The sequence below is a fragment of the Salvelinus sp. IW2-2015 genome, linkage group LG28, assembly GCF_002910315.2.
Source record: "Salvelinus sp. IW2-2015 linkage group LG28, ASM291031v2, whole genome shotgun sequence".
Lineage (NCBI taxonomy): Eukaryota > Metazoa > Chordata > Actinopteri > Salmoniformes > Salmonidae > Salvelinus > Salvelinus sp. IW2-2015.
In genome coordinates this window covers 18,158,836-18,303,014 of record NC_036868.1, presented here as the reverse complement: position 1 = coordinate 18,303,014, position 144,179 = coordinate 18,158,836, and the positions used below count along the sequence as shown (strand labels likewise).

Sequence of the window (144,179 nt, the reverse complement as noted above, 5' to 3'; positions counted from 1 at the left end):
TTCCTTACATTGGTACCCCAGGTAATCTTAGGTTTCATTACATACAGTCGGGAGGAACTACTGAATATAAGAGCAACGTCAACTCACCATCGTTACAACCAGGAATACGACTCTCCCGAAGCGGATCCTGCGTTTTGCCTTCCTCCCAATACAATGGATCTGATCCCAGCCGGTGACCCTAAACAACGTCGCCGTAAAAGGGGCAAACGAGGCGGTCTCCTGGTCAGCCTTCGGAAACGGGCACATCGCGCTCCACTCCCTAGCATACTACTCGCCAATGTCCAGTCTCTTGACAATAAGGTTGACGAAATCCGAGCATGGGTAACATTCCAGAGAGACATCAGGGATTGTAACGTTCTCTGCTTCACGGAAACATGGCTCACTCGAGAGACGCTAACAAGGTCGGTGCAGCCAGCTGGTTTTTTCACGCATCGCGCCGACAGAAAAAAACATATTTCTGGTAAGAAGAGGGGCGGGGGTGTATGCCTTATGATCAACAAGACGTGGTGTGATCATAACAACATACAGGAACTCAAGTCATTCTGTTCACCAGATTTAGCATTCCTCACAATCAAATGTCGACCGCATTATCTACCAAGGGAATTCTCTTCGATTATAATCACAGCCGTATATATTCCCCCCCAAGCAGACACATCGATGGCCCTGAACGAACTTTATCTGACTCTTTGTAAACTGGAAACCACACACCCTGAGGCTGCATTCATCGTAGCTGGGGATTTTAACAAGGCTAATCTGAAAACAAAACTCCCTAAATTCTATCAGCATATCGATTGTGCTACCAGGGCTGGTAAAACCTTGGATCATTGTTATACTAACTTCCGCGCGCATATAGGCGCTCGCCCCGCCTCCTTTCGGAAAAGCTGACCACGACTCCATTTTTGTTGCTTCCAGCCTACAAACAGAAACTAAAACAGCAAGCTCCCGCGCTCGTCTGTTCAACGCTGGTCCGACCAATCTGATTCCACGCTTCAAGGACTGCTTCGATCACGTGATTGGGATATGTTCCGCATTGCGTCCAACAACAACATTGAGCGAATATCGCTGATTCGGTGAGCGAGTTCATTAGAAAGTGCATTGACGATGTCGTACCCACAGCAACGATTAAAACATTCCCAAACCAGAAACGCGTGGATTGATGGCAGCGCATTCGTGAAACTGAAAGCGCGAACCACTGCTTTTAACCAGGGCAAGGTGACCGGAAACATGACCGAATACAAACAGTGTAGCTATTCCCTCCGCAAGGCAATCAAACAAGCTAAGTCCCAGTATAGAGACAAGTAGAGTCGCAATTCAACAGCTCAGACACAAGAGGTATGTGGCAGGGTCTACAGTCAATCACGGATTACAAAAAGAAACCAGCCCCGTCGCGGACCGAGGATGTCTTGCTCCCAGACAGACTAAATCACTTTTTTGCTCGCTTTGAGGACAATACAGTGCCACTGACACGGCCCGCTACCAAAACCTGCGGGCTCTCCTTCACTGCAGCCGGAGTGAGTAAAACATTTAAACGTGTTAACCTCGCAAGGCTGCAGGCCAGACGGCATTCCCAGCCGCATCCTCAGAGCATCGCGCAGACCAGCTGGCTGGTGTGTTTAAGGACATATTCAATCAATCCTTATCCAGTCTGCTGTTCCCACATGCTTCAAGAGGGCCACCATTGTTCCTGTTCCCAAGAAAGCTAAGGTAACTGAGCTAAACGACTACCCCCGTAGCACTCACTTCCGTCATCATGAAGTGCTTTGAGAGACTAGTCAAGGACCATATCACCTCCACCCTACCTGACACCCTAGCCCACTCCAATTTCGCTTACCGACCCAATAGGTCCACAGACGACGCAATCGCAACCACACTGCACACTGCCCTAACCCATCTGACAAGAGGATACCTATGTGAGAATGCTGTTCATCGACTACAGCTCAGCATTTAACACCATAGTACCCTCCAAACTCGTCATCAAGCTCGAGACCCTGGGTCTCGACCCGCCCTGTGCAACTGGGTCCTGGACTTCTGACGGGCCGCCCCCAGTTGGTGAGGGTAGGTAACAACATCTCCACCCCGCTGATCCTCAACATCTGGGGCCCACAAGGTGCGTTCTGAGCCCTCTCCTGTACTCCCTGTTCACCCACGACTGCGTGGCCATGCACGCCTCCAACTCAATATCAAGTTTGCGGATGACACTACAGTGGTAGGCTTGATTAACAATACGACGAGACGGCTACAGGAGGAGGTGAGGGCCCTCAGAGTGTGGTGTCAGGAAAATAACCTCACACTCAACGTCACAAAACAAAGGAGATGATTGTGGACTTCAGGAAACAGCAGAGAGAGCACCCCCCTATCCACATCGACGGGACAGTAGTGGAGAAGGTGGAAAGTTTTAAGTTCCTCGGTGTACACATCACGGACAACTGAATTGGTACACCCACACAGACAGCATTGTGAAGAGGCGCAGCAGCGCCTCTTCAACCTCAGGAGGCTGAAGAAATTCGGCTTGTCACCAAAAGCACTCACAAACTTCTACAAATGCACAATCGAGGACATCCTGTCGGGCTGTATCACGCCTGGTACGGCAACTGCTCCGCCCACAACGTAAGGCTCTCCAGAGGGTAGTGAGGTCTGCACAACGCATCACCGGGGGCAAACTACCTGCCCTCCAGGACACCTACACCACCCGATGTCACAGGAAGGACATAAAGATCATCAAGGACAAATACCACCCGAGCCACTGCTTGTTCACCCCTATCATCAGAAGGCGAGGTAGTACAGGTGCATCAAAGCAGGACCGAGAGACTGAAAAACAGCTTCTATCTCAAGGCCATCAGACGGTTAAAGCCCCCACTAACATTTAGTGGCCGCTGCCAACATACTGACTCAACTCCAGCCACTTTAATAATGGGAATTGATGGAAATTATGTAAAAATGTATCACTAGCCACTTTAAACAATGCCACTTAATATAATGTTTACATACCCTACATTACTCATCTCATATGTATATACTGTACTCTATATCATCTACTGCATCTTGCCATCTTTATGTAATACATGTATCACTAGCCACTTTAAACTATGCCACTTTATGTTTACATACCCTACATTACTCATCTCATATGTATAGACTGTACACTATACCCGCATCTCACTGCATCTTGCCTATGCCGTTCTGTACCATCACTCATTCATATATCTTTATGTACATATTCTTTATCCCTTTACACTTGTGTGTATAAGGTAGTAGTTGTGGAATTGTTAGGTTAGATTACTTGTTGGTTATTACTGCATTGTCGGAACTAGAAGCACAAGCATTTCGCTACACTCGCATTAACATCTGCTAACCATGTGTATGTGACAAATAAAATTTGATTTGATTTTTATATAATTTTTGATTGATTCATTGATTATGCCTATCCAATGAGATATACAGTAGGTATGGGTTCAGGTATAAACTCATATATAGACACACAATTGCCTAGGGGGTATAGGGACTAGGGGGTGAATTGGGACTGGCCATGAGTCCCTGAAGGTGGAACAGACAAGTGTATTACCCTAGTTTTACCTCCCATCCCCCAGCACGTTGGAAGGAACCTCCTTATAGAGTTTGAGGAGTATTAGAGCTCATAGTAAATCTGGATTGGATTACTGTAGTAGAATGTATGTAAATGTGAAATGCCCAGAATATGGGGCACAACATAGGGTTTGAGCAACTGTTTAAAGACCGGACACAATTTTTTCACAAAGGCTTAGTGCATTCTATACCAGAGGATCCAACAATAAGAGCGTGTGTGCAGCAATCCAAAGACTTGTGTAAGGAGTGCATGTACATACTGATTATGCAAAAATTTAAGCAACTTTTCACACAGACAAAAATACAAGTCCATGCATACAAACCTCTAGGGCAAAAGCACAGAGTTAACTTTATACATGTGTGAAATTCATACATTTGTTCTTATGAAAATTACATACACAAATACAGTGCAAGATTTTTTCAAAAGTTTCTCAAACTTTTCTAAATGCCTAATTATTATTATACATATAATCCACTGTGTGCAAAGAGGGACGTATGCATCCTAAAGGAGAAAAGTGATAAGAGTGATAAAAGACCCTCAGAAACAAACAGTGAGAAATGGGGAGTAATATTAAATGACATATGCACAAATAAAAATGTGTGAGTCATAAAATAACACACACGTTTCAGTCATGTGGCCATAATCAACGTCAGTTTACACAATGAGATGCGCTACAAGCTACATAAACATACAACTACTACACCCACAACCGGCGCTCACTGCTCAATCACAGATCCGAGCGAGTAGGTGACATACAGAGTTACCCACATGCAGTGACATATTGGCATGTTGGAATGTGTGCCCTTGTGGTGTGTGGTGCCAGTATTTTCTTGTGTCACTATGGTGATGAGAAAAAGTTGTATGGTCAGCTGCCTGCCTGTCAATGTGACTGGAATCAGGTAGCCTTGCAGACAGCTGTCCTATTCATGTACTTTGAACACGCACACAAACAAATACACACATACACAAACACTGATTTGTCAGGCTAACATCAGAAGTGGAAAAACTGTCTCTGCCCAATGGTCTGATCCTGTGAAGCATGTCAGGGCACACACCCACAAACACACACGCACACACAGCGATGTGCCAGGAATCTGTGGTGGCGCCCAGAAATAGGACATAATATGGTTGATCTCCAGCCGAGCTCCTGCTCCACTTTGCATGCAGGCTGAGGGTACCTTTTATCAATGGCAGATAGAGGTCTATCGTTTATGCTGATCTACTTATTTTATTAGGTCATGACAAAGTGACAACCAGGGGTGCATCCCAATGCACTAGTTCCCTACTTCCCAAAAATCTATAAACATTGGCATGGTGGAAGCATGGGCTATTGAGTTTCACCACATTTGTTATACCAGTCATTTCCTTGTACCAGTCATGTCCTCCTACTAAGTCAAAAACATACTGCCAGGTGACAGAATCCGGACTAGTGGACCAGATGTCCGAGTGGCAGCCCTTTGAGTATTTAGCACTGCAGCCCACGCGCCTCTGTAGCCTCTCTGTAAATCTCACAAGGCCTTGTTAAGCAATAATATATCAAACAGTGGAGGCTCCTCAGAGGAAGAGGAGGGCCCACTTCAGTGAAAATAAAAATAGTGAAACATTTGAAAAGTTATCCTTTTTAGATAAACTACACTAAATATATTCATGTCACCAAATAATTTATTAAAACACACTGTTTTTCAATGAAGGCCTACAGTAGCCTCAACCGCGCTCTGTATGGTACGTAGCACCATGGTTTCCGTCCTCCTCTGGGCACATTGACTTCAATACAAACCCTAGGAGGCTCTTGGTTCTCACCCACTTCTACAGACTGAATCTAGTACTGATAGCTACAGCTAGCCAGCACTGCAGTGCATAAAATGTGGTGAGTAGTTGACTAAAAGAGAGAGAAAGACAATAGTTGAAAAGTTTTGAACAAATAATTTCTTCATAAATGAAGGCGAAGCAAGAGAGAGAGAGCTAGCTATATTTAGTATTTTTTTTCACTTCCACTTACTTAGCTAGCAAATGCAGCTAGCTAGTTTAGCCTACTCAAACACCTATGTTACCTAGCTTGCTCGCTATCCAACACTGGAACTCTCACAAGTCAAGGCCACGGGGCCCGCCGGTGTAACTGCTAAACTGCTTGCTAACTTTACACTGTACTGCATGATTGTAGCGGGCTTACTAACGCGTTAGTTCTAGTAGCAATGTTGACATGACATTAGCTAATGTTGTGACAATGATGAAGGCTGTGTGTAGCGGTTAGCGGTTATGATATGAAGGTTTGACATTTTTTCTCCTGGTCACAGACAGATGATGTGTTGTGCACTGAAGTCCACAAGCAAAGGGAAAAGCTGAGAGGAGGAGAGCGCGTAGATGCGAAACAGTATTATCCAACGATCAAAGGGCTCATGCTGTTTGTATATGGCTGCTATGAATGAATGAAAATGAACTGTGTTTGCGTGTGATCAGGGACTGTATTTATTCCACCAATTAAATGGAACGAAACGGGGATAGACATACCTGAATTTGTCCAATCGAAACTCTAGTTTGCAACCGTTGGACTAATGATTACACCCTAGATCAGCTAGCTGCAGGAAGATTGACACATTCAAAACCGCTTTGCACAATGTCTGTCAACTTGATTACTCAAATTTCTCTCGACATGTGCATCTTTATTGTAAACTTTCATTCATAGGCTAGGTTGTAGCAACCTCATGATGGGTATAGGGAAAATGTAGTAGCCTGAACCTATCAATGTTACATTGAGCTGGGTGAATGGAATATGAAGGAGTTATCCAATATTCTGCTCATTAAAAAAAATGAAACAGCACCGCCAGTAATATAAAAACATGCAGCATGACATCAATTCAACGTCTAGTCCACGTTGGTTCAACAAAATGTAATTGAAATGACGTGGAAACAATGTTGATTCAACCAGTGTGTGCCTAGTGGGATGGCACAGGCAAAGCTGCCTCTTTCAAACGCACTGTTCCTCGTCAATGAGCCACTGGCTCAGATGATGGGGGAGTGTGCTATTATTATTGGTAGTGTAATATGATCATTTTACCCCAGTGGTTTAGTTTTAAACATCCTTTCATGCCCATAAAACATGCATGATATTTATATTGGTGGTCACTAAACATGTATCACTACCTGGCACAATTCCATTTACCCAGTGAGGAGTTGTATGCCTGCACTGCACATACTGCATTCTTTATCCTGTCCGGTGCACTGAGTGGGGCAAATGCAAATGTCAAATACTTTTACAATACACATGGTCTGCTCGATTTAGCTTGCCCCATTAAATGGAACCAATGGAATATTCAGAAAAGTGCCATCTCTGTCCACTCTTTATCCCAGTGAAACCAGAACAAATGCACCTTCAGTATTTGAACGTTTTTTTTAATTCTATGTGACCCTACTAATTGCTGCAACCCTGCATCAATGCTTCAACACACACAATCATAATAGGCAAAGGTCAGGATTCAGGAACACTGTTTATTCCACCTACTGGGTCGAGCAGCTAACATCACAACAAGACCAGACTGCTCCAGGGACAAGTTTCAACCCTGTTCTCTCTCAGACCTGATAGGTGTGGTGGATTAGGCAAGCTGGAAAATAATGACTGTATGAGTCACCATAACCGCACGCAGACACACACACACACACACAAGCAACGCAGGCATGCAGAAACAAATCTGTTGGATGGGATCATTCGTTACAAAGATGTGATGGGCTTTAGCAACAACAAAAAATCTTCTGAGTGCTTGCGATATTTGGTTTTAAAACTGCCCATGCAAAACAGGCTAAGATGGCTTTGGTATCCATACAAGTTTGGGAAAGACAGCTTAGAGGAAAAAAAGTATTTAAAAAAAGTAATAAAATAGTAATAATAGCACTGTGGGGAATTGAGAGGGGAATTGTGGAGTAAAATAAGGCCTAATTATTTTATTATGTTTAACTGAGAAATTAGCAAGTGGTGTAACTTTTGTGCGACACTGATTTTGTTTTCTCTTTACTTTTCCTCCCATTGCACTCGACAGTACAATCCTGGGTGGGTCTTGGGGAAAGATTTCATTCTACATACTGGTGAGTCACCAACACGAACACGCACTCTCAATGCACCGAAACATGCTTTGTAATGTAAACAAATGGTTACTGTCTGTCCATGTGGTACACACAGTAGGGTTGTCTAACGAAAAGAGTGCCTTTTGCATCTCTTTTATATTTTACGTAGACATTGTGCACAAACATTCAATTTCAAAACTGTTATATTAAATGAAGTGACAACATGGAAAATTTGATTTAATTCAGCATTTTGACACCTCCCTCCCTGCATCCTGTCACACTCTGATCTGTTTCACCTGTATTGTGCTTGTCTCAACCACCCACAAGGTTTCACCTATTTTCCCCATTATCTCCTGTGTATTAATACCTGCGTTTTCTGTTTGTCTGTTGCCAGTTCATCTTCCATTTCTCGTACCATTCTCCATTCTATCCTGTTGTGGGGTGACCAGTCCAAATCTCTCCGGGTGCTGATTGACTCTGGGGCCAACGAGAGCTTTATGGATGCTACCCTGGTGTCAGAGCTGGGAATCCCCACACAACTCCTCTCCATTCCGATGGACGTCAGAGCGCTGGAAGGGCACTCTATTGGCAGAGTCACCCACACTACTTTTCCCATTAACCTGAGAGTGTCAGGTAATCACAGTGAGCCTATGCAGTTCCTGCTCATTGAATCCCTTCATGCACCTGTGGTTTTGGGGTTTCCATGGCTCCAAAGGCACAATCCTCTGATCGACTGGGCTACTAGTTCTATCATGGGTTGGAGCCCGTTCTGCCACGTGCATTGTCAGAAGTCCCGGCTGCCCCGGGACGTCTTCCTGCGGGCCTGGGAGAAGTCTCGGATCTCTCCGCTATTCCCGCGGAGTGCCAGGAACTCCAGGAGGTTTTCAATTAGGCCCGCACTACATCTCTCCCTCCGCATCGACCCTACGACCGCGCTATCGACTTTCTCCCGGGAACTACATCTCCTCGGGGGCGGCTTTAATCACTGTCGGGTCTGGAGACCAAGACCATGGACAGGTACATTGAGGACTCTCTTGCTGCAGGGAGTGTTCGTCCATCTGTCTCCCCGTGTATTGACTACCGGGGCCTTAGTGACATCACAGATAAAAAACGTTACCCTTTACCACTCATCTCCTCGGCTTTCGAGCCTCTCCATGGGGCGATTGTATTCTCAAAGTTGGACCTTCGGAACGCCTACCATCTGGTCCAGATACGGGAAGGAGACGAATGGAAGACGGCCTTTAACACAGATAGTGGGCACTACGAGTATCTGGTTATGCCATTCAGATTGACCAACGCTCCTGCAGTGTTCCAGGCTCTGGTCAACGATGTGCTACATGACATGTTGAACCGGTTCGTGTTTGTCTACCTTGATGACATCCTCGTTTTTTCCCGGTCAGCTCAAGAACACTTCCTTTCTGTTAAGGCAAGGGCTGATTTCAAGGTTTTACTGTTAACCTATAAAGCGTTACATGGGCTTGCTCCTACCTATCTTTCCGAGTTGGTCCTGCCGTACATACCTACACGTACGCTACGGTCACAAGACGCAGGCCTCCTAATTGTCCCTAGAATTTCTAAGCAAACAGCTGGAGGCAGGGCTTTCTCCTATAGATCTCCATTTTTATGGAATGGTCTGCCTACCCATGTGAGAGATGCAGACTCGGTCTCAACCTTTAAGTCTTTACTGAAGACTTATCTCATTCAGTAGGTCATATGATTGAGTGTAGTCTGGCCCAGGAGTGTGGAAGGTGAACGGAAAGGCTCTGGAGCAACGAACCGCCCTTGCTGTCTCTGCCTGGCCGGTTCCCCTCTCTCCACTGGGATTCTCTGCCTCTAACCCTATTACAGGGTGAGTCACTGGCTTACTGGTGCTCTTTCATGCCGTCCCTAGGAGGGGTGCGTCACTTGAGTGGGTTGAGTTACTGACGTGATCTTCCTGTCTGGGTTGGCGCCCCCCCTTGGTTTGTGCTGTGGTGGAGATCTTTGTGGGCTATACTCGGCCTTGTCTCAGGATTGTAAGTTGGTGGTTGAATATATCCTCTAGTGGTGCGGGGGCTGTGCTTTGCGCAAAGTGGGTGGGGTTATATCCTTCCTATTTGGCCCTGGCCGGGGGTATCATCGGATGGGGCCACAGTTCTCCTGACCCTCCTGTCTCAGCCTCCAGTATTTATGCTGCAGTAGTTTATGTGTCGGGGGGCTAGGGTCAGTTGTTATATCTGGAGTACTTCTCCTGTCTTATCCGGTGTCCTGTGTGAATTTAAGTATGCTCTCTCTAATTCTCTCCTTTCTCTTTCTTTCTCTCTCTCGGAGGACCTGAGCCCTAGGACCATGCGTCAGGACTACCGGGCATGATGACTCCTTGCTGTCCCCAGTCCACCTGCCTTGCTGCTGTTCCAGTTTCAACTGTTCTGCCCGCGGCTATGGAACCCTGACCTGTCCACCGGATGTGCTACCTGTCCCAGACCTGCTGTTTTCAACTCTCAGAGACCGCCGGAGCGGTAGAGATACTCTTAATGATCGGCTATGAAAAGCCAACTGACATTTATTCCTGATTATTATTTGACCATGCTGGTCATTTATGAACATTTTGAACATCTTGGCCATGTTTCTGTTTATAATCTCCACCCGGCACAGCCAGAAGAGGACTGGCCACCCTCATAGCCTGATTCCTCTCTAGGTTTCTTCCTAGTGTAACGGTTTTCCTCCTCCTCTTCATCCGAAGAGGAGGAGCAGGGATTGAACCAAGGCGCAGCGTTTTGAAATGACATGATATTTTATTAAACAAAACAGACGAAGACGAAAACGAACTATACTGATAACTAACAAACAAACAACGATGTAGACAGACCTGAACGACGAACTACATTATAACACGAAGAACTCACGAACAGGAACAGACTACAAAAACCGAGACAGTCCCGTATGGTGCGACAAACACTGACACAGGAGACAACCACCCACAAACAAACAGTGAGAACAACCTACCTTAATATGACTCTCAATCAGAGGAAACGTCAAACACCTGCCTCTGATTGAGAGCCATACCAGGCAACCCAAAACCAACATAGAAACAGAAAACATAGACTGCCCACCCAAAACTCACGCCCTGACCAATTAAACACATACAAAACAAGAGAAAACAGGTCAGGAACGTGACACCTAGGTTTTGCCTTTCTAGGGAGTTTTTCCTAGCCACCGTGCTTCTACACCTGCATTGCTTTGGCTGTTTGGGGTTTTAGGCTGGGTTTCTGTACAACACTTCGAGATATTAGCTGATGTACGAAGGGCTATATAAAATAAACTTGATTGATTGATTCCACGTCCGACAGGTCCTTCAGCGTTTCCTGTAGAACCAGCTTTTTGTTAAAGCAGAAAAATGTGAATTCCATCGCTCCACCATCTCTTTCCTAGGGTACGTCATTGCTGCTGGAAATATTCAGATGGACTCTGACAAGGTGAGAGCGGTGGTGGATTGGTCTCAACCGACATCCAGAGTACAGCTATTTCTACCACCGCTTAATCTGGGGTAACAGCACCCTGGCTTCCCTCCTCTCAATACTCACCTCTCCCAAGGTTCTGTTCATGTAGTCTCCAGCAGCTGATCGGGCGTTCTCGGACCTCAAGCATCGGTTCACTACAGCTCCCATCTTAGTCCATCCGGACCCGTCCCGTCAGTTCGTGGAGGAGGTCAACGCCTCAGACGTCGGAGTGGGGGCCGTCCTGTCCCACCGTTCTGCCCAGGACCAAAAGCTGCATCCCTGTGCTTTCCTTTCCCATTATCTTAACCCCACTGAGCGGAACAACGACGTGGGAAATAGAGAACTTCTCGCGGTCAAGATGGCGTTGGAGGAGTGGAGGCACTGATTAAAGGGGGTGGTAAATCCATTCATAGTGTGGACTGACCACAAGAATCTGGAATATCTCTGCACCGCCAAGCGCCTTAACTCTAGGCAAGCTCGATGGGCCCTGCTTTTCACTCGGTTCAACTTTACCATCTCCTACCGCCCGGGGTCCAAGAATGTGAAGCCGGATGCGAACCAGGTCCGTGAGGTGCAGCGTTCCCAGCTGGACCCCGGGTTGGGGGGGGCTAACCAGATGTTTGTCCCGGACTCCCAGGTCCTGGAATGTGCTCAGTCCTCCAGACTTGCCTGCCATCCTGGCTCCAGTCAGACCCTGGCATTTGTACGACAACGTTTTTGGTGGCCCACCATGGTTCCTGAAGTCTCCCCGTTCATCGCCGCCTACACTGTGTGTGCTCAGAATAAGACTCCGCGGCAAGCTCAGGCTGGCCTCCTTCAACCACTCCCTGTTCCTCACTGCCCCTGGTCTCATATATCCCTGGACTTCATCACTGGTCTCCCTACATCAGATGGCAACACCACTATCCTTACGGTAGTAGATAGGTTTTCCAAAGCCGCCCATTTCATTCCCCTTCCCAAGTTACCCTCAGCCAAGGAGACGGCTCAGCTCATGGTGCAGCACATCTTCCGAATCCATGGACTTCCGGTGGACATGGTTTCGATCACATTCCTCAGTTCTCATCCCGGTTCTGGAAGGCGTTCTGCACTCTCATTATCCTACCAACGGGACATTAAGATCTGTAACATCTTATGTTTCACCAAGTCGTGGCTGAATGAAGACACGGATAATATAGAGCTGGAGGGATTTTCAATGCACCGGCACAGGGCAGAACAGAGGAGCTACGTCTGGTAAGACGAGGGGTGGGGGTGTGTGTCTTTTTGTCAATAACAGCTGGTGCGCAATGTCTAATATTAAAGAAGTCTCGAGGTATTGCTCGCCTGGGGTAGAATACCTTATGATAAGCTGTAGACCACACTATCTACCAAGAGAGCTCTCATCTATATTATTCGTAGCCATCTATTTACCACCAAAGACCGATGATGGCACTAAGACCGCAGTCAACCAACTCTATAAGGCCTAGTGGCCGGGGACTTTAATGCGGAAAACTTAAATAATCTTTACAAAAATTTAATCAGCATGTCACATGTGCAACCAGAGGAAAAAAACTCTAGACCACCTTTACTCCACACACAGAGATGCATACAAAGCTCTCCCCCACCCTACATTTGGCAAATCTGACCATTATTCTATCCTCCTGATTCCTGCTTACAAGCAAAAACTAAAGCAGGAAGTACCAATGACTCACTCAATACGGAAGTGGTCAGATGACGCGGATGCTACGCTACAGGACTGTTTTGCTAGCACAGACTGGAATATGTTCTGGGATTCATCCAATGACATTGAGGAGTATACCATCTCAGTCATCGGCTTCATCAATAAGTGCATCGACGACATCGTCCCCACAGTGACCGTACGTACATATCCCAACCAGAAGCCATAGATTACAGGCAACATCAGTATTGAGCTTAAAGGATAGAGCTGCCGGTTTCAAGGAGCGGGACACTAATCCAGACGCCTATAAGAAATCCCGCTATGCCCTCAGACGAACCATCAAACATCAAAGCGTCAATACAGGATTAAGATTGAATCCTACTACACCGGCTCCGATGCTCGTCGGATGTGGCAGGGTTTGAAAACTATTAAGGAATACAAAGGGAAACCCAGACGCGAGCTGCCCAATGACGTGAGCCTACCAGATGAGCTAAATGCCTTTTATGCTCGCTTCGAGGCAAGCAACACTTAAGCATGCACGAGAGCACCAGCTGTTCTGGATGACTGTGAGATAACGCTCTCGGTAGCCGATGTGAGCTAGACCTTTAAACAGGTCAACATTCACAAAGCCGCAGGGCCAGATGGATTACCAGGACGTGTACACAAAGCATGAGTGGACCAACTGGCAAGTGTCTTCACTGATATTTTCAACCTCTCCCTGACTGAGTCTGTAATACCTACATGTTTCAAGCAGACCACCATAGTCACTGTGCCCAAGGAAGCAAAGGTAACCTGCCTAAGTAATTAACGCCCCGTAGCACTCACGTCGGTAGCCATGAAGTGCTTTGAAAGGCTTGTCATGGCTCACATCAACAGCATCCTCCCGGATCCCCTAGACCCACTCCAATTTGCATAGTGCCCCAACAGATCCACAGATGACGCAATCTCCATCGCACTCCACACTGCTCTTTCCTACCTGGACAAAAGGAACACTTATATGAGAATGCTGTTCTTTGACTACAGCTCAGCGTTCAACACCATAGGGCCCACGAAACTCATCACAAAGCTAAGGGCCCTGGGACTAAACACCTCCGTCTGCAACTGGATCCTGGACCTCCTGTTGGACCGCTCCCAGGTGGCTAAGGGTAGGCAACAACACGTCAGCCAAGCTGATCCTCAACACAGGTGTCCCTCAGGGGTGTGTACTTAGTCCCCTCCTGTACCCCCTGTTCACCCACAACTGTGTGGCCAAACACAACTCCAACACCCTCATTAAGTTTGCTGACGACACAACAGTGGTAGGCCTGATCACCGACAATGATGAGACAGCCTATAGGAAGGAGGTCAGAGACCTGGCAGTGTGGTGCCAGGACAACAACCTCTCCCTCAATGTGAGCAAGACAAAGGAGCTGATCGTGGACTTCAGGAAAAGGCGGGTCGAACAGGCCCCCATTAACATCAACGGGGCTGTAGTGGAGCGGGTTGAGAGTCAAGTTCCTTGGTGTCCACATCACCAACGATCTATCATGGTCCTTACACACCAAGAGAGTCGTGAAGAGGGCACGACAAAACCTTTTTCCCCTCAGGAGACTGAAAATATTTGGCATGGTTCCCGAGATCCTCAAAAAGTTCTACAGCTATAATAGGCAGTGTCAGAGGAAAGCCCATAAAATTGTCAGAGACTCCAGTCACCCAAGTCATACACTGTTTTCTCTGCTACCGCACGGCAAGCAATACTGGAGCGCCAAGTCTAGGACCAAAAAGCTCCTTAACAGCTTCTACCCCCAAGCCATAAGACTGCGGAACAATTAATCAAATGGCCACCGGACTATTACATTGACCCCCCCTCCATTTGTTTTGTACACTGCTGCTACTTGTTGTTTATTATCTATGCATAGTCACTTCACCCCTACCTACATGTACAAATTATCTCAACCTGTACCCCCGCACACTAACTCGGTACCAGTACCCCCTGTATATAGCCTCGTTATTGTTATGTTATTGTGTTACTTTTTATAATTTTTTACTTTAGTGTATTTGGTAAATATTTTCTTAACTCTTCTTGAACTGCACTGTTGGTTAAGGGCTTGTAAGTAAACATTTCACTTTAAGGTCTACACTTATTGTTTTCGGTGCATGTGACAAAGTTGGATTTGATTTTTGATTAAATCTCTGTCTCACAGCCCTTTGTCTCCTGTTTCCATATTTTTTCAAAATAAACATTGAACATTAATAGTCAAATCATAGTGTTAAAGCAGGTGAGCTGGCTTTACTCTTTTTAGCCATTTTCTGTTGTTTTGTGGCTGAAGAACAGCGCAAAACACCAGTCCCAACGTCAACAGTGAAGAGGCGACTCCGGGATGCTGGCCTTCTAGGCAGAGGTCCTCTGTCCAGTGTCGGTGTTCTTTTGCCCATCTTAATCTTTTATTTTTTTTGCCAGTCTGAGATATGGCTTTTTCTTTGCAACTCTGCCTAGAAGGCCAGCATCCCGGAGTCGCCTCTCCACTATTGACATTGAGACTGGTGTTTTGCGGGTACTATTTAATGAAACTGCCAGTTGAGGACATGTGAGGCATCTGTTTCTCAAATTTGACACTATGATGTACTTATTCTCTTGCTCAGTTGTGCACCGGGGCCTCCCACTCCTCTTTCTATTCTGGTTAGAGCCAGTTTGCGCTGTTCTGTGAAGGGAGTAGTACACAGCGTTGTAAAAGATCTTCAGTTTCTTGGCAATTTCTCGCATGGAATAGCCTTCATTTTTTAGAACAAGAATAGACTGACGAGTTTCAGAAGACAGTTCTTTGTTTCTGGCCATTTTGAGCCTGTAATCGAACCCACAAATGCTGATGCTCCAGATATTAAACTAGTCGAAAGAAGGCCAGTTTTATTGCTTCTTTAATCAGGACAACAATTTTCAGCTGTGCTAACATACTTGCAAAAGGGTTTTCTAATGATCAATTAGCCTTTCAAAATTATAAACTTGGATTAGCTAACAACGTGCCATTGGAACACAGGAGTGATGGTTGCTGATAATGGGCCTCTGTATGCCTATTTAGATTTTCCATTAAAAAATCGGCTGTTTCCAGCAATAGTCATTTACAACATTAACAATGTCTACACTGTATTTCTGATCAATTTGATGTTATTTTAATGTTTTTTTTTTTTTTCAAAAACAAGGACATTTCTAAGTGACCCCAAACGTTTGAACGGTAGTGTATATCTACCGGTAATTGTGTGCTTTCAAAATGAACTAAGCAAAGGGACTCGCTTGTCCCGCTGCGTCATCCATTATTTCCAAGGTAATGTACAGAACCTCTGTGTTTATCCCTTACCTAATAGGCACTTACTATAATTTTTGTATTTATTTAATGAGATGGTAAAATGTTTTATATTTATTAAGTTGCACATGTGCTCTTTATGACAGAATGTTAAAATGAGGTCACTATGTTACACTACTCAAAAGGCACTTCATTGGTCGAACGACCCAGTAAAGCATGTGTCCAAAGCAGCAAGGACTTCCAATGACAATTTGGAAAAGGCTAAATAGTTTCCACGTGCAGCTCGAAGTCACACACAGACACTGACAGTCCAATAAATTCCATTCCGACTGACACTCGGAACGCCATGCTGGATGACACGAGGGACTGATGTAGTAAGCCTGCCACGGCTCAAAATACTCCCCAGCAGACACATGCTTCCCCATCTCACCTTGAACAGTGTAATCCCTGTTTGCAGTCTTTGTGTTTGCAGTGCATACTTTGTTTATCACAGTAGCCTAAATAGTACATTCAATTAAAAAGGGCAAATTGCGGTTGCTTCATCCATGTTTGGACTTCTGAATTAATCAAATGTACCCATTGATTCTTCAAGTCTATAATTTATAAATGCCTCATGAGCTTAGTTTAACTGTCATACCCCATTAGAACCCAAAATATAAACTTCTTTCATTCCAACGTTTGTAAACAAACACTGTATAGCCTCAAAACATGGTTAAAACTATAATGTTGATATCATGAATGGTCAGTCCTTGTATCCATAGCTCTGTCTATGAATTTAAGAGTGGTTACATTTCTCCAGCCCTATCCTCAGATTTTTACCAGAAACAGGGGTATGGATGACGCTTTGTTATTGTTTCAACTGCTGATTGCCGATTTAAATACAGCAAAAAAATGGCACATTTCTAAAAACATAGAGCATATTTTACAGAAGCTAGAGTACCTAATGCTGTAATTAGAAGTGATGGAGAGGCCTACACAAAAAACATCACCTGTATTTCAGACATCCCTGATTATACGCACTTCTTCAAAGCATTACTAAAAGTTGTACAACTTTTCCCAATTTGCCATCTGGCCAATAAATAAAAACAAGTTCCTTTACTTACAAAAGATCGAAGAAAGCACTTCTGTAGTCTCTTGAAAGTCAGAAGAAAAGAATACACTATATGGAAAGTGAGCTGGAAGACAGGTTGAATGTCCAGCAGTGCTCCGCTGTCATTACCAGAATAGGGCAGGCCGCCTGCAAACCAACTGTGGTTTCTTTGTATGCGGTCTGGAGGAAGTTAATTCATTTCAGTGGGAGGCAATCCGCACCGCTGCGACTCATCTGCCATACTAGGCTGCGATGCGCGCAGTGTGTCGCATGTTTAGGATTTTTCCAATTTGTGCCTTGCTTTGCCATGCGGTCTCAGAAACGGATATACACTGAGTATACAAGCATTAGGAACACCTTCCTAATATTGCGTTGTCGTCATCGTCCACCCACCCCCCATGTCATGAAAAGAGTAGGTGTTCTTAATGTTTTGTATAGTCAGTGTATAACACTGAAGATGGTGCAAATGTGTAGCTTTCAACTATGTGTTTATGGGATAGCAACAATACACTTTTGACAGCTCAATACATTTACTTGAAAAGTACAAGATCAAAGTTGATGGTGTTTATAATGCTGTGCAATTATGTTTTTGATATATTGTATGCCATTGCTATTACTCATTTTATTCATAATACAGTTGTGGGCTGTAGCCTGCTGTTATTATTAGTAGGTCTATTATACTTTTTACCAGTGGTGCCTCTGTCTATATGGAGACTACAGCCTCCGCTGCCAGGGTCTCAACTTACTATTAACAGTTAAAAAAGTAGAATACACAAGGTGCACTTTTGAAAATTGGTATGGCATCAGCAGTTTCCAATGACAGTCACTCCAAAAATAGTTGATGAAGGTAGTCTAGCCAGCTATCTAAACATTGTAGTAATCATCAAATTACTTCCCGGGCATGTAGAGCATGTGCCCAGAGGCCCTGACATTGAGGGGGCACCCATACATTTTTTTAGTCACTCTAACTCAGATATCATATGAATATGGCAAAATGTGTACAATTGCAGGAAATTAGCTTTAAACTGCAAAAGTGTTCCTCCACCTCATGGCAAAATGTGCAGAATTCACCTTTGAAACTGCACATGTTCATTAACACTACAAAGAAAATGCTGCTAAGAGGAGGAAGCAATAAAATACCAAATCTCGGCTAGAGGTGGAACTGCTTTAAAAAATATATTTTTTACAATTGATTATCATTATTAAGGCAGCACATGTGGCTAGCAAATAATGAATACAACCTGGCTTGCTAGACTTCATCATAACTTATGCTGCAACACCTTTCAGTGGCAATTTCTTTGCATTCAGATCACGGTATTCATCATAACTTGTGGCAAAAATAGCGAGGTGCCCAGAAACAGACAAAATTAAGCTCTCCTCCATGTTTTGTGATTCTGATTGCGGTAATGCAGTGCATGGATTGCGACAATTGCATAAAAATGACCGTGTACCAATGTGATTCCGCAGTAGTGCATTCAAGGTTGACAAGTGCACCAACAATGTGGCAGCTGCTAACTTTGTCTGAAAGATGTATGAAAATCCTGACGACCTGTTCATCTTACTAATTTATTTGTGCTGCTTTCCCCAATTTCGTTGCCTTTATTTTCTTGAAAGAAGATCTGTAAAAGCATAGAGTTTTTCGTAAAAAATGTGTCAAACCTTTGAAATTGTGCAAATTGTGATGAATTGTGATTATTATTGATACAACATTTTTGCATTTACACATATACCATAATCCAAACTGGGATATAGACCTTTAAAGGAGAGAAATACCTTTTAAAGGGGATAGGAAACGTTTTAGAAAGTAAAGCTAAGCAAAGACATGTATTCAATCCACTAATACTAGTGTCCTCAAAGGGGTGGCTGAACTCACTGATTTTGCCAGGCTTTTTGGGATGCTCATTTAGAAGTTCTAGCAGCCATGACTGAAGCCAAACGTGAATTGTCATGGTGGTGTGGTTTCATGTGGGTGTTTCTTTGATGTGGCACCACCAAGACACACCCATCTGTCAGAACCTTGCCTGCAGCTGTTCCTCCCCACTCAATCACAACAAACAAACCTCCTGCAGGTTGAGTTCAATAACTACTGTACAGGCAGATGTATGGTGAGATGTTGGAGGAAGCTTTGAATCAGTCAGTAGTAGGGTTGAAAAGTGATGGAAACTTTTTGGTAAATTTCCAGAATTTTTCCAGAAATCTTCCATGGGAAGTTAAGCCCGGGAATTTGGGGAATTTTGCTTAAATTAAGCAAAAAAGTTAGCTTATAACAGTGAACCTTTTTTGTGGGAGACACATAAGGCAATTCTAGGTCTTGTGGCATACAGTTGAAGTCGGAAGCTTACATACACTTAGGATGTAGTCATTAAAACTCATTTTCAACCACTCCACAAATGTCTTGTTAACAAACTATAGTTTTGGCAAGTCGGATAGGACATCTACTTTGTGCATGACAAGTAATTTTTCCAACAATTGTTTACAGACAGATTATTTCACTTATAATTCACTGTATCAAAATTCCAGTAGGTCAGAAGTTGACTGTGCCTTTAAACAGCTTGGAAAATTCCCGAAAATAATGTCATGGCTTCAGAAGCATCTGATAAGCTAATTTATATAATTTGAGTCAATTGGAGGTGTACCTGTGGTGTACCTCAGAAAACAAATTGTAGACCTCTACAAGTCTGGTTGATCCTTGGGAGCAATTTCCAAACGCCTGAACGTACCACGTTCATCTGTACAAACAATAGCACGTAAGTATAAACACCATGGGTGTCACTACTTCCGCCGAAGTCGGCTCCTCTCCTTGTTCGGGCGGCGTTCGGCGGTCGACGTCACCGGCTTTCTAGCCATCGCCGCTCCATTTTTCATTTATCCATTTGTTTTGTCTTGTTCACTGCACACCTTCATTCCCCAATCACACTACATGTATTTATTCCTCTGTTCCCCCTCATCTCTTTGTGTGAGATTGTTTTGTGTTACGTGTCTATTTTGACGCGCTATACTGGTATGCGTTTATTTCCGGGGTTACCTCTACCCATCCCGTCCGGATCCAGTTCCAGTGGGATGCGTAGTTGGATGCGTTCCCAGGGAGTATGATGGGACGGCAGCACAGTGCCAGGGGTTCCTCTTACAACTGGACCTATACCTGGCCACCGTTCACCCAGCTCCCTCGGGAAGGGAGAGAGTGTCCGCCCTCGTCTCATGCGTCTCGAGGAGAGCTCTGGAGTGGGCAAACGCCGTATGGGGAGAAGGAGACGCGACGTTGGACCACTTCGAGGAGTTCACCCGCCGCTTCCGGGCCGTCTTCAACCATCCACCTGAAGGAAGAGCGGTGGGGGAGCGGCTCTTCCATTTGAGGCAGGGGACGAGGAGCACACAGGAGTTCGCACTGGAATTCCGGACCTTGGCCGCCGGAGCAGGATGGAATGACAGGGCCCTCATCGACCACTACTGATGCAGCCTGCGCAAGGACGTCCGACGGGAGTTGGCCTGCAGGGATGCCACCATCACTTTTGACCAACTGGTGGATCTGTCCATCCGGTTGGATAACCTGCTGGTCACCCGCGGACGTCCAGAGGGGGCTCTGTCGGTTCCATCTTCCAGCACCCCCACTCTGGTGCCCATGAAGCTGGGAGGGGCTGCGCGTAGGGAGGCTGGAGGAGGGGCCTTCACGTGCACGATCTGTGGCCGCAGAGGGCCCACTGCCGGTTGGTGCCGGGTTGGTCCCTCTGGGAGTCGAGGCAGCAGGCAGGGCACTCTGGCGTCACCCCAGGTGAGTCTGCACCACTCTCATCCAGAGTCCTCTGTTGGCCACCTGTTTGTACCTGTTTGTTTTCCTGAGTTTTCCCCGCATTCCCAGCATAAGGCGCTCGTCGATTCAGCCGCAGCTGGGAACTTTATCGACAGAGCGTTCACCCTTAGTTTAGGGATCCCCATTATTCCTGTGGTTAGACCTTTCCCCGTACACGCTCTGGATAGTCGACCATTAGGGTCCGGGCTAATCAGGGAAGCCACCATCTCCCTGGCCATGGAGACGCAGGGGGGTCACGAGGAAAAAGTCTCTTCCTCATTGACTCTCCTGCGTTTCCCGTGGTACTAGGCCTTCCCTGGTTGGCTCGTCATAACCCCACCATTTCCTGACAACAGAGGGCTCTCACGGGGTGGTCGCGAGTGTGCTCGGGGAGGTGTGTAGGGGTTTCCGTTGGTGCTACCACGGTGGTAAGTCCAGACCAGGTCTCCACCGTGCGCATTCCCCCAGAATATGCCGATTTGGCTCTCGCCTTCTGTAAAAAGAAGGCGACTCAATTACCACCCCACCGACGGGGGGATTGTGCGATAAATCTCCTGGTAGACACTGCACTTCCCAGGAGTCACGTGTATCCCCTTTCGCAAGCGGAGACGGCGGCTATGGAGACATATGTCGCCGAATCCCTGCGTCAGGGGTACATTCGGTCCTCCACTTCACCCGCCTCCTCGAGTTTCTTTTTAGTGAAGAAGAAGGATGGAGGTCTGCACCCGTGCATTGACTATCGAGGTCTCAATCAAATCACAGTGAGGTGCAGTTACCCGCTACCTCTTATCGCCACGGCGAATGAGTCAATGCACGGGGCGTGCTTCTCACTAAACTGGATCTCAGGAGTGCGTACAACCTGGTGCGTATCCGGGAGGGAGACGAGTGGAAGACGGCGTTTAGTACTACCTCAGGGCATTATGAGTACCTGCTGCATCAGTCTTCCAATTCTTTGTAGACGCGGTTTTCAGGGACCTGCATGGGCAGGGTGTAGTGGTGTATATCGATGACATTCTGATATATTCCGCTACACGCGCCGAGCATGTGTCCTTGGTGCGCAAGGTACTTGGACGACTGTTGGAGCATGACCTGTACGTCTGGGCTGAGAAATGCCTGTTCTTTCAGCAGGCCGTCTCCTTCATAGGGTATTGCATTTCCACCTCAGGGGTGGAGATGTAGAGTGACCGCATTGCAGCTGTGCGTAATTGGCCGACTCCCACCACGGTAAAGGAGGTGCAGCGATTGTTAGGGTTTGCCCATTACTACCGGAGATTAATCCGTGGTTTTGGCCAGGTGGCTGCTCCCATTACCTCACTGCTGAAGGGGGGTCCTATACGTCTGCAGTGGTCGGTTGAGGCGGACAGGGCTTTTGGGCACCTAAGAGCTCTGTTTACCTCAGCTCCCGTGCTGGCGCATCCGGATCCCTCTTTGGCGTTCATAGTGGAGGTTGATGCGTCCGAGGCTGAGATAGGAGCCGTGCTCTCTCAGCGCTCGGACACGCCACCGAAGCTCCGCCCCTGTGCTTTCTTCTCGAAGCCCGGCTCGGCAGAGCGGAACTATGATGTGGGGGACTGGGAGCTGTTGGCTGTGGTTAAGGCTTTGAAGGCTTGGAGACATTGGCTTGAGGGGTCTAAACACCCTTTCCTCATTTGGACTGACCACCGCAACCTGGAGTACATCCGGCCAGCTAGGAGACTGAATCCTCGTCAGGCAAGGTGGGCCATGTTCTCCAGTGTCCCATCGGGCGTCAGTACGTTCCGTCTGCTGTCCGTGACCAGTTGATCTATTGGGCCCACACATCACCCTCCTCTGGTCATCCGGGGATCGGTCGGACGGTGCGCTGTCTGACTGGGAAGTACTGGTGGCCCACCTTGGCTAAGGACGTGAGGGTTTATGTTTCCTCCTGCTCGGTGTGAGCCCAGTGTAAGGCTCCTAGACACCTGCCCAGAGGTAAGCTACATCCCTTACCCGTTCCACAACGGCCTTGATCACACCTGTCGGTGGATTTTTTTACGGATCTTCCTCTCACAGGGAAACACCACGATCCTGGTCGTTGAGGATCGTTTCTCTAAGTCCTGTCGTCTCCTCCCTCTGCCCGGTCTCCCTACGGCCCTACAAACTGCGGAGGCCCTGTTTACACACGTCTTCCGGCACTACGGGGTGCCTGAGGATATAGTGTCTGATCGAGGTCCCCAGTTCACTTCGAGAGTCTGGAGGGCGTTCATGGAACGTCTGGGGGTCTCGATCAGCCTCACCTCAGGTTTCCACCCCGAGAGTAATGGGCAGGTGGAAAGAGTGAACCAGGATGTGGGCAGGTTTCTGTGGTCCTATTTCCAGGACCGGCTGGGGGAGTGGGCGGCGTTCGTGCCCTGGGCAGAAATGGTGCAGATCTCACTCCGCCACTCCTCCACTAACCTCTCCCCTTTCAGTGTGTATTGGGGTACCAGCCGGTTCTGGCACCGTGGCATCAGAGTCAGACCGAGGCTCCTGCGGTGGACAATAGGCTCAGGCGCGCGGAGGAGACATGGGAAGCCGCCCATGGTCACCTCCAGCAGGCCGCGCTGCGCCAAAAGACCAGCGCGGACCATCACCGCAGTGAGGCCCCGGTGTTCGCACCAGGTCTGGCTCTCGACCCGAAACCTGCCCCTCCGCCTGCCCTGCCGGAAGCTGGGACTGCGGTTTGTGGGGCCATTTAAAGTCCTGAGGAGAGTGAACGAGGTATGTTACAGTTTACAGTTTCCCCCCGATTACCATATTAACCCCTCGTTCCATGTGTCTCTCCTCCGGCCGGTGGTGGTTGGTCCGCTCCAGGAGTCTGAGGTGCGGGAGGTTCCTCCGCCCCCTCTTGACATCGAGGAGGCCCCGGCGTACTCCGTCCGTTCCATCCTGGATTCGAGGCGAGGGGCCTTCAGTACCTCGTGGAGTGGGAGGGGTACGGTCCGGAGGAGAGGTGCTGGGTTCCGGTGGCGGATGTGTTGGACCCTGAACTGCTGTGGGAGTTCCACCGTCACCGGCCGAATCGCCCTGCGCCTCGCTATCCGGGTCGTTCCCGAAGCGGTTTCGGTGCGCCGCTGGAGCCACGCGTCAAGGGGGGTACTGTCACGACTTCCACCGAAGTCGGCTCCTCTCCTTGTTCGGGCGGCGTTCGGCGGTCGACGTCACCAGCTTTCTAGCCATCGCCGCTCCATTTCTCCTTTATCCATTTGTGTTGTCTTGTTCCCTGCACACCTGGTTTTCATTCCCCAATCACACTACATGTATTTATTCCTCTGTTCCCCCTCGTGTCTTTGTGTGAGATTGTTTTGTGTTACGTGTCTATTTTGACACACTATAATGGTATGTGTTTATTTCCGTGTTTTATTTCACGAGGTCTGTTCATTTGTTTGTACATAATTATTGTGACTGACTGCGCGTTTTGCACTTTTGCCAATTGGCTGGAGGATTCGACGCAGTGGCATCCGTCTGTTGGTTTCTCCTGCCTAAATAAAGTGTGTGCCTGTTCACAACTCTCTGCGCTCCTGCACCTGACTCCGCTCCCAGTACGCACACCTTTGACAATGGGACCACGCAGCCGTCATAGAGCTCAGGAAGGAGACGCGTTCTGTCTCCTAGAGATGAACATAATTTGGTGCGAAAAGTGCAAATCAATCCCAGAACAACAGCAAAGGACCTTGTGAAGATGCTGGAGGAAACAGGTACAAAAGTATCTATATCCACAGTAAAACGAGTCCTATATTGACATAACCTGAAAGGCCGCTCAGCAATGAAGCTGCCATAAACTGCCATAAAAAGCCAGAGTACGGTTTGCAACTGCATATGGGGACAAAGATTGTACTTTTTGGAGAAATGTCCTCTGGTCTGACTATAACTTTTTGGCCATAATGATCGTCGTTATGTTTGGAGGAGAAAGGGGGAGGCTTGCAAGCCGAAGAACACCATCCCAACCGTGAAGCACAGTGGTGGTGGCAGCAGCATGTTGTGGGAGTGCTTTGTTGCAGGATGCACTGGTGCACTTCACAAAATAGATTGCATTATGAGGATGGCAAATTATGTGGATATATTGAAGCAACATCTCAAGACATCAGTCAGGAAGTTGAAGCTTGGTCACAAATGGGTCTTCCAAATGGACAATGACCCCAAGCATACTTCCAAAGTTGTGGCAAAATTACTTAAGGACATCAAAGTCAAGGTATTGGAGTAGCCAGCACAAAGCCCTGACCTCAATCCTATAGAAAATGTGTGGGCAGAACTGAAAAAGCGTGTGCGAGCAAGGAGGCCTACAAACCTGACTCAGTTACACCAGCTCTGTCAGGAGGAATGGGCCAAAATTCACCCAACTTATTGTGGGAAGCTTGTGGAAGGCTACCCGAACCGTTTAACCCAAACTAAACAATTTAAAGGCAATGCTAACAAAAACTAATTGAGTGTATGTAAACTTCTGACCCACTGGGAATGTGATGAAAGAAAGAAAAGCTGAAATAAATCACTCTCTACTATTATTCTGACAAAAAGTGGTGATCCTAACTGAATTTAGATTAGGATTAATCTAAACGAGCAGCCTGGTGACCTAGAGGCCGGAGAGGGAGCACACGTGACAGCACTGGTGACAGACAATGCTGCGAACATGAAGGCTGCTTGGTCTAAAGTGGAGGAGTCCTACCCTCACATAACACCCATTGGCTGTGCTGCTCATGCATTGAATCTGCTTCTCAAGGACATCATGGCACTGAAAATAATGGATACACTCTACAAGAGAGCCAAGGAAATCGTTAGGTATGTGAAGGGTCATCAAGTTATAGCAGCAATCTACCTCACCAAGCGAAGTGAGAAGAATAAGAGCACCACACTGAAGCTGCACAGCAACACCCGTTGGGGTGGTGTTGTCATCTTCCGGAACTCTAACCCGGAAGCTTAACAGGAAATCCTGCTATGCCCTACGACGAACCATCAAACAGGCAAAGCGTCAATACAGGGCTAAGACTGAATCATACTACACCGGCCCCGGCGCTCTTCTTATGTGACAGGGCTTGCAAACTATTACAGACTACAAAGGGAAGCACAGCCACGAGCTGCCCAGTGACACGAGCCTACCAGACAAGCTAAATCACTTCTATGCTCGTTTCGAGGCAAGCAACGCTGAGGCATGCATAGAGCATCAGCTGTTCCGGACGACTGTGTGATCACGCTCTCCGTAGCCGACGTGAGTAAGACCTGTAAACAGGTCAACATACACAAGGCTGCGGGGCCAGACGGATTACCAGGACGTGTACTCCGGGCATGTGCTGACCAACTGGCAGGTTGGGATTGAGATTGAGGCTACCCAGTACAAGTGGTTCACTATACTCCTCCTCCACTATACTCCGAGTCCAACTTGCTTGAAGGAACCTTGATTTAGCCAGGGCATCTATTTTATTTCAATCCCCTAATAAGATGACATGACATTGGGAAAATGTACAAATAACGTATTGTACAAAACACTGGAGAATATCAAGACAATGACTAAAAATATAAACACAAAATATAAAGTGTTGGTCCCATGTTTCATGAGCTGAAATAAAAGATCCCAGAAATGTTCCATACACACAAAAGCTTATTTCTCTCCAAATTTGGGCGCAAATTTGTTTACATCCCTGTTAGTGAGTATTTCTCCTTTGCCAAGATAATCCATGCACCTGACAGGTGTGCCATATCAAGAAGCTGATTAAACAGCATGATCCTTACACAGGTGCACCTTGTCCTGGGGACAATAAAAGGCCACTCTAAAATGTGAAGTTTTGTCACACAACACAATGCCACAGATGTCTCAAGTTTTGAGGGAGCGTGCTATTCGCATGCTGACTACAGGAATGTCTACTGGAGCTGTTGCCAGAGAATTGAATGTTAATTTCTCTACCATAAGCCACCTCCAAGTCCTATTTAGAGAATTTTGCAGTACGTCCAACCGGCCTCACAACCGCAGACCACGTGTATCCACGCCAGCCCAGGCCATCCACATCCAGTTTCTTCGCCTGCGGGATCATCTGAGACCAGCCACCCAGACAGCTGATGGAACTGTGGGTTTGCACAACCAAATCATTTCTGCACAAACTGTCAGAAACCGTCTTATCTGCGTGCTCGTCGTCCTCAACATAGTCTTCACCTGCTGTTCAGCATCATAACCGACTTCACTGGGCAAATGTTCTGTTCACGTTCAACATAGATGAGGATTTAAATAATTTCTTTCAATTGACTGATTTCCTTATGAACTGTGACTCAGTAAAATCTTTGAAATTGGTGAATGTTGCATTTATATTTTTGGGGGTGGGGGGCTTGCTGAGGAGTATTTCTGTTTGTAATAAAGCCCTTTTGTGGAGAAAATCTAATTTAAAAAAAAATCTTGCGCAATTGGCTGGGCGTCGTCCGGGTTTGGCCAAGGTAGGCTGTCATTGTAAATAAGAATTTTGTCTTAACTGACTTGCCTAGTTAAATAAAGGTTAAATAAAAAATAAAAATGATTGGCTGGGTCAATCAAAATCTTTGAAATTGTTGCATGTCGCGTTTATATTTTTGTTCAGTATTGAATGTCAGGCATCTCTTCCCTCAGGAACTTTTGGATGGACAGGTTACGATCTCTAACGATGCTGTGAATCTTGACACCCGCCTCCTCTGCCTTGGAGGTGATGGTGAATCTCGAAAAACTGCGAAGGTAATAAATGCTTTGGTGCTCACTGGCCTGTAAAAGGCTGCATTCAGCTGTCTTGCACAGGTAACACTGCAGGTTCTATTCACAGGGGCTGTCCCCACACCTACCAACACAAGGGATGTAACCTGCTCTGTTACCAGCCTGGGTTGGTTCACCCCTCAGACAACCTGGTGACCTCCAGCTCCCTGGAACTCATCATGCTGGCCGTGTGAAGGACCCCTATTCAACATAGCGCACTGCAGCACCGAACCACGAGCTCAAGCAGTCCTTCAGCCTAAGTCTCCCAGATGCTTGAATTACAGACACACGCCACCATGCCCAACAAATATTGGAATGTCGATTAGATATCCAATGACTTTTGGATTGACCCTGCAATGAGCTGGATTAAGTAGAACTATTGTCATTGAACGTTTGCTGTGTCCTGGGCCAATTGCAAGGGAGTTATTTAGATTGGATCAACAACAACAAAAAGCAAAACAGGAGGGTGGAGTTCCTCCATGAAAACACATTGAAATGTCTTGACAGGGATTGGAACCGATGACGTAAACAGACATTGTGTCTGGTAGACTTGGCATTTAGCCACTTTACCAACATGGAAATGACATAATATTGAGAAAGGTGTTTTAAGTTTTGTATTAAGTACGTAATTAATATCTGAGAAGGATATCAAGTCTGGGCAAGTTTATTGGAGGAAGTGACTGTGAATTTAGAAAAAACTGCAATTGTAATGAAGGCTTTGCTGCTCACTGGCTGCTCACTGGCCTCACTGGCTGCACTCCGCTGTCTTGCACAGGTAACACTGCAGGTTCTATTCACAGGGGCTGTCCCCACACCTACCAACACAAGGGATGTAACCTGCTCTGTTACCAGCCTGGGTTGGCTCACCCCTCCTTAGACAACCTGGTGATCTCCAGCTCCCTGGAACTCACCATGGTGATATTGGCCGTGTGAAGGACCCCTATTCAACATAGCGCACTGCAGCACCGAACCCCCGAGTTCAAGCAGTCCTTCAGTCTAAGTCTCCCAGACACTTGAATTACAGACATGCACCACCATGCCCGACAAAGTTTCGCTGTATCGATTAGATATCCAATTACTTTCGGATTGACTCTGCAATGAGCTGGAGTAAATTGAACCATTGTCCTTGAATGTTTGCTGTGTCTTGGGCCAGTTGTATTTTGTATTTGTATTTATTATGGATCCCCATTAGCTGCTGCCAAGGCACATAACAATACATTCACAACACACTGTGTGCCCTCAGACCCCTACTCCACCCCTACCACATACAGTGGCTTGCGAAAGTATTCACCCCCCTTGGCATTTCTCCTATTTTGTTGCCTTACAACCTGGAATTAAAATTGATTTTTGGGTGGTTTGTATCATTTGATTTACACAACATGCCTACCACTTTGAAGATGCAAAATCATTTTTATTGTGAAACAAACAAGAAATAAGACAAAAAAACAGAACTTGAGCGTGCATAACTATTCACCCCCCCAAAGTCAATACTTTGTAGAGCCAACTTTTGCAGCAATTACGACTGCAAGTCTCTTGGGGCACATCTAGCCACTAGGATTTTTGCCCGTTCTTCAAGGAAAAACTGCTCCAGCTCCTTCAAGCTGGATGAGTTCCGCCTGTGTACAGCAATCTTTAATTCATACCACAGATTCTCAATTGGATTAAGGTCTGGTATTTGACTAGGCCATTGCAAGACATTTAAATGTTTCCCCTGAAACCACTCGAGTGTTGCTTTAGCAGTATGCTTAGGGTCATTGTCCTGCTGGAAGGTGAACCTCCATCCCACTCCCAAATCTCTGGAAGACTGAAACAGGCTTCCCTCAAGAATTTCCCTGTATTTAGCACCACTCATCATTCCTTCAATTCTAACCAGTTTCCCAGTCCCTGCCGATGAAAAACATCCCCACAGCATGATGCTGCCACCACCATGCTTGACTGTGGGGTTGGTGTTCTCGGGGTGATGAGAGGTGTTGGGTTTGCGCCAGACATAGTATTTTCCTTGAAAGCTCAATTTTAGTCTCATCTGACCAGAGTACCTTCTTCCATATGTTTGGGGAGTCTCCCACATGCCTTTTGGCAAACACCTGTTCTGAAAGGCTCTGGGGCCTTTCAGAACAGGTGTATATATACTGAGATCATGTTACAGATCATGTGACACTTAGATTGCACACAGGTGAACTTTATTTAACTAATTATGTGACTTCTGAAGGTAATTGGTTGCACCAGATCTTATTTAGGGGCTTCATAGCATAGGGGGTGAATACATATGCATGCACCACTTCTCCGTTTTTTGGGGGGGGGAATTTGTATAAACAAGTTTAAAAAAACAAAACAATTTTGAATATTTTGTGTATGTCCATTACATGAAATCCAGATAAAAATCAATTGAAATTACAGGTTGTAACACAACAAAATAGGAAAAACGCCAAGGGGGTGAATACTTTCGCAAGGCACTGTATCTACAGTACAAAATCCATGTGTAAGTGTGTGTATAGTGCGCATGTTATCATGTGTGTGTATGCATGTGTCTGTGCCTATGTTTGTGTTGCTTCACAGTCCCCGCTGTTCCATATGATGGCACACACATTCTAGCAGGCTTAAATTGAAAAAATGGCAAATAGGAGTGGCAATATCATACGCTATTATCCTCAGTAATTTTTTATCCTAGTTGTCAGACCCCGGTGGCGTGTCAATGTTAATAGACAGCAATACTTTTCTCCCCTCTTCCACACTCACTTTACAGAATGCAAAATTACAATGCATGTCTTTCATAATTTGGTCAGATATACTTTGATGTGTAGTGTCAGCGCTTGTTGCTGGCATGGCATGCCTAAATTTCCTAATCTTGCCAATTAAAAAATGATTAAAGTAGTTGCCAATGTCAGTTGGTTTTGTGATGAATGAGCCATCTGATTCAATGAATGATGGAGCAGAGTTTGCCTTTTTTCCCCGAAATGTCATTTAAGGTGCTCCAAAGCTTTTTACTATCATTCTTTATGTAATTTATCTTAGTTTCATAGTGTAGTTTCTTCTTTTTATTCAGTTTAGTCACATGATTTCTCAATGTCCAGTATGTTTACCAATCGGTTGTGCAGCCAGACTTCTCTGCCATTCCTTTTGCCTCATCCCTCTCAACCATACCATTTTTAAATTCCTCAACAATCCATGGGGATTTAACAATTTTTATAGTCATTTTCTTAAATGGGTGCATGCTTATTAGTAACTGGAATAAGCAATTTCATAAATGCAGTGTCTGTTTGCTCGTCTTTACACACTACGGACCAACAAATATTATTTACATTAACAACATAGAAATCACTACAAAACGTATTGTATGACCTCTTATACACTATATTAGGCCCAGCTTTTGGAACTTTGGTTTTTGCTAGATATGGCTACTATATTGTGATCACTACATCCGATGGATTTGGATACTGCTTTCAAACAAATATCAGCAGCATTAGTAAAGATGTGATCAATACATGTTGATGATTTCATTCCTGTACTGTTTGTAACTACCCTGGTAGGTTGATTGATAACCTGAACCAGGTTGCAGGCAATAGTTACAGTTTGAAGCTTTCTCTTGAGTGGGCAGCCTGATGAAAGCCAGTCAATATTTAAATCACCCAGAAAGTAAGCCTCTCTATTGTCATCACATATATTATCATGCATTTCACACATGTTATCCAGATACTGACTGTTAGCACTTGGTGGTCTATAGCTGCTTCCTACCAGAATGGGCTTTAGGTGAGGCAGATGAACCAGCAGCCATATTACTTCAACAGTATTTAACATGAGAACCTCTCTAATCTTTACAGGAATGTGGTTCTAAAAATATACGGCAACACCTCTACCATTGGTGTTTCTATATTTTCTGAAAATGTTATAACCTTGTAATGTTATCACTGTATCATCAATGGTAAGTGAGATTCAGAGATAGTCAGAATATGAATGTAATCTGTGACTAGCAAATTATTGATTTCATAAACCTTGTTTCTGAAGCTACATCTGTTAACGTGGGCTATTTTGAGCACTTTTCTTCTGGGATGCTTACTTGTTTTTATTGCTTTACTCTGGAGCTTACCAGCAGTAGATGTGCTCATGTTCTTTATGCTAGTGAGCTGCACACAGTGGACTTCCTCCTAGGGCACACCGGCTCAGTGCTAACAGTATAAATCGGGTATACGGGTATATAGCAGAGGCATTCAGAGCATTTAGAGGGACATAAATTATGTTACCTATATTGTGTTTACCGACACCGTTGGTGTAATGTAAATTTGCTGAAGCATTATAACTACGCTGCGTCACAATGATAGGGATTAGCGGAGCTGGGCTTGGGTCATTGATAAGTCATTATCTCAACGCAGCCTTATAATGCTGTGAAAGGATACAGCATTTTAAGGCATTCAGAGCTGTTAGAGGGACATAAATTATGTTACTTATATTGTGTCTACCGACACCCTTGGTGTAATGTACATTTGCTGAAGCAAGATTGAGATGGCAACTTCGCTTCTAGTCCTTGGGAAACTGTGCAGTATTGTTTTTTATGTATTATTTCTTACATTGTTAGCCCAGAAAACCTTAAGTGTTATTACATACAGCTGGGAAGAACTATAAGATATCAGAGAAACGTCAACTTACCGGCACAACCAGCACTACGACCAGGAATACGACTTTCCCAAAACGGATCCTTTGCCTGCACCTCCCAGGGCATTCGAACTGATTCCAGAGGCCGACCCAAAACAACGCCGCCGGAGGAGAGGGTGCCGGAGCAGTCTTCTAGTGAGGCTTCGAGTGCGTGCACACCACCCACCGCTTCTGAGTATATTGCTCACTAATGTCCAGTCCCTAGTTAACAAAGTAAACGAAATTAGGGCAAGAATTGCTTTCCAAAGAGATATCCGGGATTGTAACATACTCTGTTTCACGGAAACATGGCTGGCTTGGGACATGCTGTCGGAGTCAGTACAGCCAACGGGATTGTCAGTGCATCACGCCGACAGGAATAAACATCTCTCCGGTAAGGAGAAGGGCGTTTCATGATTAACGACTCATGGTGTAATTGTAACAACATACAGGAACTCAAGTCCTTTTGTTCACCTGACCTAGAATTCCTCACAATCAAATGCCGACCGTATTATCTCCCAAGAGAACTCTCCTCCGTTATTGTCACAGCCGTATATCCCCACCGCAAGCGAATACCAAGAGGACCATCAAGGAACTTCACTGGACTTTATGCAAACTGGAAACCATATATCCTGAGGGTGCATTTATTGTAGCTTGGGACTTTAACAAAACTAATTTGAGAACAAGGCTACCTAAATTCTATCAGCATATCGATTGCAGTACACGAGCGAGTAACACGCTCAACCATTGCTACTCAGACTTCCACGATGCATACAAGGCCCTCCCCCACCCTCCTTTTGGCAAATCTGATGATGACTCCATCTTGTTGCTCCCCTCCTATAGGCAGAAACTAAAATAGGAAGCGTCCGTGCTTAGGTCTAACCAACGCTGGTCTGACCAATCAGATTCCATGCTTCAAGATTGCTTCGATCATGTGGACTGGGATATGTTCTGGGTAGCCTCAGATAACAACACTGACTTGATGAGCAAGTTTATAAGGAAGTGTATAGGAGATTTTGTACCCATGGTGACTATTAAAACCTTCCCTAACCAGAAACCGTGGATTGATGGCAGCATTCGCGCAAAACTGAAATCACGTACCACCACATTTAATCATGGCAAGGCAACTGGGAATATGGCCGAATACAAACAGTGTAGTTATTCCCTCCATACGGCAATCAAACAAGCAAAGTGTCAGTATAGTGATAAAATGGAGTCGCAATTCAACAGCTCAAACATGAGATGTATGTGGCAGGGTCTACAGACAATCACGGATTACAAAAAGAAAACCAGCCCCGTCGCAGACATCGACATCTTGCTTACAGACAAATTAAACAACTTCTTTGCGCGCTTTGAGGACAATACAGTTGCAAACCGCTACCAAAGACTGTGGGCTCTCCTTCTCTGTGGCCGACGTGAGTAAAACATTTAGACGTGTTAACCCTCGCAAGGCTGCCGGCCCAGACGGCATCCCTAGCCTCAGAGCATGCGCAGACCAGCTGGCCGGTGTCTTTACGGACATATTCAATCAATCCCTATCCCAGTCTGCTGCCCCCACATGCACCATTGTTCCTGTTCCTAAGAAAGCAAAGGTAACTGAACTAAATGACTATCGCCCCGAAGCACTCACCTCTGTCATCATGAAGTGCTTTTGAGAGACTAGTTAAGGATCATATCACCTCCACCCTACCTGTCACCCTAGACCCACTTCAATTTGCTTACCGCCCCAATAGGTCCACAGACCACATCGCCATCACACTGCACACTGCCCTATCCCATCTGGACAAGAGGAATACCTATGTAAGACTGCTGTTCATTGACTACAGCTCAGCATTTAACACCATAGTACCCTCCAAACTCATCATTAAGCTTGAGTCCCTGGGTCTTGACCCCGCCCTGTGCAACTGGTTCCTGGACTTCCTGACGGGCCGCCCCCAGGTGGTGAAGGTAGGAAACAACATCTCCACTCCGCTGATCCTCAACACTGGGGCCCCACAAGGGTGCGTTCTCAGCCCCTTCCAGTACTCCCTGTTCACCCACGACTGCATGGCCATGCATGCCTCCAACTCAATCATCAAATTTGCAGACAACACAACAGTGGTAGGCTTGATTACCAACAATGACAAGACAGCTTACAGGGAGGAGGTGATGGCCCTTGGAGTGTGGTGTCAGGAAAATAACCTCTCACTCAATGTCAGCAAAACAAAGGAGATGATCGTGGACATCAAAAAACATCAGAGGGGCCTCCCGGGTGGCGCAGTGGTCTAGGGCACTGCATCGCAGCGCTAGCTGTGCCACCAGAGACTCTGGGTTCGCGCCCAGGCTCTGTCGCAGCCGGCCGCGACCGGGAGGTCCGTGGGGCGACGCACAATTGGCCTAGCATCGTCCGGGTTAGGGAGGGTTTGGCCGGTAGGGATATCCTTGTCTCATCGCGCACCAGCGACTCCTGTGGCGGGCCGGGCGCAGTGCGCGCTAACCTGGTAGCCAGGTGCACGGTGTTTCCTCCGACTCATTGGTGCGGCTGGCTTCCGTGTTGGAGGTGCACTGTGTTAAGAAGCAGTGCGGCTTGGTTGGGTTGTGTTTCGGAGGACGCATGGCTTTCGACCTTCGTCTCTCCCGAGCCCGTACGGGAGTTGTAGCGATGAGACAAGATAGTAATTACTAACAATTGGATACCACGAGATTGGGGAGAAAAAAGGGGGTAAAATTTAAATAAAATTTAAAAAATTTAAAAAGAAACATCAGAGGGAGCACCCCTCTATCCAAATCGACGGGACAGCAGTGGAGAAGGTGGAAAGTTTTAAGTTCCTCGGCGTACATATCACCGACAAACTGAAATGGTCCACACACACAGACAGTGTGGTGAAGAAGATGCAACAGTGCCTCTTCAACCTCCGGAGGCTGAAAAAATGTGGCTTGTCACCGAAAACCCTTACTAACTTTTACAGATGCACAATTGAGAGCATCCTGTCGGGCTGTATCACCGCCTGGTACGACAACTGCACTGCCCACAACTGAAGGGCTCTCCAGAGGGTGGTGCGGTCTGCACAACGCATCACTGGGGGAAAACTACCTGCCCTCCAGGACACCTACAACACCCGATGTCAAAGGAAGGCAAAAAAGATCATCAAGTACATCAACCACCTGAGCCACTGCCTCTGTTCACCCCGCTTCCATCCAGAATCCGAGGTCAGTACAGGTGCATCAAAGCTAGGACAGAGAGATTAAAAAACAGCTTCTATCTCAAGGCCATCAGATTGTTAAACAGCCACCACTAGCACAGAGAGGCGGCTGCCTACCTACAGATTTGATATCATTGGCCACTTTAATAAATGGAACACTAGTCACTTTGATATGGTCACTTTAAGAATGTTTACATATCTCGCATTACTTATCTCATACAGTTGAAGACGGAAGTTTACATACACCTTAGCCAAATACATTTAAACTCAGTTTTTCACAATTCCTGACATTTAATCCTAGTAAAGATTCCCTGTCTTAGGTCAGTTAGGATCACCACTTTATTTTAAGAATGTGAAATGTCAGAATAATAGTAGAGAGAAGGATTCATTTCAGCTCTTATTTCTTTCATCACATTCCCAGTCGGTCAGAAGTTTACACTCAATTAGTATTTGGTAGCATTGCCTTTAAATTGTTTAACTTGGGTCAAACGGTTTGGGTAGCCTTCCACAAGCTTCCCACAATAAGTTGGGTGAATTTTGGCCCATTCCTCCTGACAGAGCTGGTGTAACTGAGTCAGGTTTGTAGGCCTCCTTGCTCGCACACCTTTTTCAGTTCTGCCCACAAATGTTCTATTTGATTGAGGTCGGGGCTTTGTGATGGCCACTCCAATACCTTGACTTTGTTGTCCTTAAGCCATTTTGACACAAACTTTGGAAGTATGCTTGGGGTCATTGTCCATTTGGAAGACCCATTTGCAACAAGCTTTAACTTCTTGACTGATGTCCTGAGATGTTGCTTCAATAATCCACATAATTTTCTATCCCATGATGCCATCTATTTTGTGAAGTGCACCAGACCCTCCTGCTGGCACGAATCCCGTTTCCTGAGTCGGGTTTTTGCCTGTGTTCTGTCCTGGAGTGTTTTTTCCGGCGTCCTGGAACGCACCCTGTCTGGTTGCCGGGCTATGTAGCCAGTTGGCAGTTCTGATTACCCGCACCTGTATCCCATCAGCTATCTGCACACCTGTCCTGATCATCATCTCTCCTCTTCATAAGCCCGGACCTGACATCCATTCCCTGCCGGATCGTGTCCATGAACAGTATGTGTGCCATAGTATCAGCCTCAAGTTGGATAGAATTTGTTTTGTTGTTTTTTTACGTATTGCTTGCCTTAAACTTACCTCCGTTTGTTTTGTCTTCAGTTACTCACCCGGATCATTACCCCATTCCCGCCTGGTCGGAGGAGGATTCCGCTACCCCATTGGATTCACCTATTACTCCCATCAACTCACCACCGCTGCCCGCTACGCCACCTGGATATATCTACCCTATCACTTTCACTTGTAAATAAATACTCACCTTCTTCCTACGCTCCTTGTCCTGGTCTGCTTCTGGGTTCGATTTTGAAAGAACGTGACACCTGCAGCAAAGCACCCCCACAACATGATTGCGCCACCCCCGTGCTTCACGGATGGTGTTCTTCGGCTTGCAAGCCTCCCCCCTCTTTCCTCCAAACATAACAATGGTCATTATGGCCAAACAGTTATATTTTTGTTTCATCAGACCAGAGAACATTTCTCCGAAAAAGTACAATCTTTGTCCCCATGTGCAGTTGCAAACCGTGGTCTGGCTTTTTTATGGCGGTTTTGAAGCAGTGGCTTCTTCCTTGCTGAGCGGCCTTTCAGGTTATGTTGATATAGGACTCGTTTTACTGTGGATAAGATACTTTTGTACCCGTTCCTCCAGCATCTTCTCAAGGTCCTTTGCTGCTGTTCTGGGATTGATGTGCACTTTCGCACCAAAGTACGTTCATCTTTAGGAAGCATCGCTCTCCTTCCTGAGCGGTATGACGGCTGCGTGGTCCCATGGTGTTTATACTTGCGTACTACGGTTGTACAGATGAATGTGGTCCTTCAGGCGTTTGGAAATTGCTCCCAGGGATGAACTAGACTTGTGGAGGTCTACAAAAAAAAAATCTGAGGACTTGGCTGATTTCTTTTGATTTTGCCATGATGTCAAGCAAAGAGGCACTGAGTTTGAAGGTAGGCCTTGAAATACATCCACAGGTACACCTCCAATTGACTCAAATGGTGTCAATTAGCCTATCAGAAGCTTCTAAAGCCATGACATCATTTTCTGGAATTTTCCAAGCTGTTTAAAGGCAGTCAACTTAGTGTATGTAAACTTCTGACCCACTGGAATTGTGATACAGTGAAATAATCTGTCTGTAAACAGTTGTTTGAAAAATGACTTGTGTCATGCACAAAGTAGATGTCCTATCAGACTTGTCAAAACTATAGTTTGTTAACAAGAAATTTGTGGAGTGGTTGAAAAATTTGTTTTCATGACTCCAACCTAAGTGCATGTAAACTTCCGACTTCAACTGTATGTATATACTGTATACTACACTATCTATTCTATACTATCTATTGCATCTTAGCCACTCTGTCACTGCTCATTCATATATTTTACATTCCTTTACAAGTTTGTGTGTATTAGGTTTTGTTGTGTAATTGTTAGATATTACCTGTTAGATACTGCTGCACTGTCGGATCTAGAAGCATAAGCATTTCGCTACACTCGCAATAGCATCTACTAACCAAGTGTATGTGACCAAAACAATTTGATTTGATGACTACGCTGCGCCACAATGGTAGGGATTAGCTGAGCTGGGATTGGGTCATTGAAAGCTATCAATGCACGATTCAGAGAGGGCACAGGGCCAGATATGATGGGTCTTTTGTTAGTAATGTCATTAAAATCATAATGTCATTAAAACCCACATGGACAACGATAGAATCGATTGTCCTGACGTAGTACATTCGGGAGCAGCTTAGTAATGTAATTTACTCTCGCTCCTGGATAGGACATTGTTTTTTCACTGGGAAAGGTCACATTTCTTACCATGGAGCTGTCCAAAATCACTGCTGGCGAGAAGGACGAGGAAATCTGCCCACTCCCACGCTTCACAGGATTCAGGCCTCGGACAGATGGTAAAGCCTCGCTCGATCCAGAGCAGGGACGGAAGGTTGGTGATGTCGACTTTGAAATCATAGTAGTAGGCACTGCGATCGCAGACACCCCCAGCGACGAAGGTGCATGAAGATCAGGCTCCAGGACGGTGAAGGGAGTTATTTCGATTGGAGCTTAAAAAAATGCAAAAAGGGAGGGTAGAGCTCATCCATGAAAACACATTTAAAAGTCTTGACAGGGATGGGATTTGAACCAATGACCTAAACAGACATTGTGTCTGGTAGACTTGGCATTTACCCACTTTTCCAACATGGAAATTATATAATATTGAGAAAGGTGTTTTAAGTTTTGTATTAAGTATGTAATTGATAACTGAGAAGGATACCAAATCTCGGCAAGTTCATTGGAAGAAGTGACACAAGCAGTCCTTCAGCCTAAGTCTCCCAGATGCTTGAATTACAGACACTTGCCACAGTGCCCAACAAAGTTTCACCATGTTGATTAGATATCCAAATACTTTTGGATTGACACTGCAATAAAATGGATTAGGTAGAACCAATGTCCTTGAAAGTTTGCTGTGTCTTGGTCTAATTGCAAGGTAGTTATTTCGATTGGAGCCTAAAAAAAGCAAAAAGGTAGGGTGAATCTCCTCCATGAAGACACATTGAAAAGTCTTGACAGGGGTGGGATTTGAACCCATGACTTAAACAGACATTGTGTAAGGTAGACTTTGCAACCTGGAACATAACAATGTAGAGAAATATGTTTTAAGTTTTGTAGAACTGCGTAATTGATAACTGAGAAGATACCAAGTCTAGGCAAGGTTCTTGGAGGAAGTGACTGTGAATCTCGAAAAACAGCTTTGGTGCTTACTGGTCTTGCACATTCAACACTGCAGGTTCTACTCCTAGGGGCTTTCCCCTGTTGGATTCTAGCTGAAAATATACCTATTCATGTTACCATGTCTTATTGATTACTTTACATGTATAAGTTAGGTATAGGTTGGGGTCAATGAAGGGTGGGTAGGAATGAGGTTCATGGAAATGCAGAAAGTTTACATTCTGTCAAACATGTTATTGTTGGATATCTAGCCTTCTAAGGAGAGAGGCATAGGAAAACAATCTGGTTTCAGTCACTGGTAAGCTTGGACAGCCGTGGAATTAGGGAGGAGCGAGGAATTCAGCCTGAGGTCAAGTAAACAGATGAAGTGAGATGAGTTTTTACTCTGTGTGTTCAGAACCTAACAGTTGCATTGTCGGCAGGATTCACCACAATTTACAGTCGAACTGGAGAGTCCGAATCAGTGAAACAGGAGCTGGCACCAAAAACTAGATAGAGAGAGTCGTAGGCTGAATACAAATTGTAGGATACGGACCTAGCCTGAGCTTTTTCAGTACTCCCATTGTATTATGACCAGTCGTAGATATATGGTATAGGGTAAGTCCTGGAAAGTAAGCCTGAGCCGGGTGGTCCCTTCGGAGGGTAAGTACAAGGGGGAAAATCATGATGGTTCCTGCTAGAGTCATAAAGAATAGGGTAAGTCCTGGAAAGTAAGCCTGAGCAGACTGGTACCTGTGGGGATTAAGTCCTAGGGGGCACATCCCGAGTGGGGTTGGTTCCCTGCTAGACCTGTAAAGGGGGGGGGGGGGGGGGGGGGTGAAATCCCGCTGTGGTGGCCATGAGGTTATAGAGTGTGTGTGTTAATGGATAAATTGTAATGCTTGTGTTCTAGTATAGTAGGTTGTAGAGAAGTAGTCCATGTAGAAGGACAAAGGAATGAAATGCATACGGTGGAGAATAGGAGATATCCGAGAATATCTGTGCTTTCAGATTAAACCTTGTCAGTGAGTGGGAATATGGATGGCGATAGAAGGTTGCCTATAAGTTCTGGAGGAGAGCCTCATCCATGGTTGGAAAAGCGACAGGACATTAGAACTGTCAAGCCTGCTCCTGCTCCCCCTCCCTGGCGCTCAAAGGCGCCAGGCTTCCCAGCATTAGGCACTCCTGCCACCATCATTATGCACAACTGCCTTCCCCCGTCATGCTCATCAGCAATTATTGGACTCACCTGGACTCAATCACCTGTGTCATTACCTCCCCTATATCTGTCCGTTTCCAAACTTTGTTCCCTGCTTCAGGATTAATGTTCGTATGTCGTTATGTTACCCGGTGCTGATGCTGTTCCTGTCCTGTTTAATGTCTGTGCTATATTAAATGTTGACTCCCCATACCTGCATCTCATCTCCAGCGTCGGTTCTTACAAGAACATTGTTTGGAAGTGATGTGTGTATTAGCAGTAGCAATAAGGAGAGACGTTGGTTTATTTCCTATTGGGGCGGGGAACCGTGACAGATTATGTGGAAATAGGAAGACAGCTGTGAATAATTTTGGTAACGTGTGTTGTCAACAACAGTGGTATTTGAGGCATAACACTGGTATAAGACATTAGGTCACCAGTATTCTCCAGTAGTAAATTGGCAGACGCTTCAGTATTGTTTCTAATACAAGGTGTCAGGTCCCGTGACCAAATTATTAAGTACCTATGTTGTAACTATTCTCCGGGAAGTGGGTATCACTACCTACAAAATAGTTAAAATTGGCATGTATTAGAGCCGTAGGTGAGGAAATCTAAAGACCGTGGACAGCGTCGGATTAATAACTATTGAAATGGCGACTGGCGGCCCTGATTCACTCTTTAACTTTTACTTGGTACTCATCCCGGATCCGGGAGCACCCCCCACAGTAAAAAAGCTGACTAGCATAGCCTAGCATAGCGTCACAAGTAAATACAAGCATCTAAATATCATTAAATCACAAGTCCAAGACACCAGATGAAAGATACAGATCTTGTGAATCCAGCCATCATTTCTGATTTTTAAAATGTTTTACAGGGAAGACACAATATGTAAATCTATTAGCTAACCACGTTAGCAAAAGACACCACTTTTTTTACTCCACCAGTTTTTTACTCCATCAGTAGCTATCACTAATTCGACTAAATAAAGATATATATAGCCACTAACCAAGAAACAACTTCATAAGATGACAGTCTGATAACATATTTATGGTATAGGATATGTGTTTTTAGAAAAATGTGCATTTTTCAGGTATAAATCACAGTTGTACATTGCAGCTGCAATCTGAAATAGCGTTGGAAGCAGCCGGAATAATTACAGAGACCGACGTCAATTACCAAAATACTCATCCTAAAACATTTCTGAAAAATACACAGCCTACAGCAATYGAAAGACAMAGATCTTGTGAATCCAGACAATATTTCAGATTTTCTAAGTGTTTTACAGCGAAAACACAATATATCGTTATATTAGCATACCACATGAGCTAACATCACACCAGCATTAAATCAAGGCAAAAGGGGCGATAACGTTTTTCGCCACCAAAATATATTAATATTTTCACTAACCTTCTCAGAATTCTTCAGATGACAGTCCTGTAACATCATATTACACAATGCATATAGAGTTTGTTCGAAAATGTGCATATTTAGCATCACAAATCGTGGTTATGCAATGTAATCTGTCAAAACATGGCATRCWTTCKGGCCGGCGCCATCTTGGAAAGGCACCTATGTTTACGATTATTTATCGATTAGATTGACTAAAAAAATACAGGTTGGACAGCTAATGAAAGATGCATTGGTTATTAATGCAACCGCTGATTTAGATTTWTAAAATTTACGTTACTAGACATACATTGTGAGTTACAGCCAGACTAGTGCCGCAAAAAATGGCTGACAACTGCGTTTACATTTTTCCACATAAATACGGAATAAAATCATAAATAACTCTTACTTTTGGACGAGCTTCCATCAGTATCTTGGGCAATGTGTCCTTTGTCCAAAAGAATCGTTGCTTTGTTGTAAAACGACCTCCTCAACTTCGAAACTAGCAGCTAACGATAGCTACACGGCACACACATGCCCAAATCCTCAAATGTAATACTAAGGAAATTCAGAAAAATAGCAATATACTCGCATAAACTGATATAAATCGGTTTCAAATAACTTCGTTATGATGTTTCTAACACCTATATCGAATTAAATCACAGACGGATATATCTTTGATCAATAACGAGAGCTTTTGAGCATGCGATTCTGATGTCCTCCCTTGCGTCCTGGCAAGCGTCGAAAAGAAGGGACATCTCACTCCATTCCCTTTTAAAAACTCTGACAAACACGTAGAGACACCATTCCACTTCTCATTGGTTACTGACATCCAGGGGAAGGYGGGTGCAGTTCATKTCRAKCCATAGDGCAYACACAGAGYTTWMAACTGATCCGAGATCAGAKACWATTTTTCAGAGCTTYDCATGTCCTGTCATGAGTTTCGCTGTAGAAAGAGTTCTGGTTCACCCACAGACATAATTCAAACGGTTTTAGAAACTAGAGATTGTTTTCTATCCAATAGTAATAATAATATGCATATTGTACGAGCAAGAATTGAGTACGAGGCAGTTTCATTTGGAAATGTAAAAAAAATAATAATGCTAACAGCTCCCCCTATTGACAAAAGGTTTTAAAGGAGGGCTAGAGGAAGAAAAGTTTAACAAAGCCATAGAGGAGCTAAAAGAGGCGCATGAGCATTCAACCAATTTGGCTCGAATATAGGAAAAATTGGTCAGTAAATTGCAAGATTATGTTATAATACATTTATTGCATTAAATGGTTGTTTTATGCAACAGAATAGAGGATTATTATAACTCTATTGTGTCTGTGTGAACTGAAAGTGTGCCTCTGGGAGATAACACTGACAGGAGATTTACGATGTCTTTGGGGATACCGCATTCCAGAGCATGAGTTAATGTTAATGTTTGTTTTATATGGTACAAGAGAGAGATGACTCCAGGGCCAGACCCTGGTCTCTACGCAATGAGATACTGTCTGCTGTGAATTATAAGCATCTTTCATACAAATCTTAACCTTGTGACTCATTCCATACATCTGTTGTTTGTCATGAACATCCAGGAGGATGGATGCTATAAAATGGATGCTATAAAATGCTGTGGCTCAAATCTGCTCATTGGGTTCTCAGTGGTCACCTGATTACCGACCAGCTCCATTACTGCAGTTATTAAATAATAAAGTTTGATTGTTTTGAAGAAATTTAAAAGTCTCTCCTTTTGATTACAATAATTCCACCACAGATGCTAGTGTGAGTTGACACAAAAGAAAAATCAAAAGCTCAATACACCAGCGTTTTGATGTCAGCCTTCTGTCAACAGAAAAACAAAACCTATAGAACCAAAATGAGTTGATGTACTCAGCATCAAAGGGACTGGGTAGGTGAGTACGTGATAGGATGGAAGATGTATTGTGCACGAATCTGGCACTAGCAGATCATTTTAATGAAGATAGGTAAATTATTACCTCCGCTTTGAGGGCAGGGTTGAAACCCACTGTCAAGATGGCTATTGCAGGGGTGGTGGACCAACACTCCACAGGGAAAGAGTATAAGGGCACAAGGCGAGACCCAGATGCAGGCAGTGGAGGCAGATGGTTTGAGTCTTTGATATTTATTACATCCAAAAGGGGTAGGCAAGAGAATGGTCGTGGACAGGCAAAAGGTCAAAACCAGTTCAGAGTCCAGTGTGGCAGGCAGGCTCGAGGTCAGGGCAGGCAGAATGGTCAGGCAGGCGGGTACAGAGTCCAGAAAACAGGCAAGAGTCAAAACCAGGAGGACTAGTAAAAGAGAATAGAAAAGGCAGGCGCACGGGAAAAACACGCTGGTTGACTTGGAACATACAAGACGAACTGGCACAGAGAGACAGGAAATACAGGGATATATACACCAGAGATAACAAGCGACACCTGGAGGGGGTGGAGACAATAACAAGGACAGGTGAAACTGATCAGGGTGTGACACAGAGGTAGTTCAAGTCGCATTGAGAGTGGAATCTAATTCCGCTCACCATGCGGTGCGTGTTGTCGCGGTTATCCATACCTCAAGCACCGGTAATAGTTTCAGGAATAAGGAAAATAAAAGCAAGCAGAGAGGTAAATCTAACAGCAAAAACTTGCAGCAGTAAAAAGACACTGAATGTTGTCGTCAATGTGGCGCTTTTGGCCATTGGGTGAGAGACTGTTCAGTGTTGCCTGAGCCCTCTGTGCCTGCTCATTCCGGGGTAAGCGTGGCTGTGCAGACATTTTCTTTACTGACTAGTGAGCAACATCAAACACTCCTGAAAGTGGATAGAGTTGGGAGAATGCATAGGGATATTTGGCCTCTGTGCGGTCATCAAATTGGCGAAATTTACAATGAAAAATGATGTCCAGTGGAGTAACCGGGACATAATCTAAAGCTATGCAATTACTACCAATGCTGTTTACAATAGGTCCAGTTACTCTTTATGGTAGCTGGGGTAGAACCGATTATGGGTTTGGAAAATCTTTGCGAAGTGACAAGGGAATGGGTTCTAAAAGGTAACACGTTATTGGCACGGCCAAACACTTCTCGCATGCACAGAAAGCCTTTAGAGTTTGAGGGAACATTTCATTGTCTGAAGAGAAAGCCTTGAATTGTACACAGCATCTCCTCTCTATCTTGGGTTTGTGCAGGTGACTGTGGCCTTCTCCTCAGACCAATTGGCAGTACGCCCAGAACATTGCTCTGTGAACCAAAAGGAGTATCTCAGTTTCAAGGTCCCAGCTTTGAGAGAAGAAACCGCGTAAGGTATCAATTCAGTCACATACATGAACTAACGTTAATAATGAATAATGTAAACCATGCTTTTATGACTTGTTTGTGTAGCAGTATATAAGGACTGAAAGGGAACGCCCTTGTCAGAGTTTTCATCAAACTTTTTTTTTTGTGAACCTCTCCGGCCGTGCTCAATGGGTGACATGTCTGGTGACTATGCAGGCCATGGAAGAACTAGGACATCTTTAGCTCCCAGGAATTGTGTACAGATCCTTGAGACATGGGGCTGTGCATTATTATGTTGAAACATGATATGATGGAGGCAGATGAATGGCACGACAATGGATCTCGTCACGGTCTCTCTGTGCATTCAAAATGCCATCGATAAATTGCTATTGTGTTCGTTGTCCGTACCGTATGCCTGCCCATACCATAACCCTACCACCACCATGGGGCACTCTCTTCACAATGTTGACATAAGCAAACCGCTCACCCACATAACGCCATGCACGTGGTCTGCGGTTGTGAGGCCATTTGGACGTACTGTCAAATTCTCTAAAATGATATTGGAGGCGGCTTATGGTGGAGAAATTAACATTACATTCTCTGGCAACAGCTCTAGTGGACATTCCTGCATTCAGCATGTCAATTGCACGCTCCCTCAACTTGAGACATCTGTGACATTGTGTTGTGTGACAAAACGTCACATTTTAGAGTGGCCTGTTATTGTCCCCAGCACAAGGTGCACCTGTGTAATGATCATGCTGTTTAATCACCTTCTTGATATGCCACACTTGTCAGGTGGATGGATTATCTTGGCGAAGGAGAAATGTTCACCAACGGGGACGTTAACAAATCTGTGCACAATTTGAGGGAAATAAGCTTTTTGTGCATATGGAAAATGTCTGGGATATTTTATTTCAGCTCATGAAACATGGGACTAATACTTTACATTATGTTTTTATATTTTCTGGAAAACAGTGCTGTAGCTCTGCCACTTTCCACCGCAGATGGGAAGGGCGACATAGGCGGATGCAGTGTATTGAGTTGCAGCCCTTGCAAAAAAACATCTCTAGCTTAAACTGACAGATTGATAATTTGATTATGTATACATTTTGCACAGAGGAAATCAGTTTTTCAGAGCAGGACATGGAAATGCAAAGAACTCAGTGAAAGATATGCGAACACAAAAACTCTGCCAGGAACCCACAGTTTCCATCACAAAGCCTCATAAAATAGGTTTCCATCCAAATGGCGACAGATTATCATGCGAATATATTCAAAATTTTGCATAAAAAGAATACGTGTATTTTCCCAACAGAGATTTTTCCATCTAATTGACTTGCAGATAAAAGCCTGTGTGTGTTGGCCTCCCGAGTGGAGCAGCAGTGTAAGGCACTGCATCGCAGCTCTAGAGGTGTCACTACAGACCCGTGTTCGATCCCGGGCTGTATCACAACCGGCTGTGGTCGGAAGTCCCATAGGGCGGCGCACAAATGGCCCAGCGTCATCTGGGTTAGGAGAGGGTTTGGCCAGGGGGGATTTATTTGCCTATCGCGCTCTAGCAACTCCTTGTGGCAGGCCGGGTGCCTAAAGGTTTACCTCCGTTGTCCGTTGAACAGTGTTTCCTCCAACACATTGGTGCGGCTGGCTTCCGGGTTAAGCGGGCAGGTGTTAAGAAGCACGGTTTGGTGGGTTATGTTTCGGAACATACATGCAGCGATGAGACAAGATTGAAATTGGGGAGAAAAATAGTAAATTATACAACAAAAAGGCTGTGCGTGTTGACATGGAGCATATAAAACAGTTTGTGGTTCAAAACCCATGACCTTATAAAATACAGGTAAAATGGATTTCCATCGCATTTTCAACTCTGATTTCTCACAAATGTTGCATTATATAGTGAGTGTGCCCACTCTGGTATTTGTGGAGCAGCTCACAGATACTGTGCGGGTATAGCCTACATGTTGAGATTATGAACAAAAGAGCAAAAAAATGTTGGTTCAAACAGCAGCCAAGCATTGATGATCATGTCACCAGAATAAGACCCTCAATATTTATTAGAAAGGAGCAACGAGCTCATCACCTGGCATGTTGTATCATATGTTACGTTTCATATGGTATGTATTGATTTGTGGATGTCCATCACCCATTTCATATAAAACTGTATGGTACAAATTACAATTAGTATATGTTGCGAATTTCCAAAATGTATAGTATGTTATGAATTTTCCAAACTTATGTTACCAGTTCTAGCTAGGTGGTTAACGTTAGCTAGGCCAGGGGTTAGGGTTAAGTTTAGGAGTAAGGTTAAAGAGCTAGGGGTAAGGTTAGGTAACATGCTAAGTAGTTGCAAAAAAGTAGTAAGTAGTTAAAGGTGCTAATTAGCCAAAATGCTAAAAGTTGTCTGTGATGAGATTGAGCTCACAACCTTTGGGTTGCTAGACGTTCGCGTTATACGCCCAACCTACTTAAAATGTTGCCTTAAGTAACCATCTGTCTTATGTAACCATACCAAACATGGTTACATAAGTCCAAATTTACTTCGATATGGTGGTTATCAATATACTGTTTTGCGCATAAAAGCGTCTGTCAGGCCTGCTACCTTTTACAGACAAAAAGATACCACCTTATCTAGCGTATTCGATTTTGTCGACATTTGAAAAGTTCACACATTTTCTGTTTCCATCAGGCTTGTCATGCCATTTTCTGTCTGACACGTAATTTACTCGCATAAAAAGGTTGTCTGGAAACCTGGTTGTACAGTCGGTGCAGAGTTTCCAGGGACACAACTTATACCATTAAGTTTGACTTAGCAAACAATAGTGAATGTGCGAGCATCTGATTTTCTAGTTCTCTGCTATGAGTACTGGTTTGGAATAGTGGATGATGAAAACATGGATGTAAAGGCGATATTCATGCACCTACGTTATCCCGCAAGGTCATTTTCTTGACCAGAGGACACGTTATGTGCCAAAAACAACCATTAAATGCACCATTAAAGCATAAACCACTGCCAATGGTCGCCAATGTCATTTGGTTTGTTGTGACATCACTGCATTAGATATTTTTACTTTTATTGAAAAATGATTTCTTCTTGGCGGGCCACATCAAATTGCTTGCAGAAATATCCGGTCGACAGGACACTTGCTGACAATCCCTGGTTTTAATAAATGAGGCCTCAGGATGAGAATTATACTAAACAAAAATATAAAATGCAACATTGAACAATTTCTAACATTTTACTGAGTTAAAGTTCAAAGGAGGAAATCAGTCAATTGAAATAAATTCATTAGGCCCTAATCTATGAATTTCACATGACTGGGCAGGGGTGCAGCCATGGGTGGGCATATGCCCACCACTTGGGAGCCAGCTCCACCCACTGGGGAGCCAGGCTCAACCAATCAGAATTTGTTTTTCCACACAAAAGGGCTTGAGAGCACACTGAAGCTTTCAAGGACCAGGGTTAGTGACCACTGCTGTAAGACAAATACAATCATTGCAAGCAAACCATGGGACCACAAAAAAAGGAAACCGACTACACCATTAGTCATGCGGGGAATTGTTTTTATTGTGCACATTCACAGAACAGGATGTGTAAGTACTGCATCCTTAATGCTTACAGAACCCCCACGAGTCAATGAGTCTTCATACAGCAGACAGTCAAACACACTCATCTCAGTATTTACAGAGATTATTAGGGTAAAGCTCTTTTCCTGCCTTGCTGGGCAAGGTACAAATCTCATCTCACAGAACTGGAAACAAGGTCAGGCAGGGAAAGTAGGGGTAATACAACAAAAGAATACCTTAGTGTTATGTAAATGTCATTCTGCTTGAATGGCCACACCCATCGGATTTGTAAGAGCGTGTGTTTGATCATGTGCTCAATTATAACACTTTCACACGCGCCTGAAGTGAAGTGGTGAGGACCCCCCAGATCATGGCTCTATGGTGAGTGAGGCCTGACGCATCTCTCATAAAACACACACACTTTTGCCCGAAGGAGGGTTCCTTCACTGCACAAACACATAGGACACTGCATCCCTGTTCATCACATACACCACTTTCTATCTCAAATCTCAATCTACATTGGCAATGGTTGGACACACCTCTTTGGAGGAGCTGACAAGTTGAGTGAAGCTTTAAATGTTTTTGTAAAATAAAGTTTGTTTTTGCTGATAACTTCTATAACTAAAGCAGGGCACTTAATGTGACAAATTGTGAATAGTTCAAAAGGGTGTTATGATAGCATGGCCCTGACGGCGCAAGAAAATTAGGGGATGAGTGCTTCATTCCGTGAGAAGATTGTTTTTTTTAAAGAAATGTTATCTTGTTTGGGAAATTTCAATAATCCAATACACTTTACTAACGAAGAGTGCTTTACCTGGGACTAAAATCCAGAAACATATGTTGAGAAAGGTTATTTTCCAAAAGTAAAAAAAAATATAAGTAGGCCTTTTTGTTTTGTCATGTGGAAGGGCTGGGTCAAATCCCTAAGAAGCTATGATGGAAAGAAGCTATGATGGAAAAGTAAGTTAGGACAGTTAAATTCCGGCTTATTCGGAAATTACCTAGCAAGCGACCTACAGAATTGATATAGGTACTCTTTGTCCATATCGAGAGGGACATTCAAAATCCCTGTTATGATTGTACATAACATTCAGAATATCTGGCGCACCCTTGTACAGACCTCAAACTGTCACCCCTCTTCACAGCACACACACATTCTTGACCTGTTAAACTCATCATACATAACCTTTCAGTCATCATGTGCACATTAAGATAGCCTTGTCCAACTAGGCCTAGGCCTACTATCCCCTCAAATAGCTGGCAAATTGCTATTATGGCAGATTGTAACCAAATCCAGCCATGATTTACCATACAGGCTATAAATCCTTGGCTACAGATGAAACAATTTAGGCATTCAGCTCTTTCTCCCATCAGAAACTTGGGATGGGGATAAATAACATTGACTCCCTTGAAGGGGGAGAATCTGAGCTTTTCAACAATGCCAGAAATATTAATGTACTCCTAATATTAAGCAAATGGCATTCATATTTTCAATTTAAAAAACTGCACTCGTATTAGTGGGCCGTGAGAGTAGCAACACAGATGAATAGTAGCACACATGGGAAAATAGTTTCTGATCTGATCAAAGCAAAAATAGCCTACATTGTTTCTAGTTTAGGTTAGTTACAATTGAAGTGTGCTGAGCATCAGTTCAAAAGATACACAAGTGACTGAAGTGACCGCCGGGAGCTGTGGGAGAGCCGGGCAGATCAGCTCAATCAGACCCTGCAACTGAAAGACGTTCATTTAGCCAATGAGAGGATTGCATTCAATATTCTGCAAAGGCATGCATGCTTATGATTGGACAAAACAGACTAAAGGGAGCTTCATGTCAAATTGAATGTTCATTAGTCACACGTGGAATTCTCGTCGTCACGTTTTCGTCAACTAAAAAGAAAACTAAATTGTTAGTTATTGTTTTTTTTCATGGCATCTCGCTATCATCATTAGTTTCCGTCAGGAAAAATAGGTTGACTAATATTTTGTCATAGTTATTGACTAAATTAAAACTGGTACACATCCACCATCCACATGTCACACACACACCTATTGTACACATACACAAGCCCCCTCTCTCTAGTCCTTAAACCCACACACTTTCCAAACACACAAGGCTCTCTAAACTATTCACACACACACACAGAAACCACAAAACACACATTACCCTCTCCAAACAGACACACATCATCAACCGTCAGAGGTAAGCACTAGGGGTGAATGTCCTGTCCGCTGTATGACTGAGCGGTGTCCCAAAAAAAACACTACTGGTTAGTGCTTGATTCTCCACTGAGCCTTGTGCTCCAGCTTTTCTCACACACACACACACACACAGATTTAAATAAAGCTGAAAGGAGAGAGTGAGAGAGCAGAGTGGGGTTTGGTCGACCGATAAGGGGTAGCAGAGGGATCCTGTTTTTTCTGGGGTCTGTGTGTGTGTGTGTGTGTCAGTGTTGAACACTGTCCGGTGTCCCATAGCCAGGGTTACAGGGAGGGGGAAACTGGCAGTAGGGGAGCACCAGGCCGCCCCACTCCGCCAGTCTTCGGCCACGCCTGCCTATAGTCCAGTTTTTCACCCAAGGAAGAGGCAGAGGGGCTAAGCCAGGGAGCGCTGACGAGGTTTTATCCTGGGGTAGAGCTGCAAGGAAGAGAAAAGGTAGAGAGAGGGAGAGAGAGCGGTAGAGAGACAGAGTGGTTATACATCAGAGAGGGCCAGTACTGCCAAACAGTCAAAATGTAATTGAAAACTGGGAACAACGCATGGGCCCAGGGGTAAGCAGTGAGCAGGCCTCATCCCAACAGGTGTGTGTGAGAATGTGTGCGTTTGACAGGCCTCACCCCCAGCAGGTTGCGGGGTACATAACCCTCCCTGTGGTCCAGGCGGCCCCACCACCACTCGGTCTCGCTGTCGTCTTGCCGCCGCAGGATGTTAATGGCGTCGCCCTCGCCGAAACACAGCTCATCTGGGCTCTGGGCCTCGTACTCCCACAGCGCATACACCGCCCCCTTGTTCATCACGCCCAGCTTTTCCTGGACACCTGGTAGAACACACACAGGTACTATATTAAGTAACTATAGTTATCATTACCGCAAAACTTCAGTTAAACACTGCCTGTTCCTTAATAACCAGGCAACGGATCACGTCATCTAATTAACTGTTTCAAATAAATGGCAGGTTTAAATTAATTGTTCACGAGGTTACCATGAATTACCCTGAATTGTTTACAAGGTTTAATGTTCGATTTGTTACATTAAATAATTCCGTAATGACTTGAAAAAATTGCAATCTGTTTTTATTGGCAGAAAGAAACTGCTAGACCACAGCTATTAGCTTTGGGAGAGACACTGACAAATCTGCCAAAAATGAACAGTCAAAGAGGAGAATAATTAGTCTGTGAAGGAAACTTTTATTTACATTTTTTAATAGAGGCATTGGTGGCTAACAGCTGAGAACGGTTAGTGAAGTGGCAAGCACAAAAAGTCAACTTCGGGAGTAAAGACCCTTAAAAATCTGCTGACCGCCCTCTAGTGGCAATAGAAAGAACTGCTGAAAATGCAGTCAGGAGATACATTTTTCTGTCAAGGAAACGAAAAAAAGTTCATCATAATGGAGGCATACTAAGACAATAAATGTGTGTAAAGTGTGTAAATAACACAGTACAGGAATGAATGTATTGAATATATTGTAATGTTTTTAAAATTGTTTAACTGCCTTAATTTTAGCATAGCTCCCCTATGCTAAAATCCTCAGTGAATCCCCATCCTCAGTGAATTTCATTTAAAAAAAAACGTTTTTAGATAAAACTATACTAAATATAATCACATCACCAAATAATTCATTAAAACACACTATTTTGCAAAAGGTCTACAGTAGCCTCAACAGCACTCTGGAGGACAGCTACATTCCATCCTCCTTTGAGTACATTGACTTCAATACAAAACGTAGGAGGCTCATGGTTCTCACCCAGTTCCATAGTCTTACACAGCAATTATGACAACTTGCAGAGGACATCCTCCAACCTATCAGAGCTCTTGCAGCATGAACTGACATGTTGTCCACCCAATCAAAGGATCAGAAAATTAATCTAGTACTGAAAGCATAAGCTACAGCTAGCTAGCACTGCAGTGCATAAAATGTGGTGAGTAGTTTACTCAAACACAATAGTTGAACAGTTTTGAACAAATTAATTTATTCGTAAAAGGAGAAGCAAGAGAGATTATATTTTCTCACTTTCAGTTTCACTTAGCTAGCAAATACAGCTATCTAGTTTAGCCTACTGAAACACACTGCTCAAACAGAGGGATGCTATGTTAGCTAGCTGGCTATGAGTATCCAACAACACTGGAACTTTTCCAAGTTAATGTAAGCTTTTGGTTTTACTAATTTATTGCCACGTTGCCCGCCGGTGTAACTGCTTACTGACTGTATACTAACGTTACTGCATGACTTAGCGGGTTTCTATTAGCTATGCTGACTGATGTTACTTTAACTAATATGGTGATAACGATGTAGGCTGTGTGTAGCGGTTTGGCTTGGAAAGGTTTTTTCACCTGGTCACATATAGCTGATGTTTTGTGCTTAAGTCCACTAGTGAAGGGAAGAGGTGAAAGGAGGAGAGCGCATAACATAGATGCGAGAAAGAATACAACGTGGCTGCTATGAAACTGAACTGTGTTTATGCGTGATCAGGGGTGTATTCATTCTGCCGATTCTGTTAAAACATTTCTGATACAGAAGCAAACGGAACAAAACAGGGATAAACATACCTGAATTTGTCCAATAGAAACTCTTGTTTGTAACTGTTAGACTAATGATTACACCCAATATCAGCAAGATGTAGGCAAGAGTGTGCAAGACAGTATTGAATGTCACTGTCTCTCCATGTGGCACAGTCTGTCACATCAAATTGGTCTCTCGACCTCTGCAACTACGTTGTAAACTTTCATTCATAGGCTAGGTTGTAGCAACCTCATGATGGGTTTGGGAAAAAATTTAGTATCCTGTAGTAGCCTAAACCTATCGTTATTACATTTAACTGGGTGAATGGAATATGAATGCCAGTCATCCAATACGATGTAATAAAAATAAGGCCATGCTCAAAATTGTCCTCCCTCATCTGAAACGGCACTGATCGCCACTGAGGCCCGCCCACCTACTGGGGAGCCAGGCCCAGCCAATCAGAATTAGTTTTTCCACATAAAGAGGCTTTATTACAGACAGAAATACACCTCAGCAGCCCCCCTCAGACGATCCCGCAGGTGAAGAAGTCGGATGTGAGGGACTTCGGCTGGCGTGGTTACACGTGGTCTGCGGTTGAGGCCAGTAGCAGCAACGTATGTGATGAGTAAAAAAAAGTAGTGCAAAAAAGGGTAATACAGATAGATAGTTAACCAAATAGCTGCCAGACTAACTATTTAGCAGTCTTATAGCTTGGGGGTAGAAGCTGTTCAGGGTCCTGGGCCCGGTTGCATAAAACACCTTAATTTTTCTCTTATCTCTTCCCCTATAGTTTCTTTAACTTTAAGTAAGTTGCACAAAACTTCTTAAGGTGAATTTCCCCGTTAAATTAAGTGAAAAAGTTAAGGGTGCCCACGAGGTCCCTTAACTGCTTCATTCAGTATGGTAATCAATGTAAACAACATTTGTGGAGGTGAATGTTGCTTTCATTTGCTCTGGTTACAAAAAGAAACCATCAACCAGCTAGCTACTTAGCTAAACAACGGAAGTTGCACAATCCATGGCTACAAAGTTAGCTGCCTACTTAGCTATAGCTGCTCTGTAAGCTAGTTTGATGTAATACCAGAAACATGGTTTATTATAACCAGCCAGTGACTTGGTGTATTGATACACCATCCAAAGTGTCATTAATAACTTCACCATGCTCAAAGGGATATTCAATGTCTGCTTTCAATTTTTTTCACACATCTACCAATAGGAAAACCTCCCTGGTCTTTGCTTGTAAGCAGGAAATCAAGAGGATAGCGTTATAGTCAGATTTGCCAAAAGGTGGGCGAGAGAGAGCTTTGTATGCGTTTCGTTGTGTGGAGTCAAGGTGATCAAGAGTGTTTTTGCCTCTAGTTGCACAGGTGACATGCTGGTAGAAATTAGGTGAGATGAATTTCAGTTAAAATCACCGGCCATTAGGAGCAGCGCCTCTGAATGAGCCTTTTCTTGTTTGCTTATGGCCCTATACAGCTCGCTGAGTGTCGTTTTCGTGCCAGCATTGATTTGTGGTGGTAAATAGACCGCTACGGAAAACGTAGATTAAAACTCTTGGAAAATAGTACGGTCTATAGCTTATGATGAAGTATTCTAACTCAGGCGGGCAGAACCTTGAGACTTATTATATTAGAGATCGCGCACCAACTGTTAACAAAGACACACACCTCCCCCTTGAGTTTAACCGAAGCTGCTGTTCTGTCCTGCCGATGCATAGAAAAACCATCTAAATGTATATTATCAAATCGAATTTTATTTGTCACACACACAGGGTTAGCAGATGTTAATGCGAGTGTAGAGAAATGCTTCTAGTTCCGACAGCGCAGCAATATCTAACAAGTAATCTAACAATTCTCCAACTACCTAATACACACAAATCTAAAGGGGTGAATGAGAATATGTACATATAAGTATATGGATGAGCGATGGCCAAATCGGCATAGGCAAGGTGCAATAGATGGTATAAAATACAGAATATACATGTGATATGAGTAACGTAAGATATGTAAACATTATTAGAGTGGAATTGTATAAAGTGACTAGTGATCCATTTATTAAAGTGGCCAGTGATTGGGTCTCAATTTAGGCAGCAGCCTCTCTGAGTTGGTGATTGCTGTTTAGCTGTCTGATGGCCTTGAGATAGAAGCTGTTTTTCAGTCTCTCGGTCCCAGCTTTAATGCACCTGTACTGACTTCGTCTTCTGGATGGTTGCGTTGTGAACAGGCAGGGGCTCGTGTGGTTGATGTCCTTGATGATCTTTTTGGCCTTCCTGTGACATCGGGTGCTATAGCTGTCATGGAGGGCAGGTAGTTTGCCCCTGGTGATGTGTTGTGCAGACCACACCACCCTCTGGAGAGCCTTGCGGTTGAGGACGGTGCAGTTGCCGTACCAGGCTGTCATACAGCCCAACAGGATGATCTCGATTGTGCATCCATAAAAATTTGTCAGGGTTTTGCGCCTTCTTCACCACACTGTCTGTGTGGGTGGACCATTTCAGTTTGTCTGTGATGTGTACGCCGAGGAACTTAAATTTTGCACGTTCTCCACTGCTGTCCCTTCGATGTGGATAGGGGGGTGCTCCCTCTGCTGTATCCTGAAGTCCACGATCATCTCCTTTGTTTTGCTGATGTTGAGTGAGCGGTTGTTTTCCTGACACCACACTCCGAGTGCCCTCACCTCCTTCCTGTAGGCTGTCTCATCGTTGTTGGTAATCAAGCCCACTACTGTTGTGTCGCCTGCAAACTTGATGATTGAGTTGGAGGCGTGCGTGGCCACGCAGTCGTGGGTGAACATGGTGTACAGGAGGGGGCTGAGCATGCACCCTTGTGGGGCCCCAGTGTAGTGGGTCAACGAAGTCGAGATGTTTCCTACCTTCACCACCTGAGGGCGTGTCCTTGTTCAGCCACAACTCCAAGAAACATAGGATATTACAGCTCTTCAGGTCCTGTTGATTGGATAGTCTCGAAAGGATCTTGTCCAGTTTGTTCTAGTGATTATACGTTCGCCAAAAGAATGGAGGGTAGAGGTGGTTAATTCACTCGCCGACGTAATACTGAACAAAAAAACGCAATATGCAACAATTACAAATATTTTACTGAGTTAAAGTTCATATAAGGAAATCAGTCATTGAAATAAATTCATTAGGCTCTAATTTATTGATTTCGCATTACTGGGAATACAGATACGCATCTGTTGGTCACAGATTAAAAAAAATATTTAAAAAAGGGAGGGGCATCTATAGCATAGATGTGATCAGGCTGTTGATTGTGGAATGTTGTCCCACACCTTTTCTATGACTGTGCGAAGTTGGTGGATATTGGCGGGAACTGGAACACGCTGTCGTACATGTCGATCCAGAGCATCCCAAACATGCTCAATGCGTGACATCTCTGGTGAGTATGCAAGCTATGGAAGAACTGGGACATCTTCAGCTTCCAGGAATTGTGTACAGATCCTTGCGACGTGGGGCAGTGCAATATTATGCTGAAACATGAGGTGATGGCGGCAGATGAATGCCACGAAAATGGGCCTCAGGATCTCGTCATGACATCTCTGTGCATTCAAATTGCCATCGATAAAATGCAATTGTGTTCATTGTCCGTAACTTATGCCTGCCCATATCATAACCCCAGTGCCACCACGGGGCACTCTGTTCACAACACTGACATCTGCAATCTACTAGCCCACAAGACACCATACATGTACGTGGTCTGCAATTGTGAGGCCAGTAGGACATAGTGCTAAATTCGAGAGAAAAAAACGTTGGAGGTGGTTTATGGTAGAAAAATGTACATTCAATTCTCTGGCAACAGTTCTGGTGGACATTCCTGCAGTCAGCATGACAATTGCATGCTCCCTCAACTTGAGACATCTGTGGCATTGTGTTGTGTAACAAAATTGCACATTTTAGAGTGCCCTTTTATTGTCCCCAGCACAAGATGCACCTGTGTAATGATCATGCTCTTTAATCAGCTTCTTTATATGCCATGGATTATCTTTGCAAAGGAGAAACGCTCACTAACAGAGATGTAAACAAATTTGCCCTCAAAATTTGAGAGAAATGCGCTTTGTGTGTATGGAACATTTCTGGGATCTTTTATTTCAGCTCATGAAACATGGGACCAACACTTTACATGCTGAGTTTATATTTTTGTTCAGTGTAGTTCCGTCAGGGTTCCCGCATTTCGGCCTCACTTACACTGTCCCTTTCTTCTCAGAGTGTCGGTAATTAGAGCCTGGTTTGGGGTAAGCATTATGTCCTGCGCCACTGACTCATTGAAGTAGAAATCTTCATCCAAATTGAGGTTAGTGATTGCTGTTCTGATGTTTAAATGCTCTTTCAGTCTTAGGAAACGAGGGCAGCTACAAACAAAGTTACGATCAACGTGAAAAAACCCAAAATAGCAGAATTGGTCAGGAGCCAGTAAAACGGAAGCTATCCAATCCAGCGACATTCTAATTCGTTTCACGCTGTTGGAGAGCATGGTAGCCAGGGCACCAAAACAGAAGAGAAGTTGAACCTCCTCTTCAACACTCTTAGTTGTTGTGGAAATTGACCCACTATGCTGTTTACTTTCTGCATCTACATCATATTGCTGAGTCTACCTTTAAGAATATATATACAACAAATATATTCTAGTTGTCTAGTCGCCCTATGGGCCCTGCTCAAAAGTAATGCACTAGATAGGGAATAGGGTACCATTTTGGATGCAGGGGGAGACCCGGTCAATGTAATTCCCTGCAGCAATGAACCTCCAGGATTCTCACCGTACAGAAACTGAGAGCACTGGATGTAGCCCTCCTCCATCTCTTCACACTTGTCTGCCGCCGTCTCCACGTCGCTGATGGTGCTGGCGAAGATGGCCGCCCCTGACTCCACCAGCAACTTGCACAGGTGAACGCTGTTACAGGAGGCTGCACAGTGCAGGGGTGTCCTGTAGAGAGAGACACACACACACAAAATGGAGGGGTTACAATAGTTCCATGGAGACCAATCGCCTCTAGGGAAGGTAATCATAGGCAATAAAAAACACAACCGTGACTGAGGCTTCTTCAGATTTGGAGCTTTTGTCTGTATGTATATTGTGTATGCTGCAAAATGAATTGCCTCATTGAGGACATTAATGCGATTATCTATTCTGCAGTGACAATGTTTGAAAAGAGCTGTGCTCTGGTAATAAATAGGGGGTTCCTTGGTGCAGGTGAGTGGATGAATTGTTTATGTAAATACAACACTATGAAAGCAAGTATGTCACAAATAGCAAAATCTCAACATAACTGAAGCCTTGTTTTTGGAGGCATGAATAAAGTGGCGTAACTGAAGCTAAACAGACGCAAATAAGGAATTCTGTCTTAAAGGGATAGTTCACTCAAACTATTGTAGTATTATGTTCATTAGTTCACTGTGTTAATACAATCCTCAAAAAGTGTTCATGTCAGAAGTCAAGTTTTTAAGTACTGCACTTTCAGTATAGAAGAAAAACGGTGACGCATGAGTGACCTCTTTAAGGTCCCTTGTGTGCGGGTGGTGTGTGGCTGCTCACCAGCCATCGCTGTCGGCAGCGTTGACGTTTACTCCGAAGTCGAGCAGGAACTTGACAATGTGGTGGTGTCCAGCGCACACTGCGTTGTGCAGCGGGGTTATGCCCTCGTCGTTGGCCGTGCTGGGGTTCTTCACCTGGGGAAGAACACAGGGGTCAGCTAGTCCCAATTTGATCCCTACACAGAAGTGGACTGAGTTCCATTTATTTTCTAAGAGCATTTTTAAGAGTTCAGAAGTCGAGTGACACGCCAAGATCAACCCCAAACACACCGCAATTCAATTCTGACAGGTTTACTAGCCCACACACACACAGTTGAAAAACATGAAGCAAACACTAAAAGACAGACTAGTTTACAATGCTGTCAGCACAGGCCAAATAGATGCAAATAGAGAGAATTTTTGTGTGTTTGTTTGTATCTGTGTGTTTGTCCCATGTGGCTCAGTTGGTAGAGCATGGCGCTCGTAATGTCAAGGTTGTGTGTTTGACCCCACAGGGGACCAGTATGAAAATGTATACACTCACTACTGTAAGTCGCTCTGGATAAGAGCGTCTGCTAAATTACTAAAATAAACAAATTGTGTGTGCAAGCGACAGAGTCAGACCTCATAGATAATCCTCTGCACCAGGTCAAACTCGCCCTCCAGTGAGGCATCCAGTAGCAGCGCCAGGGGGTTGAACTTCACCCTCAGGCCGTGACCCGTCCGCTCCGAGTTGGGCTTCTTCAGGTTAGTTCGCTTCTCCTGTAGGGGAAGGATGGGAAGAGACAGTTAGTAAAGAGTATGTGCAAACACAAACAGACATATGTATGCATGTCACAGGTGGGTCTGAACCCCCTGCTCCGGAAACCAACATCTTAACCATTAAACCAAGAGTCCAACTCACCGCTGCTACATGAACATGCATACTGTTGCTGTGTGTGTGTTTTGTGAAAGCCTCACCACTTGCTGTGAGGGGGTGGTGGCAACCTCCTCTGGAGAGCTGACCTCAGGCACAGGGCTAGGCAGGGTGGCCACCGAGACTCCCCCTAGGTTATTGTTGTTGGTATCCTCCGAGGCCTCCGGGGCAGGGGGGCTGATCACCTCGGGGGCCGGTGGCGGGGGCAGCAGCTTGTTGTCATTGGCGTCAGGCGGTGGCAGGGGCTCTGAGGATGACCCCTCTGCCACGGCTGGTGGTGGGGGAGGGAGCGGGTCCTCACATGGCGGGTTCCCGTTGTCGGCGTCTGCCAACGAGTCACCGGGGTAGTCGGGTGGGTTGGCAGGCTGGTAAAATGGCGTGCCGCCCACCCTGGCTCCCCCTGCTCCAGCGCCACCACCCTCCATGCCGCCAGCCAGGGTATTGAAGCGCTGGTAGAGCAGCTTCTGGATGTTGGGCCCGGCTGGGCCCTCTGGCTCAGTGATGGAGCTTCGCTTCTTGAGGGGCCGCGGGGCATTCGCCAGCTTCTTGCGCAGCATTTCCAGGTCGGCGTCGCTTTGGTAGCGAAGGGGCGAGTGGGCCATGGGGGTGAGCTTGGTGGGGCTGAGGGGCCGCGGGATATTCTCCACATTGGGCGGGGGGGTATCCGGGGCCCCGTCGATGTCAGGGCCCTCTCTGTCCCCAGTGTCCTCACCGGCCGGCCCCTGGAACCCGGGGAAGGGCCCTCCTGTCAGCATAAAGGGCAGGGGGGAGGGCGGCGTGGAGCCGGAGGGGAGAACGGGCTTCCCGTACACTGAAAACACACACACACACACGAGTGAAAAAAACAAATAATGATGTACTACCCTGAAAAATACAAATAACGTACTTGCTTGCTGACTCGCTTTCATAAATTAATGATAAGGAATTACTGGATACTCAAACCTGTTAATGCATTAATAATCAAAAGCAAGAATATTCACAGCACTGCTCTTTGTCATGCAAGTCTCAGTCAATAGCAAAATATATAAACAGACTTCCGTCTCCTTTGATTTTGAGTTAAGCCCCTGCACCCATTCCCTGTCCCTCCTTCATTTTACCCGGACACCAACCTGATCCAATACTTCCAAAACAAACCTTTCTTTCCTGTCAATGATCTGTAAGTGATTGGGTATGTGAAAGGATGGTGTTCACCATATTGCTTTCACTTAACCAACCTTGCCAAATCAGTTCCTCAAGGAAGAAAAGATGCATAGTACTGGTACAACATACAAGGGTGCGTCCCAATAATATCTTGTTTCTCCTGAAGTGTGCACTCGTTCTCTATTTCCCACAAATCTAATAGCATAGGATAGTGAGAGTTTCCGCCATCATTTGTATACCAGTCATTTCCTTTGAAATCAGTGAAGGGAAGTGAATAAGTGCACACTGGTCTAACGAAAGACAATTGGATTTGGAACATACTCATTCACTCCCAAACGGCCCCTGCTAGTACCTGCTTTGAGCGCAGGCTTGAGCGGGTAGCTCTTGGGCGCCGCCTGCTGGAGGTACATGTGGTAGATGGAGCTGGAGTTCATGGTGGCTGGGCCCTTGCGCGGCGACTGGGGCCGGGAGCCTCTGTCTGGGACGAAGGGGCGCACCGCCACAGCCAGGACAGGGTCAAGTCGATCCCCGGGAAGACCCGGTGGGAAGAGAGGTGAGTTGGGCTGGAAGGTCGGGCTGGGGGGCACCGATATGCGCTGCTGGATCTGCTGGGAGGAGGAGCCGGTGGAGGGGGGAACACGGGGCCAGACAGGGCCGGGGGGGTTGGGGAGCAGGCCTGGCCGGCGGTCCAGAGAGCTGGTGGAGCCGGCAGAAGTTAGGTGGGAGCCGTAGGGAGGCGGCTGGGGCTTGGAAGGGACCACCGGGGAGGAGATTGTCATCTTGTTGGAGTCCAGCACCTTGGTCGAGGCAAACAATTATTCAATATCATCAAATACCTCTCCAAACTAATTTGGGATGAAGCGCTGTCCCAACTATTTCAACTGGGAAATGTTGCATGCTGCGAGGGGTTGTTTTGAGGACAAAACAAATGTTGGCCCAACACTAAAAAAGCTAAGATACTCGATATTTACTATTCTGTTAGTCAGCACCCCTCCAATATTTTTGGGTGTGCGTCAACTCATGATTTTTATTAAAGCTTTACGAACAACAAACAATGTTAAAGCAATGCCTGACCTTGTCTGCAGGGGAGCCCGGAGGGGGAATCTTTCCCTGCGTGTCCAGCCCAGACTCCGGCCAGTCGGGGGGCTTGAGAGAGGCATTGCCCTTGCCAAGGGTGGGCCAGCCAGCGTCATTAGCTAAGGGTGGAGAGGGGAGAATGGGGTACGCTGAGTGTGGTCTAAGAGAGTTACCTGTGAGAATTTTGTTAAAGCAGAGACTGCTGTAGAACTCTCTAGATAGGGATACAGCACATCTGTATAGATCATTGTTTCCCAATCCTGGTCCCGAGAAGCCAAATGCACATTTTGCCCGGACCAGGATTGGGAAGGAGTATACTGGTATGAATGTTTGCCATGATGGGGTGAGTGTAAAAGATGATACTGCTACACTGGGCAGGCAAATGCAGTAGTGTGGAGAGTGTTCGTTTAGATGGGTGAACCGTAACAAGAGCTAGCTGGTACACTACAGAGTACAGACACTGTTCCTGGGTGAAAGGGAGACGTACTTAGGGTCCTGTTCAATGGAAACCAGTTACTAGTTGGTGGGGCAAGGAACAAAATACTTCTTGCTGTTTCACACAGTAAGCATGGTTTGACACTGCTGACATAAATCCAAATGTGGATTCAAATGCACATACACTATATATACACACAAAAGTATGTGGACACCCTTTTAAATGAGTAGATTTGTCTATTCCAGCCACATCCGCTGCTAACAGGTGTATAAAATCAAGCACACAGCCATGCAATCCCCATAAACAAACATTGGCAGTAGAATGGCCTTACTGAAGAGCTCAGTGACTTTCAATGTGGCACAGCCATAGGATGCCACCTTTCCAACAAGTCAGTTCATCAAATTTCTGTCCTGCTAAAGCTGCCCCGGTCAACAGTAAGTGCTGTTATTGTGAAGTGGAAACGTCTAGGAGCAACAACGGCTCAGCCGCGAAGTGGTAGGCCACACAAGCTCACAGAACAACACTGCAGAGCGCGTAGCGCATAAAAAAAAGTATGTCCTCGGTTGCAACACTCACTACCGAGTTCCAAACTGCCTCTGGAAGCAACGTCAGCACAACAACTGCTCCTCGGGAGCGTCATGAAATGGGTTTCCATGACCGAACAGCCTAAGATCGAACAAGCCTAAGATCACCATGCCAAGCTTTGGCTGGAGTGGTGTAAAGCTCTCCGTCTGGAGCAGTGGAAACGCGCTTCACCATCTGGCGGACAAATCTAGGTTTGGCGAATGCCAGCAGAACGCTACCTGCCCCAATGCATAGTTCCAACTGTACAGTGTGGTGGAGGAGGAATAATGGTCTGGGGCTATTTTCCATGGTTTGGGCTAGGCCCCTTAGTTTCAGTGAAGGGAAATGTTAGCACTACAGCATACAATGACATTGTAGACAATTCTGTGCTTCCAAATTTGTGTCAACAGTTTGGGGAAGGCCCTTTCCTGTTTCAACATGACAATGCCCCCCATGCACAAAGCGAGGTCCATACAGAAATGGTTTGTCGAGATCTGTGTGGAAGAACTTGACTGGCCTGCAGAGCCCTGCCCTCAACCCCATCGAACACCTTCAGGATGAATTGGAATACAGACTGCGAGCCAGGTCTAATCACCCAGCATCAGCACCCAGCCTCACTAATGCTGGTGGCTGAATGGAAGCAAGTCCCCGCAGCAATGTTCCAAAATCTAGTGGAAAGCCTTCCCAGAAGAGTGGATGCTGTTATTACAGCAAAGGGGTCCAACTCCATATTAATGCCTATGATTTTGGAATGAGAAGTTCGACGAGAAGGTGTCCACATACTTTTGGTTATGTAGTGTACTTACTAATGGTGACAATTTCATAGTGCAAAAGAATTGTGCAAAGTTTAAAACATACCATAAACCTCATTATGATGCAGCGTGATTTAATTTGAAACTTTTTCAACAATGTACGTTATAAAGAGGTGACTATTAATGTATTATGCAGTTCACTCAAATAATTGCCTCCCCATACATTGTTAAAAGAAAAAGTTTCAAATTAAATCATGCTGCCAGATTATGACGTTTAGTAATTTTTGCACTATGAAAATTTTGCCACAAGTATGCTCTATCATGCTGTCAGCAAAGATTAGGAAAGGGAAAAGGGAGGGAGGGAAAGAGACAAATAAATGTAAAAAATATATAGAACAATGAATCATTTCTGAAACAGTGCATTCAGAATGTATTCAGACCTTGACTTTCTTTACATTTTGTTAATTATAGCCTTATTCCAAAATGGATTAAATAGTTTCCCTCAATACTCCATGACAAAGCAAAAACTTTTGTAGAAAAAAAAAAAAGTAATAAGCAATTTACATTAGTATTCAGACTCTTTACTCAGTACTTTGTTGAAGCACCATTGGCAGTGATTACTGCCTCGGGTCTTCTTGGGTATGACGCTACAAGCTTGGCACAGCTGCCAAGTTTCTCCCATTCTTCTCTGCAGAACCTCTCAAGTTCGGTCAGGTTGGATGGGGGGAGTCACTGCAAGGCTATTTTCAGGTCTCTACAGAGATGTTTGATTGGGTTCAAGTCTGGGCTCTGACTGGGCCACTCAAGGACATTCAGAGACTTGTTCAGAAGTCACTCCTGTGTTGTCTTGGTTGTGTGCTTAGGGTCGTTGTCCTGTTGGAAGGTGAACCTTTGCCCCAGTCTGAAGTCCTGAGCAGGTGTTCATCAAGGATCCCCACAGCATGATGCTGCCACCACCATGCTTCACCGTAGGGATGGTGCAAGGTTTCCTCTAGACGTCCTGAATGCCAAGTGTCACGAGTTCAATCTTTTTTTTGTCTGACCAGAGAATCTTGTTTCTCATGGTCAGAGTCCTTTAGGTGCCTTTTGAAAAACTCCAAGCGGGCTGTCATGTGACTTTTACTGAGGAGTGTCTTTCGTCTGGCCACTACCATAAAGGCCTGATTGGTGGAGTGCTGCAGAGACGGCTGTCCTTCTGGAAGGTTCTCCCATCTCCACAGAGGAATTGTCAGATTGCTCAGTGTAGCTGGGTGGCCAGCTCTAGGAAGAGTCTTGGTGGTTTCAAACTTCTTTCATTTAAGAATGGAGGCCACTGCATTTTTGGGGACTGTCAATGCCGCAGACTTTTTGTAGTACCCTTCCCCAGATCTGTGCCTCGACACAATCCTGTCTCGGAGCTCTACGGACAATTCCTTCGCCCTCATGGCTTGATTTTTGCTCTAAAAACTTTGGGACCATATATAGACAGGTATGTGCCTTTTCAAATCATGTCCAATCAACTGAATTTACCATGATGGAATCCAATCAAGTTGTAGAAACATCTCAAGGATGATCAATGGTAACAGGATGCACCTGAGCGCAAATACGAGTCTCATAGCCAATGGTCTGAATACTTATTTAAATGTTTTATACATTTGCAAAAAAATCGAAAAACCTGTTTTTGCTTTGTCATTATGGGGTATTGTGTGTAGATTGATGAGGGAAAAAATGAATTAGAATAAGGCTGTAGCATAACAAAATGTGGGAAAAGTCAAGGGGTCTGAATACTTTCCAAATGCACTGTATCATGATTTGAAAATCCCCCTGAAGAGTGGGATTCAAAGGCCCCCCACCAGGTCCCTGGGTCGTATTCAAATTTGTCCAATAAGAAAAGCTTGTTTTGGTTTTCCGTTGCAAAACGTTTCGCTATGGTGTACACTAATAATTACGACCGTGATGTTAAGCCGTTTTGTCTCTCTTGTCATCCCCCAATTTCCACCAAACTTTCAAATGTAGCTTCTTCCACACAACTGGTGCCATTCAATTAAGTAGGAACTTGTCCTTCCTATGCTCAACTTTGAAACTGAAAATGCTAATTTAGTCAACAAACTTTGTTGTTATAAAAGTAATCAAATTACATTTTGTAATTCTAAAAGCTGGAGAACAGCAGTATTCATTCATCCAAATTCTTAAACCATAAATTTTAGGAAGCGCTAAAGATAGTTGAATATACATATCCTTGTCAGCCAGTCCAATTGTGACCATTTTAAACATACATGTCTTAAAGTCAGACTCAGTAAGTCTAGCTCATTAAGTCAAAAATAAAATGGCACATTTTATATTCTGGTTTAACATTTCACTAAATAGATAGTAAGTAAAGTAAGTAACCTTGCACAAGCCTTAGGCAGAACGGCTCATATCTTCTGTTTCTGTAATGTGAGTCAGCTTGATGTACAAGTACACCCCCTGGAAAGGACACTAGTCTATCGCGGTGCAAAATTGACAGGTTAAAGTTTAATTAGTGGGATTACTATTTGAATGCTCTATCACTGCTACTCGAGGGGGAAATGGTTAGGTGGGTTATGGAATGGTCAAAGATCAAAGCTCAAATTTACTGAGCTGGCTTCAGAGGTAAATTTGACGCCATTGATCCAGGTATGGAGAGCGGAGGAGCGCAGTGAACCTTCCCAGAGTAGCTAATTCTCGCTCGCTCGCTCAGGATCAGCAGTGCTTTGCTGTCTAACATCTTGAAAAAGGTTTGGTGTGAGTGCTTTCAAGGTTCTTTTTTTGTTTGCATTAGCACCAAATGGTCAGAGTGGTGTTCTTGAACAATCCACACCCCTGTGTAATGTGATAGGATGACTTTTTAGTTATTTTGATAGTGATTCCACAGTTGCTTAATTAAACATGATCTTATCTCTGTTGTTAACTTAATAGGAGCACGAGGTAGAATCAGATATTACTGTTAGATACAAGCCTACACAGACAACAGCCCTTGCAGGGTAATATTGATTGCTGTAATAGGAATGGTTCTAGTTGTCCATGTGTCTGAGTGTGCGCCACATTTGTGAGCTGTGACTAATAGGATCACTTAACAAAAAAACAGAATTATGTTCAGTAGTAGACTGTTGATAAATTGTGTCAAGATATTCGACTTGCCGCCTCATCAAAAATAAAATACACCTGCTAGCCAGCACCATGGAGAGCTGCACCGTTTAAGTTGACTAGTTTATTTTACAGTTGAAGTCGGAAGTTTACATACACCTTAGCCAACTACATTTAAACTCAGTTTCACAATTCCTGACATTTAATCCTAGTAAATAATCCCTGTTTTAGGTCAGTTAGGATCATCACTTTATTTTAAGAATGTGAAATGTCAGAATAATAGTAGAGAATTATTTCAGCTTTTATTTCTTTCATCACATTCCCAGTGGGTCAGAAGTTTACATACACTCAATTAGTATTTGGCAGCATTGCCTTTAAATTTTTAACTTGGGTCAAACGTTTTGGGTAGCCTCCCACAATAAGTTGGGTGAATTTTGGCCCATTCCTCCTGACAGAGCTGGTGTAACTGAGTCAGGTTTGTAGGCCTCCTTGCTCGCACACGCTTTTTCAGTTCTGCCCACACATTTTCTATGGGATTGAGGTTAGGGCTTTGTGATGACCACTCCAATACCTTGACTTTGTTTTCCTTAAGCCATTTTGCCACAACTTTGGAAGTATTGTCCATTTGGAACACCCATTTGCAACCAAGCTTTAACTTCCTGACGGATGTCTTGAGATGTTGCTTCAATATATCCACATCATTTTCCTGCCTCATGATGCCATCTATTTTGTGAAGTGCACCAGTCCCTCCTGCAGCAAAGCACCCCCACAACATGATGCTGCCACCCCCGTGCTTCACGGTTGGGATGGTGTTCTTCGGCTTGCAAGCCTCCCCCCCTTTCTCCTCCAAACATAACGATTGTCATTATGGCCAAACAGTTCTATTTTTGTTTCATCAGACCAGAGAACATTTCTCCAAAAAGTACAATCTTTGTCCCCATGTGCAGTTGCAAACCGTAGTCTGGCTTTTTATGGCGGTTTGGAGCAGTACTCCGCTTCATTGCTGAGCGGCCTTTCAGATTATGTCGATATAGGACTCGTTTTACTGTGGATATAGATACTTTTGTACCGGTTTCCTCCAGCATCTTCAAGGTCCTTTGCTGTTCTGGGATTGATTTGTACTTTTCGCACAAAAGTACGTTCATCTCTAGGAGACAGAACGTGTCTCCTTCCTGAGCGGTATGACGGCTGCGTGGTCCTATGGTGTTTATACTTGCATACTATTGTTTGTATAGATGAATGTGGTACCTTCAGGCGTTTGGAAATTGCTCCCAAGGATGAACCAGACTTGTGGAGGTCTACCACTTTTTTTTCTGTCTGGCTGATTTCTTTTGATTTTCCCATGATCTCAAGCAAAGAGGCACTGAGTTTGAAGGTAGGCCTTGAAATACATCCACAGGTACAACTCCAATTGACTCAAATTATGTCAATTAGCCTATCAGAAGCTTCTAAAGCCATGACATTTTCTGGAATTTTCCAAGCTGTTTAACTTCTTTGTGATAGGGGGCAGCATTTTCACTTTTGGATGAATTGCGTGCCCATAGTGAACTGCCTCCTACTCTGTCCCAGATGCTAATATATGCATATTATTATTACTATTGGATAGAAAACACGCTGAAGTTTCTAAAACTGTTTGAATGATGTCTGTGAGTATAACAGAACTCATATGGCAGGCAAAAACCTGAGAAAAAATCCAAACAGGAAGTGAGAATTCTGAGACTGGTCGATGTTAAAGTCATCGCCTATTCAATTCCCTGTAATATATGGATCTGTTTGCACTTCCTACGCCTTCCACTAGATGTCAACAGTCTGTAGAAAGCTGAACTCTAGTGTGATGTGGGGCCGGATGGGAGGTGTTTCAGTCATTGGTCTGGCAGATTGCCAGTTCTTGGTCACGCGCTTTCCTCATGATATCGCCATGCGTTCCATTACTTATAGAGACTGAAAAGAATTCTCCGGTTGGAACCTTATTGGATATAAATGATAACATCCTGAAAATTGATTCTCTACTAAGTTTGACCAGTTTATTCGACTTGTAATTGAAGTTTTCGTCCGACGTTTGCCTGCATCTGCGCGAGCGTTTGGACACGTGTACTACACATGCTAGCAAAAGTAGCTAATTGGACATAAGTAATGGACATTATCGAACAAAACAACGATTTATTGTGGAACTAGGATTCCTGGCAGTGCATTCTGATGAACATAATCAAAGGTAAGGGAATATTTATGATGTAATTTCGTATTTCTGTTGACTCCAACATGGTGGAGAAACGTTAAATCGGAGCGCCGTCTCAGATTATTGCATGGTGTGCTTTTTACGTAAAGTTGTTTTAATTTTTTTTTTTTTTTTTTTTAATCTGACACAGCGGTTGCATTAAGAACAAGTGTATCTTTAATTCTGTGTAAAACATGTATCTTTCATCAAAGTTTATGATGAGTATTTCTGTTATTTGACGTGGCTCTCTGCAATTACTCCGGATATTTTGGAGGCATTTCTGAACATGGCGCCAATGTAAACCGAGATTTGTGGATATAAATATGCACATTATCGAACAAAACATAAATGTATTGTGTAACATGATGTCCTATGAGTGTCATCTGATGAAGATCATCAAAGGTTAGTGATTAATTTTATCTTTATTTCTGCTTTTTGTGACTACTATATTTTGCTGGGAAAATGGCTGTGTTTCTGTAGCTATGTACTGAGCTAACATAATTGTTTGGTGTGCTTTCCCCGTAAATCGTTTTTGAAATCAGACATGTTGGCTGGATTCACAACATGTGTAGCTTTAATTTGGTGTCTTTCATGTGTGATTTCATGAAAGATGGATTTTTATTGTAATATATTTGAATTTGCCGCGCTACATTTTTTCTGGATTTTGGCCAAGTGGGACGCTACCGTCCCACCTATCCCAGAGAAGTTAAAGGCACAGTCAACTTCGTGTATGTCAACCTCTGACCCACTGGAATTGTGATAGTGAATTATAAGTGAAATAATCTGTCTGTAAACAATTGTTGAAAAAATTACTTGTGTCATGCACAAAGTAGATGTCCTAACCGACTTGCCAAAACTATAGTTTGTTAACAAGAAATTTGTGGAGTGGTTGAAAAACGAGTTTTAATGACTCCAACCTAAGTGTATGTAAACTTCTGACTTCAACTGTATGTTGTATTAGCCTATCGTCCTCGGTTTGTTTGTGTAACTAAGTGTGTAGCCCAGCAGGTCTATTGAATAGCCTACTATGTTTATGGTATTTCTTTTTCTGAGGAACCACTCCAAAAAACATTTTTTCTTATATTAGGTCCCTCAGCAGTTACGTTTTCAAGGTGGAGCACTTTCTGTAAATATTAAAAATAAATTACATGTTTGTTACATTATGTGTTGTGTAACTCATGACTTTATAAATGTGATAGCTCACATTATGTTTGATACAGAATAGTGAGTGCAGCAATCAGGATGGATTCACCAGACTAGCAAGAGTTTTAAGTGTCCTTAAAAAAATAAAACTTGACATTACGAGCTAGAGTTTCCGAATGTGTAAAGGCCAGTGTCTAAGTCACATGCTGAAGATCCTGCCCACTACTGCAGAGGTAAGGTTCAAAGGGCCGTCCGTCCCTCCCGCTTGACAACCGCTCCAGGGTGAAGTTTCCCCTTGGTACAGATCTAGAACCAGCATCCCCTCCTCCAATCCTATCCAGGATCAGTGTCTAGGGACTACTTCACCCTACGCAACCTGCCACACTCACGGGACATGCCGTCCGAGCCACCCGAGCGCGCCTCCGGAGTGGAAGGGGGCAGTGGGTCCACCACGATGTCTAAATCAGACACCTTCCACGGGCCGAGGGGCTTTCGCACTGTGTCCGCCCCTGGACGAACGTGGTAGATAGGGATAGGAGTAGGGGTGTCACCCCCCCAGTGGAACAAAGACAATCACAGGACACCACAGCACGGGACGGGAGGGAAAGAGAAGGAAAGAACGGAGGGAGGGAAACACAGGATACACCACAGAGTAAAAAAGGGGAGAGAAGAAGGTTAGAGGAGGAGAGAGATAGAAAGAAAAAAAGTAATAAAGGAGTATCAACTGTAAAGCCTGTAAGGAGAGAGACATGGGCTTCAGGATCACTGGCGATGGTGATCATGGGGGACCAGAGGATTTGAGACTGGGAGGCTGTTCTTCGGCCTCCTGATGGATACTGCCTGCTCTGGGCAAAGTTTAAATATTTAAGCCAGATGAAAAGTATCCTTTGTAGTGTTAAATTATGCTTCCCCATCAGATTTTTGGATGCAGTTTAATGGTAAAATAAAATATTTAACAGATCACATAAGTTAAAACAAAGATCCTGCTATATCCATGACATTCAGTAGAAATACTGTATCAGATTTACAGGGGAAATTACCATGCAAATGTGTAGTCCTAACTGTCTGATAAGGACCAGGGATGCAGCACTCTGTGTTTGCTGGTTTTTGGTATTTTAAATCAGTACCTGTTCTAAACCATGCATGCCTGGTGACGTGAATTCAACAATTGTGTTGCTGGGGGAAAACATGAGTACTACAGTTGTTCACGAGTGGCTAGGAAGCTCAATAATTAGTCTTCATGTGTCCCTCTCAAACACTATCAAATAAATCCATTGTCAAGTCATTATGGCTGTCTTGAAGTAGAGCCAAAGACAGAAAGAGTACAAACGTGAAGACATAGATAAAAGTTGAGAAAAAGAGATTGAATCATAGGAGAAAGCATGACAGAGCAACAAAGATAGGTGAGTAATATGTCAGGTTATTGGAAAACCAACCACACAGAGTGCTCCGAGGTGCCCCAATCCTAACCTTAAGCATTAGTGGGAATAATGCAAAACTGACTCAAGATCAGCATCTTGGGGCAACTACACCCTATACCATACCGGGTGAAGAGAGTCCATGATGGCAAGGTAGACCAACCTGATTTGGAGCGGGCATGATTGGCTGGGGGGTTGACACCCAGTGTCTGGGGTTTCATAGGTTCGGGGGGTCCAGTGTAGCCTCCCTCTTGTCTACCCGGCAGAGGGACCTGAATGTAGGGCCCCACGGCTGCCACCCGTCCCAGAGTCCCTGGGGCCGGCTGGGGAGAGGGAGGCCCGTTGGTCCTGTTTAGCTTTAGGGAGAAAGAGGGGACCACAGAGAGAAAGCGTTGTGTGGAGGGAAGGGAACGAGGGGACCACAGAAAAAAGGATGGGGAAAGCAAGGGGGGACCACAGAGAAAGGGAAGATGGAAGGAGAGATTAGGGTTAGTATCAATATGAAGTAATGGACCCCATCGTAAGTGTGTGTATTGATGTGTATTGAGTCTTGTTATTATTTTCTTGTATTCTGTTCTGTTTAAGGGAATACACTATCCTGGGTTCTAATCTGTTTCTGCTCTCTTGCCAACTGCTTAGGCATTGGCAATGAGAGACAGGGAGTTGGCATGATGCTGATAGCAAACAGATTGGCACTTTACCAGCTTTTGAATGTCCCAAAAGAGCCAACAGAAGTGAGCTTACCCATACATATGACAGGTGGGTAGGAGAGTGTTTGTGTCCGTGCTGTGCATTCCTAGCCCAGGTTTTTATTGTAAGAGGCTATATTAATGCATAAGTTTGCTGTGTGTTTTCCTTAGTGTGAGTTTGTTTGTGCATTGTCCGTTCCTAGCCTTACAGGTAAGTTCTCTTTTTGACGTGCCTCAGCTTTTTTCTTATAGAGGCGCTCCCGCAGCTCTCCGATGCGCTTGTCCATGAGGGTCACCTCCATGTTGCGTTTGTTGAGCAGATCCTTCTGCTGCTGCAGCTTACTGTTCTGATCCTGGTTCAGCTTGTTCCGGATCTGAGGGTGACACACACACACGCCAACAAACACACACAAACAAAAGCACACAGGTTCACACGCACATACACACAGAATAGAAAGACAAAGAGTTAGCACACAGGTATGAATATGGGAAGTAAAAATAGGCCCAGACTCACACACACGTGTGCACAAACATAACCCCAATAATACAAAAGTATATTTAGCATCTATTTCCATCTAGTTTGCTGTCCACAAGCAGCAGGCCGCAGAGTTGTTTCCCCATTGTGAAGTTTCACACAGAAGAAACGGCTAAGGAGATAGTCCTTTGCGTTTGTTTCGCCTACCAATCCAATGATTTTTAACGCACGGAAGGAGTGCACAAGTGCAAACTTGGGCCCAGATTTTCAAAACATTTAATCCATATCAAAATGATCCTGTGTTGTGTTAAATTATGCTCCCCTTCAGATGTGGTCCCTCTTTTTTTGATGCAATTATAACACTGGACCAAATCTCTAACATATCACATACAATACAACAAATCAAATCGCGTGCACATATTTTCCAGATGTTATTGCGGGTGTAACGAAATACTTATGTTCCTAGCTCCAACAGTGCAGTAATACCTAACAATACATGCAAATCCCCAAAATGAAAAGGTATTAAGAATATAGAAATATTAGAATGAGCAACTAGCTGGCTAGTAACAGTGACTGAAGTTCAGGACAGTGTATTGGGCGGAGGCCAGCTAGTGGTGACCATTTAACAGTCCGCATTCTAGATAGTAGCGGGGTGAACAGGCCGTGGCTCGGGTGGCTGAGGTCCTTGATAATCTTCTTGGCCTTCCTGTGACTCCGGGTGCTGTAGATGTCCTGGAGGGCAGCTTTGGGCTGACAGCACTACCTTTGGAGAGTCCTCGTTTACGGATGGTGCAGTTGCCGTACCAGGCGGTGACACAGCCCGACAAGATGCTCTCAATGATGCATCTGTAGAAATTTGTGAGGGTCTTAGGGGCCAAGCCACATTTCTTTAGCCCCCTGAGGTTGAAGAGGCACTGTTGTGCCTTCTTCACCACACTGTGTGGATAGACCATTTCAGGTTGTCAGTGATGTGTACACCAAGGAATTTGAAGCTTTTCACCCTCTCCACGTTGAGGGAGAGGTTATTTTCCTGGCAACACTCCACCAGTACCCTCAATTCCTCCTTGTAGGTGGTCTCGCCGTTGTTGGTAATCAGGCCTATCATTTGTGTCGCGTGGCTAGGCAGTCGTGGGTGAACAGGGAGAACAGGAATGGGCTAAGCACGCAACCTTGTGGGTCGCCCGTGATGAGGATCAGCATAGCAGAGGTATTGCTGCATCCCTTCACCACTTGGGGTCGGCCCGTCAGGAAGTCCAGGACCCAATTGCATAGGGCGGGGTTCAGACCCAGGGTCCCGAGCTTAGTGATGAGCTTGGAGGGCACTATAGTGCTGAAGGCTGAACAGTGAACCATTGACAATTGGGTAAAATGAAGGCGAACAACATTGAATGGGGGAAGAGAACTGATACAATACAGGATCATTTTGATCGGGATCAAAAGTTGGGCACTGGAGCAGAGGGTTTGTGATGGAACATTAGTTCAGAACACTAAACTCTACCTGCAGCTCCTGGTAGAGTTTGCGCAGCTCCAGGGCTGCAGTGCTGGTGACCTGTCCTCCCAGCGCAGACTGCAGGCCGTTGAGCTTTCCCCGCCGCAGGTCCTCCAGCTGCAGACTCAGCTGCTCTACCCGCAGCACAGCTGACTGCAGCTCCACCTGCTTTTCCTGGAACAGCCCACTCACCTGCTCAATCTCTGCCGCTTTAGGGGTGGAGGGAGGAGGATTTAGGATTTAGTTGAGTTTATCACACATATAGGTGGGGTTTCCCACAGCAGTTAAGTCTAATCCTTGACTTAAAAGCGTTTTTCAATGTACTTTTAAATCCAGGACTAGACTTAAACTGTGTCCGGGAAACCACCCCATCAAAAGACAACCTGATATATTTAAGCAACAAGGCCTGAGGAGGTGTGGTATGTGGCCAATATACCACGGTTAAGGGCTGTTCTTATGCACAACGCAACACAGAGCGCCTGGATACAGCCCTTGGCCGTGGTATATCAGCCATATATCACAAACCCCCGAGGTGCCTTATTGCTATTATAAAACTGGGTACCAATGTAATTAGAGTAGTAAAACTAAAATGTTTTGTCATACCCGTGGTATACGGTCTGATATACCACGTCTGTCAGCCAATCAGCATTCAGGGCTCGAACCACCCAATTTATAAAAAAATCATTGAGGATGACATAAAAGTTGAATTACTTATTTCCATTGTGGTCCATAGTACACACATTGTGGATAACATGGGACGCACATACACACACGTGGACACACAGTGTAGAGGTGAGTTGGGGTGAGGTGGATGGACACAGCGTACACGTGGTGGGTGTGTTTATACATGTGTAAACTTACACAGGTTGCCGTTGATAACTTTGCTGTAGTCCACCTGACCCCTCATGGCGCGGATCTTCTTAAGCTTGGCCTCCTGGCTCTCCACGCGCTCTTTGAGCCTCTGCAGCTTCTCGCTCTCAGACACCGACTGCTGCTGCCGCCGCTCCTGCTGCTTCAGGTAGCGCAGACGCTGCTCCTACAGATAGAGGGAGAGAAAGAAAATTAGAGAGAGAGAGACAAGGAAGGAGAAAAAGGGACAGGGAAGGAGAAAGCAAGAAGGGGAAATGGAAAGGGATGGAGAGGGGGGAAAAGAGTGATTAGAAATGGTCAACGGTCTTCAACCTGATGCATAGCGAACACATTTGAAGGTGTGAACATCATCTGCACGTGTGCATGGACAACACAGCAATCTGTAACAGCATGTGACATTCGTGGTTTAAGCCCATGTTACACTTCATACATACACTCCACCGGTCACACACACTTGTGTTGCACACTTTGATCACACATTGCTGGCACGCAAGCACACACAACAGTCCTCTCACAAGACCCTGATATACAGATGAGCTTCCATCTAATAGCTAAAAGTTCATCTATTCATCATTAATAATATAAACGGATGTCCATATAAGAAATACATTAGCGACTGGGTTTGAACTCTGAAGGAGGAAAGGAGGAGGAATGACTTCATCTCTGAGTTTCTCAACTGTGTGTTGCTCTAATTCAAGTTCCAAGAGAGGAGATGACAGGCCAATGTTTCCAAATGACTGCAGGGTTTCAAGTAGACCTACTTTTTAAAATAAAATCACTTCTCTGCCATTTGGCACAGAGGTTCCCTGCATGGCCAAATCGGTCAATCATGATGACGACCTAGTTTGGAGTCGAAACATTGTCCTTGTCTTAAAGACCTTGGGAACATCATACCAGTGTGAGGATTTATAGTTTTGTTCTACGTTACCCTTTCAGATCCAGCACCTGGGAAACATTTTTATTATTATGGGTGTGTACAGAAATATAGACTGCCTACATATTATCTCTTGGTCAATGCGTTCCTCTAATAAGGAGCCAAATCTACTAACAAGGTAAAGACTCTTTACAGACATTATAGCATTGGCTAAGCTAGCTTGAAGCTATTCCACAACGCTGGCTAGCAAGCCGCTGAGGCGAGCACTACAGCTAGCCTAATAGCTGGTGAATAATAGCTAATGTGGACCCACTCAAGACCAACAGAGAAATGCTCCGAATGTCATTCAGTGGAGGTAGGGTGAATTTGGCTGGCTGGACCACAAATGCAAATGGTTAAAATGAGAAAAAGAAAATGACAACCGCAAGAAGGCACACACAAAAACCTGCCTGCCTCACTCTCCACATAATGGAATTCAGCACCAAGTCTCTGCAATGGACAGCATTAATCATGTGCGCGCACACACACAGGCCAGCAGCATGACGGAACGTATGCTCCCTAGTCCCTACTGAATCCAGAAGTGTTTGGATGTGTTCCAAATGACCCTGTATTCCCTATAGTGCACCACTTTTTAAAAAAGGGCAAAAAAATGAATAAATGTTGTCACATACCCAACACTAACCGCTAGACTACGTGCCGCCCTAATGTGCACTACCTAGGGAATAGGGGTCCATTTAGGATGCAGCCCTTCACTGGCTAAGTGAATAGAAGCTATAAAATGGCCAGAGCTGCAGTGGCCTCACTGATACCCAACTACTCAGCCCCATGGCTCAGATGACTGAACAGTTTGAACAACTGTTGCAACTAATATTTCTAATGTCTTCCCAATGATATTTCACAAGATATAGGCTTAACTAAACATGTGATTATCGAGGTCATGACATTTAAATACTGGCATAAAAATTGTATTTCCACGGTCATAAAAAGTGCCATTGAAAATTATAAATGAATGTAATTTTTCTGTGTTGTGCTACATTTTGCAGGAAAACAGACTACTGCCAACTACTGCCAAATAATACCTGAAAACTGAAGAGATTCTACATTGACGTTGATATTTGTTGAATCGGGAGTTTAAGTGCTGGACTATAACAAAAGCATGTGACCCTTTGCTTTCCTGAAAGCCTGACATCAGACGTCTTCTTATGGATGGAAAATGGGCACCATCAAATTCAAGTCTGGACCTCAAAGCATGGGTTGAATATGGTTGAGGGAACAGAAACAAAAAACAAAAAACAACATTTGAGGAACAGAAGCGGGAAATAAAGTGATCTACAGTGCCTTTAGAAAGTATTCACACCCCTTGACTTATTCCCCCCAAAATGTTGTTCCAGCCTGAATAAAAAAGGGATTAAATTAATTTCTCACCCACACACAATACCCCATAATGACAAATTGAAAACATGTTTTTAGAAATGTTTGCTAATTTATTGAAAATGAAATACAAAAATCTAATTTACATAAGAATTCACATCCCTGAGTCAATACTTTGTAGGAGGACCTTAGACAGCTATTAGAGCTGTAAATCTGTAAGAGCTTTCCACACCTGGATTGTGCAACATTTGACAAATTATTATTTTCAAAATACTTAAAGCGCTATCAATTTTATTGTTGATCATTGCTAGACAACCGTTTTCAGGTCTTGCCATAGATTAAAGTAGACTACTCGAGCACTCAGGAACATTCACTGTCTTCTTGGTAAGCAACTCCAGTGTAGATTTGGCTTTGTATTTTAGTTACGGTCCTGCTGAAAGGTGAATTGACCTCCCAGTGTTTGGTGGAAAGCAGACTAAACCAGGTTTACCTCTAGGATTTTGCCTGTGCTTAGCTCCATTAAGTTTCTTTTTTTTATCCTGAAAAACTCCCTAGTCCTTAACGATTAAAAGCATACCCATAACATGTTGCAGCCACCACTATGCTTGAAAATATGGAGAGTGATACTCAGTAATGTGTTGTATTGGATTTGCCCTAAACATAACACTTTGTATTCAGGACAAAAAGTGAATTGCTTTGTCATATTTTTTGCAGTGTTACTTTAGTGCAATTTTGCCAACAGGATGCAATTTTTTGAATATTGTTATTCTGTACATGCTTCTTTCTTTTCACTGTCAGTAAGGTTACTATTATGGAGTAACTACAATATTCTTGATCCATCCTCAGCTTTCTCCTATCACAGTCATTAAACTTTGTAACTATTTTAAAGACACCATTGGCTTCATTGTGAAATAACTATGCAGTTTCCTTTCTCTCCCACAACTGAGTTTGGAAAGTTTTAAATGTTACATGCACAGGAATAGTGAAATGCTGCAGAAATGTTTTGGTACCTGTGCTTCGAAACAATCCTGTCTTGGAGTTCTACAGACAATTCATTCCACCTCATGGCTTGGTCTTTGCGCTGACATGCACTGTCAACTGTGGGACCTTATATAGGCAGGTGTGTGCCTTTCCAAATCATTTCCAATCAATTGAATTTACCACAGGTGGACTCCAATCAAGTTGTAGAAACATCTTGAGGATGATCAATGGAAACATGATGCACCTGAGCTTAATTTGGAGTGTCATAGCAAAGGGTCCGAATACTTACGTAAATAAGGTATGTTTAAACACTAAGAAATGTATCAAATTTTCGAAAAAAAAACGTTTTTTCCCTTGTCATTATGGGATATTGTGAGTAGATTGAGGGGAAAAAACTATTGAATCCATTTTAGAACAAAGCTATAACGTAACAAAATGTGGAAAAAGCCAAGGGGTTTGAATACTTTCCGAATGCACTGTACACAGCGCTCTTTCCATGACAGACTGACCAGGTGAATCCTGGTGAAAGCTATGTTCCCTTATTGATATCACTTGTTAAATCCACTTCAAATCAGTGTAGATGGAGAGGAGACAGGTTAAAGAAATATTTTTAAGCCTGGAGACAATTGAGACATGGATTGTGTATGCGTGTTAATGGGCAAGACAACATATGTAAGTGCCTTTGAATGGGGTATGCAAGTAGGTGCCAGGCGCACCAATTTGAGTGTCAAGAACTATAACGCTGCTGGGTTTTTCACACTCAACAGTTTCCCATGTGTATCAAGAACGGTCCACCACCCAAAGGACATCCAGCCAACTTGACAACTGTGGGAAGCATTGGAGTCAACATGGGCCAGCATCCCTGTGGACCGCTTCCGACACCTTGTAGAGTCCATGCGGCGACGAATTGAGGCTGTTCTGAGGGCAAAAGAGGGGTGTACAACTAAATATTAGGAAGTCATACACTATATACACACACAAAAGTATGTGGACACCCCTTCAAATAAGTGGAGTCGGCTATTTCAGCCACACCGGTTGCTGACAGGTGTATAAAACCGAGCACACCGCTATGCAATCTCCATAGACAAACATTCGCAGTAGAATGGCCTTACTGAATAGCTCAGTGACATTCAACGTGGCACAGTCATAGGATGCCACCTTTCCAACAAGTCAGTTCGTCAAATTTCTGCCCTGCTAGAGCGGCCCCGGTCAACTGTAAGTGCTGTTATTGTGAAGTGGAAACATCTAGGAGCAACAACGGCTCAGCCGCAAAGTGGTAGGCCTCACAAGCTCACAGAACGGTACCGCAGAGTGCTGAAGTGCGTAGCACATCTGTCCTTGATTGCAACACTCACTACTGAGTTCCAAACTGCCTCTGGAAGCAACTTCAACACAAGAACTGTTCATCGGGAGCTTCATGATATCGGTTTCCATGGCAGAGCAGCCACACACAAGCTGAAGATCACCATGCGCAATGCCAAGCGTCGGTTGGCGTGGTGTAAAGCTCACCGCCATTGGACTCTGGAGCAGTTAAAACGTGTTTTCTGGAGTGATGAATCACACTTCACCATCTGGCAGTTCAATGGACAAATCTGAGTTTGGCGGATGCCAGGAGAACGCCACCTACCCCAATGCGTAGGTCCAACTGTAAAGTTGGGTGGAGAAGGAATAATGGTCTTGGGCTGTTTTTCATGGTTCGTGCTAGGCCCCTTAGTTCCAGTGAAGGGACATTATACGCTACAGCATACAATGACATTCTAGACGATTCTGTGCTCCAACTTTGTGGCAACAGTTTGGGGAGGACCCTTTCCTGTTTCAGCATGACAACGTCGCCGTGCACAAAGTGAGGTCCATAGAGAAATGGTTTGTCGAGATTGGTGTGGAAGAACTTGACTGGCCTGCACAGAGCTGACCTCAAAACCATAGAACAACTTTGGGATGAATTGGAACGCCGACTGCGAGCCAGGCCTAATTGATGTGCCCTTGGAGAAAGGCACTTAACCCTAATTGTTCCAGAGTTGCCGCTAATAATGGCAGACCCTGGCCTTGACGGCACTCTACGAGGCGGTCTCAGGGAGAGCGGGATATGCAAAAAACACATTTTCAATACACACGTGTACGTGTGAAATAGATAAAAAAATAAGCACCCACCAAATTATTATAACACTAAAATAAAGTGCAATGTGCATGTGAAATCAATATGTGACCGTGGCTCAGACAGGCCTATGCTATAATGTTTTCTTACATAGAGAAATATGCGCACTTGTGTGACTCTCATAAAGGGGTAGCAAAGTGCTTCTCATTTCCCATTCCTGGGTAATGTGACGGGCTGTCACTTAAGAAGCTCTCTGTAGCCCTGGAAGTCCATCTATCCGTAGTAAGAGGTACACATGGTGAATTGGACAATTCATTGACAACTTCAGCTTGCGTGTACTACCTGTTTGCTTAAATGAGTGCCAGAGGACAAAGTTTGTAACATGGCTCGAGCACCTTTCACGAGATGCTGAAACTCCCTATTCTTCTCAACCACTGAGAATAGGGGCATATCTGTAGATATAGACATACCTATCGCTATTACACTTTCTTTGGTCCGGTCAGAATCCTCTGTGAAGGGCTGCCGCTTGAATGGAGAGGGGAGACGAAGTCGTGTTATTGTTTTTTTTGCGTTTGTCTTGCTCCGGGGGTAGGAATACTGGGGTGATGTCGGCATAAATGTGTCAACATGTTTGAGGTGTTGGCAGCTGCATAGGCTATTCTCGTTGAGCAGTGGCGACATACTCTTAAGGTCTATCGCCGTTGGCATCTACTGGGAAGTAAACATTTAAACGATGGAGAATCCTCCTGGTTTATCGATCCCACCACTCGCCATTGTACAGAACTAGTTCCCGGCTGCGCCTCACAAAAGGACAGTTTGAAATTAGCCAATTGAGATTAGAATTTTGATTACAACATGCGGACAGGTTCTAGTTATTTTAATGGAATAGCCTGAAAGGTTTTTTCAGCTGATTTACTCAAGAGGCATACAACGCAGCATAGGCACAGTGTTTTGTTTTTTTGTGTGTGTTTTTTAAATACCGGTATTCATTTGGATTTACAGTGCCGAACGAACCGAGGTCGCAGCACCAAACGGTTCAGTGCAAATGTGTACCGTTGCACCCCGAATTAAAACACTTTCAAAATGTTCTAGAGCATTCACTGATATCTATTAATTAAAATTATATGCAATTGGATTCTATAAATTGTGTTAACATCAGGAAATCTGATGTGAAACCTGCCCAGTACATTGCACTCTGTATGGAAATCCCTTAGGAGTGCATCACATCCAGAAAATAGGTACAGTTAACCCATTTTCACTAAATGCCTTCATAATGAGTGCACCAAACTTTACTTAAACCTAGAAAAAGTCTAAATAATAATGCTTAGCTATTGCTGATTTAACCATAGGGTCATAGACATTTATAGAGATCACAACATTGTATCTGTCCCATTATGGAGTCTGACTTCACAGGCACCATCATTTTGAAGTAGTCAATTTCCTTCTTCTACTACATCCATCAGTTGGTAAAAAACTTAAAGGGTGCATACTGCCACCTGGAGTGTGTTATTTGAACCAGTATAAAGTCAAGGTTGGCGATTTACTGCCACCTACAGGTATGGAATATTCACTCACGAGTATAATTGACTAATCCCTCCTGATGACCTGCAGAGAATAATGTGATCCTTCCTTAACCCATAGGTAGTCCCACCCGGTTGACTACTTAAAAATGGTTAAAGTCCTCAATGGCACAGCCTATGCTAAAACAGGCTTTTGGGCACTAGCGTCCTCTTCAACATCTCTATGCTATATTGCTATGCAACAGACTACAAGTGACAACTATAAAACCAATACACTACTAGATTTGAATCTCTTGCACTTGTATTATATCCCAGTATGACCAATTTCCCTAAAACAAGTAGCCTATGTAGTTCTACCATTTGTAACATTGTTGTTTCAATGATGAGTCTACGTAAATCATTAGCTATGGATGGCAAAATGTTTTTTAAGATGAGATCCACCCAATAGAATGTTCCATTGTTGTTTAATAGTCATTTTCAATGAGCATGTGAACATTCCAACTTGTCTCAACATTCCTTCAAATCAGCCTGCAAACATTCTATTGCTTAAACTCCCATACAACAAGATATAGAAAAGTGTAAAAAATATAAAAAGCTATTTTTTTGGAGAGGGTATCATATCTATTTGATCAGGGGCTTGTGGGGAACAATTTAATACTATCAAACCACCCCAAAGTGGACAAATCTCTAATCAAGGACAGATTTAGACCTGGGACACCAGGTGGGTGCAATTAATTATCAGGTAGAACAGAACCAGCAGCACTCTGGACCTCCAGACTGGGATTTGAATACCCCTGGAATACATTAGCTCTGACCCTCTTATAAAGCTTTTCTTCCAGTAAGTAAAGAAAATGATGTGTACACAAACACACCATAGGTTACCTTGGCAACAAGCATCTGTTGCTGGGCCTCGATCTGCTGCTGTTGCCGTGTGGCCATCTCCTGCAGCTCCGAGAGCGTGAGCTCCACGCGGGGGTTCCCCACCTACACACAAAGTGAGAGGGGAAAAGAGAACATAGAAAGTGAGAGAGGGGGAGAGAGAGAGAGAGAGCGAGAAAGGGAGAGAGGGAGAAAAAAAAAAGAGGGAGAGAAAGAAAGAAGGGAGTGGCAGAGAGAAAGAAGGGATAGGTGGAGAGCCAGAGAGCAGAAGGGAGTGGTAAAGAACGAGAGCGGGAGAGAAAAGGAGTGGTGGGAGAGAGAGAGATAAGGGAAAGAGAAAAAAAGGAAGTGAGAGGGAGAACAGGAGATAGACGTTAGTAGGGATGTTCTGATGTGTTATCCATTTGTTTATCTCCTCAGCCCTGAAGAGGAATTCTGCATCCCAAATGGCACCCTTTCCCCTATATCTCAGGGATCTAGTCAAAAGTAGTGCACTATAGGGATTAGGGTGCCATTTGGAATGAAGCCGAAGAGCCTGAGCACATTGGCTCAGCCAGAAAAAGAAAATGAGCTACAGCGGTCAGCAGCAGACCCATAATCTAGATAGAAAAAAACACACTAACTGCAGGGAGGACAATCAAAGCATAGAGATCGCCCAGTGCTGGGATGGTCATTATTTTAGTAGTGGGTGTACACAGTACAGCTTACAAACAATTAGCCCAGGGAAGCTTCTGCACACAAGTTTGTTTTGGGACACAGCAAAATATTGCCTGCGGGTATATCTATTTATTAATTATATTTATTTATATCTATCCATTAATTTATCTATTTACTCATTGCATTTTTTTTTACAGTTCAATGCTGGTTATATAATATATGTGGTCCTGTGTGGCTCAGTAGAGAATGGCGCTTGCAACTCCATGATTGCAAGTTTGATTCCCGCTGGCGCCATCCATATGAAAACGTATGCATGGACTACTGTAAGTGTTATATACTGCTAAATGGCATGTTGTAGATCGGGGTTCCCCAACTGGCGGCCCGTGAGCCAAATTCGGCCTGCGAGTGATTTTATTTAAATTGTTGGACATAAAAGACTAAAAACACCAGCAAATCAGCGCGAAGTTATTTTGATTTTGGAAATCCATAGAGCGATATACACTACATGACCAAAAGTATGTGGACATCTGCTCGTCGAACATTTCATTCCAAAATCATGGGCATTAATATGGAGTTGGTCCCCTTATTTATTTATTTTTTTTTTTTTTTTTTTTTTTTACATTTGTTTTAAATATGGAGTTGGTCTCCCCTTTGCTGCTATAACAGCCTCCACTCTTTTGTGAAGGCTTTCCACTATATGTTGGAACATTGCTGCGGGGACTTGCTACCATTCAGCCACAAGAGCATTAGTGAGGCCAGGCACTGATGTTGGGCGATTAGGCCTGGCTGGTAGTCTGCGTTCCAATTCATCCCAAAGGTGTTCGATGGGGTTGAGGTCAAAGCTCTGTGCAGGCTGGTCAAGGTCTTCCACACCGATCTCGACAAACCATTTCTGTATGGACCTTGCTTTTTGCATGGGGGCATTGTCATGCTGAAACAGGAAAGGGCCTGCACCAAACTGTTGACAAAGTTGGAAGCACAGAATCGTCTAGAATATTATTGTATGATGTCACGTTAACATTTCCCTTCAATGAAACTAAGGGGCTTAGCCTTAATCATGAAAAACAGGCACAGACCATTATTCCTCCACCAAACTTTACAGTTGGCACTATGCATCGGGGCAGGTAGCGTTCTCCTGACATCCGCCAAACTCTGATTTGTCCGTCATACTGCCAGATGGAGAACCATTTTTTATTTCACCTTTATTTAACCAGGTAGGCAAGTTGAGAACAAGTTCTCATTTACAATTGCGACCTGGCCAAGATAAAGCAAAGCAGTTCGACACATACAACAACACAGAGTTACACATGGAGTAAAACAAACATACAGTCAATAATAACCATGATTCATCACTTCAGAGAACATGTTTCCACTGCTCCAGAGTCCAAAGGCGGCGAGCTTACACTACACCAGCCGACGCTTCGCATTGTGCATGGTGATCTTAGGCTTGTGTGCAGCCTTGGAAAGCATTTCATGAAGCTCCCGACGAACAGAAATTTGACGAACTGACTTGTTGGACAGGTGGCATCCTATGACGGTGCCGCATTGAAAGTCACTGAGCACTTCAGTAAGGCCATTCTACTGCCAATGTTTATCTATGGAGATTGCATGGTTGTTTGCTCGATTTTATACACCTGTCAGCAACCGGTATGTCTGAAATAGCCAAATCAACTAAATTTGAAGGGGTGTCCACATACTTTGTATATATAGTGTATGTTATTGCATACAAATGTAAGTAAGGCATGAAATTATGTTTTCAATCTAATTTTATTTGTCACATGCTTTGCAAACAACAAGTGTAGACTAAGAGTGAAATGCTTACTTACGGCCCTTCCCAACAATACAGAGAGCAAGAAAATAAGTAAATAATAAGTAAAACGTGTAATAATAAATACACAATGAGTTACAATAACTTGTCTATATACACGGGGTACCAGTCAAATATTATATCTGTTTGGGCTTCTTGGGGTCAATTTGCAATCAACTAATTATGTTCCAGCCCCCTAACCATCCACTCATGAAAATAAATCTTCCTTATTTTAGTCTAATGCAGCAATACTCAACAGGACAACTGCCGTCCGGATCTAGACCGGGGTCAATATGGACTGCCGCAAACGACTTGACTCAATTTAGCAGCCGGGTGAATCGCAGCTGTGAGAGCAACAGTATCAGTCTCTTTACACAGACGGCGCTCAGTTCCTATCACAACATCATGCGGGGCAGCGATAGGGTCGCTATGGCAATGGGGCACTGGGAGGGGGTGGATAATTGGACTAAGCACATGTTCTCGAAGGCCGGAACTCGGGGGAAAACAATAATTCCTGTGTTCTCCGACTGTCCTGGTGGAACAGAGCCTCTATCGGTTCAGAGGTCAAGTCAAACCTTCTTCTCATCCCTCGAGTCCCGACTTCAAACCAGCCGGGTTGTGGAAACAAATACCTTTCTTGAAGTCCAATGGCTATAGGTGGGTAACATAAACACACCTAAAGCTGCATACACAAGGATGATGTAAACTGTGTTTAGACAGTAATGCATCCTCTTCAAAGCACATAGCTGAACAAGGGTAAACCTTATTGAAAGAGCATAGCTACCTCCAAAGGTGTTGCCTGGCTTCGGCAGAGCCTCAGAGCCATAAGCAGTATTGAAATGGCAAAGAACCCCTAGCCAGGGCCTATGGAAAGTGTATTGAAAAAGGGGAGATTAAATGTCATGGTTGTCTTACACACATCAAACAGCACACTATAGTTCAGCAAGATATGAAGGAAAATTTGGAAATCAAGACAACTGTGTGTCGTCTACTTTGTTCTGGTTTTTGGTCTTCTGAAAATGGTATGCAAACTTCACAGACCCTGACCAAATCTGGGGACGTATGTATCAAGCTTTTCAGAGTAGGATTGCTGACCTAGGATCAGGTCGACCTCTGTCCATATAATCTTATTTGCTGGCAAGACTGATCTTAACTTCGCGCTCCTACTCTGAGACTCTTGATACAAAAGGCCACAGGTCCTTCGAAGTGTAAAAAAGACATCACGATAAAAAGGGTTGCAGTGACCAATGCTGAGTTCTGTTTTACTACACAGATTAAGATGGGGGAGCAGAACGTCAGGAGGGGAAAGACAGATCGTACAAAAGAAAATGTAATTCTGCCACTTTAAGTGATAGAATTGGAAAAAGAATTTGCCAATCTATATAAGACATCATAATAAGTACAAGCTCTGGCTGATGTGTTGCTATGAACTACAAGAGGTAAAACCAATCCAGGTCTGTTCACTATGCTCCTTTCAAAATTCACTGATAAATTAGTCCACATGGAAAACTAAAGGCATAGGAACCGTAAATAACTTTAATAGGAAATAGATTTTTTTTCGATGACAGAATAAAAAATAAAAAACATTTTGGACTGACCAATGTAGACCTTAACTTCAAAGTTACACATCACAAAAGGTGTGTGTGTGTGTGCATGTGTCCCGTTAACGCTCTGGGATTACCCAGTAAAAAATTGGGAATGGCTCGGAGACCACAATGTCACTGGACGGTTACCAATTGCCGATTGCCTTATTAGATTAAAATGGAGGGTCCACCCACTGGAAATCCTTCTGAAAAAGCCAGACAAGAGAAAGCTACATTTGGGTAATCCCATGGTAACAGAATTATGATAAGAATCAGATATTGAGCTTTAAAATGTATACCAAACAAAAACCATTGATTTCAAAGTTTAGTTTAACAAACCATATGCACAAGGACTACTTTCATAAATGTCGACAGAAAATGTTACAAAATCTAATTTTCAGGAAGTACTGTGCAGATACAAAGTTAGGTAACAGAATTAAACTGAGGAACATTTTACCGTTATTCTGTTACCGAACTTTGCATCTGGCCAATTTTTCCAGTAAATATATTTTTTTAAATGGATTTACTGTGTAAATTATTCAAAGTAGTCATTGTGCATAGAGATGTATGGCTTGTTAAACTTTGAAATCAATGTTTTTTGTTTGGCATACATTTTTTATGTAAAACATCAGTCTCTGCGTAATTCCGTTACCGTGGAATTGCCCATTTCTAATCCCAAGCAGACTCAACACACTGGCTACATCTCGATTATCCCTCCTTCCTCCCAAAGTTTGCACTTGTTCACTTCCCTTCACTGATTTAAGAGGAAATGACTGGTATAAGAAATATGGTGGAAACTCCCCCCTAGCCCACACCACCAATCCAATGATTTTAGATTTGTGCTAAGTAGTGAACGAGTATACATTTCAGGACAAAATAGATATTATTGTGATGCATCCACTGTTGTGCCATTGCTCATTCTGCTGTCCGTCGTTACCTGAAGAGAGTGGGGCAAGGCAGGGGAGCAGGGAAGAGCTGAAATCAAGGACTAGTAACGAGTTAGCGAGGCGGGGAAAAAAACATGGAAAAGAGATGGGGGTTGATGTTTTGGGATATGCTAGCCAGCTGCGAATAGTCCTAGTCTCTGTCCCACACACACATCTCTGATTCCCAGTCCACATTTGGAATTCAGTACCAGATTTCACAGAGCGACCAAGATCCACAACAGTTTGACACAGCAATCCAAAACGACCTGCTTGTGCGATTCAAACTTTTGACAATTTCCTTGTCATCACAGTGCCACTTCTACCGACTATGTTTGTTCTCCTATTGCATCACTATTACTGAATGAATCACATCACGATCATCAATCGCCATATTATACTTTTAATCTATTTTTTAAGTGCAGACTCGCTTTCGCTTTGAGAGACAGGTAGAAAAAGTTCAAACAGTTAGAAAAGCTCTCTCGTTGAGATATCGGGCTATTCTTCAATGTTGAAATGGTCCACATCTGTAGATGCTCTACAAAGTCCGTAACATGTCAACTGCACGTCGGTTGTCTTTCAACCAGAACGTGTCTGTAGTGCATCTACAAACTATCACTAGACTATCAACAGCTTTATTTCTGCAGAGCAGCTATAGTGTCTGTAAATATACAACAAATGCACACAGTCCCGAGTTGGCTGCGTGGTTCAGATGGAGGGTTGAGATCGCCTTACCTCCCAAGTGTTTCCCCAGCTTCAGTGAGTGAATCCCGGGTGCGTGTATATGTGGGCTCTGCCTCACAGACAGGAGGGATGGAGTGGACGATAGTAGAGGGAGAGGGTACTGACTCAACTCAGGCAGGATGTGCCCCACACACACAGAAAGCCACAGGCACGCAGAACCACGCTCCAGTGCACCCGGGCGACACAGCCTCACTGATGAGGCCCACGGGAAAAATAAACACACACAGACCGCCGAAAGGAGAGTGAGAGAAAGTCTGGGTGAAATTGAGAGAAAGGAAGAGAGAGCGAGAGGGAGGGGGGCTGAGAGAAAGAGAAGGGGATCACCATGAGAATAAAGAAGACAGGAGAGAGAGAGAGGGAAAGCCATGTCTTACCCTCCCATTCTCTAAAGGGCATGTGTCCCCTGGGGATTATAGAACTCCTCTCTCCCTGGGCCTAGTCCCCCGTGTGTGTGTGTGTGTGTGTGTGTGTGTGTGTGTGTATATATGTGTAGTTTCGTTGCTTGTGTGTAGGAGTGCTTGTGTAAGTGTCATGAGTGTGAGAAAGTACGCGCTTGCATGTGTGTTTGTGGGAGAGAGTAACTGTGTGTGCGTGTTTGTGTTACACTTTTTCAGAGAGCGTTCCACATGTGGGCTGAGCGGCGAAAAGCCCCTTGCTCGACCAGAGCCCCGCGGATAACCACAACACTGATCCTCTTAGGATGGTTATGTCATCATACTGCCCTAATCCTCCAAACTACACAGGAGAGTACTGCGCTTCCTTATACATTCAAGGTTAACACACACAGGCTAGTGGGCAACATGCTATGGATCAGGGGGTAATGTTTGTTTGGGTTGTCAGTGGGGTGCAATGGGGTGGGGGGGAACAGGAGGGCAAGATGGATGGGGTTTACTGAGTGCATGGAGATTTAAAGAGTTGCCCAACAATGGGATGTCATCCGATTATATGGCCAAACGAATAGGCTGTAGAAGCATTTGTGGACAGGACACCCCCTGCTCTGCCTAAAGTAGGAGAATGTGCGCACACAATATTATTCTGTACAATATGTGTGGATATTCACGCACACCCACTTTGAGGGGGTAGGGGGAACTGATCCTAGATCTGTACTAGGTCTACAGGAAACATGTAGTTTGAGCGAGAGTCAGACTTGGTGGATTGTGTTCTGGCAGCACCCTCTGGGTTGTATTCACTAGGGACAGAAGCAAATGGACTGAAACAGGGAGGGCCCTAACTGAACTACCTGAAGAAACACTCGTAAAACGTTTTGCCATGGTTTGCACTAATAAATACAACCTAGGGGACACCCACCTGAGAAGGAGACACGCTCTACCGGCGAGCTAGCGTAAGCCATGTCTGGCTAATCCGCTCCCTAGCCGACAGTCCACCTTCCCTAGCTAAAACGCAACACTGCTCCCTGTGGTACTCACACACACACTGACATGCTCGCACATCCATGAACATCCACATGCAAACACATCTGGATCATGAATAGTTGGAGAAAGTATGCCAAAGGGACCAGATGAGGCAATGTGGTGTGTCGCGATGCGGTCATCACAAGAGTATACAAACAAATAAATAAATAACTCCATCTTGTGCCGCAATGGTTTTTTCCCGCCCCCCCTTAAGGTTAAATTAGTTCCGCTTCCTCAAGCACAGCTCTCCCCATTCTGGAATCTGGGACAGATGGTTAGGAAGTGAGGGGGCATGCCAGAGGCTGCTGTTATCATGGAGCCATTCTCTAACAAATGCATGCATGCACACTAGTGGTGCGCGGGTCAGCTGTTTGATCACCCGCACCCAATTGCTAATAACCCATCTGCAACTGCCCGACTATAAGTGATAAAGTGATAACTTGAGGCCCTCACCAAATTCTAACCCGCTCATATAGAAAATGCGCTGTAGGCTACAGTATTTTATTTATTTTTTTACAGGGGGTACAGGATTTTTGGGGGGCTGATTTTACACACACCGAGTATACCAAACATCAGGGACGCCTTCCTAACATTGAGTTGCATATTCACTTTTTCTGCCTGTTCCCAAAAGTATTTGGTGATTGGTGGTTAGGCTATTTGGCACGCAAACAGTTCAGCCCTAAAGCGTAGACTTAGGCAGTAATGCCAGACGGTATTAAATAACAAAAAATGTAAAAACTAAAATGTAGCCAATAGATATAAATTGCAAAAGAATGATAAATCCATAAAAGGTATTGTTTTCTCTTTATTTAACCCACCCTTCATCCACACAATATTTAATTACCCTAAACCCGCCTGCCCAGCGGCTATAACCACAGCAACGGTGGGTTATGAGTTAACCTGTGCATCACTAATGCGCACACACACGCACTGCAGTTTACTAATGCCAGAAAGTGGGACTGCTATGGGAGTCATTTAGTGCAGTTATGTGAAAGAGGGTGACTGACATGCATTGAGTGTTTCCAAGAAAGTCTTCATTGGTCTTCATTTGTCAAACCGGCATTGACATGAGCGTGGATTTTAGCACATAAGTGCACATGTGCAAAAGCTCATGTCTGATACGTCAAAGTTTCGTAACTGTCTTAACCAGGCTGCATCACATCCGGCTGTGATTGTGCGCCGCCCTAAGGGACTCCCAATGGGCCCAGCGTCGTCCGGGTTTGGCCGGGGTAGGCAGTCATTGTAAATAAGAATTTGTTCTTAACCTACTTGCCTAGTGAAATAAAAAGTGTATAACAGTTCTAATTCTAACTTCATCGTTCATGTGCACGTCATCTGAAATCAACATAATACATGCCTTAAACTCAACATATTTCAGTAGAAAACTCCAATCCACTTTCATTTGAAGCGTGCTGCGTGACACAGTGCAACCAGCACAACATATTGTGTAGCAATGGGGGAGGGTGGGGCATACATTATTCACTCATATGGACGGTGACGGTGAAGAAGCCTATATTTGGGACGTCGAACGTTCAACCTGCTGCACAGACCCTATGGATGCTCTAGTCTAGAAGAAGAAATAGACGTCATTGTTGTAAGTGTGAGTGTCCCACATTTACCATCATCATATACAGTATGGATGGGGAGTGTCGCTGCACAGCTTTTTTCAGGTCTCTCCAGAGATGTTCGATCGGGTTCAAGTCTGGGCACTGGCTGGGCCACTCACTCCTGCGTTGTCTTGGCTGTGTGCTCAGGGTCATTGTCCTGTTGGAAGGTGAACATTCACCCCAGTCTGAGGTCCTGTGCGCTCTGGAGCAGGTTTTCACCAAGGATCTCTCTGTACTTTGCTCCATTCATCTTTCCCTTGATCCTGACTAGTCTCCCAGTCCCTGCCGCTGAAAAACATCCCCACAGCATGATGCTGCCAGCACCATTCTTCACCGTAGGGATGGTGCCAGGTTTCAAAGACTTCAATCTTGGTTTAAATCAGACCAGAGAATCCTTTAGGTACCTTTTGGAAAACTCCAAGCTGGCTGTCATGTGCCTTTTACTGAGGTGTTGCTTCTTTCTGGCCACTATATTATAAAGGCCTGATCAGTGGAGTGCTGCAGAGATGGTTGTCCTTCTGGAAGGTTCTCCCATCTCCACAGAGGAACTCTGTCAGAGTGGCCATCGGATTCTTGGTCAGCTCCCTGATTGCTTGGTGAGTCTTAGTGGTTCCAAACTTCTTCCATTTAAGAATTGAGGCCACTGTGTTCTTGGGGACCTTCAATGCTGAAGACATTTTGTGATACCCTTCCCCAGATCTGTGCCTCAACACAATCCTGTCATCTTGGAGCTATACGGACAATTCCTTTGACCTCACGGCTTGGTTTTTGCTCTGACAGGCAATGTCAACTGTGGGACCTTATATAGACAGGTGTGTGCCTTTCCAAATCATATCCAAACAATTGAATTACCACAGGTGGCCTCCAATCAAGTTGTAGAAACAGCTCAAGGATGATCAATGGAAACAGGATGCACCTGACCAAAATGTTGAGTCTCATAGCAAAGGGTCTGAATAGTTATGCAAATAAGGTTTCTCTTTTTTTGTTTTTGCCATGTCAATATGGGGTATTGTGTGGAGATTGTTGAGGAATATTTTTTATTTAAATCATTTTAGAATAAGGGTGTAAAGTAACAAAATGTGGAAAAAGGGAAGGGGTCTGAATACTTTCCGAATGCACTGTATGTTTTAGGAATATAAAAGGTACTTTAAATATTATTTTTCAATATGATTTTACTCAGGCAAAAACTACTGAATGAGCTCAAAAACATGCTATGATGTATTGATTTTGATGACTTGGGTGAAAATTATTGTCCTGGCTAGCTATATAGAGTAGTCATTTGAATAACTGGAGCACCCAAAATGTCATTGACACACTGACTTTGTGAATCACTGGCACAGTCAGGGCCTAACCTTGTCCCCAGGTTAATTGAGCATAACGCATATAATCCTGGCATATCAACGAATCAAAGCTGGCCTCTGTGGGAGTGAAGAGGTAGGGAATCAACTGAAGTATTTGTTATTAGCGAATCACACGACTGCGAGGCGTGGCTCCGAATCAGAGACATATGGTGTGCCACTGTTTTCGAAGGTCCTCAGGGAGGAGATTGATTAGGGATAAAGCCAATGGGTATGGGTAGGGATATTTTCTATTGGACAAGGACTTTTCCACATTCTCTCTATTGGGTTAACAAAGTCCATTTTTGAGGTACTGAAATAATATACCACAAGTATTTTTTTTTTTTATATATATTAAAAGAGCGGAGCAGTCTCACTATGGCACAACCCCAAACATATCAAATATGAGTGTGTATCATTTAGGTGCATAATGTGTGTGAGACTGTTTTGTGAGACTCAGATACAGTTTGTGTTCTTACCCCATTCTCATTGTGCTTTTCCCCACCACTTCCACTTCCACTTCTACGGTTGGCCTGCTCTTGAGATTGCTGGCTCCCTGCAGGGGGAAAGCACAAACACTGAGTACACTCTAGACCACATGTCAAACTAATCATTCAATCTGGCCCCAAAAAACTCATTTAACCACCGGCAGGCCAGTGGTATCATTTATTTTTTGTTGTAAAAAAAAAAAATGTAGATCTCAATAGACATGGAAATTAGTAAAAACAAACAAACTGTAGAAATGATAATGGACCTACATTTCCAGTCTCTTCACTCTGTACAGCTTGTTAACAGTCATTGAAACGAAAGCTAGACAGTCAGGAAGCCTAAAATTCTAAAAGCGATGGATAGAAAACTATCTTACATAATTTTACGGCGAGGAAATTATCAATATTAAGTGCGGAGAACAAATGCAGCCCGCGAGGAAAATAAGTTTGACACCCCTGCACTAGACAGTATATCTGCAAACACACACCCACATACGGGTAGATGGGTTTTGGGTGTGCGGTGAGGTCTCAATGCCACTATCAATGTATGTGTTTCTACAATTTTCCATTGCTACTAGTCTGACTGGTTGTCAGACAGGAACCCCTCAGGGACACAACTCTTAATTTGAGAGTAAATACTAATAAACATTTCGGCTGAAATGGGTCTTAAGTATGCAGATGATAAATAATAAGTGTGAGTGAGTAAGTAAGAGCTGGCATGTGATGGACTGGGGCCACTTCTCTGTGTCTTTGTGTTCCCGCCCAGTGGAGGGTTGACTCTCTCCACTGAAGACACCATCACATTCCACCTCACTGAGCCCAGGCCGAGAAAGCGTGATGAGAGAAGACGAGTGAGTACACAGGTAAAAGTAACAAAAAATCCTGTGACTGAAACTTAAGTCGATCTCTGATCGATTGTCTGGGGCCAAGTTAATCTCCCCTTTCCCGTGAGAAAGTCATGACCATCATAATTTTAGGGAAAGAGGATCATCTTGTATTAAACTGCGAGTTTAACCAATTCCAGTCCACTTGATTAGGGGGTCTGGGTCCACCCTGGGAGAATATTTATTTCGAAGGACTGAGAAGCTAATTTATGATGACTTTATAAAAAAAAGGACATTATAACCCAAAATAAATTTTTCAAGTGCTGACACCATCTAAAATATAATTTCCACCTCCAGAAATGAGCCAAATAACATATTGGTAAAACTTATGGTACAATTATTTTTACATATTGGACCATGCTTATAGCCTGGTCTACATCCTTCAAACTCAACTCTGGATCTCAAAATCAGTTCCACTGCGTTTTTTCATCATTCCCCTCTAACCAGGGACTGATTTAGACCTGGGAAACCAGGTGGGTGAAATTAATTACCAGGTAGAACAGAAAACCAGCAGGGTCTGGACCTCATTGGGTAAGAATTGAATACCCATGGTCTATATTTTTAATTTATTTTACCTTTAACTAGGCAAGTCAGTTAAGAACAAATTCTTATTTTCAATGACAGTGGGTTAACTGCCTGTTCAAGGGCAGAACGACAGATTGTACCTTGTCAGCTCGGGGATTCGAACTTGCAACCTTTCGGTTACTAGTCCAACACTCAAACCACTAGGCTACCCTGCCGCCCCAAGGATGTGCTATTAGCAACAAACTAAAAACAATAACAAATAAATATGAAAAGACCAAACTGCTTTCAAAAGTGTTTTCCGAGTTTGTATTAAGATTTATTGTGCATTGACTGCTTGTCAGAATACGTTTCCCTCACTACGGCTCTCTCAACTTGAAAGCGCCTGGAGAGGAATATTTCTCTCGCATAGAACACACAACCAGCCGACTAGGTAAATAGGTAAACTATTCTACTATAGGGTTGTCTGTTTTATTAACGTTATATGGCAAGAATAGTAGTTTTAGCACGGAAAGTTGCATCCTGAGTGATACTTTGCTTGAAGCTACAGTAGGCTACACACAGCTATTTGAGTTGAGCACCGTGGTGGTGTGCATTATAGACTATTTCATTCACTTCATCTGAACATCGAAGTGTCAGCAACAATCATTAAATGTCAGTTCAGTGCACACTGCATAACAGAGAAAATGTAATATTTGAGAATACATTTATTCGGGAATATATTGCGTAGAATAGACATGCTTCTGTATTAGGTCATGTCATCTCCAAACCACACACACACACCCCCATACTCCCAGAGACTTCTATTACGAATCTACAGAGATCTCAAAAACAACATCTCCAGAATCTATGTGATGGAAATCCGTCGCAGTGAATGAGAACTTTAACCCCTAAGTACAGTAGAAAGTAAGGGGAAGAGGGAGGGATAAGACATAGGAAAAAAAGAGACGATTGATTGAGGTGCTCAATTCAATTAATTCCCAGATTCCTCGCATCCTTCTCAGCAGTATTGGAAAAGAAGGTCCAAAGACCCTGCCCACGGACGTTCTTCTCCAATATGTTTTAAGAAGGGAGGAGAGAAGATGCAAAGAAACGATGAAAGGTTAATTAAGGGTAGAGGAGAAAGGTAACATGCTTGCATTGGTGTTCCAACGCAATTCCTATTAACACTCATGGCATTTCAATGCGTGGCAGTTGAAGCATAAAGAAAGCCCCCTTTCCAGTGGCAAAATTACAGTGGCCCTATTATTTATCATTTGTGACCAGCGTAGATGTATACAGTTACAGTGCCTGCAGAAAGTGTTCATACCTCTTGACTTATTCAAAACGTTGTTCTATTACAGCCTGAATTCAAAATACAGAAATATCGCATTTATAAAAGTATTCACACCCCTGAGTCAATATTTTGTAGAAGCACCTTTGGCAATTACAGCTGTCAGTTTTTCTGGGAAAGTCTCGAAGAGCTTTGCACACCTGGATTGTGCAATATTCGCCCATTATTTTATCATTATTTTATCCTGAAAACTTCCCAGTCCTTAACGGTTACAAGCATACCCCTAACATGATGCAGCCACAGCTATGCTTGAAAATCTGTAGAGTGGTACTTAGTAATGTGTTGTATTGAATTTGCCCTAAACACTTTGCATTCAGGACAAAAGTGAATTGCTTTGCCACATTTTTTGCAGTGTTACTTTTAATGCCTTGTTGCAAACAGGATGCATATTTTGGAATATTTTTATTCTGTACAGGCTTCCTTCTTTTCACTGTCAATAAGGTTACTATTGTGGAGTAACTACAATGTTGTTGATCCATCCTCAGTTTTCTCCTATCACAACTATTAAATTCTGCAACTGTTTTGAAGTCACCATTACTGAGCGGTTTCGTTCCTCTCTGGCAACTGAGTTCGGAAGGACGCCTGTATCTTTGTAGTAACTGGGTGTATTGATACACCATCCAAAGCGTAATTAATAACTTCACCATGTTCAAAAGGATATTCAATGTCTGCTTTTTTTTACCCATCTACCAATAGCTGCCCTTCTTTGCGAGGCATTGGAAAACCTCCCTGGTCTTTCTGGCTGAATCGGAGTTTGAAATTCACTGATGGAGGGACCTAACAGATAATTGTATGTGTGGGGTACAGAGATGTGGTAGTCATTCAAAGATCATGTTAAACACTACTATTGCACAGAGTCCATGCAACTTATGTGACTTGTTAAGCACATTTATACTCCACTAACTTAGTCTATTTAGGGCTTGAATACTTATTGACTCTCAAGGCATTTCAGCTTTTCATTTATTTATTTTTGTAAAAATGTCCACAGACATTATTGGGTATTGTGAGTAGGCTAGTGACACAATCTCAATTTAATCCATTTTAAATTCGGGCTGTAACACAACATTTGGAAAAAGTCCAAGGGTGTGAATACCTTCTGAAGGCACTGTGTGCGCGCTTGCCTTTGTTTGCCTGTGTGTGCGTGCATTTGCCTGTGTGTGCACATTTTCCTGTGTGTGTGTGTGTGTGTGTGTGTGAGAGAGAGTTACAGACAGCAAAGGGGTTACTATTGCACCCACCTTGATCACTGCTTTCGGTGGGCGAGTCCTCGTGCCGGAGGAAGAACTTGACCTCTTGTTTTCGGGGTCCCCACTTCTGCAGGTGCTCGTACATCATGTGCTCAAAGGGGATTGCTCGTTCTAGGGGTATGGGGGGGACAGAGAGAATTGTTTATTTCAGCCATCATTGATTTATTTAATTCCTATATGTTTGCTTGTATGCAATGTATGTGGTAGCACTTTCCATGGCAATAAAGCCTTCTGAATTTGAGAGAGAATTTAAAAACAGGAAAAGGCAGAATCAGGTGGCTCGTAGCTGTCTGAATGACTAGTCTATAATCTGCTTATCCAGCGTCTCGGAGTGCTGATATCGGATCAGGTCCCCCCGTCCATGTAATATTTATTGCGATCTAAAAGGCAAAAGTTACCCTAAATCAGCATTCCTACTCTGAGATGCTTGACACATACAGTCCCTGGGCTAGTGAGGGACAGCGAGAAGGAAAGGAACAAAGAGAGAAAGAGAGCGATTCAGAGAGAGAGGCAGGGGGGGGGGGGATCTTAGCCCACCCCATAACATTCTTTACCACGGCAGTGATGGCACTATAACCAGTAGAAAGCAGAGTTCTCCTGGTTGAGCAGAGTGACTAGACCAAAGCAGGAGCTTTAAAAGCACTTAAGTGAGCTCCTCTGCTTGAGGCAGACTCATGCCGACCGCTGGCCCCATTCGTTCCCATTACAGCTGAGCCAGACGCCTCACACAGGCAGAAAGGAAGAAGGGCAGCGTGGCCGCTCACCCCTCCCTCCAAAAACTCTGATGAAGACTAGATAGTTCCGGCTGTGCTTTTCATCAGTCTTTGGCTGCATCCCAAATGGCAAAAGCAGTGTAGTATATAGGGGACAGGGTGCCATTTGGGATGCAGAATGTCTCTTCAGACATTAAATGCAGACAGCGGACACACCCCGCTGTCAGAGTGCACACACACACACACACACACACAGTCGTCATGATTGCTTCCCTCACCAGAGTTCTAGCTGACACACCTGTGTCATCAGTGTTTTGCTGAGAGGGACCACTCCTTGAGATAAACATGACATCCAGCCAGCTTGTTTATTAGCCCTGTTACGTAATCCCATTTGGCTAGCTCCTGACAATACAACTCGTGTGTGTAAGCTGTTCTCCTTTGGGGAGAAATCTATAGCAAATCAGTATTTTTGTATGCGATTACACAGTACAGTGGAGGCTACGGACAGTTTTATGGCACACACATAAAAAAAATACGTTTTCAAAACCATGTGGAATTTGATTATTTGTCAAACATTCATTTTTAGATCATTTTCAAAAATAAATGTTCTTTTCACATATCTAACAATATTATGTATGCTTTATATTACTGTTTGGATGCCCATTTGTGGTGTCTACTTATTTAGTGAGGCCGCTATAGGTCAAGTGCACAGTACCTTCAAGCTTTGCATGAATGGGCTTGCAATCAACTAGAATTTAACTTGTTTCCATAATTCAGATATTTTGTCTAACTACAAGTAAAATTAACTGGCCATTACTCCTGCAATTGGCATAGGCCACATACAATTGACAATTCCCTCAAAAATGTAGTTATCACTTATAGTGCACATCTGACTACTCAAAGATCCACTTGTCTCCAGCGGTAGTTTCACGGTTGTTTCTCACACGAGAACTAGTTATTACCGTAGTTTGACTGGTATGTACGGCTCTAAAAAAGCTCTCCGGCGCAGAAGACCACACTTTCGCTGTTACTTTGTGTATATACAGAAGGGTTTCCTTTCACAAAGCTTATTTCACATTGGAGCTGACTGTGTGCTACATGCTTATTCATTCTCAAGTCTGAATGCAGCCTAAGCAGAGAAAGCATGTATCCCAAACAACAACCTATTCCCTATTTAGTCCACTACCAGAGCTCTTTCGGCCTTAGTAAAAGCAGTGCACTATATAGGGAAGAGAGCCATTTGGGATGCACACAGAGCATCTTTAGGGTCTCAAGGCACACAACCCCTTCACAATTTGTGTGGTAATGAGAGTTGTCAACATGCAGTTCAGGTAAAGTGGTTGATCAAAAAGTCTCCATTTCAACACTGACCTAGTCTAGTTGGAAGTGCACTTCAAGTCCTGAAGAGCCAACATATGAGCAGGCTGTTACTCCAGCCAGTACCTGACTAAATAGCAACAATGAAAATGAGCAGTGGAACTGGACTCTAGGTCAAGATTGAAGTATACCTGTACTAGAGGCTAGGGTAAGAAGGCGCTTGAGGAGGAGATTCGAGACGGCGTCACTCTTACCATTGCCTCGCCACACTTCAGCAAGGTGGCAGCCGCTCTCGCCAGGCTCCTTGCAGAACTCGACCACGTCGCGGCACGACGTCTCAGGGGTGATGGGCACCTCGGTCAGTGCCTGTTCCCCATCACTTAGGTACACTGTCAGGATCATCTGAGCGGGAGAGAGGGAGGGAGGCAGTTATAACCAATAGCAGGGGATACGTTGAGTAAGCAGTAGCACATTTAAAAGTCACGGGACAGGTTTTGCTCCCCCAACACCTAAAACAGATCTAGATCTACGGTCAAAATTTTGCATAAAAATGTAGGCTAAACGTTAGCTACCCTTTGCCAATCCAAACTACACGTGCTTCATTTGCTCAATGGTTTCAGTGCCTTCAGTTAGCTAGCAATGATAAATAGCTACCAAAAGCGATTGACGTGGATTTCCAATTATGTTTTCAGCCATCTATCAGTAATAAGCTTTCTCGCCCTCTGCTTTGAGCATTGGACAATCAAGCCACGACCAACCCTGTGTCCTGGCTGTAGCTTGAGTTGCGTGTATCCTCAGCACACACTGCTGTGGAATGTGCGTGAAAAGGTTTGGTGGAGATCTTTATGGTAAACGTCACAGAGGTTTGTGGAATACCACAGACTGACATCAGTTCTTCATAGGTGCATTGACATGTGATAACACTACCCCTACTGAATCAGCAGTCTACGTGGGTTAACTCAATGGTCTGGTGATGATCATTATAACTTTCATCCATAGAGAAACAGAAAAACGGCTGTCAGAAAGCATTTTTCTATGGATCCATTTCTGAAAATGTTCAGGACCCCAAACATATTTTTTTCACATATTGCCTGGACTATTCCTCCCTCCCTCTCTCTCTTCTTTCCTTCTTATCGTATCACTCACAGCTTTTAAATGTGACATCAAGTGTTACCCATCAAAGACTGTCAGTGTCTGCCACAAGAGTCTCCCCAAAACTCTATACACACACTTGATTCAGTCCAACGCTCAAAGCAGAGATGGAGAAAGTTAATTACTGATAGAACCAAGACTGAGAACATAATTAATAACACATGTTCAAGATACTTCCACTTCTAGCCAAACAGCATAGCCTGCATCAGTCACAATGGGCAGTCCTTCACACTTCCCACGGCTGATCTTGCCTCGGCAACAATGAACCAAAATCTCTATGAAATTAGGATGAGTGGCATTCCCTTCTGATTGCAGCTAACACTGTAGCACACATTACACCCAATCCCACACTGACCCCTAGCCCCACTGCAGTTTTGGGCAGTCAGACAAGATTTTATAAATTAAAGAAATATGGGTGAAAATTCCACATGGCCAATCTGTGGGAAACGTGGAGCCATTACCCTATTGATTATATCCCTTCAATCCTTTCATATCTCCAAAGTCCATAGGGGGTCTTGCTATGGGTCGATTTGGGATAGAGCAATAGATTCCACCAAGAGAGCAGCAGGGGGTAAGAGAGAAATCATTGGCCTTCTTTTCCACAGAAGGGGGGTAGACAAACCCAAACATGATGCAAATGTAGAGCGCCAATCACACCAACCAAGACCAGTTTCCACAACTAATGCCAACAGGCAATCCCATACCAATGAACTTATTTGTCCTCTGCTTTCTTAGTTTCAAAATGAAAAATGAAAGGATAACATAATTTTCTGAGTAAATGCATAATTCAGGGGAGCGAGCGCCAGGAAAGCGGTAGGAAGTGTTCGCCCTCTTCTGATGAGATTAAATCGGGAAAACAGAGATGAACAAAGATTACCACTGCCAACACTGGACGAGAAAAATCTGAGCGCAGAGCTTCTAAGCCCCTTGTCTCCCTGCAGAATCCCTCCATTAAGATCCACCTCAACATCAATATATCAGATGAAATCATAATCGCAATACCAAGCAATTCTTTTAAGTGCACTAAAACAAAGCCTATTGGACCATGACGGATAATGCAAGAAACAAATGATCTTGCCATAACCTACCAGGGGGGGAAAAAAGTTAAATGATGTGTTGGTATTGAACGCTCTTCCTAAAATGAATAGGATCTGACTTATTATAGTATACTGCAACCAGTAGCCTACATTTCAGATGTGAAGATCTAAGTATGTGCATTTGGTAATAAACAAGCTCAATGGCAAATGGTGGCAATGGCCAGCAGCACACTCAGGGTCAGCAGTCAACACAATCAAGAAGTACCGACTATCCAGTCAATCACATCATTCCAAGACAGGGGAGGCTCATCCTCAAAGCAGCATGCTCACACACAAATATTGTTTTGACAAAAAAAGGTTTTTAAAAATAAATAATTGTCCTGTCTGGCACAGTCGTTGGAGCATGGTGCTTGCATCGCCAGGGTGGTGGGTTCGATTCCCGGGGACACCCACGCGTAAAATGTATGCACGCATGACTAAGTCGCTTTGGAAAAATGTGTCCGCTAAATGGCATATTATTATTATATTCAAAAATATGAAATTCAAAGGTCAGCATTTCTGTCATGCCATGGGATTTTTATGCAAATGTATGACCGTCTTCCAAAAAATATGCCAAAACGCTGACACTTCTGCCAAAACACAGGAACCCCGGAAGTGCTAGTTAGACCAATCAATGGCCTCTGCCCCAGCATTGATATGGGTCACCAATAGCGTTGCTGCAAAACAAAGGTTAGATGGATGACAAAAAGAGTTCTCACTGGGCAATATAGAGAAAGCAACAAGCATATCGACAAGGACCTGGAACGGGCAGGCAAAACTGAAAACAGCAAAGGCTGTTGTAAAGATTTAGCCGAGACAATTTCACCTCGTAAACGACCAATGCTGGCGTGAGACAATGAGAGTACACCACCCTTGAATTGAAAGTTGAGCAAGACAGATCTCACCTCAAGAGGAATACTAACCACCCTCCCATAGTTGCCGTTTCTGCCCGTGGCACTTCCCCCTTTAACTGCTGTCCTTCTCCTCCGGCCTTCCTTCTTCCCCGGCCGGTGGCGCTCCTTCACCCAGGTACGGTCCTTCGAGAGGCTGACCAGGCCGCGGAGCACTATGGTCACAAACTTCTTCATTACGCACCCCCCCGCCGCGTCTTATCGCCCTGCCACTGTAGACTCCAAAACACACTCAAGTAAACGGTATGAATAATAAACGCTAGGCAAGCGTCAGGGTACGCAGTAGCGAAGAGAGCCCTGCGGAGGAGTCTTTGGAGGAGTGAGCCTTGCTTGTTGTGTGAGCACCAAGGGATGGAAAAGGGAAGCAAAAGAGGGAGAAAGAGAGAGAGACAGAAAGAGAGACAGAGAGAGAGCGAGAGAGGGAGGGGTGCATCCGCAAGCCCCCCTCCTGAGCAAGGCTCCCTGGGGCACACTGGTGAGTCTAGCACCGATGACACTGCCAATGAGTGTGGGCGGGCCTTGCTGTGACTGACAGATAGAGGATCCAACCCTGGCATCGCTTCAAGACGGTGACGGCTGAAGTAAGTCCCTCTCTGGGATTGTTTCAACCACTGTTTCCAGCAAGCAATCCCCCGTCTCTGGAGAGCATAGATGTATTGCGATTTGCGAATGAATGGGCAGTGGAAGTGGAGAGAGAGGGAGAAAGAGAGGGAGAGCGAAGGAGAGAGGGAGGAGGATGGAGGGAGATGCATGCCATGCCTGCTCCCCGGTTGAAGGATTCACATGGTCATCAATTCTGACCACTCTAATCACATTCATATCCCTAGCGAGGAGTGTGGACGCCTCAAAACATGAGAAAAACAAAACAAAGAAAGATTTAGAAAGCCATTTATTGCTACAACAACAAGACTGGATTTAACCAGTTAAGGTACTGTATTTTTCAACAGTTACAGCACAACCTAGGACAATGGTCACTTTAGTGTGCATGTGTAAATAGTAATCTATTTTTCAGAACTTGGAGCATGTCAGCTCCAGGGTTGGAAACATTTCATTGTAAATAAGCCTAAGTCAATTCTGTGAGCGAGTTGGATATCTGATTAATGAACCTGAAATAAATCCTTATCGAGGATAGATTCCGTGAAATTGTATGGGGAATACATTCAATAGGCTATATAACAGACGTGCTTTTCAAATCGTGGCCTTGGGTCCATCTCAATTGACTGAAGCAAAAACTCAACATTCCCACAATAGCCATTATCACTCGTATAGGGTGACGGTCATCATTATTTAGGAAAAACCCTTTCCAACACTAGGCTTATATGCTTATCAGGCTCCCAAACATTGTATTTTTAGATTAAACACTACCACAATATTTCAAGTGATATATAGCCCTTGAAATATCCAAGCGCAAACTTAAATAATAAATCACCAAGGAAGTAAGTTCTAGCTCCCAAATAAGCTCCCACTTTAATGAAAATACTTTCAAAAAAGGGTCATTTTCTTTGTCTGCCAACCAGCCAGGTTCTACATATGATGAATTGCCCCATAAAAAAAGACACCTACTACTTACTGTATCACCATGCAATGTTAAACGTTAGTTGCATCACTCCTCATCCGTTTAGTGCTTATACAGTAAACCCCAATATTTAGTTGATAGAGATCGAGATATATATTTCTGGATTCACGGTTAATTGGCATAAACCTGATGCTATGCCAGTCTCTACAATAAAATCCATCAGCCATGGTTGCCCCTTTTAATTTCAAGTAGAAGCAATAGGGTATAAATTATCAGGGCATTCTATTGACAGAGTTAGATAAGATAATGGATATCAATATTCCAGTCCTCCAAAAAATGGAAGTTGTTCAATCTTATTGTACGGGGAAATATGTATACAATTAAAATTATGCTTGTTCCTAAGTTTAACTACAGTTGAAGTCGGAAGTTTACATATACTTAGGTTGGAGTCATTAAAACTCATTTTTCAACCACTCCACAAATGTCTTGTTAACAAATTATAGTTTTGGCAAGTCGGTTAGGACCTCTACTTTGTACATGACACAAGTCATTTTTCAAACAACTGTTTACAGACAGATTATTTCACTGTATCACAATTCCAGTGGGTCAGAAGTTTACGTACACGAAGTTGACTGTGCCTTTAAACAGCTTGGAACATTCCAGAAAATGATGTCATGGCTTTAGAAGCTTCTGATACGCTAATTGACATCATTGGAGTCAAATGGAGGTGCCTCTGCTTGACATCATGGGAAAATCAAAAGAAATCAGCCAAGACCTCAAAAAGAATTGTAGACCTCCACAAGTCTGGTTCATCCTTGGGAGCAATTTCCAAACGCCTGAAGGAACCACATTCATCTGTACAAACAATAGTACGCAAGTATAAACACCATGGGACCACGCAGCCGTCATACCACTTTTCTGTGAAAAGTGCAAATCAATCCCAGAACAGCAAAGTACCTTGTGAAGATGCTGGAGGAAACAGGTACAAAAGTATCTATATCCACAGTAAAACTAATCCTATATCAACATAACCTGAAAGGCCGCTCAGCAAGGAAGAAGCCACTGCTCCAAAACCGGCATAAAAAAAAAAAAGCCAGACTACGGTTTGCAACTGCACGTGGGGACAAAGATCGTACTTTTTGGAGAAATGTCCTCTGATCTGATAAAACAAAAATAGAACTGTTTGGCCATAATGACAATCGTTATGTTTGGAGGAAAAAGGGTGATGCTTGCAAGCCGAAGAACACCATCCCAACCGTGAAGCATGGGGGTGGCAGCATCATGTTGTGGGGGTGCTTTGCTGCAGGAAGGACTGCTGCACTTCACAAAATAGATGGCATCATGAAAACAGAAAATTATGTGGATATATTGAAGCACCATGTCAGGAAGTTAAAGCTTGGTCGCAAATGGGTTCCAAATGGACAATGACCCCAAGCATACATCCAAATTTGTGGCAAAATGGCTTAAGGACAACGAAGTCAAGGTATTGGAGTGGCCATCACAAAGCCCTGACCTCAATCCCATAGAAAATGTGTGGGCAGAACTGAAAAAGCATGTGCGAGCAAGGCCTACAAACCTGACTCAGTTACACCAGCTCTGTCAGGAGGAATGGGCCAAAATTCACCCAACTTATTGTGGGAAGCTTGTGGAAGGCTACCCGAAACATTTGTCTCAAGTTAAACAATTTAAAAGCAATGCTACTAAATACTAATTGAGTGTATGTAAACGTCTGACCCACTGGGAATGTGATGACAGAAATAAAAGCTGAAATAAATCACTCTCTCTACTATTATTCTGACATTTCACATTCTTAAAATAAAGTGGTGATCCTTCTGACCTAAGACAGGGAATTTTTACTAGGATTAAATGTCAGTAATTGTGAAAAACTGAGTTAAAATGTATTTGGCTAAGGTGTATGTAAACTTCCGACTTCAACTGTATATTTCAATGATACTACCGACATGCATTCCATACATTTTTAAGCAGTATAATAGTATTATTAAATATTTTATATGGGAGTGGAAAAGACCATGCATCAGTATGCAGAAAATACATGCCCCTAAAGAAAGAGGGTTAGGAATCCCAGATGTAGAACTGTACGATGTGACTTTCGAGCTATCCAAAACGGCAAAGCACTGGAGGTAGAAGAGAGATGGGTTACGTTGGAAACTAGATGGGTTACGTTGGAAACTAGGTTTGACTGCTCCCTTTGAACCTTTATATGTTTTATCCCCCCCAAAAAGAGCATTGTTCCAATCCTACACCATTCTAGGGCAGTGTGGTTGTTAATACATAAAATAACCTAAGAGTCTCTCCATTGACAAAGTGATGCTTCTGTCATTTTTTGTCATTTGAAGAAATAAGTATAAACTGTGTGATAATGACTTAAGGAGATATATGCAACTTAAAAGCTGTGTCAACACTAGGTCTTGCTATTATGTCAAAAGGCAACAATGTTTTGGAAGATTCCTTTTCACTACCATGCTCTGTACAAGCAGATACATGTTTGTATATTACAGATTTCAAATATTGGGCAAAATGTCAGAAAAGGGAAAAGGTATAGAATTTAAAGTTTTCAAATATTTTACCTCAATGTCCTTAGGATGGGTTCGTCACAAGATGTGTGTTAGCGATGTGAATGGGCAAAAGGAACCCTTGCTCCATGCACTGTGGTAATGCCCAGTTGTGCACCCCTATGGGACAAAGCCTTAAAGTGCATGGGGTATGGCCTTGGATTCCATATACCTATGTCACAAAGACTGACTGTTGAGTGAAAAGTCAGAAATAAGAGGGATTAATCAGACATAACTTAAAATTAGTTTCAGGTATTGTGTCAGTGTTAAATATGTATGAACATTTCATTCAAATAGCTCTAAAATGGCCACAATTAAGTGGCAAGGATGAGAGAATAAAACACTTTGTAGATGATATGCGGCATCAGACCAGACGGTCCTCTGTGGCTGGAGCTTCAAATTTCACAAACATTTTGTGGCGTGGCCACTTGCCTACTGAGGATTTTTTCAAAATCATATAAAAATGTACATTTACATTGTGCATAATTAAATGTATTACTCATTTAAGAGCACACAATAATATTTTTTTTTAAATGCCTTCCTCACCATCTTGAATAAGCATGCCCCATTCAAGAAATTTAGAACCAGGAACAGATATAGCCCTTGGTTCTCTCCTGACCTGACTGCCCTTAACCAACAGAAAAACATCCTATGGCGTTCTGCATTAGCATCGAACAGCCCCCGTGATATGCAACTTTTCAGGGAAGCYAGAAACCAATATACWCAGGCAGTTAGAAAAGCCAAGGCTAGCTTTTTCAAGCAGAAATATGCTTCCTGCAACACAAATTCAAAAAAGTTCTGGGACACTGTAAAGTCCATGGAGAATAAGAACACCTCCTCCCAGCTTCCAACTGCWCTGAAGATAGGAAACACTGTCACCACCGACAAATCCACTATAATTGAGAATTTCAATAAGCATTTTTCTACGGCTGGCCATGCTTTCCACCTGGCTACCCCTACCCCGGTCAACAGCACTGCCCTCCCCTCTGCTACTCGCCCAAGCCTYCCCCATTTCTCTTTCTCCCAAATACAGTCAGCTGATGTTCTGAAAGAGCTGCAAAATCTGGACCCTTACAAATCAGCCGGGCTAGATAATCTGGACCMTTTCTTTCTAAAACTATCTGCTGAAATTGTTGCCACCCCTATTACTAGCCTTTTCAACCTCTCTTTCGTGTCGTCTGAGATTCCCAAAGATTGGAAAGCAGCTGCGGTTATCCCCCTCTTCAAAGGGGGGGAAACTCTTGACCCTAACAGCTACAGACCTATATCTATCCTACCCTGCCTTTCTAAGGTCTTCGAAAGCCAAGTCAACAAACAGATTACCGACCATTTCGAATCCCACCATACCTTCTCCGCTATGCAATCTGGTTTCAGAGCTGGTCATGGGTGCACCTCAGCCACGCTCAAGGTCATAAACGATATCTTAACCGCCATCGATAGGAAACAATACTGTGCAGCCGTATTCATTGACCTGCGACAAGGCTTTTGATCTTGTCAATCACCACATTCTTTTTGGCAGACTCGACACCTTGGTTTCTCAAATGATTGCCTCGCCTGGTTCACCAACTACTTCTCTGATCGAGATCAGTATGTCAAATCGGAGGGTCTGTTGTCCGGGCCTCTGGCAGTCTCTATGGGGGTGCCACAGGGTTCAATTCTTGGACCGACCTCTCTCTCTGTATACATCAATGATGTCGCTCTTGCTGCTGGTGATTTCTGATCCACCTCTACGCAGACGACACTATCTGTATACTTCTGGCCCTTCTTTGGACACTGTGTTAACAACCCTCCAGGTGAGCTTCAATGCCATACAACTCTCCTTCCGTGGCCTCCAATTGCTCTTAAATACAAGTAAAACTAAATGCATGCTCTTCAACCGATCGCTGCCTGCACCTGCCCGCCTGTCCAACATCACTACTCTGGACGGCTCTGACTTAGAATATGTGACAACTACAAATACCTAGGTGTCTGGTTAGACTGTAAACTCTCCTTCCAGACTCACATCAAACATCTCCAATCCAAAGTTAAATCTAGAATTGGCTTCCTATTCCGCAACAAAGCATCCTTCACTCATGCTGCCAAACATACCCTTGTAAAACTGACCATCCTACCAATCCTCGACTTCGGTATGTCATTTACAAAATAGCCTCCAAAACCCTACTCAATAAATTGGATGCAGTCTATCACAGTGCCATCCGTTTTGTCACCAAAGCCCCATATACTACCCACCACTGCGACCTGTAAACTCTCTTTGGCTGGCCCTCGCTTCATACTCGTCGCCAAACCCACTGACTCCAGGTCATCTACAAGACCCTGCTAGGTAAAGTCCCCCCTTATCTCAGCTCGCTGGTCACCATAGCAGCACCTACCTGTAGCACGCGCTCCAGCAGGTATATCTCTCTGGTCACCCCCAAAACCAATTCTTCCTTTGGCCGCCTCTCCTTCCAGTTCTCTGCTGCCAATGACTGGAAAGAACTACAAAAATCTCTGAAACTGGAAACACTTATCTCCCTCACTAGCTTTAAGCACCAGCTGTCAGAGCAGCTCATAGATTACTGCACCTGTACATAGCCCATCTATAATTTAGCCCAAACAACTACCTCTTTACCTACTGTATTTATTTATTTATTTTGCTCCTTTGCACCCCATTATTTCTATCTCTACTTTACACTTTCTTCCACTGCAAACCAACCATTCGTGTTTTTTTATTTTTTTTACTTGCTATATTGTATTTACTTCGCCACCATGGCATTTTTATATTTTTATTTATTTATATATATATTTTGTTTGCCTTCACCTCCCTTATCTCACCTCACTTGCTCACATTGTATATAGACTTATTTTTCACTGTATTATTGACTGTATGTTTGTTTTACTCCATGTGTAGTTTTATGTGTCGAACTGCTTTGCTTTATCTTGGCCAGGTCGCAATTGTAAATGAGAACGTGTTCTCAATTTGCCTACCTGGTTAAATAAAGGTGAAATAAAAAAAATAAAAAATAAAAAAAAGTTTATCAAGATTAAGTTTGCCCCACATATAGATCAACAGTTACGGTGTTTTTATTTTAGTTTCATTAGGAACCGCCCACCATTCACACGGAAGTTTCAAAAAAAGTTAACTGCAACAACTGTTCCGCTCGTTTAGGATAGGCCCTATACTTCACAGTAAAAAGTAGACTCCAAGAGAAATCATTATTGACAGCGTCTTTGGAAATTATTCAGGCCCTTTGACTACTTTCCCAAATTTTGTTACAGCCTTATTCTAAAATGTATTAAATTGTTATTCTTCTAATCAATCAATCACACACACAATACCCCATAATGACAAAGCAAAAACTTTTTTATTTTTTGTTTTTTTATTCTTGCTAATTTATTATACATTTAAAAAAAGTGAAATATCACTTTTACATAAGTATTCAGACCCTTTACTCAGTACTTTGGTGAAGCACCTTTGGCAGCGATTACAGCATCAAGTCTTCTTGGGTATGACACTACAAGCTTGGCACACCTGTATTTTGGGAGTTTCTCTCATTCTTCTCTGCACATGCTCTCAAGCTCTGTCAGGTTGGATAGGGAGCGTTGCTGCACAGCTATTTTCAGGTCTCTCCAGAAATGTTCGATCGAGTTCTAGTCTGGGCTCTGGCTGGGACACTGAAGGATATTCAGAAACTTGTCCCGAAACCACCCCTGCGTTGTCTTGGCTGTGTGCTTTGGGTCGTTCGCCCCCAGTCTGAGGTCCTGAGCGCTCTGGAGCAGGTTTTCATTAAGGAACTCTGTACTTTTTGACATTCATCTTTGCGTCGATACTGACTAGTAGGGTGGCAGGTAGCCTAGTGATTAGAGTGTTGGGCCAGTAACCGAAAGGTTGCTGGATCGAATCCCCGAGCTGACAAGGTAAAAATCTGTCGTCTGTCCCTAAGCAAGGCAATTAACCCACTGTTCCCGGGCGCCAAAGACGTGGATGTCGATTAAGGCAGTGCCCTGAACCTCTCAGATTCAGAGGGGTTGGCTTAAATGAGAAACACACATTTCAGTTGACTGCAGTCAGTTGTACAACTGACTAGGTATCCCACTTTGCCAGTCCCTGCCACTGAAAAACATCCCCACAGCATGTGCTTCACCGTAAGGAGAGCCAGGTTTCCTCCAGACGTGATGCTTGGCATATATATACACTCCTTAATGCAACCGCTGTCAGATTTCAAAAGAAATTTGCGGAAAAAGCAAACCATGCAATAATCTGAGACGGCGCTCAGAACAATAGCCAAATTAGCCGCCATGTTGGCGTCAACAGAAACCAGAAAATACATGATAAATGTTTCCTTACCTTTGATGAACTTCATCAGAATGCAGTCCACAATAAATGCTTGATTTGTTCGATAATGTCCGCTATTTATGTCCAATTAGCTACTTTGGTTAGCGCGTTTGGTAAACAATTCCAAAGTCACAAAGCGCGTCCACTATAACATGACGAAATGTCCAAAAGTTCCGTAACAGTCAGTAGAAACATGTCAAACGATGTACTGAATCAATCTTTAGAATGTTGTTAACATATATCTTGAATAACGTTCCAACAGGAGAATTACATTGACTTCAATTGACCGATGGAACGGAGCAGCCATTCACGTGAACGCGCGTGGTCAAAGCATGGTCAGCTCGTGGCAGTGGTGACTCATTTCTGTCTCCTTCGGCCCCCCTTCACATTAGTCATCAGACAAAGTTCTATTGACATCTAGTGGAAGCCGTAGGAAGTGAAAACTCATCCATATCTCGCTGTAATTTAAAATGAGAGCTTGGTTGAAAATCTGCCACCCTCAGAAAAAATCCAAACAGGAAGTGGAACTTCTCAGGTTTTTGCCTGCCATATGAGTTCTGTTATACTCACAGACATAATTCAAACAGTTTTAGAAACTTCAGAGTGTTTTCTATCCAATACTAATAAGAATATGCATATATTAGTAACTGGGACTGAGGAGCAGGCCGTTTACTCTGGGCACCTTTCATCCAAGCTACTCAATACTGCCCCTGCAGCCATAAGAAGTTAACTAACCTCCAGACGAGCTTCAATGCCATACAACTCATCTTCTGTGGCCTCAAATTGCTCTTAAACGCAAGTAAAACTAAATGCATACTCTTCAACCGATCGCTGCCTGCACCTGCTCGCCCGTACAACATCAGTACTCTGGACGGTTCTGACTTAGAATATGTGGACAACTACAAATACCTAGGTGTCTGGTTAGACTGTAAACTCTCACTCCAGACTCACATCAAACATCTCCAACCAAAATTAAATCTAGAATTGGCTTTCTATTTCGCAACAAAGCATCCTTCACTCATGCTGCCAAATATACCCTTGTAAAACTGACCATCCTACCGATCCTTGACTTCGGCGATGTCATTTACAAAATAGCCTCCAAAACCCTACTCAATAAATTGGATGCAGTCTATCACAGTGCCATCCAAGCAGCTCACAGATTACTGCACCTGTACATAGCCCATCTATAATTTAGCCCAAACAACTACCTCTCCCCCTACTGTATTTATTTTGCTCCTTTGCACCCCATTATTTCTATCTCTACTTTGCACATTCTTCCACTGCAAATCTACCATTCCAGTATTTTTTACTTGCTATATTGTATTTACTTCGCCACCATGTCCTTTTTTTTTGCCTTTACCTCCCATCTCACCTCATTTGCTCACATTGTATATAGACTTCTTTTTCTACTGTATTATTGACTGTATGTTTGTTTTACTCCATGTGTAACTCTGTGTTGTTGTACGTGTCGAACTGCTTTGCTTTATCTTGGCCAAGTCGCAATTGTAAATGAGAACTTGTTCTCAACTTGCCTACATGGTTAAATAAAAGGTGAAATTAAAAAATTAAAGCCAAGATAATGGAATACATTGCCCTTGACAATGAACCGTTCTCTGTCGTGGGTGATGATGGCTTTCACCGACTGGTCGAGCACTGGTACACACTACCAAGTGCGCTATTTTTCAGATGTTGCCCTACCGGAGTTACACAGAGGTAGCGTCACTGCTATTGCTTCACGGCATACATACTATAGAACGCCATTTGGGTCTTTGTGTGTCAAAAAAGATACAGTAGCACTGTCAAAGCTGTACAAAAAAAGTCTGCAAACTAACACCGGCCACGAACGATGTGTTTACAATACCGCATTGGTAATAAAGGATAATTTGTTCGACCGCAACTTCTGGGGAAGCTAGCTTTAGCTTGGTACCTAGCTAGCACCAATACAAATCAGCCTGAAAACAATGACCAATAGAAACTGCAGTCATTTTCATTATTCTTAGCAATGATTTAGGAATCCTTGTGAGTAAGTATTAGCTAGGTTGCCACTTGTTCGCCTATTGAAATTTTACTTCAATTCATGAAAATAAATAGCTAGCCAGCTACTTAACCCTGTTGCCTAAAGCTAAAGTAATAAATCAGCCAGCTAGCTACATCTGGCTAGCGAGGCTCACCCAGACCAGGTTGTGTTGTGAAGCAAGCCACAATAAGGAATAGCCACAACAGTGGAATTTGCGGTTTGCCTTCAAAATAAAAGGTATGTCATTGCCCGTTATGCAAATGAATACAAATAGTAGAATTATCCCACACTTATATTTTGAAGGCTAACCGCAAATTCCACTGTTGTGGCTATTCCTTATTGTGGCTAGCTTCACATAGATTGGTCCGACCACCATTAATCAAATATTAACTGTATTATAAATTTGGGTTATTTAGGTGACACCTAGCTATATTGTTAGCTAGCTAACTATAGCTTCTGAAACAGATGTCATTTTGCTATGTTTTTGGGGAAGAACATTGGTTGCATCCATGAGCTAGCTAGATTTTTTTTAATGACCAGCACTGTAGGTGTGCGAGACAACTTTACCAGCATCATAGCATACGTATCGATGAGTCGTTGTGACATACGAGTGATAGTGTAATCAACGTGTAATAACTACGTAAAAAAATGTATGAACGCGTTAAATTATGTGACGCGCAGTCATGTTCAGTTCCTGATCGGTGAACAAGCTTATTTGACACATCAAATAGCGTTATTTAAAAACGCCAAAGACCCAAGTGGCGTTCCATAGAAATCCTGGTTGAGAATGAAACGACTGAACAAATGAACAACAAAACAGTGCAGCAAGTAAGTGAAATAAATAGGTTTTGATTAACACACACACATGGATGCAGCGGTCTAACTATTTAACTGTACTAGAATGCTTAAAAGGCCCCTAAAAATGTTTATATCGGGATCGGTTTTTTTGGCAAGGAAAATATCGGATATCGGCCAAAAAAGTCACATCGGTGCATCACTAAATAGAAGTAATAAGAAAGGAAGTATGCATAGTAATAATGGACTGTATTTACAAATATCAAGAGGGTAGTGACTTTGTCACGACATGGAACTGACTTTAAGTGGGAAGTTATTCCGTATGTCTATGATGATGTCATGTTGCCGAATCTACCTTTAAAGTGGCAGTCTGAGATCTATAATGTTCAAGAATCAATGGCTATGTGTCATGAATTTATAAGTCCAAAAATGAATGTACACTCACAGGAGGGCATCTCTCCACCATGATTCAAAGCTGTAACGACAGGGCCACATTTGAAAAGCTTCTCCATATCAAACATGACAATTTAGAAGAGTGCATTAAGGAAAGAAAAATAAATATGTAATGAACTACGCAAAAAGAGAGAAACAGAGAGCGCGCACAGGTATACGAGGTCTTTTGAATAAATTAACAGCTAGCTGACTCTTTTCATCCTTTCAGGGTCAACTCAGGGGAAAGAAAGTGCTGGGCTGCCATCAAGTCCGTTTCATTCCAGACCTTGAGTCAGTGCAGCTCTGAAATAGCTAATTGATGCTCCTATAACAGCCATAGGCCCATCCGGGAAGAGGATGTTATGTAATATATTTATATGTAAGATTGGGTTGTGCTTGTGAAAAACGGTAGATGGCGCTTGACTATCTCCTCCGGAGTCCCCCTGACAACAGTGCATTAGCCATTCCTGCCCGTGTGTTATTGGTTAAGGGAGTCACGCGAGATGAGGCGAGGAAAGGCACTGGGCTGCTCTCCGGTCGACTAGCTGTTTGACACTGATGGTCTGGTGGCGCCGTGGGGCACAAACGTCTGCCTGGGCCAGCGCCGCAGTCACTCAACTCCCCCATTGAGGACACTGGGGGGAGGAACCTCCCAGCACTGCCTACATGTCCATCCTGCTGCACCCTCTAAGACCACTATATGCTCTTATTCACTCACAACACACTAGACTTTCTGTAACCTCTGCTCGGTGCAACGCCACTGGCCATCACCCTCTTTCACATTGACCACGTTTACATGCACACCAATATCCCGTTTTTATTCGAGATACTCAAATATTCTGTTATTAAGTTGATGCATAAACATATCCCGTTTACAATAACCCGAAAATGCTTGTATCCTGTTTGAGAAACCCAGATAAGATGCCTGGGATATGCTGATCTTAAAACGGGATATTGTGGCATGTAAACATCTTACCCGTTTACTGTTTTTTTCTATTTTTTTTTTTTTAGATCTGCGCTGGCTCAGTTTCACATATCATGGATGTTGTGTGATGTTTTCATCTGATTGTCAAACAAATCACTTCAAAAAGTAGGCTACCTGCGCAGTTCACAATAATAATATTTTAGCTGATACTCCGTACTGGATCATATAGCCTACTGGCTTAGGCTACTTGCACCCCTAATTTAGATAAATGTCTGCTTATAATTTCCGACATTTGGTAGGCCATTTGTTTGTCAACTATAGTTAGATACATGCTTCTTCTCTTGTCATAACTTGTTGCCCTACGGCAGGGGGATTGTGTAGAATCTAAGGGGAGACTCAGGAGATGAATGGGTGGGACGGGGACTGATAAACAACCTCAGTTGCTGGGTGGGATAGGAAAGGGTGGGAGGCATGCTTTCTTCAGGTTAAGCAAGATGGGAAGCATGGTTTGCGGGTGGGGAGGGAGGATGGGGACTGAGTCAGGGTGATCTTTATACGCATTTTCTTTCTTTTTTTTACCTCTAACCCGCTCTGAAAAATAAAAGACAACTAAATAAAAAGTTGGGCAAAAAGTATTTTTTGGGTGACCAAGAACAGTGTTTCCCCCAACGCTGGTCCTCGAGTACCCCCAACAGTACACAGTTATGTTGTAGCCCTTGACAAACACAATTCATTCAACTTCATTGAAGGATTGATGATTAGTTGAATCTGGTGTGCTTGTCCAGAGTTACAATAAAAATGTGTACTGTTGGGGGGGGGACGAGGACCAAGGTTAGGAAACACTGCCCTAGAAGACTAAATAAAGCAGTGCTCAGCAGAATAAGGTCTTAAATCGACTTAATGCATGCATTAGTAATCTAGTTAACACCGGTAAAGTTGTCTGTTTCACTTCAGCTATGCCCCAACCTTGCAGAGAGAGGATGTTTAAGGAATGGGTAGGGGAGTAAAGGCAATAACTCCAAAACATTGGAAAGATTGTTCCCGTGCAAAATGTCCAAATGTCATCCGTTTGACCGGCTTTAAGGAAATGAAAAGCTTAGAAAATGATAAAACACGTTTCTGATAAGACTTCAGTTTGTCTTGGGTGCATAATTTGTGGTTGAAATACTATCTGCTTGCATAACAGTGTCAAAGATACCACGTTACACATGGTTTTACTCAAGATGTTGAAAAATTAACATTTGGTGTATAGTTTTACTGCAAAAACGGCATAATTCTGCAGGAGTTCATATTATATAATTCTACAGGTGAGTGGTTATAGTCCTACAGTCAGCATCCAGATTTCAGTTACCATTCCATTTCACCCATATGAATTTAAATTAGGAATATTCATTTTTATTCCTGATACAGGGATACTCGTGAGCGGGATATCAAAATGTGCATGTCAACAAATTACCTAGAATAAGATGTAGCTCATATCCGACTTAACTATCTCATATAGTACCTGTAAATGTGATCACTAAGGATAGCGGTGCTTGAAATTTAACAGGACAACTTTTCTTACAAACAATGGATAATGTTAAAAACTACTTTATTCCACTTTTTTTGTAGTGATGCACCTACAAATGACATTTTTGGCCGATACTGATATCCTTGCCAAGAAAAGACGATACCGTCTTTTTCTTTTTAACATTTTAGCAGCCTTTTAAGCATTCTAGTACAGTTATATAGTTAACACACACATGGACGCAGCGGTCTAAGGCACCGCATCTCAGTGCAAGAAGCATCACTACAGTCCCTGGTTCGAATCCAGGCTGTATCACATCTGGCCGTGATGGGGAGTCCCATAGGGCGGCGCACAATTGGCCCAGCATCGTTCGGCTTTGGCCGGGGTAGGCCGTCATTGCAAATAAGAATTTGTTCTTAACTGACTTGCCTAGTTAAATAAAGGTTACACACACACACACACCTGACCAAAAAGTTGTTTTGTTGGCATTTACGTATGTCCCCATTACCAGTAAAACATAATCAAAACCGATTTCACTTAATTGCTGTGATGTTTCGTTGTTCATTTGTTGGCGTTTTCTCAGAGTCAAAAAATAAACTATAACCTTATTTGACGTGTCAAATAAGCTTGCTGACCAATTAGGACCTGAATATGACTGCACGTCAGATAATTGAACGCATTCATTAATTTTTACATCGATATTACACATTACACTCACTCGTATTTCATATGTCACAACGACTCATCGATACGTATGCTATGATGATGGTAAAGTTGTCTCGCACACCTACAGTGATGGCCATTAAAAAAAAACTAGCTTGCTCATGAAAAAATATATATATATTCTTCCCCAAAAACATAGCAAAACGACATTCGTTTCAGTAGCTATAGTTAGCTAGCTAACAATATAGCTAGGTGTCATCTAAATAACCCTAATTTATAATACAGTTCTTATTTGATTAATGGTGGTCGGACCAATCTATGTGAAGCTAGCCACAATAAGGCTTAGCCACAACAGTGTACTTTTTGGTTAGCCTTCAAAAAAGAAGTGTGGGATAATTCTACTATTTGTATTCTTTTGCATCACGGTCAATGACATACTTTTATTTAAGGCAAACAGCACATTCCACTATTGTGCCTATTCCTTATTTTGGCTTGCTTCACAACACATAACCTGGTCCGGTGGAGTCTCACTAGCCAGATGAAGCTAGCTGGCTGCTTATAACTTTAGCTTTGGGCAACAGGGTTAAGTAGCTGTCTAGCTATTTATTTTCATGAATTGAAGTAAAATTTTAATAGGCGAAACAAGTGGCAACCTAGCTAATACTTACTCACAAGGATTCCTAAATCATTGCTAAGAATAATGAAAATGACTGCAGTTTCTACTGGTCATTGTTTTCAGGCTGGTTGTATTGGTGCTAGCTAGGTACCAAGCTAAAAGCTAGCTACCCCAGAAGTTGCAGTCTAACAAATTATGCTTTATTACCAACGCGGTATTCTAAACACATCGTTCGTGGCCGGTGTTTGCAGACTTTTTTGTGCAGCTTTGACAGTGCTACTGTATCTTTTTTGACACGCAAAGACCCAAACGGCATTCCATAGTATGTATAGTTGAAGTCGGAAGTTTACATATACCTTAGCCAAATACATTTAACCTCTTATGGCTGAGATCGGCTAAGATCCCGTTAACGGGATCGATTTGACAACAGCCAGTGAAAGTGCAGGGAGCCAAATTCAAACAGAAATCTCATAATTAAAATTCCTCAAACATACAAGTATTTCACACCATTTTAAAGATAAACTTGTTGTTAATCCCACCACCGTGTCCGATTTCAAAAAGCCTTTACGACGAAAGCACACCAAACGATTATGTTAGGTCAGTACCGAGTCACAGAAAAACACAGCCATTTTTCCAGCCAAAGAGAGGAGTCACAAAAAGCAGAAAGATAAAATTAAATCACTAACCTTTGATGATCTTCATCAGATGACACTCATAGGACTTCATGTTACACAATACATGTATGTTTTGTTCAATAAAGTGCATATTTATATCCAAAAATCTCAGTTTACATTGGCGCGTTATGTTCAGTAGTTCCAAAACATCCGGTGATTTTGCAGAGAGCCACATCAATTTAAAGAAATACTCATAATAAACATTGCTAAAAGATACAACTGTTATGCATGGAATTTTAGACCCACTTCTTCTTAATGCAACGCTGTCAGATTTTTAAAAAAAAACCAAAAAAAACTTACATCTGAGTACAGCGCTCAGCGCCCAAAGAGATATCCGCCATGTTGTGTAGTCAACAGATGTCAGAATAGCATTATATATATTCACTTACCTTTGATGATCTTCATCAGAATGCACTCGCAGGAATCCCAGTTCCACAATAAATGTTTGTTTTGTTCGATGAAGTCCATAATTTATGTCCAAATAACTCGTTTTTGTTAGCGCATTTAGCCCAGTAATCAAAATTCATGACGCGCGATCACTAGGTGCAGACGAAAAGTCAAAAAGTTCTGTTACAGTCCGTAGAAACATGTCAAATGAAGTATAGAATCAATCTTTAGGATGTTTTTAACATAAATCTTCAATAATGTTCCAACCGGAGAATTCCTTTGTCTTCAGAAATGCATTTGAACACAAGCTAACTCTCTCACGTGAACGCGCCTGGTCAGCTCGTGGCTCTCTGGCAGACCTCTGACTCATTCCCCTCTCATTCGCCCCCACTTCACAGTAGAAGCCTCAAACAAGGTTCTAAAGACTGTTGACATCTAGTGGAAGCCTTAGGAAGTGCAAYATGACCCCATTTCCACTGTATCTTGCAAAGAGTTGAAAAACTACAAACCTCAGATTTCCCACTTCCTGGTTGGATTTTTTCTCAGGTTTTTGCCTGCCATATGAGTTCTGTTATACTCACAGACATCATTCAAACAGTTTTAGAAACTTCAGAGTGTTTTCTATCCAAATCTACTAATAATATACATATCCTAGCATCTGGGCATGAGTAGCAGGAAGTTTACTCTGGGCACGCTTCTCATCCAGACGTAAAAATACTGCCCCCTACCCAAGAGAGGTTAACAAGACATTTGTGGAGTGGTTGAAAAAAGATTTGAATGACTCCAACCTAAGTATGTAAACTTCCGACTTCAACTGTATATCGTGAACCTAATAGCAATGACGCTATAACTCTGGAAGAGCAACATCTGAAAAATACTCTTTCAAAATGACTGCTCGACTTGTTGACTGCTTCATTCCACACAGCAGACATTGTGGGCTAGTTTAGGAATGCTGTTTTGCACGTGTAGCGCAACATTTTACGTGCCGTCATTACGCCATGTACCTACGTTATATAGGTATGCACGTCAGCTTTGACATCGGTTTTTAACGTCGCCGGTAAACAAGATATCGATTGCGATATGTTGACCGATATATATCTCACATCCCTAATTTGTCATTTTTTCCCCCTCCTGAGAAGTGAGAAATCCAAAACCGAGAGCCAAAGATCATGGAAAGAACTGAACATGTTGTGAACCCTTACACCCATAGCAGACATTCCTCAACTAGAACAGATGAGCATGGACCCAATCAATCAGCCTTAATCAAAAGCAATATGGTCACCTGACAGCCTGCAATCAAATACCAAACCCCCAGGCAAACAGGTTAACACAAATGTATGAGTGTGTTGGGGAGTTATGACATCACGTTAGTTGTTAAGCTAATATCAACACCTGAGAATTTTATGGTTTTGTCACACAAAACAAGTACCCACTAAATAAGCTGGCCTTGGCAGACTTTCAGTTGACTTTTCAGACAGGGTAGAGACAGTCGGGAAAGTCCTGTATGGTAATACTTTGAGAAGTTAAATGAAATGAGGTGAAATGTGAACTTTGCGAGGTGGAATTGAGCTACAGTGGCAGTACAGGTGCAATGCTTAACCGTCTGAACGGGAGGCACTGGGAGAGTGAGATCCAAACCGTTGCTGGCAGCAGCGCAGGCCCCCAACAATAGACAGGCTCTTCACACGAAAGAAGCATGATAAGGCATGGAGTGAGAAAATCACAGAGCTGTTTACAGAAATTATTCAGTAGATACGCAGCCATTGTCAATGGCAAAGGATGACGGATTCAATGCAATGACGGCATGTCTAGAACCAGACCACAAGATACCATGTTGAAAAACTATGACGGCCCGGATGGGGAAATTGTACAATATTTGTTCTGAAAGTACCAAGTGCAAGCTCTCAAACGCCATACCGGGGGTTAACAACATACTATTGGACGTCTATGAACAGTCGGTCAATACATCACTACAATGAGCAATCACAGTGAGAAGTGGGACATGAAGTCCAGGTACTGACCACAGAACATGGAGGAGAGGCACAGCAGAGAAGCTAAAAAAGGCACTAACTACCATCGTTGCCAAGTGGGTGGGGGACAACGTTATTCTAAAATGGACTAAATTGTTTCTCCCCCCTCATCAATCTACACACAATGACAAAGAAAAACAGGTTTGTAGAAACTAGAAGAAATTGAAATTGAACTTCAGTTCATGAAAATAAATAGCGAGCCAGCTACTTAACCCTGTTGCCTAAAGCTAAAGTAATAAGCAGCCAGCTAGCATCATCTGGCTAGTGAGGCTCGACCGCACCGGGTTGTGTTGTAGAGTTAGCCACAATAAGGATTAGTAACAAGTGGAATTTGCGGTTTGCCTTCAAAATAAAAGTACCTCTTTGAAAGTGATGCTGAAGGTTATATTTGGTGGAATCATGCCATGTTTAGACTAGATAAGGTTAAACAAGGTTTGAATGTGAAGCAATGAAATGGGGTATCAGTCTACTCGGTGACACCCACAGAACACCACTGTTTAGAGTTTACGCATATATTAGCTTTGTAGCTCTTATCGCGGGACTTTGTGTGAAATTACCTCCCCAGTCAGCATATATTGTGTATTGGCATTCATATTGCACGGTACAGCTTTACCTACGGATTGGGGATCAATGAAATGGGGTATCAGTCTACGAAATACCCAAGATATTTTTCCCCAACGTCCTCCTCAGTTAACAGACTCAAACACATCCACGCAGTATGGTTTTTCCTCATGAATAGTGTTCAATACACATGGGACAATAAATGTGGCTCAATTCACAGTTGTTTCAGAGTCCCGCAATAAGAGCTACAACGCTAATGTTCTCTGGGTGTTACTGAGTAGACTGATCCCCCATGTCATTGATCCACAATCCATAGATAAGGCTGTACAATGAAATAAGTATGCCCTCAATGCAATTCTAAAGTATAATACATCCATTGTGATATCAACAGATGTCAAATTTACACATTTTCTTTTGTTGATTTTATATAACATTCCAACCTCGTTTAGCATGATCTATTCAATTATGGCATAATTCTACTATTTGTATTAATTTGCATCACTGTCAAGGACATACTTTTATTTTGAAGGCTAACCACAAAGTCCACTATTGCGGCTAATCCTTATTGTGGCTAGCTTCACATAGATGGGTACAACCACCATTAATTAAATAAGAACTGCCTTATAAATTAGGGTTATTTTAGATGATTACACCTAGCTAGCTGGCTAACTATAGCTACTGAAACAGATGAAGTCGTTTTGCTATGTTTTTGGGGAAGAACATTGTTTGCTTCCATGAGCTAGCTAGCTTTTTTTTATGACCAGCACAGTAGACAACTTTACCAGCATCATAGCATACGTATCAATGAATCGTTGTGACATGAAATACAAGTGAGTGTAATAACTACGTTAAAAAATCTAGTAACACGTTAAATTATTATGTGACGTGCAGTCATATTCAGGTCCTGATTGGTCAACAAGCTTATTTAACACGCAAAATACCCAACCGGCGTTCCATAGTATGGGAAATCCTGGTTGAGAATGAAACGACTGATCAAATGAACAACAAAACAGCACAGCAAGTAAATGAAAGAAATAGGTTTTGATTATGTTTTACTGATAATGGAGACATACGTAAATGCCAACAAAATTACTTTTTGGCCAGTGTGGTGTGTGTAACCCTTATTTAACGTCCATGTGTGTGTTAACTATTTAACTGTACTAGAATGCTTAAAAGGCAGCAAAACATTTTAATACCGGTTTTCGGTATCGTTATTTTTGGCAAGGAAAATATTGGATATCGGTATCGGCCAAAAATGTCATATCGGTGCATCACTACTCTCAAGCTTTGTCAGGTTGGATGGGGAGAGTCGCTGCACAGATATTTTCAGTTCTTTCCAGAGATTTTCGATCAGGTTCAAGTTCGGGTTCTGGCAGGGCCACTCAAGGACATACAAAGACTTGTTCTGAAGCCACTCCTGCGTTGTCTTGGCTGGGTGCTCAGGGTCGTTGTCCTGTTGAAAGGTGAACCTTCGCCCCAGTCTGAGGTACTGAGCAGTTTAAAAAAAAAAAAATTATCAAGGATCTCTGTACTTTGCTCTGTTCATCTTTCTCTCAATCCTGACTAGTCTCCCAGTCCCTGCCGCTGAAAAACCTCCCCACCTTCTCCCCCGATTGCTCAGTTTGGCCGAGCGGCCTGCTCTAGGAAGTCTTGGTGGTTCCAAATTTCTTCCATTTAAGAATGATGGGAGTCCACGGTGTTCTTGTGGACCTTCAAAGCTTTAGAAATGTTTTGGTATCCTTCCCGAGACCTGTGGCTCGACATAATCCTGTCTCGGAGCTCTACGGACAATTCCTTCTACCTCATGGCTTGGTTTTTGCTCTGACAAACTGTCAACTGTGGGACCTTATCTAGACAGGTGTATGCCTTTCCAAATCAGGTTCAATCAATTGAATTTACCACAGGTGGACTCCAATCCAGTTGTAGAAACATCTGAAGGATGATCAATGGAAACAGGATGCACCTGAGCTGAAATTCAATTATTTTTGCCCTGAATACTTCAGGGATCTGTTTATTTAGGGGGGCAAAAATAATAATAATAATTTGCTTTGTCATTATGGGGTATTGCGTGTAGAAGGATTAAATAAATAAAAATCCTCATCAATTGTAGAATAAGGCTGTAACGTAACAAAATGTGGAAAAGGTCAAGGGGTCTGAATACTTTCCGAATGCACTGTATATGTGGCAAATAGAGATGGGCAAAGATATTAGAATTTCCGGACATCAGTTTTTAATTACTTGCGAGAGTATTCATTTAAGAAAAGAAAAGGCCTATTAACAATGAAAAAGCTGTCTAAAATAAAATGAGTTGTGTGACAAGGCTACAAGGATAGACCATTACATTCAACATTTTAATAAAACACTGACAGTTATGAGTGCGCCCCATAAAAGAAAAAGACGTAGCGAACACACTTGTGTAGCTTGTTGTCATTGCCGGTCAATCAATGCGCTACTACAGTCAGAGGCTCCATGTGTAGGAAGTTAAGTTGGTGATTTCTAATCAATGCAAAATATAATAAAAATGTACCAAATGAAGTTGAATAAATGAGAAGGGGTAGGCTACAATGATCAACCAACAGGTAGGTTGTTGTTTAATATTAATGGATTGGCTGTAGACAACCACAAAACCCAAATTTGCTATATCGTAAAAATAAACAAAAAAATAGCTTTTTGATCTTAATTTAAGATTAGGAATAATGTTAGCAGTGTGGTTAAGGTTAGGTTTCAAATCAGATTTTAAGAAGAGAAATTATAGAAATAGGCGGGCTTTAGACATTATGACTGTGGCAGTGGTAACTAGTGACAACCCAAAGACGGGTAGTGCAGCAAAATAACCTCAATTAGCCCTCCTGCCTATGCTGTCTGACAAAAATCCCTATTTTAGTAGTTCTTCAAAGTAAATAAGGCATAGTTTGTATTCAGCAGTAATAAAAGTATAAATCTTAGATCATGTACTGTATTTTCAGGTATATACCTCACAAAGCCTTCTATCCCTTCGATCAGGCGTTCGGACAAGCACACGCGAAATGGATTATGATCATTGTAGTGTATAAACTATGTTGAATATTGACCTGTTGGAAACTACAATGCAGTCTAGCTCCACAGTGCTGTGTAGAGCCATCAAAAATGATGATCTGACGATGATGATGATGCACTGACTACCGAATTTGATAATCAATCTGGCCTTCTCTAACCCAGCTCACTAATACATTACGTTAACTAATTAGAGCCAAATCAACTAATTAATTCCAAACTGAATTCTCAAATTGCAATCCAAAAACAGCAATTGTCGTAGAAATATCCTTCAAAATGTTGATTTCTTCTTACACTGTGAAATTAATGACATCATGAGAATGGCTGCAAGTGTTCAGATAACGCATGAATACTTATTCAAAAAATTAAGACTTAAAATAAGGTTTGTGTTTCATGTAGACTTTGGCGTGACGTTTTGATTAGAGGTCGACCAATTAATCAACTAAAATCATAATCGGTCGACCTCTAGTTTTGATAACCATGTAATTCTCTCGAATAAGATGACTTATCAATATATTCGGCACTCTTTACTCCGATTCGAAAATGCTAATTAGCATCAGAGTATACATCATGCCAGAGTAAGCCTACACGAAACACAGAACTTATTTTAAGTGTTTCTAAAATCCCCTACGGGAAAAATGAATGGTGGGGAAATTATTGGAACGATTTCCCTGTTTGACCGCTAGGTTATGCGTATTATGACTCATACTTTGGAATTATCTACCAATATCGCAGTAAAAGGCCAATATCGGCTGATAATGTCAGTGAACCGATATATCGGTCGGGCCCCTAAACTAATACTTTGAAACTGACAATGACCAAAACAATTCTCCCTTATCCATTGTTACTTACATGAAATGGACAAAAGACACCCGCTCTCCCTTCCAAACTCCAGAAAGTACAGATGAAATTCAGTACAAAAACAGGACAGCCCTCTCGCACACATCGTGCCGTTCAAAACACACCAACATTCAAATAGGCTACTCCCCCCCCCCCCCCCCCATCTCAGATAGATACATAAACACCAACAAACTCCAGTCTCTCCTTTTCTCTCACCTAAATCACTCAAGTCTATTACTCCAGGACAGCCTGCCCCCTTCAATGGGTGTACGAGTGAGAGACAGAGTGGGTGTGTTTTTGTTTGTTTGCGAGCACATGAGTGTGATGGACTGGAAGGGCGGCTGAGGCTCCCTGAGAGCGCCCTGTGCTGTTCCACCGGGGAGCAATTCGTCTGACCTGCTAAATTTACCCCCAGGGGGCATGACAGGCACAGAGAGTTAACACATTTATCCACTGCCAAGGCTGGGCTGGCCAGCAAAACCGTCATCCATCCCGTTAGCAGATTGCCGATTTCTCTCTGGCAGCATTTTCTCCTCAATAACCTGAGGATTTGGGAGTCTGTGCTCCCCATCTACAATGCTGGGTCTGACTAAATAGGCCTAAAATGTTAGATGGCAACAGTGGGGTGGATAAACCTATCCAATCATTAAGCTTATCATCAGTGCTCATGAGAGATGAAATGCAGATTGAAAGCCATTTCCTAAATATTGCACACCGCGCAAAGCATTTGTGCAAATGCAGGAGAAACCATAAACCTGACCTTTGACCACCTGCTGTACAGTGAGGGCACTAGGTCCTCACACACCCTACAGTCATGTATGCATGCATGTCACTGTCTAGGCAGATTGCCAGCAGCCCATGGACAGTTTAGTTTTCTTCACCATTGGAGTCCTAGCACGAGAGAACATTCTAGGTCATGTTACCCCTCTGATAGACTCGCATGGCAAGACTCTCCCACACAACGCCAAAAGGTGTGTCTGTAGCTTGCAGGTGTAGGAAAAATTGGTAGGTCACACACAATCTCCTGTGTGATATTTTATTTTCCCTATCTCTTCCCACCCTACGTTCTTCAGAAGTTCATGGAAATATATCAACCTTGTCAAAACACAGGGTTTATAAATGTGCTTCGCTAACTAGCGTACCTTCGATAACGTCAAAAGTTTGATACAATGTAGGCTACATTTTTCATATCACACCCACTCGCGGCAGCAGTATGTTGACCTTAGAATGTCCCAACTCCCAAGCACGGCGATATCACAATCGAACAGCCATAACAAACCACGTTTCCATCCACAGTTGTTATGCGAGTAAAGTCACATTAAAAAAAAAAAAAAAAAAAAATGTGATGGAAACAGGACATTTTGGTACAATTTTATAAGTGCTGTTATAGAATGTATTAGTCGACATGGTGGGATCTTTTTGTGCCTGTAAAATTAATTAAGCAAGAAATGGAGGTGGAAACGCCTTAAACTTGTTATGGCTGCAGGGGGCGTATTGAAAAACTGGAAAATATGTGCCCATTTTCAAACGGCCTCTTACTCAATTTTTGCTCGTACAATATGCATATTATTATTACTATTGGATAGAAAACAGTCTCTAGTTTCTAAAACCGTTTGAATTATTTCTCTAAGTGGAACAGAACTCTTTTTACAGCCCATTTCCTATCCGGAAGTGAGATTTCCAAAATCGATGTCTCTCTTCAAGAGCTTGTCTATAAAAGGGCATGTCACTTAAGACTGTAGAAACACGTCATACGCCTTCCCCTGGGTGTCATGCGGAAGTGAGAGCAGAAATGACTTGATTATCTCGTCCTGGGATTGAACACAACCTCTTGGAGTGAGAGTTGCGCACTTTATTTTTTTTTCTGGGCGCGAAGTAGGACCTGGACTCGGCTCCTGGAAAACCCTACAGTCAGAAATCGCACGGCTGTAGCCAGAGAAAATACAGACACCAACGTCAACTACTAATTACACATCATAAAACATTTCAGAACAATATATGGTGGATAGCTAATGAAAGAATAAGATCTTGTGAACAGAGCTAATATTTCCGATTTTTGAAGTGTTTTACAGCGAAAACACAATATATCGTTATATTAGCTTACTACAATAGCTAACACACAGCAGCATTGATTCTAGTCAAACGGTAGCATAGCACAGTTCGACAGATATATGAAAAAGCATCCCAAATTGGGTCCTTATCTTTGTTGATCTTCCATCAGAATGTTCTCCAAGGGGTCCTTTGTTCAGAAATGTCTTTATTTCGATCCAGAACGAACAATTTCCCTCTTGAATTAGCAAGCACACTGGCAGTGCGACGCTAACCTCTCCATCTTGAAAAAATTCTTGCGTCGCATCACGTCTAAAGTCCAGAATACATTTCAATAATATAATTAAACTATATTGAAATAACATACTTTAGGATGATATTGTGACATGTATCAAATAAAATCGAAGCCAGAGATCATATTCACCTTTACAGAGTGTTTTCCAGGAGCCGAGTCCAGGTCCTACTTCGCGCCCAGAAAGAAAAATAAACTGCGCAACACTGACTCCAAATCCAGGACGAGATAATCAAGTGATTTCTTCTCTCACTTCCGCATGACACCCAGAGGAAGGCGTATGACGTGTTTCTACAGTCCTAAGTGACATGCCCTTTTATAGACAAGGGCTTGAAGAGCGACATTGATTTTGGAAATCTCACTTCCGGATAGGAAATGGGCTGTAAAAAGAGTTCTGTTCCACTTAGAGAAATAATTAAAACGGTTTTAGAAACTAGAGACTGTTTTCTATCCAAGAGTAATAATAATATGCATATTGTAAGAGCAAAAATTGATTAAGAGGCCGTTTGAAAATTTGCACATATTTTCCAGTTTTTCAATACGCCCCCTGCAGCCATAACAAGTTAATGCGCAAATAATGATATAACAACCACCATATCGAAGTAAACTTGGATTCGCGTGATTATTTAGTGTGTGTTGTCCTCCCACTACAACTTGGGAAATGCAGTTTTAGGCTACAGATGAAATAGTCATGATGAACTTCACAAGTGCACGGTGATCTTGATGCTCCTTTCCAATAAATATTGAGGGTCTTATGATGATCGATGCTTGAGTTGCGTTTGACAAATAAAAACTCTCCCTTTTATCCATAATAGTCACATCATGTAGACTAGTCCACCGCACATCTGCAAGCTTTTGGCTATAGCACACGTGCAAAGACCAGAGTAGGCATATTTGCTATTTAACGCAACAGTTTGTGACAACAACAAAAAAAACAGTAGAGTTGAAAACGCAATGGAAACACATTTAACTTTCGATGTTTTTTTGGTACATGAAAACTTCAGCGAAAAAGTACATTTTGTGTGCACTGTCACCACGCACTGATTTTAATCTGCAACAAGTCAGTTTGGTGAAAGACACCACTGGTGGGAAAATACGCATGTTTTCTATATGCAGGTTTTTGAATATTTGCATGATAATCTGAAGAAAAAAAAGAACCATGAAGAGCAGAGCAGGTCTTTCTGTTCTCTTCAAAATTAGCCCCATGGAATGTCTCTGTAGGGTAGGGTGCTAGTGACTGTGGAGAGGGGGGGTACATAAAACACAGCATGGGTAAAGCAGCCTTCCCCATGAGAGCCTAACCTCATGCTGAACCCAAAGCCACACCGTTAGAAGGGGTCAGAAGTTCAACTACCCAATATTTATCTACTCCACTCTAACCTCTTTCCTCGGCTTTTAAAGTACAGTCAATTATATCAGTGTGGGCCTGGTTTCAATGGTTTTGTATTAAGTTTGTTTTGTAGTGCATTAATTTTACATACAGTACGAGTCAAACGTTTGGACACCTACTCATTCAAGGGTTTTTCTTAATTTTTACTATTTTCTACATTGTGGAATAATAGTGAAGACATCAACTATGAAATACCACATATGGAATCATGAGGTAACCAAAAAAGTGTTGAACAAATCAAAATATATTTGAGATGCTTCAAAGTAGCCACCCTATGCCTTGACAGCTTTGCACACACTTGGCACTCTCAACCAGCTTCACCTGGAATGCTTTTCCAACAGTTTTGAAGGAGTTCCCACATATGCTGAGCACTTGTTGGCTGCTTTTCCTTCACTCTGTTGTCCAACTCATCCCAAACCATTTCAATTGGGTTGAGTTTGGGTGATTGTGGAAGCCAGGTCATCTGACGCAGCACTCCATCACTCCCATTCTTGGTGAAATAGCCCTTAAAACCTCTTGACGCTAGGGGTCAGATCTTTTTTTTTTTTTTTTAATAACGTTCCAAAGGTAAACGGACTATTTCTCAGGTCCAGATCGTAGAATATGCATATAATTTACAGATTAGGATAGAAAACACTCCAAAGTTTCCAAAACTGTCAAAATATTGTCTGTGAGTATAACAAAACTGATTCTGCAGGCGAAAACCTGAGACAATCTAACCCGGAAGTGATTATTATTATTTTTTAAATTGTATCTGTGTTACCTGGCCTGTCTTTCTTCCATTTAAAGGGGTATCAACCAGATTCCTTTTCCAGTGGCTTCCTCAGGCTGTGACCAGGCTTTAGACATAGTTTCAGGCATTTATTTTGAAAAATGAGCGAGATTTTTCAAAAGTAGTCAGGTGTCCTCTGATTAGTTCCTGCGCGCGAGAGGGTAGCTCTCCATTTTCTTTTTCTCTCTTATTGAATAGGTTACGGTCCGGTTGAAATATTATCGATTATGTTTGTTAAAAACAACCTGAGGATTGATTATAAAAAACATTTGACATGTTTCTACGACCATTACGGATACTTTTTGGAATTTTCGTCAAACATAACGCGCAACCCAAATGGCGTTTTTTTGTTATAAAAGTAATATTTATCGAACAAAAATAACATTTGTTGTGTAACTGGGAGTCTCGTGAGTGCAAACATCCGAAGAATATCAAAGGTAAGCGATTAATTTTTATTGCTTTTCTGACTTTCGTGACCATGCTAATTTGGGGCTAGCTGTTCTAGCATTGATTGATACACTCACAAAAGCTTGGATTTCTTTCTCTGTAAAGCACATTTTCAAAATCTGACACGATAGGTGGATTAACAACAAGCTAAACTGTGTTTTGGTATATTTCACTTGTGATTGCATGATTATAATTATTTTTTGTAATATTTTGCACCCTGCAATTCAGTGGTTGTTTAGGAAAATGATCCCGTAAAAGGGATCCGTAGCGCAGAGAAGTTAAACAGCCTGGAGGTATGTTGGGTCATTGTCCTTTTGAAAAACAAATGATAGTCCCACTAAGCGCAGACGAGATGGGATGGCTTTTGGCTGCAGAATTCTGTGGTAGCCATGCTGGTTAAGTGTGCCTTGAATTCTAAATAAAATCACAGACAGTGTCACCAGCAAAGCACCCCCACACCATCACACTTTCGCCTCCATGCTTCCCGGTGGGAAACAAACATGCGGAGATCATCCGTTCATAAAGACACAGCGGTTGTAACCAAAAATAACCAATTTGGACCAGACCAAAGGACAAATTTCCACCGATCAAATGTCTATTGCTCGTGTTTCTTGGCCCAAGCAAGTCTCATCATTTTATTGGTGTCCTTTAGTAGTGGTTCCTTTGCAGCAATTTGACCATGAAGGCCTGATTTATGCAGTCTCCTCTGAACAGTTGATGTTGAGATGTGTGTTACTTGAACTCTGTGAAGCATTAATTTTGGCTGCAATCTGAGGTGCAGTTAACTCTAACTTATCCTCTGCAGCAGAGGTAACTCTGGGTCTTCCTTACCTGTGGCGGTCTTCATGAGAGCCAGTTTCATCATAGCGCTTGATGGTTTTTGCGACTGCACTTGAAGAAAATGTCAAAGTTCTTGAAATTTTCTGGATTGACTGACCTTCATGTCTTAAAGTAATGATGGACTGTCGTTTCTCTGCTAATTTGAACTGTTCTTGCCATAATATGGACTTGGTCTTTTACCAAATAGGGCTATCTTTTGTATACTACCCCTACCTTGTCACAACACAACTGACTCAAACTCATTAAGGACAGTAATTCCAAAAATTAACTTTTAACAAGGCACACCTGTTTATTGGAAAGCATTCGAGGTGACTACCTTATTAAGCTGGTTGAGAGAATGCCAAGAGTGTGCAAAGATGTCATCAAAGCAAAGGGTGGCTACTTTGAAGAATCTCAAATATGGAATATATTTAGATTTGTTTAACACTTTTTTGGTTACATGATTCCATATTAGAGGTCGACCGATTAATCGGAATGGCCGATTAATTAGGGCCGATTTCAGGTTTTCATAACAATCGGAAATCGGTATATTTGGACACCGATTTGGCCAATTATTTATTTATTTTTTACACCTTTAACTAGGCAAGTCAGTTAAGAACACATTCTTATTTTCAATGACGGCCTAGGAACGGTGGGTTAACTGCCTTGTTCAGGGGTAGAACGACAGATTTTTACCTTGTCAGTTCGGGGATTCAATCTTGCAACCTTACGGTTAACTAGTACAACGCTCTAACCACCTGATTACATTGCACTCCACGAGGAGCCTGCCTGTTACGCGAATGCAGTAAGAAGCCAAGGTAAGTTGCGAGCTAGCATTAAACTTATCTTTAAAAAAACAATCAATCAATCATAATCACTAGTTAACTACACATGGTTGATGATATTACTAGATTATCTAGCGTGTCCTGCGTTGCATATAATCGATGCGGTGGCAATTGTGAAAACGGACTGTCGTTGCTCCAACGTGTACCTAACCATAAACATCAATGCCTTTCTTAAAATCAATACACAAATATATATTTTTAAACCTGCATATTTAGTTAATATTGCCTGCTAACATGAATTTCTTTTAACTAGGAAAAATGGTGTCAATTATCTTGCAACAGAGTCAGGGTATATGCAGCAGTTTGGGCCGCCTAGCTCATTGCAAACTGCGTGAAGACTATTTCTTCCTAACAAAGACAGCCAACTTCGCCAAACGGGGGATGTTTTTTTTTAAAGCGCATTTGCGAAAAAAGCACAATCGTTGCACGACTGTACCAAACCATAAACATCAATGCCTTTCTTAAAATCAATACACAGAAGTATATATTTCTAAACCTGCATATTTAGCTCAAATAAATCCAGGTTAGCAGGCAATATTAACCAGGTGAAATTGTGTCTCTTCTCTTGCGTTCATTGTACGCAGAGTCAGTGTATATGCAACAGTTTGGGCGCCTAATTTGCCAGAATTTTACATAATTATGACATAACATTGAAGGTTGTGCAATGTAACAGGAATATTTAGACTAATGGATGCCACCCCTTAGATAAAATACGGAACRGTTMCRTATTTCACTGAAAGAATAAACGTCTTGTTTTCGAGATGATAGTTTCYGGATTCGACCATATTAATGACCTAAGGCTCGTATTTCTGTGTGTTATTATGTTATAACTAAGTCTATGATTTGATAGAGCAGTCTGACTGAGCGGTGGTAGGCAGCAGCATGCTCGTAAGCATTCATTCAAACAGCACTTTCGTGCGTTTTGCCAGCAGCTCTTCGTTGTGCCTCAAGCATTGCGCTGTTTATGACTTCAAGCCTATCAACTCCCGAGATTAGGCTCGTGTAACCGATGTGAAATGGCTAGCTAGTTAGCGGGGTGCGAGCTAATAGCGTTTCAAACGTCACTCGCTCTGAGAATTGGAGTGGTTGTTCCCCTTGCTCTGCATGGTTAACGCTGCTTCGAGGGTGGCTGTTGTCGTTGTGTTCCGGGTTCGAGCCCAGGGAGGAGCGAGGAGAGGGACGGAAGCTATACTGTTACACTGACAATACTAAAGTTCCTATAAGAACATCCAATAGTCAAATGTTAATGAAATACAAATGGTATAGAGAAATAGTCCTATAATAACTACAACCTAAAACTTCTTACCTGGGAATATTAAAGACTCATGTTAAAAGGAACCACCAGCTCTCATATGTTCTCATGTTCTGAGCAAGGAACTTAAACGTTAGCTTTCTTACATGGCACATATTGCACTTTTACTTTCTTCTCCAAAACTTTGTTAATGCATTATTTATACCAAATTGAACATGTTTCATTATTTATTTGAGGCTAAATTGATTTGATTGATGTATTATATTAAGTTAAAATAAAAGTGTTCATTCAGTATTGTTGTAATTGCCATTATTACAAATAAAAAAATATTTTGAAAAAATAAAAAATAAAAACGGCCGATTAATCGGTATCGGCGTTAAAAAATCATAATCGGTCGACGTCTATTCCATATGTGTTATTTCATAGTTTGTGTCATCACTATTATTCTACAATGTAGAAAATAGTACAAAATAAAGAAACACCCTGGAATGATTAGGTGTGTCCAAACGTTTGACTGGTACTGTATAATCCTTTGCTTTTTCATAAGTCAGTGGAGCCTTCACAAAAGTTAGGCTATTCAAAAACTCTTAAAAGGGGTAGCCTAACACCCATTCCAAAGTCACAAATGAATTAACAGCCATGATGCATAACTAGGCTAATTGTCACCATTGCAAACCAGTGCAGGGTGACAAAGAGCTCACTAGAAAGTTTTTTAAAAAGGGATAGACAAATGAGCTGGGACAGATATGAGGAAACATAGTGTGAAGACTGGTGGGGCATGGATTTGAACACATGCAGAGAGGGGATTGTTTGAGTGCAGAGGGCAGCGCCTTTAACCCTAAATGCTCAACCAACCTCAGGCACTAATGTAATCTTTCTTAAAAGGAAATGAACAGTGCCACACAGCACTTAAACCCCTGTGGATTTTCTGAAAATCTACTAATCTCATTAGATCCCCAAATGGGCAGCAGGCTTGGCGGAATATTGTCAGTGCGCTGCCCCTCCCACATTGTTCACTAAGATTATCCCAACTTTCTTTAATGTAATCACATTTTTAAATGGTATTCCCAGACACTTGCAGAGGTGATAATTTAATTCACTGGTGCGTACATGCACTTGCCATTAGACATAATATTACTTTCCAACTGCAATTGTTGCTTTGGGGTTTCACTAGCCAAAGCATTCGAACAAGCGGCATAGCTAAAGCTTGTGGTCGAGTTGATGGTTCATTGACAATATGGTAAAACAATGTTCAACCAACCTTAAAATTGGTGATACTTCATTTATTCTAAATTTTGAAGGCACCAGTGTCTTATTAACAACTGTTTACAGTTGCAGGTGGAACTCCAAAAACCAGAGGATGTTCACAAAAATATGAAATCTACTTTTTGCACCGCGTGAAGAGGTTTCTCGCCATCTTAGCTGACAAACATCTCGTATTTCCTAACATCTTTGCTGGAACTAGTCATTTCTAAGCAACGTGGCTACGGCCACATGTAGAAGAATGCACAGCATTACACAATGCTACCAAAACACAAAAATGTATTTCATTATTTCTGAATATTCCCTGGTTATCAGGGTTCCACCTGCAACTGGACATTGGTGCAATTCAAAAATCAAGAATTATGGAAGTATCGCCAAGGTAGGTAGAAAAGTGTTCACCTATCTATAATCCATCCTACACTAGAACACCATATGGAAGAAGTAGCCATACAAGGATCTAACTAGAGCTGTGGTTTCATGAGCCAGTGGTCTAGTTGGAACAATGCTTCAAATATTTGAGAAGGGATGCAAGAACTTAGTGGGTTTTCAACAACAACACATTTGGCAGGAGAAGTTCTGCCCCCATTTATTTTCAACGAGAGGAGGGCACGTGGAGAAATATTGGGGGATTGTGGAAAGGTGAGCGGTGAGAACCCTGCTAGCAGAGTGGTAGAAGAAGTTGAGCTTTACTCTGCACATTTCAAGCGAAACGTTATCAAAACCCACTGTTTCAAGCACGTATCATCTTCCTGGTAACATACACTTCTCACAGAGTTTGACTGAGGCAACAGTTAAAGATGGAATCCGCATTAAGGGAAACAGAACCACTGTCCGCCCCAGAACCTTTGTTATTGTTTTGCGGATGAAAATGAGGTGATGTGTGTCTAGTAAAAAACCATTGCAATACATATTCTGCTGTTCTATCGAACGCATGCAATGATGTCCCGTAATGTAATATCCCAATCGTTAGTGGCAGATTCACCATTAAGGATCCCAGCTTTAATGCCTCCATGTTCCCTTTGTGAAGTGTCGAACGACAAGCATAACATGTACATTCACCAACACTCACCGGCATCATATTGGCGGCTCTGTCTGTCAGAACGACGGGGGCATCAAATCAACAATGTCGAACTTGGAAAGGGTGAATTCGATGTCTTCTAGCTATCTGCTAACGATATCCAAAGTTATGGCTGGAGATTCTGCCCAGTAGCGCCAACAGTTCAGTGATGAGGGCCAGCCCAGGCCTCTTCCTATGCAATGCAATATAAAACGGATATGAGCTAATTAACTGTTACAGTAACTAGATACCTATCCAACTAACGCTAGTTAACTAACTGCATACAGACTATGTGGCAGGCAGTGAGACGTAACGTTGTTAGGCCGAGTGGGTCAGAGCTCAGGTATTCTAACGTTACGGTAAACACTGACATCAACTCATCAACACTTGGGCCTGGATCGAACCTTGTATTGATGATGAATACCAAACATTGACACTACGGTTGCCCTTACTATATAGCTAGAGTTATCCACGTTAATGTTTCAATGGTTACTTTAACATTGTACTGTAAGTAGTTAACTATTCATAGGCTAGGTAGCTAGCTAACGTTAGCTAGTTAGTAGTGTCATACCATCAGTATAATTTGGTCAGTGTGGAACTTGGCTAGCTAGCCAATTAGACAGTTAGCTAAAGTAAGGCCCTCAGCAATACCTAACTATCTAGCTAACGTTACCTAGCTGCTGCTAGTTCTGTCATGCTAGCTAACGTAACGTTCGTTGCCAATTGTTTGTATCGTAGTTTTAACTGAAATTTTAGGAGCGTTGGGTAGCGCTTAGCTAACGTTAGCACCTAGTTTTTGAATGTCAAACATGATTAACGTTAGTCTTGTTCAGGTGGATTGTTTACTAGCTAACGTTAGTGAATAGCTAGTCTAACTTAGGTCGCGAGATAACGTTAACTAGCTAGCTAATCAGCTGATGAAACGATAGCTAGCAAGTAACGTTAGCTAGCTACTGAAATAAACAACAAAAGCGTTACTTACAGATGTCAGAGACAATTCCTGTTCATTCTTGGTCGTCGTAGCCTATCGCGAGTGATTCAGGCCTAATGAAGCTACTGATACCTCTCACCAAGTAACCTAAAGTACTAGAACCATAAGATGCGGTCAAAGATCTTTACAACTAACCCAAGATAGACCAGAGTGAATCCTAGTGTGCAGAACAGGCAAGGAGGTGGGAAGAGCCAAACACTTCTTCTTCTTCGATGAGGTTTAACGGCGGTTGGCATCCAATAAATATTGCATTATCGCCACATACTAGACTGGAGTACAACTCCCTTATACTTTGCTTGAAAAAAATGATTAACCCATTAACCCAACCATCTAACACAGGGGTGGGCAAACTTTTTGGCTCAAAGGCCACATCAGGATTTTCAAATTCAACGGAGGAACACAGTTTTGGGCGGACCAATTGTTTGTTAAAAGCAATTTGTGGGGGCCTCCCGAGTGGCGCAGCGGTCTAAGGCACTGCATTGCAGTGTTTGAGATGTCACTACAGACCCGGGTTCAATCCCAGGCTGTGTCACAGCTGGCCTTGACTGGGAGACCAATGAGGCAGTGCACAATTGGCCCAGCATCCTCCTGGTCAGGAGAGGGTTTGGCAGGCTGAGATTTCCTTGTCCCATCGCTCTGTGGTGGGCTGGGTGCATGCATCGCCAGGTGTACGGTGTTTCCTCTGACATATTGGTGTGGCTGGCTTCCAGGTTAAGCGGGCAGTGCGGCTTGGCTTGTGTTTCGGAGGACACACAGCTCTCAACCTTCGCCTCTCCCGAGTCCGTACGGGAGTTGCAGCGATGGGACAGTTGGATACCACGAAAAAGGGGTAAAAAAATATTTTTAAAAATGTAATGTCTCGCGGGCCGGATTGAAGTGTCTGCCCAGCGGGCCAGATACAGCAAGAAGGTGGGCAGAGCCAAGCACGAGCTATCAAGAGGCTATTGGTGCATTCTAGCATGTATTTGCATATGTGAATGTGAATGGAATAAATAGAATGGAAACACTTCTCCCACCAGCCTCCACTGGTGTGTGTATTTGCGTGTGTGCAATAACTCAATTTGCCCTTGCACTCCTTCTAAACAACGCCATTTTTAGAAACTTTCGTAACAGATTGTAGTTTTGGAGAGAAAAAAACTGTATTGAGATCAAATGTTCCATTGATGAGAACATTTGCTGAGTGTCGGCCAAAATTCATCTCTTACTGCCGAACACTCGGCTTCCTCTCACAACCATATTTGATCCCACACCAGCAGCTGTGTGGAAGGGACACTATTGTTCAAAACACCTTGTAACTCTTCTACAATAAAATCTCATACACCCAAGTACTTCTCTGTAGCTGCCACCACCACAACATTTATCCTCTGTGATTTACGTTCCATTCCTGCGGTACAGTTGACAAGCATGAACGCCAAAAAAACAATCTTGCTGAAGCCCATGTTATTCCTACCACTCTCTATTGGCCTCGGGCCTACTCACAGGGATCCATCTAGTATCCTTAACCCTGGACCTATCTTCCTCTTTTACATTTTTTTATCCTTTATTTAACTAGCCAAGTCAGTTAAGAACAAATTCTTATTACAATGACGGCCTACCCCGGCCAAACCCAAACAACGCTGAGCCAATCATGGCCGGATGTGATACAGCCTGGATTCGAACCAGGGACAGTAGTGACGCCTCTTGCACTGAAATGCAGTGCCTTAGACTACTACTGCCTTTCTCTCACCGGACACTCAATCAATCAATCAAGTTTATTTTATATAGCCCTTCGTACATCAGCTAATATCTCGAAGTGCTGTACAGAAACCCAGCCTAAAACCCCAAACAGCAAGCAATGCAAGGTAAAAGCACGGTGGCTAGAAAAACTCCCTAGAAAGGCCAAAACCTAGGAAGAAACCTAGAGAGGAACCAGGCTATGAGGGTGGCCAGTCCTCTTCTGGCTGTGCCGGGTGGAGATTATAACAGAACATGGCCAAGATGTCAAAATGTTCATAAATGACAAGCATGGTCAAATAATAATCAGGAATAAATGTCAGTTGGCTTTTCATAGCCGATCATTAAGAGTTGAAAACAGCAGGTCTGGGACAGGTAGGGGTTCCATAACCTCAGGCAGAACAGTTGAAACTGGAACAGCAGCAAGGCCAGGTGGACTGGGGACGGCAAGGAGTCATCATGCCCGGTAGTCCTGACGTATGGTCCTAGGGCTCAGGTCCTCCGAGAGAAGAAAAGAAAGAGAGAAGGAGAGAATTAGAGAGAGCATACTTAAATTCACACAGGACACTGGATAAGACAGGAGAAGTACTCCAGATATAACCAACTGACCCTAGCCCCCCGACACATAAACTACTGCAGCATAAATACTGGAGGCTGAGACAGGAGGGGCAGGAGACACTGTGGCCCCATCCGATGATACCCCCGGACAGGGCCAAACAGGAAGGATAAACCCCACCCACTTTGCCAAAGCACAGCCCCGCACCACTAGAGGGATATCTTCAACCACCAACTTACAATCCTGAGACAAGGCCGAGTATAGCCCACACAGATCTCCACCACAGCACAAACCAAGGGGGGGCGCCAACCCAGACAGGAAGATCACGTCAGTAACTCAACCCACTCAAGTGACGCACCCCTCCTAGGGACGGCATGAAAGAGCACCAGTAAGCCAGTGACTTAGCCCTGTAATAGGGTTAGAGGCAGAGAATCCAGTGGAGACACCTTTGATCTCCAGCACCATGGTACCTCTACAGTTAACACACACAACTTTCCAGCAATACTACACATTCCTTTGCTCATGTCCTCCTGCACACTTCTCACATCTGGGAATTTCCCTCCTACACTGCTGACACATGACAATAAGCTTGACACCTAAAACACCGTAATGGATTTGGGACAAAAGCTCTCACAGTATAACTGATCCCCACTAGAGGGATATCTTCAACCACCAACTTACAATCCTGAGACAAGGCCGAGTATAGCCCACACAGATCTCCACCACAGCACAAACCAAGGGGGGGCGCCAACCCAGACAGGAAGATCACGTCAGTAACTCAACCCACTCTCAAAGTGACGCACCCCTCCTAGGGACGGCATGAAAGAGCACCAGTAAGCCAGTGACTTAGCCCCTGTAATAGGGTTAGAGGCAGAGAATCCCAGTGGAGACACCTTTGATCTCCAGCACCATGGGTACCTCTACAGTTAACACACACAACTTTTTCCAGCAATACTACACATTCCTTTGTCTCATGTCCTCCTGCACACTTCTCACATCTGGGAATTCCCCTCCTACACTGCTGACACATGACAATAAGCTTGACACCTAAAACACCGTAATGGATTTGGGACAAAAGCTCTCACAGTATAACTGATCCTAACTTGACTTTATCTGTTAAAGACTGCATCAAAACTTCTCTGTTTCACCACGCTCTCCAATGGGTCTGTGTCGCACCAAAACGGCAGGCGTCACAGACACCGGGAATCTTCAACTTCAGTTGACCACTCCAGTTGACCACTCCTTAACGCCACTCCAGTTCAACAATCACTCTTTTCAACAGTGCCCTGATCCGGAGAGGAAAGCAAGTCACAGTTCTTGACCTAATTTGCGTGGTGCGTGCAGCTCCCTCTAGACGGCAGTAACTCCAGAAATCTACACGATTCCACTCCAAGTCACTTTCACCAACCCAACATTCCCCAACCTCTTCTCAACCAAATCTGAAACTACATGGATCAGCCAGAAGGCAAGGATCCATTCTCTCCAAAAATCTCACTCCCACTTTTTCATCATCAAACTCGGCGGTCTTCACCGCATCTGCCACTGCAGTTAATTCATCCTGACTCTCATCACGTTCAATTTCCTTCTGTAGCTCTTCCAAAAGTTATTTGTAATACATCATTCCATATTTACTCAAAACATGTTCAACTTTTCCTTTTTTTCCTGTTCGCTATATTCTCCTTCATCAGATCTTCCAGAAGGCTTGTGCTATCCCCCCCCTCAATATTTACATATAATACAGTATGTTCCACTTTTCTCATTTTTTTCCCTTTCCGCCAACTTACCCCCAACAGCTCTGTTCACAACCAACATGCTACTGTGCATGCACTCTATTGCGCACCTGACTCAGTGAGCTATCCCATCGCCATCTCACCGGCCCCTAACCCCTCTCCAAGTTTAGCTGGAATTCAGCCTTAAGGAATTGAGAAATAGGATCGGTTGACCTCACAGCCTCCCTATTCATCTATTCCTCTTATCTAGCTCTGTTTCCACCTATTGTTCTGGCGTGTGAGTTCATTACACTTGGTAGAAAAATTTCCCTACCAACTGACCCTACACCCATTTAAAAAATGGATGGGACACTATCTCTTAACACAGTTTGTAACTCTTCTGCAGTAAATCTCGTACACCCACATACTTCTCTGCAGCTGCCACCACCACAGGTATTTTCTGTGATTTATGTTCCATTTCGGCAGTACAGTTGATAACCAAGGCTATGAACGCTAAGAATTCAACCTTACTGAAGTACATGTTATTCATATCACTCACTATTGCCTACTCACAGGGATTCTCTTAGGCTTATTCACCCTGGACCCATCTGCCTCTACTACTCTTTTCAGTGCCTCAGCATACAACAACTTCTATACTACTCTGATCCTGCCAACCTCAACCTGCCTTCTCTCATCGGACACTTATGATCTTCAGCACCATGGGTACCCATACAGTTAACATACACAACCTCTTCCACCGGTACTACATAATCCCACCTACACACTTCTCACATCTACGAATCTCCCTCCTGCACACAGCTACCTCATGACCATAAGCTTGACACCTAAAACACAGTAATGGGTTAGGGATAAAAGCTAAAGACTCTGGGTAAAGACTCGGGGTAAAGACTCTGCATCAAAACTCAGCAGAACAGACAATGTCTTCTCTGTTTCACCACGCTCTCTACCAGGTCTGCGTCGCACAAAACGGTGGACATCACAGACACTGGGAATTTTCACTTCAATTGCTCCTCTTCAACACTTAACGCCACCCCAGTTATCACTCCTTTCAATGGCGTCCTGCTCCGGAGAGCAAAGCAAGTCACAGTACCTGTCCCTAGGCGTTTGGTACGAAGCGCCCACTCCCTCTGGATGGTAGAAACACAAATAATCACTGCAAGTCCTCTTCGAGTTACTTTTACCAACTCAACAGTCCCACACCTCTTCTCCACCTAACCTGACACCACATATGGATCCGCCAGAAGGAAAGGATCCATTCTCTCCAAAAATCTCACTCCCACTGGGCCAGAATCCTCTTTGTCATCATCAGGACGAGGCTCAATCTCGGCGGTCTTGACTGCACAACAGGTACAACAGGTAACTCTGCCACAACAGGTAACTCATCACCACTCTTGTCAGTTGTAGATTTTAATCAAAAGGGAACTATAACGCTCTCCCAGAAGCTTGGCTGGTGCATAGTGGTATGTTGCCTTCTTCCACCTTTTGCCTTTCTGTTTTCCTGCCACGCTGGATTCCCTTCCTTTGTCTTCTTCCCACCCATCCTCACTCTCAAAAGGTGTAGTGGTAAATGTTGCCTTCCATATTTTAATTCTCTCTTTTCCTGCCATCTTCCTCTAATCAGCCTCACCCAACTTTCTTATTTTTCTATGTTATTATTGTGGTCCGCAAATAAGAGTTAGAGGTGCACGTCGCCATCTACTCTACGGGTGGTAAACTATAGAAAAAATATCCATTGTATGGAAAAAGGTGGAAAAACTGACATCATACAAAAATAGACATAAAGAAAAACACCCCACTCCTTCAGTCACATTCCAATTCAAGTCACCTCCCTACACAGGCTCAGGGGCCTGTGAGGGCAGAACATCCTTTGACAGGATTTCTTGCAACGCCTCGGCTGTAAACTCACTGAGTCCCAAATTGTCAATGATTTCTTTGTTTGTGCTGTGCAGTTTATGAACATTGCAATAAATGCTACAAAATCCACATTTTTTACGTAATATATCAGAATCCCTTTATTGCTGCGAAACATTCACGGGTGCAGTCTCAATTACCATTGCATCTAAACCTCTAATAGTGAGCGACCCAGCTCTACGTATTCTACTGGTTTGTGACCCACTGACAACGACCCCGGTTAGAGGGGGAGAAGGCAGTCCAAAAGTTGACATACACAGGTGTCACACCCTGATCTGTTTCACCTGTCCTCATTATTTTCTCCATCCCCTCCAGATGTTGCTTGTTTTCCCCAGTGTATTTATCCCTGTGTTTCCTGTCTCTCTGTGCCAGTTCATCTTGTATGTTTAGTCAAGTCAACCAGCGTGTTTTTCCCGTACTCCTTTTGCTATTCTCCTTTTTCTAGTCCTCCCGGTTTTGACCCTTGCCTGTTTCTGGACTCTGTACCTACCTGCCTGACCATTCTGTCTGCCTTGACCACGAGCCTGTCTGCCATTCTGTACCTCCTGAACTCTGATCTGGTTTTGACCTTTTGCCTGTTTACGATCATTCTCTTGCCTACCCCTTTGGATTATTAAACATTGTAAGACCCTGCCCGCGCAAGACACAGGGATTATTTAGCTAAATAGCCCAGTACTGCAGTCCGTCACATTGTACAGTGCAGTATTTTCCATTCCATCCTAACGGAAACCCAGAGGGTTTTTTGTTTTTCTTGGAATAGAAACACCATAATATTAAGCAAATTAATTGAACCCCCAGTCTCCCGCATGCCCTGCATTCTCTGGTACAGACATGGCCTGCTCTCCCTTACGTAAGGAATTAGGCACTTTCCCATGTTTACTACAGTATGTATTGTAGCCTAATAAACAAATGCAGGTGGCTTATATCTTCTAAATGCTTTATTATCCAAATGTAAAAGCATATACTGTACAGTACTGTATTTCTTCATCAGCATCTTTATGCTTTCGTTAATAAAATAATGATAAAAATACTCTTCAAAATGCAGATGCTGATTTAGTTATAGATCCATAACGAATTACTATGGGAATAAATATCACTGATTTACAGAAATATAGAAACAAAGTTGTCTAATGAAGGTAAATCCTCCAATGTCACATTGTACAGCACCATATTTTCCATTCCATCCTAACGGAAACCACAAGGGTTTCGTTTTTCGTTTTTCTCGGAATAGAAGCACTATAATATTAATTAAATTAATTAAGCCAAATTTCTTAAAATCATATATACTATATTATTACAAAAAAGGTTTTAAATTCTCTGGTAATGCCAATATGGAAGGCTATCAAATGCTTCTCAAAGATGCCCTCTGGTGGTCAAACTGGCACTAACTTGCTTTAACAGAAAAAATGGCTGACAACTAAATAACGTTGTGCAGCAGCCCGCAAAATGTGCTGAAGTATGACGCAACTTTTAAAGGAGGAACCACTGTCGGGACACCTGTACTCCTATTGGCTGCAGGTGTGTAAATAATTTTCCTCTCAGGCTTGGGGCGGAGCTCCACGATATAGAACTGTTAGTCCCAACACTAGTCCCAACAATTTACCACTACTACACATGTCTATCAGCAGAGCCTTGTCA

At 43.4% G+C, this 144,179-nt stretch overlaps 1 protein-coding gene across 3 annotated transcripts; it reads right to left on the bottom strand.

Annotated features, from left to right (window-relative positions):
* Positions 1-48,610: 48,610 nt before the first annotated feature.
* On the bottom strand, positions 48,611-136,967 carry ppp1r13bb (protein phosphatase 1, regulatory subunit 13Bb). Of its 3 annotated transcripts, none has more exons than XM_023973787.2 (18): positions 136,623-136,967; positions 135,653-135,833; positions 99,689-99,836; positions 97,396-97,515; positions 93,410-93,486; positions 82,864-82,965; positions 75,132-75,306; positions 74,280-74,479; positions 72,516-72,680; positions 71,781-71,973; positions 62,003-62,124; positions 61,281-61,725; positions 59,833-60,599; positions 59,497-59,634; positions 58,895-59,028; positions 58,119-58,285; positions 51,470-51,669; positions 48,611-51,269 (listed from the first exon to the last, which is right to left on the bottom strand). In XM_023973787.2, exons 2-18 carry the CDS (start codon positions 135,659-135,661, stop codon positions 51,228-51,230), a joined length of 3,204 nt encoding a protein of 1,067 aa, XP_023829555.1. In that variant the 5' UTR covers positions 135,662-135,833; positions 136,623-136,967; the 3' UTR covers positions 48,611-51,227. The 3 variants fall into 3 exon arrangements, with proteins under 3 accessions (XP_023829555.1, XP_070292043.1, XP_070292044.1); XM_070435942.1 differs by having other exon boundaries at positions 72,540-72,680; XM_070435943.1 differs by lacking the exons at positions 82,864-82,965; positions 93,410-93,486; positions 97,396-97,515; ... (1 more) ...; positions 135,653-135,833; positions 136,623-136,967 and adding an exon at positions 78,396-78,639.
* Positions 136,968-144,179: the final 7,212 nt, after the last annotated feature.

Bases quoted from the DNA above. Each gene is read 5' to 3' on its own strand.
- ppp1r13bb (XM_023973787.2), bottom strand. The intron at 75,307-82,863 runs GTAACCTATGGT...CTCTATCTGTAG, and splicing joins AACAGATGCTTGTTGCCAAG to GAGCAGCGTCTGCGCTACCT. The intron at 71,974-72,515 runs GTAAGGCTAGGA...TTCTCCCTAAAG, and splicing joins GTCAAAAAGAGAACTTACCT to CTAAACAGGACCAACGGGCC.